Genomic DNA, 144179 nt, shown 5'->3' on the forward strand with positions numbered 1-144179 from the left:
GCTATAATGCTGCCTGCACCTGGTGTTATTATGCATCTCAAAGCTGCTATAATGCTCTCTGCACCTGGTGTCATTATGCATCTCAAAGCTCCTATAATGCTGCCTGCACCTGGTGTCATTATGCATCTCAAAGCTGCTATAATGCTGCCTGCACCTGGTGTCATTATGCATCTCAAAGCTGCTATAATGCTGCCTGCACCTGGTGTCATTATGCATCTCAAAGCTGCTATAATGCTCTCTGCACCTGGTGTTAAACCTATATGTTTAAAAAATGGCTAGAGGAAATATACAGGGTAACATACAGTTTTGGCAAATATTAATAAGGTATTATAAAAAAGTGTATTGTTAAGTTCATTTTTTCAATATAAGTCTAGTAATGTATGAATTAGTAAATAAAATATAGTATGTTCTGATGCGTAAATAGGGGTGGGATTAAATAAGTGTATGTAAACCACTCAATTATCAGAATTTTTATCTCTGACCATACCTACACTGCCTTCTGTATTGTTGTTGAATGATGTTTCTCAGTTATCAACCTCTGTACATGTAAAGAGACTAATTTTGTCCGGTCTTACGGCTGCCAAAAAGTTGATAGCGTCACGCTGGATTCAATCGGATAAAATGTGCCGGAAGGTATGGGTTCTTACCTATCTCGATGTGATTTATCTAGAGATATCTACTGCACGAATTTTAGGTGTTAATGAAGCCAGCATAGCAATCTGGTTAGCTGTGGTGGAGAAGATAAAGGGAAGCATATGAACTGGTCATTTCTGATGTTAAATGGAATAGTGGATGTATAGTCCAAGTGGGGGTCCTGGGGGGGGGGGGGGGGGGGGGGGTGGAGGGGGAGGGAAGGGGAAGGAAAGAGCGAGGAAGAGGGAGCAAGAGCACATGTATTGTATTGTATTGTATTTATTATTTGTATGTCTTTGAATCTACATTTATTTTGATTTAATTACTGGACTGTCATTATTGTTATTATTACTTCTGTCATTGTCCTGTGATTTATCATTGATTTTTACTGTTACTGTATTGTTTGTCTAGTTTTATGTTAAAAAAGGGAAAATAAGGACTTCCGGTTTGACCGCGGAAGAACATGGCTGCCTAACTCACGAGCTCCCCGACAGCAAAATGATTTAGCCCCGGAAAACATTTATTAACAACACCAGGGTACATATTTAATAGGGATGAAAGAAGGGGCTATCACGAGACGTAGGGCGAACACGATTACAACTGAAAAGGACGACGGAATGGCAGAGAATGACGACGTAACGGGAGGAAAAGATGGCGACGATGACTGTGAACAAGAAGCCACGCTGTTGAACATATACAACGAGCTCAAAGACTTCAGAAAAGACAATGAGCGTCAGTTTCGGGAGATAAAGAATGACATGAACAAAATGAACGACAGGCTCGGTGAAACGGAGGGGAGAATCGGAGAAAATGAAAATGTGCTTGATGCGGCGACGGTGTTAATAAAAAAACTGATACAGAGGCAGGCCGACATGGAGGCTAAACTGCTCGACCAAGAGGGCAGAACGAGGAGAGAGAACCTGCGGGTGTATGGTATCCCGGAGGAGAAAGAGGGAAAAGACATGCATGGATTTCTAGACGGCTTGTTTAAGGACGCACTCGGACTGCCTCATGACATGGACCTTCGTATCGAACGAGCACACCGGGCACTGGCCCCAAGGCCTAACAACCCACAGCTGAAGCCACGGTCAATCGTGGTTAAGTTTGGGAGTTACAAAATGAAGGAAGAGATAATACGCCGAACGTGGCAGAAGAAGAACGTCTCATGTGGCAACGAACGCTTCTATGTCGACCATGACTTCCCCACTGAAATACTGAAGAAGCGAGGAGAATATGCCGAGGCCAAGAGAGTAATGAAGGAGAAGAATCTCAAGTTCCAGACACCGTATCCAGCGAAGATGAGGGTATTCTACGAGGATGGCACCCGCCTGTACCAGAGCGCAGCGGAGGCGACGGCGGATATGGCAAAACGTGGATTCAAGATCACCGTGGTGAACCCGACTACCGACCCGGACCGAGAGGAGATAATGCGGCTGTCTACCTGGCAGACAGTGGGAAGAAAACTGTGTGAAATGAGAATAGAGGGCAATGGATAGGAGAATGTGATAAAATTGTGGGAGGGGAAATATCCCGGATGGATACAGGAAAAGTATAACGAAATGAACCACAGGCCATCATGGCTATGTCATAGAAGTTACAATGTACCAATATATATCTGAGAGATATACAAATGTTAATTGTTGGAAACGTTACCGTTTTGTCAAGTTCAGTTGAATTGATCGCACTGTATATAGATTACAGTGTGAGCCATACGTTACATCAGGGTATACAAGATAGTAGGGGCACAGTTTTGGGCAACCTGCCTTGTGCCATATGCACTCCTCTGTTAGTCGAGGGGGACCAAGGTGCATGGGTGAGTATCGATCTCACCCTCGGTACGACTGTTCTATCTGGGGTCATATCGAACGTAGCTTGGGTAAATGTGGGGGGGGGAAATGTATTTATGTTTTTATATGTTCTTTTTTATTTCATTGTATGCTATACTATTGTATATATATCTTCACAGTCTCAGGAACTAGACTACGTCCTGGATTGCACAGGGGAGATGCATTACGAGGAATATGGGGCTGATTAAAATAATATCGTGGAATATAGACGGATGTCATCATCCCATTAAGAGAAAAAAGATATTGACGTTCTTGAAACAAAAAAAGACGGATATTGCACTAATTCAGGAATCGCACCTGGATGAGGAGGAGTCGGCCAAGCTTAAAAGGGATTGGGTGGGACAAATATACTATAGTACGTTCTCTTCTAGGAAGAGGGGGGTGGCAATATTGGTGAGAAAAAACATAGACCTAAAGGTGCACAATAGTTTCTCACATGATGAGGGAAGATGGGTTATACTGGATGCTGATTTAGAGGGACAGAGGACTACTTTAGCTAATATATATGCGCCCAACGGGTCGTCCTCAGACTTTTTCCATGAGGTATGTGAGGTGATCAGGAAAATAGGGAATAGCAACGTAATCATAGGGGGGGACTTCAACCTGGTTGGAAACACCTTAATGGACAGATCGTATCAACCCAGGACCGCTGACAACACAGGGAGACTGGCGGTTGGTGTTCTGATAGAGGAATTGGGTCTAGTGGATATTTGGAGGGTTATGAACCCACAAGAAAGAGACTACACGTTTTACTCTCACCCGCATTCCTCATACTCTAGAATAGATTATTTCCTGATCTCTAGCGCACTGGTAGAACAGGTAGCAGATACTGGGATAGGGAACATTGTAATATCTGACCATGCTCCGGTTGATTTAGTGATCACATCCATGGAAGAAGGGCAATGATCTCGGAGATGGCGATTCAATAACCTGATGTTAAATGATGAAGGATTGTGTGCATACATTAGAACTATATTTAAGGAATTTTGGGAACTTAATGAAGGGTCAATAGATGATAGTGGCATAATGTGGGACACATGTAAAGCTTACATGAGAGGACGACTCATACAATACGGTGCGATACTAAAAAGGGCAGAGAAACAAAAAATGACAGCGTTAGATGAGGAAATTAAAATACTCTCGAAACAGCACAGTCAGAGACCAGACCCAGAAACGTGGAGAAACCTAAGCAAATCCAAGTACGAATTGAACAACATATATCAAAAGAAGGCTGAATATGCGTTATTTAGGACCAACCAAAGATATTATGAACAAGGGGAGAGAGCGGGTAAAATACTAGCGAATCGGGTTAAACAAATGCAAAATCAAAATATTATATCTTCGATTCGTAATAAAGATGACAAGATTATTACAGACAAAAAGGAAATTAATAATGTTTTCAGGTGCTTCTACCAGGACTTGTATACCCCACAGAAGGCGGTGGATCAGCTAAAAATGGACGCGTTCTTCGACAAAATCAAATTACCGTCATTATCGAAACAACAAGTAAAATCAATGGAGGGGGGGGTCTCGATAGAAGAAATACACGCGGCAATCAACAGCCTTAAATTGGGTAAAGCACCAGGAGACGACGGGTTTACTCCCGATTTCTACAAACAATTCAGTGATATAATCGCTCCGAGACTATTGAAAGTATATGAGGATTCATTGTTAAAGGGGGGCTTGCCCACTAGCTTGAGATCGGCCACTATTACGTTACTACAGAAAAAGGGCAAAGACCCTCAATGCTGTGGAAGCTATAGACCTATATCCCTGAGCAATTTGGAAGAAAAAGTATTGGCAAAGATACTAGCGAATAGAATAGAAGATGTACTACCAACTTTGGTGCATTCAGATCAAGTGGGCTTTGTGAAGGGGAGAAACTCAGCTGATAATATCCGCAGACTCCTACACATAATGTGGAAGGTCAGGAATGATATAGAACCTACAGTGGCCTTCTCATTGGATGCCGAAAAGGCCTTTGATAAGGTGGAATTTGCATTCTTATTTCACACTCTAGAGCGCTTCGGGTTCGGACCATCGTTTACTGGGTGGGTAAAACTGTTATACACAAATCCGATGGCATCAGTATTGACCAACGGGATCGTATCCTCGCCCTTTAACCTAGGGCGGGGGACGAGGCAAGGTTCTCCGCTTTCTCCCCAAATGTTTGCGCTCTTCCTCGAACCACTTGCTATCGCACTAAGGACTAATCAGGACATCAAAGGGATAATAGCGGGGCAGGTAGAACATAAATTATTTTTGTATGCGGACGATATCTTATTGGTATCCAGCAATCCCCGAACAGCAGCTGGGGTCATTGGAACTATTATCGAGTCCTTCTCCGAAATATCTGGGTACACAATCAACTGGAGCAAGTCAGAAGCAATGCCTCTCTCTAAGTGTTGTCCCCCTGATATCAGAAGGGGGTGGCAATACAGATGGATGCCGTCAGGGTTGATATACCTAGGAATAAAGCTGATCCCAGGTCTGAAAGAGTTGATGCAAGCCAGTATTGCCCCTATAATCGAACACATTAGTGCTCTGACCCAGAATTGGGCCAAAATGAATATGTCCCTCCTGGGGAAGATAAACTTAGTAAAAATGATATTGGCTCCCAAATTAAACTATATCCTATATATGCTGCCGCTGACTCTCCCGACCCAGTTACTCAAACAGTATGACAAAGTCATTAATGTATATCTGTGGGGGGGCAAAAGGCCGCTATTTGGACGGGCCAAAATGTATGCAGCAAAGGAAAATGGCGGCTTATCCCTGCCTAAACTAGATTGGTATCACTATGCATTCTCGCTCTCCCAGCTCTCCAAACTGAATCACTCGTCTGAGGAGGCACCTGCTTGGGTCAGGATGGAGGAGGAAATGATATATCCCTCATCTCTGGAATCCTTCCTGACACAATCAGACAGACCTATACCTTTTAAAAACCCTTTAATGGCATTTATCAGGGAAACTTGGAATCAATCGCACAGAATGACTGGTGATAGCCCATATTTAACTACGAGAGCCTCTATATGGTATAATAAGAAACTAAAGATTGGTAAGAAATCAGTCATATGGGACGATTGGATTAAAAGGGGGATACATGTACTAGGTGATATAGCCGGGGAGGATGGGGTTTTGCCTTTTGAGGATATTAAAGAGGATTTTGATATAGATAATAAAAACGTTTATAAATTCCTACAGATTAGACATTGTATATCGTCATCAATAGGAGGACCAAAGTGTGGCCCGATTACTGCAATTCAAGAAATATTCTATAAAGGATGGCGTAGGAAAGGCGGTGCGTCAAGATTTTATGATGTTATAAGAGAATACAATGCACCCAAATTGGCGGGTCTGAGATTGAGCTGGGAGAACGATGTACGTGAGGATATTACTGAGGAAATGTGGGAGAAACTGGTGTCCAAATGGAGTAAATTCTCTAGGGAGGCGCAATCACAACTTATTTTTTACAAAGTGTTGAACAGAAGCTATTGGACGCCTAGTAAACTGGCCAGACTGAAATTAAGGGACAGTGACATCTGCTGGAGATGTGAGAAGGAGACAGGCACTTTACTGCACATGCTGTACGAATGTGAGAAGGTCCGGAAAATGTGGGATCAAATTGTGATATTCCTAAGTAAGGTTCTGAATGTAAAGATAAATAACGCCCCAATGGCATGTGTTCTGGGTATAGTACCGAAAGGGATTAAACTGCCTAAATACCGGGGAATGTGGTATAGAATGGCCATGATATCAGGATGTAGAATTGCATTACGACATTGGAAATCACCTGTTGATATTACTTTTAAAGAATGGATGGAACTAATGTTCCGGACAGCATCATATGAAAGGGTGACGTATAGAGTCGCAGGGAGAGAGGATATTTTCGCTGAGGTATGGGACAGTTTTCTACACCTGACTGAACGGTCTGGGGACAAATGATTAAGGTGGGATTACAATATTGTCAAGGATGAATATGAAAAAGGGGATTTGATCTGATGGTACTTGTGCTTTATAATGTATTTGTGTATATATGTACATGTATTTTATGTCCGGATGGTGTGTCTATGGAACGGTCACTGTCTCTATCACACTCACATGTGCGCAGGTATAGCCGCATACAAGTATCTAGGATACACATATTCATATGTGTACATAATAGGTTTACACACACTCATATACACAAGGATAAGGTATACACGTCAGGGGCACACATACATGCACATACTCACTTATAGGAAATAGGCATACACACACCTACATATACACATAGTTGAAATATAAGCTTTCACTGACACATAAGGGGGATACACATGTATATAGGAGACACACACATATGTAGCTGAAACGCACATATATATACACATCTGAGATATACACTCACATAGGGGGCAGAGGCACACATGGATACGAGACACACACAAGAGATAGGAGTACAGTCACATACCAGGAAGATGCACACACACACATATGAGGCATGTACACATGCTTACGTGATACACGTACCCACATACATGTGTTGGAGACATGCGTGCATGCATGTTATCATGCACAACTGCATGTGTCTGGGGTGCTTTCTCTCACATGCAATATGGAGAAGGGTGGCATCCCGATAGACTAGAGGATGCAGCACATACCTGCTCGAAGGTAGTTCGGTCTACATGCAAGGTATATATATCAGGGATGTATACGCATAATGTATAGTATAGTATGTTTCTTTTTTCGTAAGTCTTTTTTTATTTTCCATGTCAGTTGTTAATGTATTTGTATGAGTCCTTTACATGTTTTGTATGTTCTTACAAAAAAGAAAAAGGCAAATCCTGGAAATTGCATATGATGATGTGGAAAGAGATGTTTTGAATATTGGAGAGATTTGTGCAAAAAATATAATAAAAAAAAAAAGGAAAATAAAAAACATTTGTTCAAAAAAATAATTTTAATAAAAAAGAAAAAAAATGACTTTTTAGTTTGTTCTTTGTTATTTTTTATATACATTTATTATTTGAACGGCATAAGGCTATATATGTACTTGATGTTTGTTTGTTATGTTGCATATTTGAAATAAACTTCAATCAATCAATCAATATAACAAAATATTATTGACACAAACAATGAATATGTATGTATAAGAATCAGCGATGAATGCAGTGTGTGGATGAGTGAAAAGTGAAGTGTGGTGCGGTGTGGTCTAAGTAGGAATAGTATAGTTCAATGGGTTAATAACCTGTTCATAGGAGATGGAGAAGCAGAGAGAGAAGGTTAACGAGGGGCACATGTATACAGGCAGCTCTCACTGACCAGGTGAGTCTAATTGGGCTGACGAGCCGCCACTCTACCATGCTCCCGGAGAGGCAGCAGACTCACCAATCAGCATGCAGAGTGGGGGCCGTCACAATACAGAGGTTTTGATTCAGTACTATAGTTTTTTCACAGTTTCAATAATGCAGCTGTTAGCTTCAGGTAAAATCAAATCAAATCAAATAAAATTTATTTGTAAGGCCCGACAACACACGTTAATGTCCCCATGGGCCGGACGCATGTAGCTTAATCCCAGCGGAAGAGTGCAAGAGCGCTTCCGCATTCTTCGCCATACGCCAGTACGGTAATGCGCATTTCCTTTTCCTTCGCCCAGGTGCTCGCGCGAGCATGCGCATGAGACGCCCGCTTGGTTCGGCGCTTTGGTTCATATTAATCACATATTAACACGCTTTGGTTCATATTAATCACATATTAACGCTAACGCGCCATATTAGCACACATATATACACGCGATGGACGCAGCAGGCGATCATATTAATCACATATTAACACGCTTTGGTTCATATTAATCACATATTAACGCTAACGCGCCATATTAGCACACATATATACACGCAATGGACGCAGCAGAGCTTGCGGCATTATGTAGCCGTAATCCCCGATGTTTTTCATTCGACGCTTAGCTCAACTGGTATGCTGCCGTGCTGTGGATCCTGCGGTCTGTAGGTGACAAGTTCGATACCCTTCAATTTTATTTTTTTTAACGTGCATTCTTTCGCCGGTTAAGTTTAGGCATGTTAACTTTAAGCATTGTTTCGGAGTTGGTTATGGTTAAGGTTAGGCATTGTTTCGGAGTTGGTTAAGGTTAGAAGGGTTAAGTTTAGGCGCTGTTAAGGAGCTGGTTAAGGTTAGAGTTTGTCTTAGAGAATGGCAATAGACAGCCTATTTCCGCACTGCCGTCGCGTCGCGATAATATACATGTATTCCATAATATGTAAAGTACAGTTGACAGCTGCGTTGTGTTAACGTTACAATGTACAGGGAAATAACATTATGTGGTCCTCGTTTGGATAATATGTAAAGTACAGTTGACAGCTGCGTTGTGTTACGTTGCAATGTACGCGGAAATGCTGCGTTGTGTTGCAATGTACTACATGCATTCCAGAAAATGCGCATTTGGAGGCCGTTAACGCGGCCAATCAGGGCAAAATGCGGAAGCGCTCTTGCACTCTTCCGCTGGGATTAAGCTACACGCGGGCCGGACACGTCTTCTTTAAAGGAAAACTCCAACATTTTGGGAAATTAGCTTATTTGCCATCTACCCTGGAGTTAGACAAGAAGATGCATACCTTTTTCTTCTCTGTGCATGCAGTAGGAGTAGGAAGACGTTGGCAACTAGGCTAATGGAGGAACCTACTTCCAGTGACTGACGCTAAGCTAGGCTAACGGTGCGTGTCTTCCTACTCCTACTGCATGCACAGAGAAGAAAAAGGTATGCATCTTCTTGTCTAACTCCAGGGTTCCCAAAATGTTGGAGTGTTAAGATACATACCCTTCCCTCGACTTCCCTGCGGGAGGGAAGTCGAGGGTGGTAATCTGGCGTTGTGGACAGTGACGGGTCAGGTCAGGTCTGGGCGCCTTCTCAGCGAAAGGCAGGAAGTGGTGAAGGCAGCGTGACCTCCCACGCGTTACGCTTCACCAATGAGAGTCCTCGTGTAGCCGGTGTGATCTTGTCTGCGTTGTGTTTAGTCGATTCGACCCCTGTTAAGGGATCGCCCTGAGTGGGAGTTGAACCCCGGACGCCCGCATCGCGGGCGGCATCACAGACCACTAAGCAAGAAGTGAATTCACTTCTTGCTTCCGGGTCTGGATGCCTCTGGGGAGTGAGTTTACTTGCAGTACCGCTTACCATCCACAGCCACGTCACTACTTGTACCCGTGACTGTGGATATACTGCGGTACCTCCGTTACACTCGCTGCCAGGTGAAAAGAGAGCCATTGTCTATCTCCACATGTGTCGGAGGAAGCATGTGGTGGACTTCAGGGTTCCCTTGTACCGACCAGTAGGAGGAAGTGGAACATGCGCACAACAACCAGGTAGGGGAGGGGGGGAATTGGCATAACGACTAAATTGGGATGGGGAGAAAAATAGAAAATCAGGCAGAGAAAAAGAAGATAAAAATTAAAATAAAAAAAAAACTAATAAGGAAATAAAATATGTTCACAAATATATTTAACTGATCTATATTTCACTTGCAGCGTATGTGGTTCCCATAGTTACCTGGCGTGGATACTTGTATGGGGCCGTCACCTTCTTCACATGTGTCTGCAAGGCCTTCACAAGCTGCTCTTTGTCTCTGCTGGCAGCACAACAAACGCTTTCACAACCTGAAAAGGAAAGAAAAATATTGATTACCAATGTTTTTTTTGGTCCAAATTCATCGATAGTTCACACAACGTGATCTATATCCCGTATACGGGCGGTTGTGTACAATTGGCTTCTGGACTCACTGGAGTCTGTTAAAGTGCAGCATCTATTACCACAGATGAGTCATTTTGATAGTCGTAATCGATTCAGTGTCCTGCGGAGAGTACCTCTCCTCTGATTGGGTCTGGACTGCTGACCTATCAGGGCGTTCTCCACTTCGAACGGACCAATCCGGTACCTGCGCCACCGTCACCACAGAACCAAGTTATTTAATATAATAGTAATCATAATGAACACTTTATTTGTATAACACCTTTCATACAATAATTGCATCCCAAAGTGCTTCACAGCAGTAAAGATAGACATAAAGTTTGCATTAAATAGACAGAATAAAAGCAATGCAGAGAATAAGAAAAAGGGTAGAAGGGGAGCTCCCGTAGCTCACCGCATATCTCTGCGCCATTTCTGCGTCGGGGAAAACCGTGCTCGTCACGGATCTGGGGGACACGAGTTCGATTCCCGGACCCGCCGTCATTTCTCAGAATGTCTTCCCCTGCTCTACATCCCATTTCAACCTGTTTCTGTCGGTCATGCTTGATCAGAAAAGCGATAAACGCTAAAAAAAAAAGTAAAAAAAAAAGGTAGAAGCAATGCAGGTAATAACGATACGAGAGTGCTGGTCCGGCTACCCTGCTTTTGATATACTGAACTTTATGGGATTGCAGCACCCAGTGTGAGAACTTGTGAGCGCGGTCTAACTTGACTATAGGTAATAACGATACAAATATTAGTTTAACCCTTACACTACCACACTACCAAAGGGTTAACCCTTTCACAACCACACTACAGAAGGTTAACCTTTCACTACCACACTACAGACGGTTAACCTTTCACTACCACAGTACAGAAGGTTAACCCTTTCACTACCACACTACAGACGGTTAACCTTTCACTACTACACTACAGACGGTTAACCTTTCACTACCACACTACAGACGGTTAACCTTCTGTAGTGTGGTAGTGAAAGGGTTAAAGCCAGAGTCTTCCTATTAGATGGTCATAAGACGCTTTAGTTTGAAGTTACTTCTCGATTCTTTGTCCGTTTTAATTGATTATCCCGTCATTCATTTAGTTCCATTGTGTATTACCCTGTGTTTTAAATATATATATTATTGGGCGGCTACGTGGCGTAGTGGGCAAGGCGCTCGCCACGAATGCGGAGACGCTGGGCTCGCCTGTTCGAGCCCAGCTCTCCACATTGTTTTCAGTTTAGCTGGTCGTCCGTACTAATACACATTGGCCGTATTAGGGGGTGGGAAACTGATGGGTGGGGATCGGGCGTTGTGGACAGCGACTCCTACAGGTCGGTTGGTGCGCCTGCGCAGTAGAATCAGGAAGTGTCGGGGGCAGCGTGAGCCTCCCACGCGTTACTCCTCGCCACTGAGAGATCGAGCTGCGCAGGTGAAAAGATGCGACTGCTGTTACCTCAAGTACCGGAGGGGACTTGTGCTATGTATGACTTAGTCCACATTGCAGCCGGCTTGTGGGAGGCAAGAAACAGCGTCCGTGACAGGGGAGGGTTGAATTGGATGATACGAAATTGGGATGGGAGAAAATATAGAAAATGGGAGAAAAAGTGGATCAAAAAAAAATATATATATTATTTCTTTCAAAGATTAGAGTCAATCGCGATATTTTGCACTGTGCTTGTGTAACGGGGAAGCCCGTGGGTATGTCCACAGTCACGGAAACAGGTGTGTTGACGAGTGACTGTGGCAGTGCGGGCTGGTAAATTAAACTCACTTCCCCATAACAGGGTTAACAGACGCATAGGTACGGTAGTTAGGAGTGAATTCACTTCTTAGTGCAGCGGCCTGTGTCGTCGCCCGCGGACGCGGGAGCCCCCTGTTCGACTCCCCCTCGGGACATTAACATTTAACATCAACACAACGCAGACCAATATGATCCGTCACACTTGTGTCATTGTCAGTCTTTGTGTTCATCAACTCAACGCCCACCCTCCCTTTAGGATACGCCCTCCCTTTAGGATACACCCTCCCTTTAGGATACGCCCTCCCTTTAGGATACGCCCACCCTCCCTTTAGGATACACCCTCCCTTTAGGATACACCCTCCCTTTAGGATACACCCTCCCTTTAGGATACACCCTCCCTTTAGGATACACCCTCCCTTTAGGATACGCCCATCCTCCCTTTAGGATACACCCTCCCTTTAGGATACACCCTCCCTTTAGGATACACCCTCCCACCCTCCCTTTAGGATACACACTAACCCTTTAGGATACACCCTAACCCTTTAGGATACACCCTCCCTTTAGGATACGCCCATCCTCCCTTTAGGATACACCCTCCCTTTAAGATACACCCTCCCTTTAGGATACACCCTCCCTTTAGGATACACCCTCCCTTTAAGATACACCCTCCCTTTAGGATACACCCACCCTTTAGGATACACCCTCCCTTTAGGATACACCCTCCCTTTAGGATACACCCTCCATTTAGGATACACCCTCCCTTTAAGATACACCCTCCCTTTAGGATACACCCTCCCTTTAAGATACACCCTCCCTTTAGGATACACCCTCCCTTTAGGGTACACCCTCCCTTTAGGGTACACCCTCCCTTTAGGATACATCCTCCCTTTAGGATACACCCTCCCTTTAGGATACACCCTCCCTTTAGGGTACACCCTCCCTTTAGGATACACCCTCCCTTTAGGATACACCCTCCCTTTAGGTACACCATCCCTTTAGGATACACCCTCCCTTTAGGATACACCCTCCCTTTAGGGTACACCCTCCCTTTAGGATACACCCTCCCTTTAGGATACACCCTCCCTTTAGGTACACCATCCCTTTAGGATACACCCTCCCTTTAGGATACACCCTCCCTTTAGGATACACCCTCCCTTTAGGTACATCCTCCCTTTAGGATACACCCACCCTTACATCTTATTAAAACCATAAGTGGAAGCTTGGGCACTTTGAAGGGAAAGGCTATTGTTTAAGACCCAGTCAACGCATGGATTTTTTTTTAACCGCCCACATCAATACACACGAAAAAATGAAAACACAGCTTTTTGGAAAATGTCTTCCAGGGTGGAGATTAGGAAAATGCTAACATCATCTCTGTAAATGGAAATGCAATCAGGACCATGGAGAGCTGCCATCGGGTCAGTTCATGTGAGCGTGGACGGAGAGATCTTCTGAAACACTGTTCGTTGGAGCCATTCTATTGTGTTCTTAGTGTCTCCATCATTTATTTACATGTTGCTTCTGCACCTCTGTAGTCATCTACCCCCACCTAGTGTCCAAAGGTTGGTAGTGCACATTGAGAGTGGGGGGCGGGGACTTTTGGATCTCAGGTGGGCGAGAAGCGTCTATACTTTCCGTAGCCGCATTTCTGCAGGACGCTCTCTGAGCATGTAGTGACTCTGATGCAGGGGCGTATCTAGACCCAGCACTTCAGTAGGGCACAGAAGGGCACCAAAAAATTTGGCCGGTTTTGGCCGGTTTGTGGGCGAAAATGGGTGGATTTTGTAACTATTTTTTTTAAACTTTATTTCGGTTTTAGGGTTAGGTTAGGGTTATGTTATTTAATTATTTGGGGGAGCCAGCCCCCCAAACTCCTGAAATGCATAGAAATCTATGAAATAAATAAAACAATCTGACATTTATATTAAAAAGAGCTAGCCCCCCAAACCCCTAAAATACATAGAAATCTATGCATTTTGGAACAGTTACTATATATATAGTCAAGAAAGCATTTAGTCATACTTAAAGTTTAAAGTGCTTTACTTGCATTGAACATTGAACATTGAGGAGACATCATTAGAAAGCACAATGTATGTTTCCATAGTTACGCAGATTACACACAATTGTACATCTCCGCTGAACCAAATTATCACACAGCTATAAACTCCATTTCCGCCTGTCTCTTAGCAATAAACAAATGGATGACGAACAACTTCCTAAAATTAAATGAGGGCAAAACTGAAATCCTACTAGTCGGTCCTATAACAAAAAGAGAAATGTTACAGAGCAATATGGGGCAACTTACTCCTTGGATCAAACCCAAAGTTACAAGTAAATAACCTACACTGGCTTCCGGTAACATTTAGAATTGATTTCAAGGTCCTCCTCCTTATATACAAAGTATAAACATTGCGATCATCTACTATTGAAGGTTCCAAGCCACAGTCTAAAGAAAATCGGGGATGCAGCCTTTGCTAACTATGCACCAAAGTTATGGAACACACTACCTATGGACATTAGGGAAGCTAGATCTCTTAATATTTTCAGAAATAAGCGAAAAACGTACCTCTTCACCATAGCCTTCTAATACACCCCGCTGTTGATTGTACTGTAGCACTATTTTACTCTGGCCATTCTATTGCATAATTTTACTATCTATTCTACTATTCTATTATTGCACTGTATTATTGGTGTGCAAACCAGTCAACTTACAAAAAATAGCCTGTTGGAGGATTTCAACAAGATAAATGTGACAACATTGCAAAATATTTCACTATAATATTTCAAAGTGAAGTAAAACATATTATAATAATTATTTGATCATGTTAAATGATCATTTGATCATGTTAAAAAGGGGGAAATAAAAAACATTTGTAAATATTTTATTTTTTTTTATCACTGGGGCACAGATGATCATCAGTAGGGCACGTGCCCTACTGATAGTGGTCTAAATACGCCGATGCTCTGATGTAAACAAGACAAAAGTATTTCTCTGGTCTGCATCCCCTTAACAATTGTGTGTATTGAGCTGTACTGTTTGTACCCATTCTGCAATCTGTTAATAAAGTTTTCATTCATTCATTCAGTATCTCGTGTACCCAACCTCCTCCAATGTACAGTTTCTATGTCAAATGTATGTCAGTATTCCAATGTACAGTGTGTGTCCCCCTAGCCAACCGCGTGAACATTTAAAGCAACCAACTTGTGTTCAGCTTTTCTGATTGGCCACGACAGCCCGCCCCCTTTTGCCGCGAGCGTATAGATTGATAGGCCAAGTTGTCCTGAAAAAAAAATTGTATATCACTTAATTTTGCAATACAGGGTTGAGGTTACACACATGTTGTGCATGAACCTTCAAGTTCCCTGGTGCAAAATATAACATTTTGGCAGCCCATGAAACAAGACAAACAATACAGTAACAGTAATAATAAACAATTATTTGTAAATAGAAGAGAAAATTCATTCATTGTCCTTGTGTTACATAAAACCCATCTGTGGCCTCGCGTAGAGGAAGGGCGTAAATACATGTTAAGATATTCAAAATCGTCACAGCAGTATAGTTTGTTTATACTTCAGAAGTATGATATTTGAACATGGTCCCCAAAATGAATGGAAGCGAATGAGGAGCCTGACACCTGGGAGGAATGCGGGTGTTGCAGCGTTGGGGATGTTTAAAAAATATAATTTAATATGTAATATAATATAATAATTTGTGATTCACCTAAAAATCTGGTCAGCAGCCTCCACTGATGTAGCGTGATTCAAACCCCCTCAATGTGCAGTTTCTAGTTAATCAGTCAGCAGCCTCCACTGATGTACAGTGACGCGTGAATCTGGTAGTTGGTTTATGACGTTAAAACGCGAAATAACATATAACGTTACAGTGTACAGTTTCTAGTTAATCAGTCAGCAGCCTCCACTGATGTACAGTGACGCGTGAATCTGGTAGTTGTTTTATGACGTTACAAACGGGAAATAACATTATACATTATAGTTTCTAGTTAATCAGTCAGCAGCCTCCACTGATGTACAGTGACGCGTGAATCTGGTAGTTGTTTTATGACGTTACAAACGCGAAATAACATTATACATTATATAACGTTACAATGTACAGTTCCACTGATGTACAGTGACGAGACCTCTGCCGCTCGCAGGGACCTCTGCCGCGCTCGCGGCAAAAGGGGGCAGGCTGTCGTGGCCAATCAGAGAAAAGCTGAACACAAGTTGGTTGCCTTAAATGTTCACGCTACCCAACCCCCCCCCCCCCCCCCCCCCCACCTACCCAACCTCCTCCAATGCACAGTTTCTATGTCAAATGTATATACACTCTTTTTCTGGATTTTTTTAGTATCACAAACAGTCCTGTATTTGCAAATCTGGTATGTCATAAATGTATAGATGTAGCAGTACTGTCTATCTGTATGTCGTGTGTGTCATATGATGAATTGAAAATGGGGGACCCTGATGTAAACAAGATGAAAGTCTTTCTCTGGTCTGCATCCTCTTAACAATTGTATGTATTGAGCCGTACTGTATTGTACCCATTCTGCAATCTGTTAATCAAATTTCCAATCAATCAATCAATGAACCAGATGTCCGAAGGCTATTTTATTCCTAATGTTCATGTTCAGGTATGTAGTGGAGGGTAAACTCACTACTCACCTTACCCACGTTTCTGTCAAATAGTTCACCCACATTTTTAAGCTGATATATACATCTTCATGAATTGAAATCCGTTGCATAATAGATAATAGCAAGTCATCAGATTGATGCAAGTTCCTTTAAAATAAAATAAAGCAAAAATAATACTATTCTATAAATATGAAATATTGGTGATTATTAGTGCTACTGTCGTCGTGTCCCCAACTTTTATTTAGGTTACTTTTTGATGTGGTAAAACATCAGGTTTGCAAAAGAGTCAAAAGACAAAACTGAAAGACGGGGAAAAATTAATCCTATCCATCACTACAGGCTGCTAACTAATAATAATAATAAACTTTATTTGTATAGCACCTTTCATGCAATAATTGCCGTAAAGTGCTTCACAGTAATAAAAAAGACAGGCATAAAATGAGCACAAAATTGGCAGATCAAGAGCAATGCATAAAGTGCAGACACACAATAAACATACTAATGCTACATCTAAAATGTCGCCCACAATGGCAGCAGATGACGAAAAAATTATTATTTTTGAATATGCGGTAATCTAGAATTGATGTGGTACTTCTGTGTGTACTGTGTCATACTTCTGAGTGTACTGTGTCGTACTTCTGTGTGTACTGTGTCGTACTTCTGTGTGTACTGTGTCGAACTTCTGTGTGTACTGCGTCATACTTCTGTGTGTACTGCGTCGTACTTCTGAGTGTACTGTGTCGTATTTCTGTGTGTACTGTCATACTTCTGAGTGTACTGTGTCGTACCTCTGTGTGTACTGTCATACTTCTTTTTAATTTTTTTTTATTGATCTTTTTCCCCCTCCTTTTTCCTCCGATTTTCTCCCATCCCAATGTTAGTCGTTATGCCAATTCCCAATCCCCTTCCTGGTCGCTGCGCACTTAGCCTCCAAGTGGAGGCTATGACGTCCTTCCTCCGACACACGTCTAGCCAATCAACCGCTTCTTTTCACCTGGCAGCGCGGATTCTCACTGAGAGGGCGTAGCGTGTGGAAGGATCACACTATCCCACTTAGATCCTATCCGCGCTTAGCAGGCGCCCCGACCGAACTGTAGGAGTCGCTGTTTACAACGACCCGGACCCACCCCGCCAGCTTCTCCCACCCTCTAATACTGCCAATTGTATTAGTGTGAACGGCCAGCCAAGCTGGTGACAACGCCGGAGCTGTGAGCTGGATTCGAACAGGCGAATCCTAGCGTCTCCGGGGTTGGTGACGAACGCAATCTCCGCTACGCCACCTGACCGCCTGTGTCATACTTGTGTGTACTGTGTCATACTTCTGTGTGTACTGTGTCGTACTTCTGTGTGTACTGTGTCGTACTTCTTTTTTAAAACTTTATTTTTTAGCGTTTATCGCTTTTCTGGTCAAGCATGACCGACAGATACAGGGTGAAACGGGATATAGAGCAGGGGAAGACATTCGGCAAATGACGGCGGGTCCGGGAATCGAACTCGGAGTCCACCAGATCCGTGACGCAGCACGGTCTTCCCCGACGCAGAAATAGCGCCGAGATATGCGGTGAGCTACTGGAGCCCCCTGTGTGTACTGTGTCGTACTTCTGTGTGTACTGTGTCATACTTCTGTGTGTACTGTGTCGTACTTCTGTGTGTACTGTGTCGTACTTCTGTGTGTACTGTGTCGTACTTCTGTGTGTACTGTGTCGTACTTCTGTGTGTACTGTGTCGTACTTCTGTGTGTACTGTGTCATACTTCTGTGTGTACTGTGTCGTACTTCTGTGTGTACTGTGTCGTACTTCTGTGTGTACTGTCATACTTCTGTGTGTACTGTGTCGTACTTGTGTGTACTGTGTCATACTTGTGTGTACTGTGTCGTACTTCTGAGTGTACTGTGTCGTACTTCTGTGTGTACTGTGTCGTACTTCTGTGTGTACTGTGTCGTACTTCTGTGTGTACTGTGTCGTACTTCTGTGTGTACTGTGTCATACTTCTGTGTGTACTGTGTCGTACTTCTGTGTGTACTGTGTCATACTTGTGTGTACTGTGTCGTACTTCTGAGTGTACTGTGTCATACCTTTGTGTACTGTGTCATACCTTTGTGTACTGTGTCATACTTTTGTGTGTACGGTGTCATACCTTTGTGTGTACTGTGTCATACCTCTGTGTACTGTGTCATACCTTTGTGTGTACTGTGTCATACCTCTGTGTGTACTGTGTCATACCTTTGTGTGTACTGTGTCATACCTTTGTGTGTACTGTGTCATACCTTTGTGTGTGTGTACCTACAGTGTCATTCCAGTGAGGAAGATGGAGCACCTGCCAGATCACAACTCCAGGTACCAAGACGTGGAGTACTGGGACCAGAGATACAGGACGGAGCAGTGCTTTGATTGGTTGGGACGGTTCTCCAAGTTCCAGCATCTGTTGGACCAACACGTCCAAAGAGAAGACTCCATCCTCGTGCTCGGTTCGTGAGTTCACCTCGATCCTCCTGATTATTCACCGTTAGGACTTGTGATCAGTGCTCCTGATTATTCACCGTTAGGACTTGTGATCAGTGCTCCTGATTATTCACCGTTAGGACTTGTGATCAGTGCTCCTGATTATTCACCGTTAGGACTTGTGATCAGTGCTCCTGATTATTCACCGTTAGGACTTGTGATCAGTGCTCCTGATTATTCACAGTTAGGACTTGTGATCAGTGCTCCTGATTATTCACCGTTAGGACTTGTGATCAGTGCTCCTGATTATTCACAGTTAGGACTTGTGATCAGTGCTCCTGATTATTCACCGTTAGGACTTGTGATCAGTGCTCCTGATTATTCACCGTTAGGACTTGTGATCAGTGCTCTGGTATCGGTATACATCTTTATTTTTTTTTGGGATTTTTATTTATTATTTCTTTTATAATAATATATAATAAATAAAATAAATAAATAACAATTCAGTACATTCTATACATTCATATCTATGTGTTCATTAGTTACATTTAGTTTCACTAAGTTAGGAAAGAAAAATGTTTTAAGTCGAGCCTGATGCTGCCTTGCACAAAAGAATGATCCCAGTCTCTTCCACACAGTGAGGCACACAGTTTATTAATTGAACAATGGGTATCGGATCGGTACTCGGTATCGGCCGATACCCAAAGCCCAGGTATCGGTATTGGGACTGAAAAAGTCGGATCGGTGGATCCCCTAGTGTACTCAGCTTGATTTAGGACACATGAATAGTGAACAGTGCTCAGCTTGATTTAGGACACATGAATAGTGAATAGTGCTCAGCTTGATTTAGGACACATGAATAGTGAATAGTGCTCAGCTTGATTTAGGACACATGAATAGTGAATAGTGCTCAGCTTGATTTAGGACACATGAATAGTGAATAGTGCTCAGCTTGATTTAGGACACATGAATAGTGAACAGTGCTCAGCTTGATTTAGGACACATGAATAGTGAATAGTGCTCAGCTTGATTTAGGACACATGAATAGTGAATAGTGCTCAGCTTGATTTAGGACACATGAACAGTGAATAGTGCTCAGCTTGATGATATTCCCTGTTACATTTACATTTTATCATTTAGCTGAAACGCTTTTATCCAAAGCGACTTACAAGTTCTGTACGACAAGTCATCAGGAAGGGTACAACTCGTATCAGCTGAGTAACAATGTTCATCAAAGTGTTGAGTGCTACATATGAATAGTGAACAGTGCTCCTGATATGCACTGTTAGGACGCGTGTATATTTTCCCTAACGGAGTTGCACTTCCGCGTTCGGTTTGCGCAATCTGATTGGCCACTGACTCTACGCCCAAACAGCGCGTTACTGTAACAGCCTGCATTATCCAATTCATATCAATCGAAATAACGTACTGTTTTCATCTCTATATTAACGTGATTCCATCAACACAATATAAATGTTCAAAACACGACAAGACAGTTTGCATCACTTCCCACGGTTCTCGGCACTTATTCTACCGGTAGTGCGGTAGTTGTTGCCACAGTATTGGGTCTTTGGGTGAATACTTCATTGGCGGGGAAGAAGAACACCGATAGCGGTGTGTGGACCGTCCCGCTTCCCCCAGACCACCGCCCGCAATCGTGCTACTTCATATTCATTGATCCTTGAAACATATAGTTTCTGTTAGGATAGGATCTCTGCTGTTAAACAGTACTGTATATTTGTATATCTTGTACGTCATAAATGTAACTAGGGCTGACCTTCGAAGCTTTTTTTTTGCAATCAAAGCTTCGGGGCAGAGCTTCGGTTTTAATTCGAAGCTTCGAAATCTTTTATTTAAATTTTTTGTATCTTATGTTGTGGGACTTGTACAGCACTTTGGTAAACTTTGTTGTTTTTAAATGTACTCTATAAATAAAGTGGATTGGATTAATTAATTAAGTAGCCCCTTTCGTGACTGTGACGCAGCCAACAAGGTTTCACTCGGCTGTGTGATTTAATTCAAGGTGGATCGCTGTTGTCGTTTGAACAACTTCAGATTTCATGGGAACTACCAATCCCCCAAATCAAGAATGTTTAAGATGAATGAAGTAAGATTTAGATTTTTTTGAAATATGGCCTGTGTAGACTAAACTATGCACAGAATTATGTCAGTCTACAAGGTCCGGCAATGTAGACCTTGTAGACTACACTACAGACCAATTATCAGTGAATGTTCATGCATTTTTAAGGACTACTTCCACAAAAAAACAAAGAACTCACCAAAACATCTCAGTAGCACCTTATCTAAATGTTCCATTTCATATATAGAGATTCATATTTATTTATGTATTGCATGCATTTCTACATTTTATTTCCTATTTTGTTTATTCATCCCAGTATCTTTCTTTCTTATGTGTGGAATTCTACAAGGCATGTAGGTGTATGTGTTTGAGGATGATATCCTTCAAACAGGCAATAGTGATGATATAATTTGGGCAGTGCTGAGCTGGGTTACTTTCCTCGAGTGTATTTGTCCCCCGGGCCCACCCAATGGCCCCATGCACGCGCACACAAAAATCGAAGTAAAAAGAAATTTGAAAGAAAATTAATAATTTTTTTTAAACTTCGATTTTTTTTTATGTTCGAAGCTTGTGCCATCGAACGAAGCTTCGAAGTATTTAAGACAGCCCTAAATGTAACAGTACTGTATATCCGTATGTCATAAATGTCATGATATATGTATGTTGTGTATGTCATTATGAATTGAAAATGGGGGACCCTGATGTAAACAAGACGAAAGTGTTTCTCTGGTCTGCATTAACAATTGTGTGTATTAAGCCGTAGTACTGTACCCATTCTGCAATCTGTTAATACAATTTTCAATCAATCAACATAAACAGCAGATGAAAAACAAAGAGGTCAAAGAGGAGGGAGGCTGCAGTGACATTCACTAATGAGTCCAGATAGATAATAGGTTTAAAATTGAGCCATCAGGTGTCCTCATTAACTGAATTCTTAATTGGCTCCAGATGTTTATGTCAGTGGAAAAAGAAATAGGGGAAAGTCACCAGTGCCTCGCCTCATGGTAAATGAAGAGAAGGAGGGGTTAAATAGAATAGAAATACTTTAATCATCCAGAGGGAAATTTGACACTACAAATCGCTCACATTTAGACAGAACAAAGTCACAAATAAGAATAACAAAACAAATTGCCTAAGAATAAGAATAAAATATACAGTAAGAAAATATACAGTAAAAATATAGAGAAGTGTAATATTGAACAGTGTTGTTTCAAAAATATTGAACAGTGTTGTTTCAAAGGCATAATAGAATAAAATATACAGTAAGAAAATATACAGTAAAAATATACAGAAGTGTAATATTGAACAGTGTTGTTTCAAAAATATTGAACAGTGTTGTTTCAAAAGTAAGAGTCCAGGACGATGGCTGTCACCCTGTGCTCAGTGATGCAGTGAGGCTCAGTGATGTAAAGTCTGATGGCTGTCGGAATGAAGGACTTCCTGTGCCGTTCAGTGCTACACATGGAGACCGATAGTAGGGCTGCCCTTCGATTTCTTTTTTTGGAATTCGAAGCTTCGGGGGCCGAGATTCGTTTTTTATTCGAAGCTTCGAAATTAAATAAAAAAAAATAAATAAATTTTTTTATGTTGTGAGAACTTGTACAGCACTTTGTTCAACTTTGTCAGTGCTGTAAAGTTTAAACTTTTTTTAATCTTAGACAAACAAAACACTTTGCTTTCATGAAATATTGTAAGCCGTCATTTGAGGCTTTATAAAAGCAGCACAATGAACACAAATCTGTCGGTGCCGAGTCCGACCTCATCTTAAATAACAAGTTATGAGCATGGAAACGATACCTCCGTCGGCGCTCTGGTCGTAACCTTTGTAGCAGGTTAACTGTTCTCACACTGGAATGTCAGCGTTTTTACTCCAAAAGAAATGTTAATCTGATATTAGGATGTCTATTTTTTCCTGTTTTAAAGCCCGTTATTGTGTTTAATAAATGGATACTTGTGTCAAACCGTGTTGTGTTGTGCTTCCTGCTTCAAGAACAGAACAGACCAATAGAGCCTGATCTGGATTTAAACATGGCAGGGACGTTGGAAGGGGGTGTGTGGGGGGCTGCAGCACCCCCTCTCAATTATGGCAAAAAAAAAAAAAAAAAAAAAAAAAAAATGTTTTTTTATGACAGTATTTATATATTTGTATATACTGTAACTGTATAACTGTAACACTGTATATTATAAGTTTATCCTGCTCAAAGCTCTTCACCATTTTAATATTGTGTGTATTGAGACATACTGTATTGTAGCCATTCTCCAATCTGTTACATAAAGTTGTCATTCATTCATTACACTACTGTATGTACACAATCATACGTGTAAAACAGAGTAGATTTTCGAGTGATGACAGACTGTCACAGACTGATTGAATGACAGGTGAAACAACTAATTGTATTCACCTCCCGTCTCCCGCCCTTCCCACGCGCCACGAACCACTGAGCTACTGTGATACAGTGCTTGCGCAGTCAGTCGATTTTAGCTAGTAGTCAGACTTTGCTAGCACAGAATGTCTCACTCGCAGAAAAGAAAAATATCAGATTTATTTTCGAAACGTCCCGCCGGTCCCAGTGACAGTCCCACTAAATCTGATAAACGTCAGAGAGACAGAGACGACAGGTTCAGCCTCAGCATCAGGTATTGAAGAGTTAACTGAGTCTGTTCCCCTATACCCCCCCTCGGGCGCCAGGGGCTTCCACTGAGGGGTGATGCAAATAGGGATGGGGTGTTATGGCAGCTCATGATGGAAAGAGTGCGAAAGAGTCTGATCCCGAGTTGAAGAATTGGCCAAAAAAAACGGTGTCAGAGAGCCGCGACCCCCACTATTATAGGAGGTAAAAAAAAATTACATTTTAAATGAAAATGTATGGTTGAAACATGCAAACTGTTGTGAAGGATCAGATTAAACCGAATATATATATATATTTATTTATGGATATATATTTAATAGTATTTGTATATCGTTTGATATCCCTTGTATATTCCTCGTACATATACACGGAATATCCCTTTATTCTACTACAGCCCATAATAGTTCATTCTCTTATTGGACAAAAGGACCAGGCGCCAGGGACCGGCCCCTGGCGTTCAAGTTCAAAGGTACCGACGAGACATGCCCTTACTAGCCCCAGCTCCGCACAGGAATACGGCTACCGAAAGCAGAGCGGCACTACTTGTCCACCGTGCATATAAATATGGCGCAAGAAATGTAGAATTCTTTTAGTCCTTTACCCTTCTACCCAACTAAGTAACAAGACGTGAAGCCTCACCCCACGATACCGCGTGCGGTGTAGTATGGCCTGTTCGGCCTTAGAATAGCAGTGAGACCTCGTGCGAATTAATAGCTGAATTGCCAGAGTTTGGCACCGTATTTCTATTAAGTAATAATAGTCTATTATGTATGGTGCATCGTACGGTTAGTTCTAAAGTGAGCAGCACCCCCATCGCTTCCTCGCGTTATCTAGAGTCTTAACCAGGTTGGGCAGACCACACGTGGTGCTTTTCATCCGAGGAGTTCTAGGCGAGGACGAGTGGACCTGCACATTGGATTACCTACCCCGACGACTGCTGAGCCCTATACGGCATGGAATATCTATTTGCTTTGGTGCTTTGATTTGTGGAGCGGATAATCGCCAACACCGGTGAGTGTTGGATTTACCCCGAGAGGAGCCAAGGTGAGACAGCGCTCAGACCAGACTGAGGTCGCCTCGCTTCTTCTCCGTTGTGGACCTACAGCTACAGCTACAGCTATCGTCTACAAGAGAGCCCAAGTGTATTCATCTGCGGATCAAGGTTCTACGGGCACTGTGTTCTGTACCTGAATTCTCCCTAGAAATCGTTGACCAGACGGGATACAGCCGACGGCTCTCCTACCCCCCCTACTGGCTTACAACCGGCAGGACCCTTTACAGTATATCCCGCTATAATCATTAAGTGCCATCGTTATAATTCCCTAAGAGCCAGGTTGTATACTTGCTTCCTGTGTAACCAGAGATTGGACATTCAGTGTTGATTTGCCTACGAATACTCATTTGCCTTACAAGTGCATTCAAATCATAAATGTAATAAGTAACTATTATATGTACCTTTTGCTATATATTAAATATTTGACTATTACCTTTGTGTGGACCTGATTTCATATGTGGGAAAGTGTTCATCATACTTAGATATCGTGTACTGTATGGCCAGTAATTAAAGTGGTTTAATGATACCATACTTATCAATACAGTCAGGGAATTGTACCCCTCAGTTACAATTGGTCCTTCGAGCGGGAGGGTAATCAGTGTAATATTAATATAGTGGTATTAATATTGAAATGGCCTATGATGAACACTCCACGAAACGGTGCTCCTAAAGTAGAACGCCTGCAACGTAGACGACAGCCACCTCAGTACTTAGAGGATTACGCTGTCAGTAAACTACCTAGCCTTCTACAAACAGTAAACGCGGTAAAAGTAGAAAGTAAAATTATGTCCGACCCTATCAACCAGGATACCCCGACCACAGAGGCCCTAGTGGGTTCTAATGTAACTGACCAAGCTCACGGTGGGGACCAGGAGGGAACTGACACGACTTTACCCCCCGCCAAGACCGAAGAAGTAGTCCCTCCAGAGGTGGAACTCTGCACGGAACAAGATGAGGAGAGCGCCGAGGAGATAGAGCTCCAGGACTCCTCGCAGGGGAACGCATCCCCAACGAGTACAGCCAGGAGCGGCTCACCTCTACAAGCGTCTTCCCCCAGCGATGCGGAGAGGATGCTGTCACAGGCGTTCCTCGCCAGCCTGACAGCCTCTACCGAACGCGATCGACTTCAGGGTGAACGCGATCGACTTCAGGGTGAACGCGATCGACTTCAGGGTGAACGCGATCGACTCCAAGCAAAGCAACGGAGCGAAGAAGAGCACATACGTCTGGAGCTGAGACGCCTTCAGACGGAAGAGAATATGGCAAGAGACCGGGCCGACGCCCAGCGCGCCGCTGCCGGTGCCCAAAGAGAAGCAGATCTCACCAAGCGCGAAGCCGAGCGCGACAGACTACAAGCGCAGCTAATGGAGCAGCTGATCACCAGGGCAACACCCCCTCCCTCCACAAGGGGTTCCAGAGCCTCGTCAAGACACACGTCAAGGGCACCCTCCCCTAACCGAGCAGGCGACCTTGAACTCGACCACCAGAGAGAGTCTACACCCCCCTCCGAACTCATTCCCCGACCGGTCCAAGTGAGACCCAGCTACAAGGAAGGAACAGCGGACACCGCGGAGAGGCTAAATAGATGACTACAGGATCTAGGTGACCTGGCAGAAGAAGAAGAGGGAGAAGAGGAGAGTCAAGCCCGACAGCAGCACATTACTCCACAGGACCAGGAGGTCCAGTACAGCCCAGGCTATACCCCCGCGGCTCTGCGCTACAGACCCCCGACTCGACTCACGGGTGAGCATGACGCACGACCAGTCCCGAGGAATAGCACCTGGACCAGCGGGCCCTCGGGACTTCGGCCCCCCTTCCTCCCCCCTCCCTCACTGCCTGCCTCCAGGACATAAAAACATGGATGACCACCAATTTCCTTCAACTCAATAGTAAGAAAACCGAACTCATAGTTGTAGCCTCCCCAGCCCTCCTCCAAAAGATCGACCACCTTGTTCTCTCCGTGGATGGCTACTCCATCTGCCCCTCCACAGAGGTAAGGAACCTGGGCGTCATACTGGACTCCACCCTCTCATTTCACCCTCACGTCAAGTCTGTCACCAGATCCGCCTTCTTCCACCTCAGAACCATCTCCCGCCTCCGCCCCTCACTCTCCGACACCTCAGCGGAAACACTCATTCACGCCTTCATCACTTCCCGCCTCGACTACTGTAACGGAGTCCTTCTTGGTGCCTCCAAGAAGGTTCTGGATCGTTTACAGTACGTCCAAAACTCTGCTGCGAGGGTCCTCACGCGCACCAAACCCTGGCAGCACATCACCCCCACCCTGCAAAAACTCCACTGGCTCCCCATCAACTATCGAATCCCCTACAAGATCCTCCTCCTCACCTACAAATCCCTGCACGGGTTGGCCCCTTCCTACCTGACCAACCTACTCCACCCCTACACTCCAGCACGAGGCCTCCGATCCTCCAACTCCGACCTCCTCACCATCCCCCGCACCAGGCGTTCCACACTGGGAGACCGAGCTTTCGCTGCAGCAGCCCCCAGACTGTGGAACTCCCTCTCCCCCCTCATCCGAGGCTCTGACACAATCATCAACCTCTTCAAAACCAAGCTAAAAACCCACCTGTTCACACTTGCCTTCACGCAACACGGCCCCGCTCCCAAGTAGCCCACCCCTGACTCTTTTTAAGCCACAGATTCCGTTGTTTTGTTTTGTTGTTTGTTTGTTTGTTAATTTTAACCACTTCATCCAATTGGACAGAACTTGCCTCCTTTTTTTATTTATTTTTATCTCTTATTTTTTTCTTGTTGTTACTATACACAGATCTTTTATGTATTTTATTATATATATTTTTTCAATTTTATTACTTACTTTTATTTTTTTCCATCCTTTCCTTGTACAGTGTCCTTGAGTCTGAGAAAGGCGCTTCTCTCTTAAAATTCAATCTATTATTATTATTATTATTACCCTGCCAGTACCAGCCCACCGAGAGGCGTAAGAAGAGACTCGCCCAGGAGGCCTCTTCCAACGCTCACCGATGTGCCAGCCATCCATGGCGTCATACATTGGCACACCGACGTTTCCAGACTTCACCCATGAGAATCGAGCACAGTACACGGAGCTCCGGATGTGCTTAGAGACAATGATGGTGGATGTCGCTGATGAACGCCACAAGTATGCAATATTATTGAAGCACCTGAAAGTGCCCCGAGCGCACAACATAGCGCTGGCCTATGCCACCTCTACGACCCCATACACCGCGGCTCTAGCAGCGCTGGACCAGAGATATGGACGTATATGGGATTACGTAATACAGGAGATAAGGCATATTGACCGCCTACCCCCAGCAACAGACAATCGCTCACTAGACGACCCGTCTATAAAAGTACAATCCCTGGTAGGGATGCTGGGGGCGCAACGAGAAAAGGGTATGCACGAACTATACGCAAACTCGAACGTCGAGAGGATTTTAGAGAAGCTGCCGCCCGCCCGACAGGAGCGCTTCAGGCGGCAAAGAGACCACCGTGATCCTAACGGTCCCGAGCCATCCCTCCTAGACTTAGCCGACTTCCTGGCGAGAGAAGTCAGCAGCCTACGGCTGGATACGTTCGTGCGGAGCACACCAAGCTCCAGAGAGGGACCTAGGAGAGTAAACGATGGCCGAAGATCGGTGACTGTCATGCACCAATCAGAATCAGTACCGAGCAGCAAGAACCACAGTACCCCCTCGATGAAAGAGAAGTGGAAGATGGTGTGCCCGTACTGCGAGAAGGAACACTGGTTGTCACAATGTGACCAGTTCAAGAAGATGACCGCTGAAGAAGTAAGTCACTGGATAAAGTCCAACAGGCGCTGTTACCGATGTGCGCGCAGTCACATGGCAGCCGAGTGCCGCCTAAAGAAGAGGTGTAGTCGGTGTGACGGAGCCCATCTGGATGTCCTACACGACAGTAACAAAAGAAAGTCTGTACCATCCAGCAGCACAAAGGCAAGTGTTATGTACATTGACCCCGCTAGCAGCAGCGGCGCCCAGGTGCTCTTAAAGGTGGTCCGTGTAACACTGAGTTACCAAGATAAGGTCATGGACACTTACGCCGTCCTTGATGACGGGTCAGAGAAGACCCTTCTCCTCTCGTCCGCTGCGGCCCAGCTGGGGCTACGGGGGAGCGAGAACCAGATGACTATTCGGACAATAAGAAGAGATCTAAAGACGATAAAGGGCGAGAATGTCTCCTTCACTATCGCAGCAAGCGGGCAGCCCGAGAGACGGTACAGGATTACCAATGCTTTCACCAGCCAAGAAATAGGACTATCGCAGTACACCTACCCCATCGCCAAGCTGATGGATAAATATGTGCACCTGCGTCAACTACCTATACCGCTCATAGACGGTGCCACCCCGACCCTGCTGATAGGCTCCGACCATGCAGACCTCATAGTCCCGATAGACCGGGTCCATACAGGACCCAGAGGTTGTCCTGCAGCAGTCGAGACCCGCCTAGGATGGACATTACAAGGCCCCCTCGCCAAGTCTCTTAACCGAACAGCAGCCACTAACTGCCTCCACTCCAGAGTGACAGAAGGAGACACCACACTCCTGCAGCATGTCGAGAGGCTATGGACACTAGAGACAATGCCCTTTAAGAAAGAAAAGAAAGACATTCGTTCTAAGGAAGATATCTACGCTATAGCCCTCCTCGAGCAAGGGACAAAGAGAGTCAACGTCAACGGAGTGATGAGATACGCAACTCCACTCCTGAGGCGAGAGGGAATGCCCACCTTTCGCGCTACAAAAGAGGCGACGGAGCGGTATCTATTGAACACAGAGCGGCGCCTAGCCAAAGACCCCGCTCAAGAAGCTGTGTACCGCGCTGAGATTACCAAATTAATCACAGCGGGACACAAAGAAAATTTACTGGCGACGTCGTGCGCTGCTCCGCGCCTCCCTGATCAAAGACGGCTTTGATCTCCGGCAGCGGGCCAGCAGCGACCCCCCAGTATTGGGCAGCCACGTCGCAGAGGACCCAGCAGCAGATGAAGAGGTCCAACAAAGTGTGACAAATAGTTTCTACGCGGACAACTGTTTACAAAGCGTCTCGACGCCAGAAGAAGCCGAGGCTCTCCTACTCAAGCTCCGCGCCTCCCTGATCAAAGGCGGCTTTGATCTCAGGCAGTGGGCCAGCAGCGACCCGCAAGTACTGCGCAGCCTCTCCCCCGAGGACAAGGCCGCGAGCAGCGACACCTGGATGGCGACCATCCCAGGAGAAGCCCAAGAAATGACACTAGGACTAGTCTGGCGCTTCAAAACAGACTCGCTCCATTATAGACACAAACCCCTGACCAAGGAGCAGGGAAGGTCGACGGCAATACCGACCACCAGACGGAGTGTATACAGAACACTCGCCAGACAATATGACCCGTTGGGATGTATTCTACCTTACACCACCAGGGCAAAGATGATTGTAAGAGCGCTATGGGACAAAGACCAGGGCTGGGACGATCCCATACCCGAACACCTTGCATCCACATGGAGAGAGTGGGAGACGGAACTCCGCTCACTCCCAGGTGTTAATATACGCCGCAGCTACTTCCCACCCACAGTGAGGCCAGAGACATGCAAGATCGACCTGCACGTATTCAGCGACGCCTCCGAAGTAGCCTACGGTTCGGTGGCTTACTTGCGTGCCCGAGAGGAGGGAGGAGAAATACATACTGCTTTCATCCTGGCTCGCTCAAGAATAGCCCCACGCAAGCAACAATCTATCCCGCGCCTAGAGCTCTGCGCAGCCCTAGCAGGAGCGCAGCTCGCCACGTTAATCCAACGTGAACTCACCATCCCGGTGCAAAGAACAATCTTGTGGTCAGACTCCACGACCGTACTCACATGGATCCGGTCTGATTCGTGCAGATACAAGGTCTTCGTGGGAGTCAGAGTCACCGAGATTCAAGAGTTAACAGAAGTAACCAGCTGGCGGTATGTGGACACCAAACACAACCCAGCTGACGTCATCACCCGGGGAATGTCCCTGGATGACCTCACCCGTCACAACCTCTACAGTGACGGGCCAGAGTTCCTCAAGCTCCCCGAAGAAGAGTGGCCTACACCCACCCCACGGGAGGCGAGTAAAGAGGAGGCAGAGAACAAGAAACCTATGTTCTGTGGGTTGACACACACACTCGTCCCCACAGACCCGGTTCTAGACGATTGCCTCACCCTAGAGAGTGCGCAGCTAAAGACATTTCTGTGGCACCACCCAGAGGTTCAGCCCACAACTGACATTTCAGCAGCTGACTACGAAGAAGCAGAACTCCTTCTACTACAACGAGCCCAGAGAGACTCGTTCCCCGATGAGCTAGCCTGTCTACAGGGAGCAAAGCCCGTCCCATCAGACAGCAGACTGCTTCACCTAGCCCCCGAGAGCGACGCCCATAATCTCATCAGAGTGGGTGGTCGTCTGCGGAGAGCCCCAGACCTACCGGACGACGTTAAGTACCCGATAGTCTTGAACAGCCGACACAAGGTCACAGAGCATAAACATAAACAGATCATAAAGAAATACGACGAGGATGTGCACCACGCAGGGGCAGAGAGAGTCTTCGCGGAGATCAGACGTCGTTATTGGATACTGCAAGGGAGAGAAGCAGTGCGGCGCCTCCAGCGAACCTGTCTAGACTGCCGTAAGTGGCGCGCGCAGCCCAGTATACCCCGGATGGCTGACCTACCTCCCTGTCGCCTCCGACTCGGCGACAAGCCCTTTCACTCCACCGGTATGGACTGTTTTGGCCCGCTGTATATAAAGAGAGGAAGAGGAACCGAGAAGCGGTGGGGTATTGTATTCAAATGCATCACCACCAGAGCGATACATATCGAACTCCTCCCAACCATGAGCACAGACTCATTCCTTATGGCCTTCCGAAGATTCACATCACGGAAAGGAAAACAGTCTACATTGTTGTCTGATCACGGGACAAACTTCAAAGGCGGAGAAAGAGAGCTGAGAGAGAGCTTCCAAGCTATGGGCCCAGAACTTAAGACCCACCTCGCTCCATCCCAGATTGACTTCCAGTTTAATCCCCCGAACGCACCTCACTTCGGTGGAACCTGGGAACGAGAAGTACGTTCCATAAAGACAGCCCTGTACGCCGTGCTTGGGGCCCAGACTGTGGCGGAAGAAGTCCTAATGACAGTCCTCACGGAGATCGAGGGAGTATTGAACTCAAAGCCCCTCGGTTACGTCTCAAGTGATGTAGCAGATGTCGACCCAGTCACCCCCAACACCCTCTTGATGGGGCGGCTACCCCGCGCTACCACAGACAGTGTACAGGCCTGAAGAAGCGAACGGCCGAAGAATGTGGAGGTACAGTCAAGTACTGGCTGACAAGTTTTGGAACAGCTTCCTACTCCACTACCTACCATCTCTACAGACCCGCCAGAAGTGGGTAAAAGAGAGAGACAATTTGACAGAAGGAACAGTCGTCATGATTATCGACCAGTCACTACCCCGAGCTATGTGGCCGGCTGGCCGCGTATGCAAAGTGATCACCGGTGCCGATGGAAAGGTCCGAACAGCTGAAGTGCTCGTCCAAGGGCGGACCTACACCCGACCCGTAGCGAGGCTAATAGAACTGCCAAGGCTCCCTGATACTATTGATGACGACCATGACCCCATGACTTTGTGAGTTGACTGACCCTTACAGCGGACATTGAGTAGTGGACAGTGCGGTTAATCTGTCTCTGCTTAGCTAATTAGGTGGGACTAATTAGGGGGCGGCTGTTGTGAATCATGTGTCAATGATTAGCAGTTTTTCGTAAGGATCCCGCCTCCACCAATCACATGCGGCTCCCTTTGTGTGCGTGTGTGAGAGCAAGAGAGAGAGAGAGAGATAGTTCTCCAACTTGTGTGAGTTGCAGTGATCTCCTGGTTGTTCCCCACCTAGGTTATCTAACTATTGCGCTGGTGCAACTAGAAACACTGGCCTGGCCTGCTTCTAAGTTCAGTGGCCTGACCGCAAAAAAATAATCTGGCGACCCCCCAGCACCCCCTACCGATTTAAAGTTCCAACGTGGCTGGGTTCTGCACACAAGGTCAACAAGGGTCACTTGTTCCCGATGCAGCACGCACACGATGAGGACTCTGCCAAATCAACCTTCACCCTGACCAATGCCGTACCCCAAAAGATGAGGGGAGCTGGGGGAACATGGAAACATGTTAGCAACCTTATGAATAAACACTGCATGGACAATAATAACAACAGACCCAGGGCCTATGTAGTGACAGGAGCAGTGTCTGGTCTGGACAAAATGAATGATAGGGTCTTGATCCCTAAGCTAATGTGGACGGCCTTCTGCTGTTTCAACGCAGAGCAGAAGAAGTGGGTGTCCCAGGCTCACTGGGCTGATCATGTTGATGAGAAAGTGGGGGACGAAGCAACAAAGATCATGAAACCAAGATCCCTCACTGATCTGCACGAGGAACTGAACAAGCACTATCCTGATGATGATCAGAAGGGCAAGACCGTCAAGGTGTTGCCAGACCAGTGCCTGAATGATTTGGATGGAATCCCAGCTCCTGCTCCCACTTCAAATACGACAATAAGTAGCCATGACGTGTGTGACAGTGCACCAGACGATGTCACTTGGTATACAAAATTGTACACTTGATTTATGGAAAACTGCTCTATTATGTAAGGGATCATTGCATCCACTGTCACCACATCCAGCTAATCACAGTGAATAGTCTCACAAATGTACTTAAACAATGTAATGAGTAACTGCAAAATAAAAAAGGGTTTGAAGTGAATTTTGAGACAGGATCCACTGATGTTCTATGACACTGCCTGGCCAGATGTGGTGGCAGCTTTGGGCCTTGATTGGCAGATAACAGCCGTATGCAAACACAACTGGAGACAAGCTTTCTAAAACCATGGGGGGAGACCTATTTCTCTGTTCATGCTATACAAGTTGCCTTTAATCGGTCCATACCATTTCCTATTAAACATGTGTAACATCTGGCCATTTGTTTATCTTTGCTTTAGTAATTTTTATGTAGGAAATGTGTTATTGTTTTTTATTTGCAGCATTCTTTGTGTGGTTGGCAATAGCTTTTATTTTCCTGTTAAATGTTGATTTCCAGTGTATTTCTTATTCAATAAACTAAATGTGAGCATAACTGAACAAGGAAGTCCTTCTCTTAATCTGAAGCTAGACTAGGTTACAGTTAGGGATGCACCGATATGAAAATTGGCCGCCGATACCGATTGTTCAACTAACACTATCGGCCGATACCGATATTTGTATATTTGTATATAAGTATTTGTAAAATAATTTTTTTTTTTTTTTTATTTTTATTTTTTTTTTTATGAAACTACTGTATATTTGTATGTGTATGTTTGTATTTGTAGGCCTCTTTACTTACTTAAAATAAGGAAACATCAAGAAATATGTTTATGGTATCACTATCTCTCTCCCAGTATCGTCTTGCGGCCTGCAGAGGGATACTATTTTCTCAACCAGAGCTTTCAACCAATGCAATGGAACCATTCTTGCGGCCTGCAGCAGGATACTATTCTCTCAACCAGAGCTTTCAACCAATGCAATGGAACCATTTTGATTGACAGTCGATTCGGCCAATTACGCCACACCGGTGACCGCTAGCACCCACCTCCTGCTGTCCTTACCACCAATCGGCAAGCGTTTATAAATTTTTCTACTTCCGGGCATTCTGTTTGCGAGAGCAGAACACACTTAGCTACGTTAGCTGCCCGGCCCGCCGACCGGCGCTCCACGCATGACCAAATGAGACAATGATTTTACTGCAACAAATGTTATAATAAAACAAAGCCTTTCTATACATTTGTCTGGTTGAAAACTTTATTAACAGATTGCAGAATGTGTAGTTGGGTACGGAATGAGCAACGGAATGGAACCGAGCTATGAACGTACTAACGGAGTAATGCCTTGTTTACTGCTATCTTCGGGTAAATAATATGCTTGTTATTGAACGTGTAACACTTCATTTTAACAGCAGATACTTTCTTAAATGCCATCTTCCCGAGAGAGGGTGTTGACGGGGAGTTGTGTTATTAATAGCATTGAACAGCTAACCGAAAGCTAGCGTTAACTATTGTTAAAGGTTTAGCCATAACGTTACCTTGGCTAAAGTTGCGGCTATTCATAATGCAGCAATAATGACTGCAGACCTGCAAGCAAAGTACAGCAAGTTGACAAAGGAGTATTCCAACGCAAATCACATTTTCACCAGTAACGTTAGTCTTGCATCTAATAGCTAATGACGTAGCTACGTTAGCTGCCCGGCCCGCCGACCGGCGCTCCACGCATGACCAAATGAGACATAATGATTTTACTGCAACAAATGTTATAATAAAACAAAGCCTTTCTATACATTTGTCTGGTTGAAAACTTTATTAACAGATTGCAGAATGTGTAGTTGGGTACGGAATGAGCAACGGAATGGAACCGAGCTAATGAACGGACTCGGAGTAATGCCTTGCTGCTATGGGTAATAATAATATGCTGATGTTATTGTCCGTGTAACACTAACTATATAACGCTAATGCCACAAAACGAATGCCTTGTTAATCATAAATAGTAACTTTGATGCAGTAGCTTGTGTGTGTGTGTGGGGGACGGCGGGCGTTGTGCAGGTAGATCGCGCGAGTGAACTTTTTTTTTTTGCCTTTTGACGCTACACAAATTGATGGGTATTTATCGGCGACTGCTATCGGCACATTTGAGCTTATCGGCCGATAGGCCGATAGCAGTCAACAAGGCACTTATCGGCCGATACCGATACCCGACCGATATATCGGTGCACCCCTAGTTACAGTCTAATGAAACAGATGAAGACGCTGATCACCAAATTAGATTTGAGACTTGTCAAAGGTCACAGCCAGCCTGACCAAAGAATGATGACCTCTCGGACACCTGAGGGACCACGCTCCTTCTCACCCCCTACTAGGTTTTGGTCTGAATACCAGAATCCCAGGCGACCAAGCCACGCGTCAAAACGGAGAGGGTCACATCACCATGTAAAGCCCTACTCCAGAAACACTGAAAATTAAACATATATCTGTTTGAATCAATGTATTAGATTAAGCTTGTTAAAAGAATGAGTATGGCCCTGATTTAAAAGTCAGTGATTATGAAGAATGTGTTTTTTATTATTATATATTTCTTCCCCCTACTTGTGTGAACCTGTATAACTGCTATATCTAAATACACATTATAGTGTGAAAGAGAAAACCTCCGTTACTATTGGAATGTGACTTTTGTACAGACAGACCTTGAAGATTCCCCTCGCCTCTAGTGCAGGGTTAACCCTTTCCTGCCATAAAGGCATAGGGAGAGTATTCATACACTTTTGAACTATAAAAACTACATTTTGAAGTTACATGTATGATGTATGAAACATTGTAACCAAGGTTTAAAGTATACAAGTACTGTATTGCTATATATTTCTTTATTTCTTGCTTAACAAAACATACAGTGTGGTGTGAGGGACTTTCCCAACACAAATTAATTTGTTACTTTTTTTAGTTACAGTAACGGAAGAATGGAAGAGTGGTTGTGATTACGTATTGTACACCGATTGGGACTGTACTGTCCAAAGGGGTGTAATCTTATGACGTATTTCTGTATTATATAAACATCCCGTGAAACGAGGTCACTTTTCCATTTTGACTTGAGGCCTTTTTTCTGCTGTAATAGATCCTATGATAATTGTGCATTTCTTTTGTAACTTGTATTTTTTAATTAAAACTTTTTGAAACTAAATCTTTTTCTTCGTGTTACTTCTAAAATACTGGTAAGCTATAATATCATTCTATTTTTTTTTGCGTCTATATTCCAGAGCCTTGCGGTGTAATTGAAGCCTGGAAATAGACCGGGGTAATAAGGATGGCCTCCCTATGATTGACCTACTTAGGATTCTATTTTTTAGCGTCTATATTCCAAAAACTAAGCTATGCTTGGGGCTTGAAAATAAGACTAGTGGACGGAGGGCTGCCTCTTTAAAAAGTCATTCTATTTATTTTTCACCGGTTGAATTTACAACACTGTATCTGGCGTTCAGCTTATCTCTCAAAGAGAATAATATATACAATTATTGTCATTTGGGCAGACACATGACATAGATCTACTTCATTTCATTATGTATAGATCTTAGGTATAATATGTACAGATGTCGGTCTTTTCTCTAAAAATAGCAAAAGGAAAGAAGAATCTGTAATCTATTGTATTCAATGTTAGAGGGGTTTCCAAACAGCAAGCATTAGAACAAAGTACCTCATTCATTTAAGCTGTGAGATGTACACTCACCAGCGCTTATGACATATGAGGGAGGGATTATCACTTGATTGATGATAACCCTATTTGAACAACTTAAGTAGATGTACTAAGGAAAGAATTATCAATAAATCTTGCTTATTAATGGTTAACACCTTGACGAGGGGGGACAAGGCGAGCAAACGGTATGACCGGTCTTTGATGAGATCATCAGATTCATAGGGGTTTGAAAGTTACGGCCTTGCAGGACGCTGTTTGAGGCCGGACGAGCAGATCACTGATTGATGGGCTTATCAAACTGAACGGGTATACTGGGGCTTAATACATGGCGTCCCTGGAGTTGGGCTTTTATACTAGTTGAATAGGTAATAACAGCCAAGAGAATATGAACTTAAATGACTGCCGTCAGGTGCCTCTGGAGTACAATTTATTACAGATTTGAGTTAAAACCTTACTCAAGATTGGTCTTATCAGCAAGCAAACCTCTCCAACCAAGACTCCTCCTAATGCTCGAGATCTGGAACAATGAGTGACGTAGAGGTCTGCAAAGCGCAGCAGACAGCCTAAGAGGTAAAAAATCTATCAGGAACAAGAAAGGGTTGATAAGAAACCACTTGAAGTGGCGTTTACTCGTGACTAACAGGTCTAGGGAGCCTTAAAGTCACTTGAACTTGAAGTAACCTAATGTTTACTTAAGGTCAGAACTTAAGTAGAAAACTATTTGCGACTAGAAGGTCTAGGGAGCCTTAAAGTCAAGGGCCTAGAAAGCCTTAAAATCAAACCTTAAGTAGAAAACTACTTGCGAATAGCAGGCCTAGGGAGCCTTAAAATCAAACCTTAAGTAGAAAACTACTTGCGAATAGCAGGCCTAGGGAGCCTTAAAGTCAAGGGCCTAGGGAGCCTTAAAGTCACTTGAACTTGAAGTAACATAATGCTTACTTAGAGTCAAAACTTAAGTAGAAAACTACTTGCGACTAGCAGGTCTAAAAAAGGTTTAAAGTCACACTCAAGTAGAAAACTCTACGAGTCTACAGCAGGCTAACTAGCCAGTGCTAACGGATGCTAACAGCAGGCTAATTAGCCAGTGCTAACGGATGCTAACAGCAGGCTAACTAAAAAAAAATCATCTGGCGACCCCCCAGCACCCCCTACCGATTTAAAGTTCCAACGTGGCTGCATGAGTGTGACAATCTTTTTTTTTTTTTAAATACTTTATTGTGTCAATAAAGTCACTCTACATTTAGAGTACACACACATATACATATAGTCACACATACATGCATGCATACACGTACATACATAAATATAGATGTTACTGATCCTGGACTGGTAAACCTATCCATCCATCCATCCATAGTATACATCCAATATTCATCCCTACTCGTCCGCACATACATAATATACAAATAAAAGTATATTAAAAAAAAAAAAAAAGGAAAAAGGACTTGAATTTTCATTATAGGTGTAGGCCTACGGAATATTCCCCAACAATTGAGTAGTAGATCAAAGATAACTCTCTTCCTACTACTACTCTCGTTTTCCATTACTCTTTCATGTTATTTAACTCCTCATCTCAAAGCCTGATCCGTCTGTCGTCTAACGTCACGGTGACCAAATGCGTCCACATTTTTATAGGATTCTATCACATTTTCATAACAATAGCGAATATAACTTACCCTGCGCCGTTTTCATTTAGGTTTCTTACAAATTAACGATGTTTTATTTGTCCTTTATATGCGGATAACATTCTAATCTTAAATTGTACCATTATGTTCCCGTTTAGACAACAAACATAATGCTAATGATGCACTTTTGTTAAGATAATTGGCTGACCATTCTTGATCACTGTACTCTGGTCCCATTAATAGTTTACCGCTGTTCAGATCGCGTCCCAGTGACATGTGCCCTGTGCTAAAGCTTTTGGGAAATGTATTCATGTTGTAGTTTTCAACATTTTCACCTTTTAATTTTAAACCAATGCTGCCATCTACTGACAACAGAAAGTGTTGAGAGGCTTGAGAGGCTACCCCCGCACTTCCGTAAACACCGTCGCCCAAAACACATTCTAGAGATTCCCACTTTTTACTGGGAATGGGGCGTGACCGAATTTGGTCCGAGACAATAAGAGTGACTGAGATTGGTCTACGTTCCGTTAATACCTTTCCATAGTTTAAATAAACCATCTTTTTCCAGCATATTTTCATTCTTATTAATTTTGTAAGTTACCTTTTCCATACATTATGTCCTCTACAGTTTCTAACTACTTGTTTACTTTGGAAGAGATTGAAGTGTTTTCCGAGCTCTTGTTATTTGCTCAAGTGCTGCAGCTCTTAAAAAAAAAAAAAAAAAAAAAAAAAAAATTATTATAATTCTTTTTGTAGGTTTTTGGGGCGTGTTCCTAACAGTATATCATGTTTTTCTAGATACCCCACTTTCTCGAACATCTGTTCCATTATATGTAAAATATCTGACCAGTAGATTTGTATTTTTCTACATGTGAAGAATATATGTGTATGGTCCGCATTATTCTCCCCACATTCCCTCCAGCAACTGGGATTATTTTGTGTGAATTTGGACATACTCGATGGTGTTCTAAAGTACCTGATATTTATTTTCCAAGCATATACTCCTGCCAAAGGGGTGATTTTATGTAATGGAAGATATCTTTAAAACTTTGATTCCACTCATCTGGTATATTTGTTTTCAGTTCCTTCTCCCATTTATTTTTAATATAGCTTAAATCTTTCAATTTTGTTTTCTTGAAGTATTCTGTAGATTTGTCCAGTTGTGTGTTTGAGGTTATGGCTTTGGTGAGTCTTCATCATGTATTTCAGAAGGGGATGGAGATCTTCAAGAGTTTTAATTTGGACTTTGTCTCAAGTAGCTTCTTACTTGCAGGTATCGATGGAAGTGATTACTTGAACAGGTATAGCTGTTCTTAGTTGTTGGAGAGATTTGTCTGGTTAATCCCGATAACGAACGAGACTCCGGCATGCTAACTAGTTGGCGGCCCCGAGATGGTGATGATGAATCGCTTTTATTTTCGGTCTTTGTTTACAGATAAATCAAAAACACACATGTGTGAGCAGTTTCAGTGAGTTATCTAACTTCAAGAGACACCTTCTGATGCACACAGGAGAGAAGCCCCACCAGTGTGAGCAGTGTACTAGTTAGGCGGCCCGAGATGATGATGATGAAATAAGCTCCAATATCACCATTCGTCTTCCGTATTAGACCACTGTAGTCCGATTCGCACCCTACAAGTATCACTCACCATCCGCCGCAAGCACGACTTGGTGGACTGCACTGGGCCGCTACACACGTTTATTTTCTTCCGAGAGGTCGGTCTTAAACTTCTTAGAGGGACAAGTGGCGTTCAGCCACACGAAATTGAGCAATAACAGGTCTGTGATGCCCTTAGATGCCCAGTGGAGAGAAGCCCCACCACTGCCAACAGCATACAAAGCGATATAAAGACACACCAAACTTGACTGCTGCCGACTACATTAACAGGCACGTCCAGCTGTCTTGATCTACGGTGCGCCAATAGGGACAGATTTATGTAGGCCTACGGCTATTGAAATTCCACATGACATTTCAAGGCACACAAATCTCAAGTGGTCCGTTACAAGGTCTTTTGTGCATTTGCAGGGTGTGAGAGAGGAGCCAGGATGTTAAGTTTGTAGATCGCTTTCTTCTTGTTTCATGGAGACTGTCGTCTGTCATTACGCAGGAGGGAGCTCCAGCTGGAGGAGGAGAAAGATGCTTTTTGGGCCAGAGTGGTGGAGCTTTACGTGTCAGGCGGTTCCCAGGCAGAAGAGGAGGGAGAGGGAGGAGGAGGCCTGGCAACTGAGGCGGAAGGAGGAGGAGGAGGCCTGGAAGATGAGGTTGGAGGGGGAGGAGGCGGCCTGGAGGGATGAGAGCGTCGAGAAGGTGTCGGCTGAGGAAGTGGCTGCTGAGGCCAAGAGGCAGTGGGGGACGGACTATGAGCCCTGGTTGCGGTGGAGGGAGCGGGTTGCTCAATTCCGGGCGGTTTGGAGGCAGCAGGCTGAAGCTGCCTGGGTGGAGTACCAGACGCCCAGGATGTCCAGCGAAAATTGGAAGGCGGAGGAGATGGCGGCCCGGGATAAGTGGAGGATAAATAATTGGAAGGCCCGGACCGATTTTATGACTACTGAGTTGAAGGATGATTGGATGTCCTTAAAGAGGCATAGCATGGGTCAGGAAAAAGCGCAACAAAAAGACCGGGATTACATCTATAGGGAGGCAAAGGTCAGGGAGCGGTGGTCGATGAGAATGGCGAAGATCGGGATCAAGTCCATGGAGGAGGAGGATGATGCCTGGAGGGTGTGGTGGGAGGCCATTGAGAAGCTGGAGGTGAACCTGGGGTTTGACCCATGTCTGGCTATTTCGAGAATGGTTCCTGTTCTCGTCAGGCCTCCCGGATGGTGCCACCGCATCTACAGGCAGATGTACCACCGCCGCAGCAGCCGGGCCGCCCGGAACCGCAACCGGGCCGCACGCAACGCCCGGCGCCTAAGCTAAGGACCCACACAGGAGAGAAGCCCCACCAGTGATACAGTGTGGGAGGGGCTTCAGCCCATAGGCAGACTGGTGCAAGAAACGAGCGTGGGGTACCCTCTGTGACGAGGCAATCCGGCAGGTTCTCCGGGTAATGGTGGCACCAACACTAGGGACGTGTTTGGTATACTATATCTGGACGCTGTTACGGTAATTAAGCGGAGGAAAAGAAACTAACCAGGATTCCCTCAGTAGCGGCGAGCGAAGAGGGAAGAGCCCAGCGCCGAATACCCTGAGGTTTACTCTTTAATAAATGGTTAAATTAATTAATTGTCTTTGTTCATAGGCCGCAGGCAGCCTCAAGCGCAGAACGTGGGCAAGCCTCTGCGAGGAGGCCATCCGGCAGGGGCTGCAGTTAATCCTGGCCCTGTTTGCACAATAAACTGTTCAAGATCCTCTTATTAAAACACAATTATTCAAAGTTCACAGTTTTCGTTCTTAATGTTTCATTCACGACCAGGAGGCAGCAATGTAGTTCTCAAATCCATTTAGTTTAATTTGTTTTTCCTTTTACAAGTTTCTCTAGGCAGAGCAGCAGCGAGGCACGGCTTCTATATCTGCACTGGACCGCTACACGTTTATTTCCCCCCCCCGAGAGGTCGGTCTTAAACTTCTTAAAGGGACAAGTGGCGTTCAGCCACACAAAATTGAGCAATAACAGGTCTGTGATGCCCTTAGATGCCCAGTGGAGAGAAGCCCCACCAGTGTCTCCAGTGTGGGAGGGGCTTCAGCCTATTACCTGACCTGAAGAAACACCAGAGGACCCACAGCCCCACCACTGGAGAGACACAAGCTGGCCCACACAGGAGAGAAGCCCCACCACTGGAGAGACACAAGCTGGCCCACACAGGAGAGAAGCCCCACCACTGGAGAGACACAAGCTGGCCCACACAGGAGAGAAGCCCCACCACTGAAGAGACACAAGCTGGCCCACACAGGAGAGAAGCCCCACCAGTGAAGAGACACAAGCTGGCCCACACAGGAGAGAAGCCCCACCACTGAAGAGACACAAGCTGGCCCACACAGGAGAGAAGCCCCACCACTGGAGAGACACAAGCTGGCCCACACAGGAGAGAAGCCCCACCACTGGAGAGACACAAGCTGGCCCACACAGGAGAGAAGCCCCACCACTGGAGAGACACAAGCTGATTCACAGTGGAGAGAAGCCCCACCACTGAAGAGACACAAGCTGGCCCACACAGGAGAGAAGCCCCACCACTGAAGAGACACAAGCTGGCCCACACTGGAGAGAAGCCCCACCACTGAAGAGACACAAGCTGGCCCACACAGGAGAGAAGCCCCACCACTGAGGGGACACAAGCTGGCCCACACAGGAGAGAAGCCCCACCACTGGAGAGACACAAGCTGGCCCACACAGGAGAGAAGCCCCACCACTGAAGAGACACAAGCTGACCCACACAGGAGAGAAGCCCCACCACTGAAGAGACACAAGCTGGCCCACACAGGAGAGAAGCCCCACCACTGGAGAGACACAAGCTGGCCCACACAGGAGAGAAGCCCCACCACTGAAGAGACACAAGCTGACCCACACAGGAGAGAAGCCCCACCAGTGAAGAGACACAAGCTGGCCCACACAGGAGAGAAGCCCCACCACTGAAGAGACACAAGCTGGCCCACACAGGAGAGAAGCCCCACCACTGAAGAGACACAAGCTGGCCCACACAGGAGAGAAGCCCCACCACTGGAGACACAAGCTGGCCCACACAGGAGAGAAGCCCCACCACTGAAGAGACACAAGCTGGCCCACACAGGAGAGAAGCCCCACCACTGGAGAGACACAAGCTGATTCACACAGGAGAGAAGCCCCACCACTGGAGAGACACAAGCTGGCCCACACAGGAGAGAAGCCCCACCACTGAAGAGACACAAGCTGGCCCACACAGGAGAGAAGCCCCACCACTGAAGAGACACAAGCTGGCCCACACAGGAGAGAAGCCCCACCACTGGAGAGACACAAGCTGGCCCACACAGGAGAGAAGCCCCACCACTGAAGAGACACAAGCTGGCCCACACAGGAGAGAAGCCCCACCACTGAAGAGACACAAGCTGATTCACACAGGAGAGAAGCCCCACCACTGAAGAGACACAAGCTGATTCACACAGGAGAGAAGCCCCACCACTGAAGAGACACAAGCTGATTCACACAGGAGAGAAGCCCCACCACTGAAGAGACACAAGCTGATTCACAGTGGAGAGAAGCCCCACCACTGAAGAGACACAAGCTGGCCCACACAGGAGAGAAGCCCCACCACTGAAGAGACACAAGCTGATTCACACAGGAGAGAAGCCCCACCACTGAAGAGACACAAGCTGATTCACACAGGAGAGAAGCCCCACCACTGGAGAGACACAAGCTGATCCACACAGGAGAGAAGCCCCACCAGTGAAGAGACACAAGCTGATTCACACAGGAGAGAAGCCCCACCACTGAAGAGACACAAGCTGATTCACACAGGAGAGAAGCCCCACCACTGGAGAGACACAAGCTGGCCCACACAGGAGAGAAGCCCCACCACTGAAGAGACACAAGCTGATTCACACAGGAGAGAAGCCCCACCACTGAAGAGACACAAGCTGATTCACACAGGAGAGAAGCCCCACCACTGGAGAGACACAAGCTGGCCCACACAGGAGAGAAGCCCCACCACTGAAGAGACACAAGCTGATTCACACAGGAGAGAAGCCCCACCAGTGAAGAGACACAAGCTGGCCCACACAGGAGAGAAGCCCCACCACTGAAGAGACACAAGCTGATTCACACAGGAGAGAAGCCCCACCACTGAAGAGACACAAGCTGGCCCACACAGGAGAGAAGCCCCACCACTGAAGAGACACAAGCTGATTCACACAGGAGAGAAGCCCCACCACTGGAGAGACACAAGCTGATTCACACAGGAGAGAAGCCCCACCACTGAAGAGACACAAGCTGATTCACACAGGAGAGAAGCCCCACCACTGGAGAGACACAAGCTGATTCACACAGGAGAGAAGCCTAGTGATGTGACGTTTGAAGCGAGGCTCCGGAGCTTGTGTCGAGCAATCCAGCTTTTTTTAAGTGGAGCCTGTATCGAGGCGCGTATCAGGTGACGTACTGATGACGTCCGAAGCCTCACTCGGGGGTGTACCGCCCCTGAAGCCTCACTCGGGGGTGTACCGCCCCTGAAGCCTCACTCGGGGGTGTACCGCCCCTGAAGCCTCACTCGGGGGTGTACCGCCCCTGAAGCCTCACTCGGGGGGGTACCGCCCCTGAAGCCTCACTCGGGGGTGTACCGCCCCTGAAGCCTCACTCGGGGGTGTACCGCCCCTGAAGCCTCACTCGGGGGTGTACCGCCCCTGAAGCCTCACTCGGGGGTGTACCGCCCCTGAAGCCTCACTCGGGGGTGTACCGCCCCCGAAGCCTCACTCGGGGGTGTACCGCCCCTGAAGCCTCACTCGGGGGTGTACCGCCCCTGAAGCCTCACTCGGGGGTGTACCGCCCCTGAAGCCTCACTCGGGGTGTACCGCCCCTGAAGCCTCACTCGGGGGTGTACCGCCCCTGAAGCCTCACTCGGGGGTGTACCGCCCCTGAAGCCTCACTCGGGGGTGTACCGCCCCTGAAGCCTCACTCGGGGGTGTACCGCCCCTGAAGCCTCACTCGGGGGTGTACCGCCCCTGAAGCCTCACTCGGGGGTGTACCGCCCCTGAAGCCTCACTCGGGGGTGTACCGCCCCTGAAGCCTCACTCGGGGGTGTACCGCCCCTGAAGCCTCACTCGGGGGTGTACCGCCCCTGAAGCCTCACTCGGGGGTGTACCGCCCCCGAAGCCTCACTCCGCGTCACTGATTCCGGAAATGGCTTCGCGATTCACGCGAAATGTGACGTCAAGTGTATAAGATGGAAAGGAAACGTAATGTCATTTGTCTATCCCTTCACACTTGTGTGCACATAGGACATCGTTAGGTGTTTGTTTGCTGCATGTTTTGCTATTTTTTTGCTAACTGCTTTTTTTGCAAACTTCTTTTTTCGCAGACGATTTTGCTTCTTTCTTTGCTGACTTACTTCTTTTTTTGTGATGGAGCCAGCACCAAAGAGGCGATTCATGTCCCCTGCATGGGACCATTTCGAGCTGATCTCTCCTAATAAGGTATGCTGTATGCACATAGTATTGCACTATTTTACGCCGTCAGTGTCTATTCTATCTTACTCTTTTTATTATTGTCTATTTTTTAAACTGAACCAAACCATAAACAAGGTGGCCTTTTGGGATGTTAGACCCTAATGTGAAACTGTCTGCACAGCTCATTTTATGCCTGTCTTTTTTCTGTTGTGAAGCACTTTGAGCTGCAGTTTCTGTATGACGGGTGCACTGCTAATATAACGTTGTATTATTATTATTATAACAGTGTATGCCTTGTTCTAATTTATTTCTTCAATGTTTTTGTATTTTAAAAGGTGAAGTGTCAGTTGTGTTCCAAGGACTTTGGATACAACAACAACACCTCGTCCATGCTGAGGCATTATAGAGCCGTGCATGAGAGCAAGGACACCAACCAAGGTGGACCAAGCTCAGGTAAACCATCTTAGAATGCAATGATAAGACAGCATACACCCTGCTACAGTACGTTTGTATTAGACGACAGTCATTTATATTTTAAATGTGAGTAATTAATGACACCTGTAATTTAATACTGCTTTTGTTTTTGTCATCAGGAGAGATGTGGATGAGGCCTTGGACAATATGGTCATTGAGGATTCCCAGCCCTTTAGTGTTGTGGAGGACAAAGGATTCAGAAAGCTGGTTGGAGCTTTGAATCCTACCCATGTTCTCCCCACAAGACAGGTGCGTATGTATGTGAGCACATATACTGTAGCATTCTACCCCATTTCCCTTTGCCATTCCAAGACTGTTCTCTTCTCTCCTTTAGGCTTTGAAAGCTATGGTGGACGACCGTTACAAGGAGTCCAAGGAGAAAGCTAAAGCCATGGTGTCTGAGGCGACTGCGGTTACCTTAACTCAGATATGTGGACCTCCATCAACACGGATGCATATCTAGCGGTGACGGGGCATTTCATAGATGCAAGCACCACTTTGCATTCGGTTGTTTTGGGGGTTCTGCATCTCCCTGAGACACATACTGCTGTCAATATGGCTAGAGTTAAAGCAGAAATGATGTGGGAGTGGGGCATTACTGAGAGAGTGCATTGCATTGTGACTGATGGTGCAGCAGATATGTCTGCCTGTGTGACGGAGCTTAACTTGCATCACGTAAAATGTGTGGCGCATTCTTTAAATTTAATAATTAAAAAGTCTCTTGACCAGAACCCTGTGCTGGCTGAGATCCGGGCCAAAGGAAGGAAAATAGTGGGCTATTTTAAGAGCAGCACCACTGCAAAGGTGAGCTTTATTTCATTGCAATATTCTAAATGATGCTGTTTTTTTTAAGTTGCTGCTGCAGTGACACTTGAATTAATCAATTATTGTTGGCTAATTTTATAGGAGAGACTGACGCAGGTGCAGAAACAAATGGGCCGGCCGACACTGAAGCTCATCCAAGAGGTTGAGACCCGCTGGAACAGCACCTACCACAGGCTCCAGCGGCTCTATGACCTCAGGGAACCTGGAGGAGCAGCTCTGGAACAGCACCTACTACAGGCTCCAGCGGCTCTATGACCTCAGGGAACCTGTAGGAGCAGCTCTGGAACAGCACCTACCACATGCTCCAGCGGCTCTATGACCTCAGGGAACCTGGAGGAGCAGCTCTGGAACAGCACCTACCACAGGCTCCAGCGGCTCTATGACCTCAGGGAACCTGTAGGAGCAGCTCTGGAACAGCACCTACTACAGGCTCCAGCGGCTCTATGACCTCAGGGAACCTGGAGGAGCAGCTCTGGAACAGCACCTACCACATGCTCCAGTGGCTCTATGACCTCAGGGAACCTGGAGGAGCAGCTCTGGAACAGCACCTACCACAGGCTCCAGCGGCTCTATGACCTCAGGGAACCTGGAGGAGCAGCTGTGGCCGGCCTACGCACCGACATCGCCCCACTCTCACAGGAACAATATGACATTATAGCAGAATCCCTCAGAGTGCTGGCTCCATTTGACTATGCCACCGTTGAGCTGTCTGAGGAGAAGAGAGTGTCCGGCTCTATGGTCATTCCCCTGCTGTCGATGCTACACGGCTTAGTGGAGGACGAGATGCAAACTGTCCTAACTCCAGAGAGCACAGCCATGGCTCAAAATATGAGGAGACGACCGAGGGACATGCTTCAAGGCGTACAAACGGCGACTATCTATACCCTGGCGACACTGCTGGATCCCAGATTCAAGAAAATTGGATTTTTTTAGCCATAATAAGGCAGCAACTGCGGAGCAGAAGCTCATAGTCGAATGCGAAGCAGCGCTGCTTCTTCTTCCGCCTCCTCATCATCATCGGAAGCTCCGCAGCCTCTGACTCAAGGTATGTAATGGACAGACACATTGTACTTGTGTTATTGTATTCAATCACTTACAGCCTGTTTGTCTATCCTAGGTAAAAATATGTGGAGTCGTTTAGACACCGCAGTCAAGGAGGCCAGGACCCAGGGACCGAGTGTCACTGCAGACGCAACAGTGGAGGTCCATAAATTCTTATCCGAACCCAACACTGATCGGATGGAGAACCCCCTGGATTACTGGGAGAGACAAAGAAACGTGTATCCTAACTTATACAAACTTGCTGTAAAGTACTTATGTATGCCAGCATCATCTGTGCCCTGTGAGAGGGTCTTTTCAAAAGCTGGGGAAATCCTGTCAAAAAAAAGAAACCGCCTGAGCCCCAGCACTGTGGAAAAATTGCTTTTTCTGAATAAAAATGAATGAAGTAACACAAGCACTTCTCCTCTGTCCCTGCTGTCATTCTGTCAGAAAAACACAGTCTATTAAACAATAGAATGTTGTAGTAACACAAGCACTTCTCTGTCCCTGCAATCATTCTGTCAGAAAAACAGTCTATTAAACAATAGAATGTTGTAGTAACACAAGCACTTTCTCCTCTGTCCCTGCCATCATTCTGTCAGAAAAACAGTCTATTAAACAATAGAATGTTGTAGTAACAAGCACTTTCTCCTCTGTCCCTGCAATCATTCTGTCAGAAAAACAGTCCATTAAACAATAGAATGTTGTAGTAACACAAGCACTTTCTCCTCTGTCCCTGCCATCATTCTGTCAGAAAAACAGTCCATTAAACAATAGAATGTTGTAGTAACACAAGCACTTTCTCCTCTGTCCCTGCCATCATTCTGTCAGAAAAACAGTCTATTAAGTCTTCCAGAATATATCTATATATGTTCGGGAATGAGACCCACTATTATTTGTTTATTTGGCATCATCATCACATCATCACATAAAAGCTTCACACACCAAAGCCATGGGTATCATTATAATCACTCTGTTCTACATTTATTGTCCACTTGATGGCACAGTAGAGCAAATACACCATGAAGCTTCAACACATGTGTGGTACTATTGGATGGAAAGCCTCAATGCTTCATGAAGCTTCATCTCGCCATCACTAGAGAAGCCCCACCACTGAAGAGACACAAGCCGATTCACACAGGAGAGAAGCCCCACCACTGGAGACGCAAGCCGATTCACACAGGAGAGAAGCCCCACCACTGAAGAGACACAAGCTGGCCCACACAGGAGAGAAGCCCCACCACTGGAGAGACACAAGCTGGCCCACACAGGAGAGAAGCCCCACCACTGAAGAGACACAAGCTGGCCCACACAGGAGAGAAGCCCCACCACTGAAGAGACACAAGCTGGCCCACACAGGAGAGAAGCCCGACCACTGGAGAGACACAAGCTGGCCCACACAGGAGAGAAGCCCCACCACTGAAGAGACACAAGCTGGCCCACACAGGAGAGAAGCCCCACCACTGAAGAGACACAAGCTGGCCCACACAGGAGAGAAGCCCCACCACTGAAGAGACACAAGCTGGCCTACACAGGAGAGAAGCCCCACCACTGGAGAGACACAAGCTGATTCACAGTGGAGAGAAGCCCTACCACTGATAACAGTGTGGGAGGAGTTTCAGCCGGTCTCAACATCTGAAGAAACACAAGTGTGAAGGTGAGCTCTCACACCTCTAGGTTCTGTATATATATATAGATATATATATACAGGCCAAGCTGGCTGAAACTGAGTCCCTTCTCCTGGAGCTGGAGTCTCTGAGCCGTGTCGTGGCCGAGTTCTTCTGTGAAGACCCAGCTGTCTTCATACTAGAGGAGTGCTGCTCTGTCTTCCACTCCTTCTGCAAGGAGTTTGATACGGCTGCTCAGGTGAGACTGAAGTCGTATATTATATCTAAAGGCAGATGTAGCCTGAACCAGAACAAACCACAGCGTGGAGAGAAGGCCATGGATTTCCCTCTCGTTACTATCGTACATCATTTAACTCTGAACATCTTGTCTCGCTGCAGGAGAACCGAGCCAGAGAGACGGCAGAGCTGAGACACGGGCGGAGGGAGAGTGTCCGCGCTTCAGGAGAACCGAGCCAGAGAGACGGCAGAGCTGAGACGCAGGCAGAGGGAGAGTGTCCGCGCTTCAGGAGAACCGAGCCAGAGAGACGGCAGAGCTGAGACGCAGGCAGAGGGAGAGTGTCCGCGTCTCAGCCAAGCGGGACTCTGAACTGGAACCACACCCTGACCCAAATGACTCCAGCTTGGATTGGGCCCTCCACAGCGTCCTCAGCCCTTGTGGTGATGTGTCGGACGTCCCTCACCAACCTTATACTCCAGCTGGATTTTTTTTAAATAGTAAACAGTTAAAATTATATGGCTTTAAACATGATCCATCCTTTCATCTCTTAAGCCTCATGAGTGTCAGCAGTTCTAGGGATGCACAAGGGTTTTAACAACAGGGGCAGTTTTTGTTCTTGTTTGACGAGGCAATCCGGCAGGTGCTAAAGCTAATGGTGGCACAGACACTGGGGACGTGTTTGGTATACTATATCTGGACGCTGTTACGGTAATTAAGCGGAGGAAAAGAAACTAACCAGGATTCCCTCAGTAGCGGCGAGCGAAGAGGGAAGAGCCCAGCGCCGAATCCCCTGAGGTTTACTCTTTAATAAATGGCTAAATGAATAAATTGTCTGTTTCTTTATTCATAGGCCGCAGGCGGCCTCAAGCGCAGAGCGTGGGCAAGCCTCTGCGAGGAGGCCATCCGGCAGGGGCTGAAGTTAATCCCGTCTCTGTTTGCACAATAAACTGTTCAAGATCCTCTTATTAAAACACATAATTATTCAAAGTTCACAGTTTGTCTTTTGCGTATTTGCAGGGTGTGAGAGAGGAGCCAGGATGTTAGTTTGTAGATCGCTTTCTTCTTGTTTCATGGAGACTGTCGTCTGTCATTGCGCAGGAGGGAGCTCCAGCTGGAGGAGGAGGAGGAAGATGCTTTTTGGGCCAGAGTGGTGGAGCTTTACGTGTCAGGCGGTTCCCAGGCAGAAGAGGAGGGAGAGGGAGGAGGAGGCCTGGCAACTGAGGCGGAAGGAGGAGGAGGAGGCCTGGACGATGAGGTTGGAGGGGGAGGAGGCGGCCTGGACGAATGAGAGCGTGGAGAAGGTGGCGGCTGATTCTGATGCAGTGGCTGCTGAGGCCAGGAGGCAGTGGGGGGACGATTATGGGCCCTGGGTGCAGTGGAGGGAGCGGGTTTATGAGGCCTGGGTGGATTACCAGAGCCCAGGAGCGGCCAAATGTGGAAGGAGGAGGAGATAGCGGCCCGGAAGAAGTGGAGGCAAAATAATGAGAAGGCCTGGATGAATTTTATAATGACTGAGGCTCAGGATGAGTGGATGCCCAAAACGAGGCATAGAATGAGTCAGGCTGACTCGCAGTCGATAAAAAAAAGAGAAAACCGGGATTACATCGAAAGGGAGGCGAAGGTCAGGAAGCAGTGGTGGGCGAGTATGGTGAAGATCGGGATCAAGTCCATGAAGGAGGATGATGATGCCTGGACGATGAGGTTGGAGGGGGAGGAGGCGGCCTGGAGGAATGAGAGCTTGGAGAAGGTGGCGGCTGATTCTGATGCAGTGGCTGCTGAGGCCAAGAGGCAGTGGGGGGGCGGATTATGGGCCCTGAGTGCAGTGGAGGGAGCGGGTTGCTAAGGCCTGGGAGGATTGGAGGCAGCGGGTTCATGAGGCCTGGGTGGAGTACCAGACGCCCAGGAGCGGCCAAACGTGGAAGGAGGAGGAGATGGCGGCCTGGAGGCAAAAGAATGATACGGCCCGTATCAAATGGATAAACACCGAGGCTCAGGATGAATGGATGACCAACACGAGGCAGAGGATGAGTAAGGTCGACCTTAACCAATATCCAACCTACCATTCATTAGTAAAGTACTTGAAAAGATAGTTTCAGTTCAAATAAATTCCTTTCTTGAAGAAAACAACATCTTAGAAGAATTTCAGTCAGGATTCAGAAAATATCATAGCACTGAAACTGCCCTCACCAAAATAATCAGTGACCTCAGACTAAACTCTGACGAGAATAAGATCTCCATCCTTATCCTGTTAGATCTCAGTGCAGCATTTGATACAATCGATCACGATATTCTAATCGATCGTCTTGAAAACCATGTCGGTTTCTCAGACCATGTGCTGGGCTGGTTTAAAACATACATCAGAGGGAGGAAATTCTATGTTAAACTAGGAGATCACATGTCTGATATATACGACAACAACTATGGAGTTGCACAAGGGAGTTGCTTAGGTCCTTTACTCTTCTCCCTTTACATGTTACCGCTGGGTGATATCATCAGAGAACATAATGTAGATTTCCATAGCTATGCGGATGATACACAACTGTACATATCTGCTGAACCAAATGATACAGCGATTAGCTCCATTACAGACTGCTTACTGGCAATAAATAAATGGATGAGTAAGAACTTCCTGAAACTAAACGAGAACAAAACTGAAATTCTAATTATCGGCTCCAAAACTAAAAAAGAAACATTAATAAAGAACCTGGGGGGACTAACCCCTTGGATCAAATCTGAGGTCACTAGTCTTGGGGTTATCATAGATTCAGAACTGAACTTCAATTCTCATATTAGCAAAGTGACGAAAACATCGTTCTTCCATCTCAGAAATATAGCAAAAGTACGACCATTTATTAATCAGAACGATGCTGAGAAGCTAGGGCTGGGCGATATGGAAAAAAATCATATCGCGATAACGATATGATAATTTTATTTTATTTCTCGATATCGATAATTATCGAATTGTTATAAGTATATAAAAAAAAAAAAAAAAATTTAACAACAGATGTATGTTTATTTTGCAGCAATTCTTTGTCATTGCCGCCATCTTTAGTGTTACATCCCCTCACACTCCAGTTCTCAGGCTGCAGCTGGTTTAAAAGCTAAAGTAAACCGGCTTCTCTGCTGGCTGTGGCTCCAGAGGAGTTGAACAGTTCTGGCTCTGCTAGTTTATTTTCGATCTTTTGGCGCTTTTTTGGTGGACAAACCACCGCACATGTGCACCGTGACTCGTGACTGGAGTCTAGTTCTGCTAGCACACATAGCCTACTGTGTACAGACGGTTTCAAAATGTATTTTAAATTAGAAAGCAAACAAAATAAATGGACAAGAGAAAAAGAAATCTGAATTTGGTCAGTATTGTCATTTGGACAAGCAAAGCCATTACTTTAAGTTGCAGGCAAGAAAGACAAGTCTGTCCACTGTCTCTGGTTTTAAAACTGCCCTGTTGCAGGTAAAAAAAATAATAATAATAATAAAAAAAAAAAAAAAAAAAGATTTTTCGATTTTTTTTTTTATTTCGATATTCAATATCGATTATTAAAATATATCGCGATATTTATCGTTATCGTTATATCGCCCAGCCCTATGAGAAGCTAATTCATGCATTCATATCTAGCCCGTTAGACTACTGTAATGCACTTTTCACAGGTCTCCCTAAGAAAACCACAGAGAGGCTTCAGCTAATCCAAAACTCTGCAGCCCGACTAGAACCAAAAGGAGAGAGCACATTAGTCCAGTCTTAGCCGCTTTACACTGGCTTCCTGTAACATTTAGAATTGACTTTAAGGTCCTTCTCCTTACATACAAAGCTCTAAATGGACAGGGACCTAGCTACATCGCCAACACTCTAATAAATTACACACCAGCAAGAACACTGCGATCATCAGCTGCTGGACTACTAGAGGCTCCCAGAAGCAGTCAAAAGAGGATCGGTAATGCAGCCTTTATCAACTATGCCCCAAAACTATGGAACAAACTACCCCAAAACATCAGGGAAGCCAACTCGCTAGACATCTTTAAAAGACAGCTTAAAACCTATCTCTTTGCTCAGGCATTTCACTGATAGATATCTGCTACCACCTAGTGGCAAGAGGAAACATCAGGGATATCCTGACACAACTTGTATTTATTCTTACCCTGCCTACTCTTTTACACTGCCTATCAAATTCATGTGTCGGTTATTGCACTTTTTACTTCTTACTGATGACTATTTTTAAACTGAATCATTTTAAACTATTCTTATTATTTGCTAGATCCAAATGTGAAACACTGATTATTTGTTACAGGAGTATTACTGAATAGAGAGCCTATTAGGATGCTAGATCCTAATGTGAAACACTGTGATTCATGCCTGTATTTTTTATGTCCGTTCTATTTTATAATTTTTTGACTATTTTTAAACTGAATCATTTTAAACTATTTTTACTATTGTGTTACTGAAAACTGTAAGCGGAGAGCCTATTGGGATGCTAGATCCTAATGTGAAACACGAAGACCCAGCTGTCTTCATACTAGAGGAGTGCTGCTCTGTCTTCCACTCCTTCTGCAAGGAGTTTGATACAGCTGCTCAGGTGAGACTGAAGTCGTATATTATATCTAAAGGCAGATGTAGCCTGAACCAGAACAAACCACAGCGTGGAGAGGCCATGGATTCCCCTCTCGTTACTATCGTACATCGTTTAACGCTGAACATCTTGTCACACTGCAGGAGAACCGAGCCAGAGACGGCAGAGCTGAGACAAGGGCGGAGGGAGAGTGTCCGCGCTTCAGGAGAACAGAGCCAGAGAGACGGCAGAGCTGAGACGCAGGCAGAGGGAGAGTGTCCGCGCTTCAGGAGAACCGAGCCAGAGAGACGGCAGAGCTGAGACACGGGCGGAGGGAGAGTGTCCGCGCTTCAGCCAAGCGGGACTCTGAACTAGAACCACACCCTGACCCAAATGCCCCCAGCTTGGATTGGGCCCTCCACAGCGTCCTCAGCCCTTGTGGTGATGTGTCGGACGTCCCTCACCAACCTTATACTCCAGCTGGAACCCGTTACTCTGCCTTTTTGAAAAACAAGGGGAACCTGGGCTCCCCGTGGACCATCCTCAGCCCTCGTCCCTCACCCCGTGCCAGACTTGGTAACCCTGAAGAAGGCCATGTGTAGGCCGAAACATGTCGGTATTTAAAGCTACTTATGTGTGGCGATGGCGCCGCTCCGATCGGCTGCCTCTCTGTTTGCTCCGTCGAGACTGTGTTTACTTTTGTTAATATTTATAGTTTTTAGAGTTTTGTGCGTACCAACTGTTGGTGCATTTAATGTATATGACCGTCAGTCACTCATAGACATTGGATTACGGGAAACTTACCAACTGGATTACTCGCTGGATCAGCTTTCCGAACCACATCAATGGCCTGAAGAAATTCTGCTTTGCACTAGATAGTACTGTACATTAGTACACTGCATAGTATTGTGTATTGTATATTATATGGTAACTCAGAACATTGTACATAGGTCTATACCGAACACTGTGACCTCATTCTCTTCTTCTAAATTCATGCTATATTATGTTATTATGTTATTTGATACTATCTTGTCTAGCACAGTCTCTGGAGCGTAACAGTAAGAAGCATTTTGTATGAAAGTATTCTGTACTTCTGTATGACAACTATTAAAGAACTTGAACTTCTTGTTGTCCTGTACAGTGACTAGCTACTTACTCTTGTTGTCCTGTACAGTGACTAGCTACTTACTCTTGTTGTCCTGTACAGTGACTAGCTACTTACTCTTGTTGTCCTGTACAGTGACTAGCTACTTACTCTTGTTGTCCTGTACAGTGACTAGCTACTTACTCTTGTTGTCCTGTACAGTGACTAGCTACTTACTCTTGTTGTCCTGTACAGTGACTAGCTACTTACTCTTGTTGTCCTGTACAGTGACTAGCGGACATGCGCGCTCTGTGTTTATAGCTCTGTGCTCGCGACGAGTACCTTGTACAGTGTCCCCCACCCACTTGTTTTCTGCTCCTAGAAATCTCACACCTGTTCGATGTGCAAGAAGTCCTTCATCTATCCCGGTAAACTACTGTGGCATATAGAATTTGGCTCAATTGTCCTGCACAAGCACCAGCACAAGCACCAGCACCAGCACAAGCACCAGCAGCAGCAGCAGCACAAGCACCAGCACCAGCACAAGCACCAGCAGCAGCACAAGCACAAGCACCAGCAGCAGCAGCAGCACAAGCAGCAGCACAAGCACCAGCACAAGCACCAGCACCAGCACAAGCACCAGCACCAGCAGCAGCACCAGCAGCAGCAGCAGCACAAGCACAAGCACCAGCAGCAGCACAAGCACCAGCACCAGCACCAGCACAAGCACCAGCACAAGCACCAGCAGCAGCACAAGCACAAGCACCAGCAGCAGCACAAGCACCAGCACCAGCACAAGCACCAGCACCAGCAGCAGCACAAGCACCAGCACAAGCACCAGCACCAGCAGCAGCACAAGCACCAGCACAAGCACCAGCACCAGCAGCAGCACAAGCACCAGCACCAGCACAAGCACCAGCAGCAGCACAAGCACCAGCACAAGCACCAGCACCAGCACAAGCACCAGCACAAGCACAAGCACCAGCAGCAGCACAAGCACCAGCACCAGCACCAGCAGCAGCACAAGCACCAGCACCAGCACAAGCACCAGCAGCAGCACAAGCACAAGCACCAGCAGCAGCACAAGCACCAGCAGCAGCACAAGCACAAGCACCAGTGTTGGAGCCAGATTCAGTCCTTAATATTTATTTATTTATTTAGTTAAAAATATGAAGCAATATTGTTTGGAAAATGATTTGAAATGAACTTGATTGATAACATCTTTTATTTGTTATGACTTGGATGTGTGTTGCTTCAACAACGTGGAGGCGTGTCTGGTCCAGCCCATTTTGAACCGGTGATTACAGCACCCTAGTGTGCGAACTCACTTTATCAATGGACTGGTGCGCTAGTAAAAAACATGACACTGGAATGTAAGGCATGCAGCCCATACGGTTTTTGACCGCCGCAAGCGCTATGGATTTGGAACTTTAAAAATTGGAAACAGGACACCATGCAACGGGAATAAGCCAGCACACCTCCACGTCATCCGGTAGGAACCCATTCACGCTAAACAAAGCTTCAAGTAAATGACAATAAATACTCTTTTCTATAAACCAAACAATTCATCTCATCTGTTTTCTTACAGAAAAGCGCATGCGCGCGTCAACCAAGGCTGTGGATTGTCAAAAACCAGGCATGCAATACTTGCGCCTTTGTTTAAGGAACATCACTGGAATTGATTGATGGAAATAACATTACGTTTGTTTGCTTCAAAGATTGTGTATCGAACATTCCACGTTACTACTGGGAACGAGGTTAACTATGGACGGAGTTCAATGAATGGATACGCGCCACTCATTGGATGCGCGTCTGTGAAGCACTGACGTCATTTCATAGTGTTATTCCCGTCGTCAGATAATAATCAAGAAACGAATCAAGTCGAAGTACCAGTCGACGACGATGTTTGAATTAAATTGAAAAACATGTGCAATAAATGCACCATTTCAGTTATTTGTTGGAACCAAATCAAACATTAAAGGAAAATGGAACGTTTGGCGGAAGAAATTGACGCTGTACATTCCAATAGATTACAAGAATTGAAAGCATCTAGAAGCGCCAAATTGGGTGTTTTAACCAGAAGGAAAAATGAAATCTTTGATTTAATGAAGCATACATGCCAGGTGGAAATCGTTAAATCAAAAGTGGAAAACGAGTTCAACAAAGCATATCAAGAACTGAATGATGTAAATGATTGTGTCAAAACTGTATTGTCAGTAATGTCAGAGAATGATGTTAAACTTGATCAAAGTGAGTGGTACATCCCTAAAATAATACCAGTGGATGAATTCAAAGACTGTGTATTACAATGGATTGATCAAAATGAAAAGGTGACTGATAATGATGCTACAAGGAATATTGCAATTACAGTGGATGATATTGCCCCTAAGGACAGTGTTTCCAATGTGCGATCAAGACGCTCATCAAAATCCTCAAGATCAACCATAGCATCTCTTAAAATACAATTGGAAAGTGAACAAGCTGAACTAGCAGTCAGGGCTGAAGGGCTTAAAAGGAAGCAACAGCTGGAGATAAAAGAAGCAGAGCTCCAAGCTGAGAAAGAAAAGCTTGAGATGGAAACTCAAATGGCTGCTAACAAAGCAAAGTTAAGCATTATCAAAGGATATGAATTATCACATGAATTAACACAAACTGTACCTAAAGAAATGCAACAATCGGATGGAATGAATGATTACCTGGAAGAATACATTCAAGAGGAAACGGAACAACAACCAGAAAAGCTGTCATGGACAGCCGGTTTGGACAGCACCAACATGGATGATGTTCCAACCAGATCAAGGCCCACTCACAAGGAACCAGTGGAAAGAGCAACACATGGAACTATGACGGAATACGAATCTGTGCGTAAAAAAATACCATCACAACTAACATATCAAAGGCATCCAGAATACGACCCTTTGACATCAGTCTATGCCACGCATACAATTAATCCTCCTCTAGGTGGCACCAAAGTACAAGCTATGTCATATGAAAATACTTCATCTTTCAGACCGTATGACCTCCCTGCTTTTACAGGTGCACGCCACTTCATGCCACACGGTACAGATGCACAAGGACATGTAGGACCATCAACACAACCACACAGTAAAAGACCTACAACAAATACCCAGGACACAAGTAAAAAGCATGAATTTTACAGTCTGGTGAACCTAATGGAAGGTCAAAATAGGATAACAGAAACTCTGATTAAGCAGCAAGGACAATTCACTTTGCCATCAATCACTATCCCTGTCTTTAAAGGGGACCCTCTGGAATACCAATTCTTTATAAGAGCCTTTGAACATGGCATTGAGAGGAAAACTGAGAACCGCCAGGATATGCTGTATTTTCTGGAGCAATTCACATCAGGTCAACCAAGGGAACTGGTGCGCAGTTGCCAATACATGCTTCCAGACACAGGTTACACTACAGCAAAGGAGCTTTTAAAGAAGCATTTCGGTAACGAACACAAGATTGCCACTTCATACTTGGACAAAGTCCTCAGCTGGCCAATAATCAAAGCTGAAGATGCAGAGGCCTTGCAGGCTTATGCTGTGTTTCTCAATGGTTGTCTCAATGCCATGAGCTCTGTTGAGTACTTGGAGGAATTGAACCATCCAACTAACATGAGAGCCATTCTCAGTAAATTAGCCTACAAGACGCAAGAAAGATGGAGATTCAGAGCTTGTGAATTACAGGATCGTTATGGAACAAGGCCAAAATGTCCAGAGCTGGTGGAATTTATAAACTATCAATCCAGAATCCTATCACATCCGTTGTTTGGAAGCTTAAATCCCACACAGACAAGAAGGCCCGTCATACCACCACCAGGCAAGCCCTTCCTCTCTAAAGACAGAAGGCCTAAGAGTGCATACAGTGGATTCGCTACCAATGTGGCAAAGGTGACAGGCAGCTTCTACAAGCAGGCTGTAACCGAATGTGTGGATAAAGCACCAAGAAAAACAACCAACGAATGTTTACATTGCAAGGAAAACCATGAGCTCAGTTCATGTTCACAACTGAAAAGGAAAACGCACGAAGAAAAACTGGAATTCTTGAAGAAAAAAGGAGTGTGTTTTGGATGTTTCGAAGTCGGTCACATGAGCAAAGGTTGTCAAAAGAGACTTACCTGTCAAGTGTGTTCTCTCAAACATCCCACAATCCTGCACATCAACAGAAAATATCCTAATATAGAGAAGGATGAAAACTCTAAAGATACAGCCGTGACAGTATACACAAATCAAGCTGAGGTGTGGAGTGACACTGGGGCCGGTAAATCAGAATGCAAACTCGCCATAGTTCCTGTAAAAATCAAAATGAAGAAAAGTGATAAGGTGATTCTCACATACGCCTTTATGGATCCAGGAAGTTCTGCAACATTCTGCACAGAGTCCTTGCTCAGACAGCTGCAGGCCACAGGAAGCAGAACTACCATTTTGTTAAGAACTATGAACGAGGAACAGGTCATAAAGACATCCATGGTAAACGGCATGGAAATCAGTGCTCTTGACAGCAATGAGTATTTGGAACTCCCAGAGGTTTACTCACACTCTGTGATCCCTGTGAAAGCTGAAAATATCCCAGACCAGGAGGATATAAAGCAATGGCCATATCTACACCAAGTGAAACTTCCTAGAATAAAAGCAGAAATCGGACTGCTGATCGGCAACAACGTTCCAAAGGCTTTGGAGCCATGGATGATAATTAACAGCCAGGGAAAAGGACCTTTTGCTGTTAAAACCACTCTCGGATGGACAGTCAATGGGCCACTCACACAGGGCACTGGGAACGTCGTTACCACAAACAGGATATCTCTGGTAAGGATTGAGGAATTGCTGGAACAGCAGATGAAATATGATTTCCCAGAGCGCCAGCACGAAGAGCGCCTAGAGATGTCTCAAGAAGACCATATATTCGTGGATGATTGTCTAAAGTCAGTAAAGTCTGAGCAAGAGGCCATACAACTCGCCAAAGACCTCATCAGTCTGTGTGCCACGGGTGGGTTTAAGCTAAACAAGTGGATCAGCAACAGCAGGTCGTTGCTTCTCATCCCAGAACAGATCCGAGCACAAGGGGTGAAAGATCTAGATCTGGATCAGGATGCACTGCCCATCGAAAGAGCCCTTGGGGTACAATGGTGTACCCAGTCGGATTCATTTGCCTTCAAAATACAGCTTCAAGACAGGCCGCTTACCAGACGAGGGATCTTGTCTATGGTGAGCTCTATCTATGATCCTTTGGGTATGTTGGCACCCGTTGTCCTCTCCGCAAAGCAGATACTGCAAGAGCTGTGCGGATTAAAGCTAGCTTGGGATGATCACATACCTCAACACCTGCAAAGAAGATGGTTGACCTGGCTAGCCGACCTGTCCCAGCTGGAAAACTTCAAAGTTAAGAGATGCTTCATGCCAGAGGATTTTGGAAACCTAATCTCTGCGCAGCTCCATCACTTCTCAGACGCAAGTGAAAGTGGTTACGGCACAGTCTCCTACCTAAGGCTGCTGGACGACAGGCACAAAGTCCACTGCGCGTTTGTCATGGGCAAAGCAAGGGTGGTACCATTAAAACCCATCACCATCCCAAGGCTCGAGCTTACAGCATCAGCAATGGCTGTACGAATGGATACCTTTCTGCAGGCAGAACTTGAACTCCCTTTGATCCCATCGGTCTATTGGACAGATAGCACATCTGTGCTTAAGTATCTGAACAATGAAACCTCAAGATATCACACCTTTGTTGCCAACAGAGTGAGCAACATCCGTATGGAATCTGATGTTACACAGTGGAGGTATGTCAACGGCACTCTGAATCCCGCTGACTGCGCATCGAGAGGCTTATCAACAGCTCGCTTCTTGAATTCAACATGGATACAAGGTCCTGAATTCATGCAACATCCAGAATCGGAGTGGCCACAATGCCCAGAATGCACATCGACAAAGGACGATCCGGAAGTAAAGGTCTTCACTACAAATGTTGCTCCTGTGGATCAGTCTGTGAATAGTCATGAAATTAATCACCTACTATTCTGAATGGCATCGTCTCAGAAAAGCCGTAGCATGGATATTGAGGATTAAAGCAACACTAAAAAAGGCCTGCAAAGAAAAGAAGGAAACGAAAGGTGCACCGGAAAAGAAAAAAGGAAATTGCAAAGCTCTGTTGTCTCTTGATGACTTACAGGAAGCCGAACATGCCATTATCCAATTTTGTCAATCAACAGAATACAAAGAGGAACTAGAGTCACTAAGGAAAAGAACGGCTGTGAAGAAGACCAGTCACATCCATAAACTTACCCCAGTTCTTCATGATGAGCTAGTAAGGGTCGGTGGAAGATTGGTCAGGTCTGCAATGCCCCCTGAGGCCATGCACCCCGCCATTCTGCCAAGAAAACATCATGTAACAACATTAATCATCAGACATGTCCATGAAACCGTTGGACACAGCGGGCGGAACCATACACTATCACGCCTGAGGCAAAAGTATTGGATACCTAAGGTCAACTCTGCAGTCAGGGCAGTGATCGCAAAGTGTGTCCACTGTAGGAGGTCGAGTGGCGTCAGAGGTACACAATACATGGCAGACTTACCCCAGGACAGACTGCTACCTGACCAACCACCTTTCACAAACGTGGGTGTAGACTACTTCGGCCCATTTGAAATGAAAAGAGGGAGAACAATGTTGAAACGGTATGGCGTGATCTTCACGTGCCTGAATATCCGAGCAGTGCACTTGGAGGTTGCTCATACGCTTAATACAGACTCGTGCATTAATGCAATAAGAAGATTTGTAGCCAGACGAGGCACAGTCAAGACCATGAGATCTGATAATGGAACGAATCTTGTCAGGGCAGAACGAGAGCTACGAGAGTCTATTCAAGATCTGGACAATCTCAAGATTCACGCCACCTTACTTGAGAAAGGCATATCATGGACATTCAACCCACCTGCCGGATCACACCACGGTGGAATATGGGAGAGACAAATAAGAACAGTCAGACGCATTCTTGGAGCTTTAACACAGGAACAGACTCTGGATGAGGAAGGATTGGCTATACTTTTATGTGAAGTGGAAGCCATAATTAACGATCGGCCCATCTCTAAAGCCTCCAATGACCCTCTGGATCTGGAACCTCTCACACCAAATCACCTCCTTCTCCTCAAAGAAAAGCCTTCACTGCCACCCGGAGTATTCAGCCTAGACGACTGTTATGCCAAGAGAAGATGGCGTCAAGTGCAATACATGGCAGACCTGTTTTGGAAACGGTGGACAGATCTCTCTGCACAATAAACTGTTCAAGTCCTCTTATTAAAACACAATTATTCAAAGTTCACAGTTTTCGTTCTTCATGTTTCATTCACGACCAGGAGGCAGCAATGTAGTTCTCAAATCCATTTAGTTTAATTTGTTTTTCCCTTTACAAGTTTCTCTAGGCAGAGCAGCAGCGAGGCACGGCTTCTATATCTGCACTGGACCGCTACACGTTTATTTTCCCCCCCCGAGAGGTCGGTCTTAAACTTCTTAGAGGGACAAGTGGCGTTCAGCCACACAAAATTGAGCAATAACAGGTCTGTGATGCCCTTAGATGCCCAGTGGAGAGAAGCCCCACCAGTGTCTCCAGTGTGGGAGGGGCTTCAGCCTATTACCTGACCTGAAGAAACACCAGAGGACCCACAGCCCCACCACTGGAGAGACACAAGCTGGCCCACACAGGAGAGAAGCCCCACCACTGGAGAGACACAAGCTGGCCCACACAGGAGAGAAGCCCCACCACTGGAGAGACACAAGCTGGCCCACACAGGAGAGAAGCCCCACCACTGAAGAGACACAAGCTGGCCCACACAGGAGAGACAGCGGCACCATCTTTGAAGAGTTTCAGAAGCTTGAGAAAGATCTGATCGACCTCCACGCACGTCTCCAATGGGAGCGGTCCACATTCTTAACAAACAAGGCTTGGAAGGAAAGCCGGCAATTAACGCACGAGGTGGCGGAGCATAGAAGGAAGGAGATGGAGACGCTGAATATGAGGATGGAGACGCAGATGGGTGTGACCCAGAAAGAGCGGGATGAGGCCCATAGGGGGCTGAAGTTAATCCTGGCCCCGACACTTCAGGAGGCCTCAAGCGCAGAGCGTGGGCAAGCCTGTGGGGAACTCTGGTTCGCTTCAAACTTCATCTGAGACCTTACCTTAAGGGAAAAAGTCCCCCCCCCCCCCCTACACTCCTCTATAACATAATTATAATATACAAAATAATATTATACAAAATATAACACATAGTACGTACCGGACAGAAGGTCACCAACGAGTATGACGCCCGCCTGAAGGACCGGGAGGCAACGAGGAGGAAGCTGGCGGGTTTGAAGGCCAGGAACGATATATTGACAGCGGACAACAAAGGCCTTGAAGCGGATACGTGCAGCAATGGGGAGCCAGTGCAGGTCACTAACACACTGACTAACACTAACTATGCCTGCCTCTGTGTCTGTCTGTCTGTCTGTCTGTTTGTGTATTTGCAGGGTGTGAGAGAGGAGCCAGGATGTTAGTTTGTAGATCGCTTTCTTCTTGTGAGTTCTTGTGAAGAGTTCAACATTACGGTCTCTCGGTTTGTCAGGATTGGAAAATGTTGTCCTATCTTAACAGGGTCACTCTCTGGTAAAAACCCCGGCTTCGACATGGACGGTCGCATTTCAAACAGCTCCCGGCAAAACAAACGCTACAGATCGACAAGGTATTTTGCAAATTTTTTACTTTCCCTCCTGTGGATTATGGACTTGTACATTAACTCACCACTGAATCAACTCCAGACAGAAGTGGAAAGTAAAGAAAGCGCAAATAAACAGTCCCATTGTGACTTTTACTTGTTGAAAGGCTCGGAGCATAAACACCCAGCGATTGGAATAGCAGCAGTTCACAGAGTTTTAACATCGAACCCGGACCGCAAGAAACTACCCCCGACAGGCAAGTTTGATAGAAAATCGATGGTTCTATTGTATTTGCTCCTGTCTGGAGACATTCATCAAAACCCAGGACCCGTTTTAATACGCCGACAGGCGAAGAATCAACAGCTCATCCTCACACCGTCGCCGGCCGAGGACAGCGTCAACATAAACACAGCTTCCTCAAAAGCCAGCGGATGCACCAACCGACCAGCAGGCGGCGACATACCCTCACCGAAGCCCATGCAGAGGAGCCGAGAGGCGAGAGGGAGAGAGCTTGCAAACAGGGGACACATCAGTGTGGGACGAGATCACCAGGGACCCGCCGGTTGACTCGGCTAGCCCCGCCAGGACAGCTAGGCTAACCCGGGCCAGGACATAGGGCTGACCCACCCCCCCTCCCCCACAAAGAGGGCCTCCAGACACATCTGTGGACAGCGACCAGCCCCCCCCCCCCCCCCCCACGTCGCAGGCTTTCACACCGACCAAAGACACCAGCAGAGGACAAAGGATCATCCCCACCCCCCCTCCTAACAACAATGAACACAGGACCCCATCCCCCCCTCCCGCCACAAGAACCACACACCACAGTGGAAAATCACTTTGAGCTAGACGACATTAATAAACTAACGAACACAAATGGACATATTTCACTTAAACATAAACAGCCTGAGACCCAAACTGGCTGAAATCAGACATTTGTTTTTAAACGGTAAGGCTAATATATTATGTTTCACAGAAACAAAACTTGACTCATCTGTTCAGGATCCAGATATAGAAATCGAGGACTATTCAATCGTCAGGAGGGATAGAAACCAGTATGGAGGTGGCGTCTGTGTGTATATTCACAAAGATACCAAATTCAGCAACCGTACTGACCTTAACCATGACGAGATTGAAACTGTATGGATTGAAATCGTATTTGAAAGGGCGAAATCAGTACTAATAGGCACAATCTATAGACGGCCAGAACACAGTGGCTTCTATGACTCACTTGATGGGTGTTTAGCTGGGGTGGAGGGGGTAGAAAAAATCCTTATTGGGGACTTGAACACAGACATGCTACGTAAAGCAGCACCCGTCTTCAAGGCCTTCAGTAGGCTTTGTGATCTGCACGGCCTCAGCCAGCTAATCAACCAACCCACAAGGGTATGTGAATCAACCCAGACTACCATTGACCTCATCCTGACCTCTGACAAGTCCAAGATCTCCAATAAAGGGGTCATAGCATGCGGGTTAAGTGATCATTATATGATATTCTGTACCCGCAAAAAGCTAAAGCAAAAGGCTGGCTGTCACAAAACAGTCACATCTAGAGACCTCAAAACCTACTCTAGCGAGGCCTTTAACCTTGAACTGGAGAGCCTGGACTGGTCAGATGAACTCAATGGTACACTGGTTGAAGAAACCTGGCTTGGCTTCAAAACCAAATTCTCAACAATACTAAACAACATGGCCCCCCTAAGAACCACCAGGGTAAAAAATCGCGCTGAGCCGTGGATGCACACTGAAATACTGACCGCTATGAAAGCCAGAGACAAAAAATGCTCTGAGTTTCGTAAAAGTCAGTTAAAGCTTACCAAAAGCACGAGCAGTGAATTCCAAGCCCACGTGACTGAACTCAAACTAGAAAGAAACAGACTAAGAAATAACGTAAACTCCATGATGAAAACTGCAAAAAAGAATTTCATCAATGACAAAACTGAGGAAAACAAAAATAAACCACGTGAACTTTGGAAATTACTCAATAATCAACTAGTAATCAAAAGGCATGGACCACCTTCACTCCATAAGGAGCACCCTAACCTGGACCGACGCCTGCTGGAGATGCTGGACGCCCACACCGTGACCAGCTCCCGCCTGCGCTACGAGCGCCCCGGACTGCACCGCGGCCAGCAGCGCCGCGCCCCGACACTAGGCACATGTTTGGTGTACTGGATGTGGACGATATCAGTTCGATATCAGAAAAAAAGCAATGGGAAAATAGACCTGCTACTATTGATGTTCCCGTTTTGTTCTAAATCTAATAAAAGATTAAAGATGTAAAGAAACTTCCCTGATGTTTGACCCATGTCTGGCTATTTCGAGAATGGTTCCTGTTCTCGTCAGGCCTCCCGGATGGTGCCACCGCATCTACAGGCAGATGTACCACCGCCGCGGCAAAGGCGCCCGGAACCGCAACCGGGCCGCACGCAACGCCCGGCGCCTAAGCTAAGGACCCACACAGGAGAGAAGCCCCACCAGTGATAGTGTGGGAGGGGCTTCAGCCCATAGGCAGACGGGTGCAAGAAACGAGCGTGGGCTACCCTCTGTGACGAGGCAATCCGGCAGGTTCTCCAGGTAATGGTGGCACCAACACTAGGGACGTGTTTGGTATACTATATCTGGACGCTGTTACGGTAATTAAGCGGAGGAAAGTAAACTAACCAGGATTCCCTCAGTAGCGGCGAGCGAAGAGGGAAGAGCTAAATGGCTAAATGGAAGTGAAGTGGGGAGACTGTCGTCGGTCTCATCTACGCTCTGGTACCTCAAGGCGAGGACCGAGCCAGGTCCTCGCCTTGAGGTGGTCGATGACAAGGAGTTCGATATTAAAAAAAAGCGATGGGACAATAGACCTACTACTGATGTGGATTCACGTCTTAGTGCAGCGGTCTATGTTGTCGCCCGCGGAGCGGGAGCCCCCCCTGTTCGACTCCCCCTCGGGACATCAGCCTTTAACACACAACGCAGAGGAGACCAATAAGATCCGTCACACTCACGGGCATGACTGTATCGGTTATCGGTATCGGCCTTGAGGAGCATAAAGTTATCGGTATCTGTGTCAAAAAAATCAATATGGTGCACCCCTAACTGTAACCAGTGTGCGAAGAGCTACAGTAGAGAGGACACCTTAAAAGGCACACAAGCGCAGCAAGCATGGAGGAGTGAAGCCCCACATCTGTGACACGTGTAACAAGGAGTTCAGTAGAGCCAATGCTGATGAGCAGCCGTCCACCCCCACCACCACCACCTCCACGACCCCCACCAGTGCGGCCACCACCTCCACCAGTAATCAAACCAGCTGGCGTGACAACTACAAACTACGAGGACCTAACAGAGAAAATATGTTTCTGTGGTTTGAAACCTCATGCTTTAATGCTGAAGTGACCCAGACGGTAGTGACCCTAACCAGGAAACTCATCGCGGATGAGGAGGAGGACGCGTGGAAGTCTGCCACCAGCAAGGATCTCTCTCAGGATGACTACCACCAGCTGTTGAAAGTGAAGAGGGCCAGGCTCTATGAGATAACTCATGAGTATTCCTGGCTCCCTCCTCCTCCCCCTCCATCAGCACCATCTTCCTAATAACGATGGAGCGCAGCGTGGCCGTCCTGCTGCCGCTGCACAAGGACTCCCTGGTGACGCGCCCTGTCTCAGCCAGTGTGTGCTTTGGATAATCAAACCTAATCTCTGGGCTTCATATCAAAGAGGGCTTCAGTGGGCATTTCGCTGACTTCAGGGACCAAAACTAGATGCATGTCTAGCAACTTGCACTGTTTTCTTTTTATTTTATTTTGTGCATTTTTTTTTACACAGCTGTGAGTTTCAATTTCTTGAAGGGGTCTGTAACACAGGATAATGTAATAATTAGGGATGGGTACCTTTCACATTTGAACCGATACCGGTACCTGTGAATCGATACCGGTACCCAACGGTACCTTTTTTCGGTACTTTAGTCTCAAGAAATGTAATTTACCTACCTCAGTCGTAAAAAAAAAATCCAAACTTCAAATAACTACAATTTCGACAGTTTTCGGCTTGTCATTGCTCCGACTGCTTTGTTGTTGAATCAAGTCAAATCCTAGGTAAGCATATATTGTGCGTGTGAACGTTGACATGAAAATCAAAAAGTTAAATAAAAAAAAAAAATAAAAAAAAAAAATAAAAAATATTTTTTTTAATTTTTTTTTTAATTTTTTTTCGGTTTCTCACTTGATTCGATACTCTGTAGTACCGACGTGTTTCGGTTCGGTACCTCAAAAGTACCGAATTCGGTACCCATCCCTAGTAATAATACCGATAATGTAATAACTTTTCATAATGTAATAACTTTTTCATTCAGAACGACTTTATAATGCAATAAAAATCGATTTTTTTTTGGACCTTATGGTGCTCTTGTTCTGTTCTTGACTTATTGTTATGTTTTCTTCTTGACTTGTTTAAAGAAGACCTGTACGGCCCATGGGGACATTAACGTGTGTTGTCGGGCCTTATAAATAAATCTGATTTGATTTGAAAGACACACCGGCGTAAACACCACCAATTGCACCACCAATTGTTGTTGTTATTGACCAGTAGTCTCTTCTGTTCAGCTGGTGAGCTTGATGAAGGAGATGATCGTTAAGACTTTGTTCCAGGGACTCCCATCTGAGACCTTACCTTAAGGGAAAGTCTCCCCCCCCCCCCCCCCCTCTATAACATAATTATAATATACAAAATAAGATAATACAAAATATAACACATAGTACGTACCAACGAGTATGACGCCCGCCTGAAGGACCGGGAGGCAACGAGGAGGAGGCTGGCGGGTTTGAAGGCCAGGAACGATATATTGACAGCGGACAACAAGGGCCTGAGGAGCCAGATCTCTCAGCTCCAGGATAATTAAGGACAAAGTCCAAACCATTATTTAAACAACTGCAACTACTCACAATTTACGAGGTCAACAAGTACTTATGTACAAAGTAATTGGTCTTCCTTTATCTTTGCCTAATTTTTTTCAAACTTATTTTGAGTTTAATTCTCATTATCATGCACATCTCACAAGAAGAAATAAAGACTTACGCATTCCTTTCTGTAGGACCTCTGTTGCCAAATTCTAATTTGTTTATCACGGTGCAGTGATGTGGAATGATATACAAAATCTAACAGAAACATGTTCCACTTTAAATATATTTAAAAGTAAGCTTAAAAAAGAACTACAGATCCTGTAGTCTATAGTATCCATGTGTATTTGTGTAAAGTCTTTTTTTTTTTTTTTATCCCAACATTATAATAGTTGTATAATGCTGTATTGTATGTATCTGTGTGTATGAGAGGGGAATATGCACATGCGTTTGTGCATAATGTGGGGGGGGTTTGTGTAGTTATCCTATATAGGTTTTAGAGGGGAGGTCGCTTATAAGCCCTTGGGTTTTTTGACCTTTCCTGCACATTTTAACTGTTCTTCCTTTTACTTATTTTATTCCAGAATGTATGTTTGTAAGTGCGAATAACAATAAACAAATAAACAACAAAGGCCTGAGGAGCCAGACATCAGAAGAGAAATCCATCCGTCTCTGTGTCTCTCTCTCCCACCTCGTCTGCTCCGTCACGTCTCCCCTGAACAGGAGTGCAGAGCCAGCTTCAGGAGATACAGAAGCTCTCCAGGCACAAACAACAAAAAAGAATAAAATAAATAAAGACTTATTTAAATTTGTACTTGTTATTTTTCTTTAGTATTATTAGTCTGGGATTTATATATGACACATATTTATAATTTATTATAGTTTTATCATTATTATTATTGATGTGTTGTCGATATTGTTGATGCTGTGTTTTTGTTTTGTGAAAGTTTAAAATAAAAGATAAAAAGATTGTGCTCTTTATTTGCACTGACCCCCCACTTTTCTTCCTCGTCTGTTGGGGTCACACCTCTCTCCCCAAGGCTTTGCTAGCATTTTGTACAGCCGTCATATTCTGCGTTTAAATTCTTCTCAAGTTGATGGCCGTGTATTGGCTCTGTTTTTTTTTAATAATTTTCTTTAACATTCTAATCTAAGTACCTAGGAATTCTATTCATACAATGGCATGCACATTTCTAGATTCTGATTGGCTGAAACAGTAAAGTTAGACGTAGTTATTTCTCATAACACACGCTTGTGATCCCAGAACCCGCCCACAACCAATTACAATCACTCCGACAGTTCGAGTTTTTTTTTTAGGAATGAAACCAAGATGGCGGACAATAATCTTTATGAATGGATGTGTTGATAGCGTCATAACGACTCATTCAAAAACTATTCTGTAGGGCGGTCAGGTGGCGTAGCGGAGATTGCGCGTCACCAACACAGTCTGTAGGGCGGTCAGGTGTTGTAGCGGAGATTGCGCTCGTCACCAACGCAGGAGATGCTGGGTTCGAGTCCAGCTCTCTGCGTTGCCACCGTTGGCTGGCCGTTCACACTAATACAATTGGCAGTATTAGGGGGTGGGGAAGCTGGCGGGTGGGAATCTGGCGTTGTGGACAGCGACGCCTACAGGTCAGGTCTCGGCGCTTGCTAAGCGGGGCAGGACTTGGTGGAGATAGCGTGCCCTCCCACGCGTTACACTTCACCAATGAGTCCTCGCTGCCAAGTGAAAAGACGTCACTGGCTGTCGGCGCATGTCTCAGAGGAAGCGTGCGATCGACTCGGGACGCCCTTGTACCGACTCGTAGGAGAACATGCATACAGCAGCCAGGTAGGGGAGGGGGGGGGGGGGGGGGGGGGGAGGGGGATTGGCAAAACGACTAATTGGGACAGGGAGAAAATCAGAAAAAAATTGAAAATAAATGAAATAAAATAAAATAAACGATTCTGTCACGTGGAATGTGTTAGTTGATTTGTCAAAAACTTTACCTTTTGTGGTAGAATTATCCTGAATAATAAGTTATTGAAATAATTCATACAGAACTCTGAACCTTGAACACCCATAGAATCTTCCAGGAAGTGTTGTTTTCCAAAATTCCAACGCAGAATCAAATAGAAAAGTTAAATCTATCTAAAAACACTTTTACCTATTGCTAAACTAACGTATTGATGATAATATACATTCTACATGCCGTTGTGACATGTTAGTGATGTTAAAACTTGAATACGTTTTAAATAAAAATCGCTACTTTTATACAACAGTGTGAAAAATATTGATAGGGTTTAGTTAAACTCCTTTGTGGTGTTCGGACATACGTTGATCTCCATAAGGTTTACTGTGCATACAAATGTTTTAAGTCCATAGCATAGTTAACACTTAGCCTGCGGGGGAGGGGGGTAATCTAGAGCTGAGGTGCAGAGTTTCTCACACTGATGAGAGATAAGAACCTGAGAGAACACACACAATGCCTCCTCAATTAGCTTTCACATACCGGTACACATGCAGGCGTGCGCACACACAATGTTGCCCCTGGAGAAATCAGATTCCAATGATCCAACTCCCATGAAACCCACTGTCCTCCAAACCATTTGTCCTTTTAATTCTTTGTCCCATCTTTTCTTGGTACCCGGCCATTCCTCTCAGGTGCATAACGCAGCCACTTCTGCAGTGCATCTCTGTATATCAAGTCAGTCAACTTGCGGTCAAATTGACGAGCAGCCGCTGGGAAAAAAAGAAAAAAGAATACTCGTTATAAAGATAAACAAGAAATCTGCAGTGGGCACGTTCCATTCCAAAGTGACATAAATGTCCAGTGTCCTTTTTAGTGTACTAGATTTTCAGGTGGCCTTAGGAGCACTTCACCCATTTTCAACCCCATAGTCATATAATTGATCCACACTAATGCTTGCAAAAAAACCATTTATGTCTTCTCCGTCTCAGAGGAGGGCAGTGGACACTGGACAGCTCAGAAACCTGCCAGTGACATCATATGTCATCATGTTCAATGTCCATTAGCTTGAAATGATGTCACTGGTAGGCAGGTTTCTGAACTGTCCACAGGCAAAGACCACCTCTGAGACACAGAGTGAGTGAGACAGAAATGGTGCCATCTTATTGTGAGCATTACAGAGGACCACTTATATGACGTTAAGGTTGTAAATGGGTGAGGTGTTTCTTTAAGAGTGGATGCATGTTCCATCAGGCTAGGGCTGGACGGTATGGTCTAAAATGTATATCACGGTATAATTTGAAGCGTAGACGGTAATGGTATACCGTAATTCCTCTCTATTCGGGTCTCTATTAATGACCGGGTGCGCTGTTGAGCTAAGCAATTATAAGCCGGCCTCCTAATACAAGCCGGGTTTCATGTATATTAGAGGAATTACGGTATTTCCCTCAACGGATTTACCATAGGCAATATATTTTGTTATTGTTGTTATATGCTGGCCTGGCTGTGCAGTAAATACCATATAATGGTATGGTGTTAATGTTTACCAAGAGTAAGCCTACCTCAGAATTGTATAAAACGAAGTTATTATTATTATACCAGTATTGTGATTGCACTATTTTACTTTATTTAACTTTTTTTGACCACCTGTAATTGCACTGTTTACTACCGTATTTCATACAGTACTTGGTTTCAATAAATGAACCCAGTACATTTTACTGGGTTCAAACTGACACAAAATGTTGATTTATTCATTATGATCCGTTTGAAAATTAGAAATATAGGCCTCTCTCTTATACATGCCTCCTCCTAATACAAGCCTGGTATCCGCTACAGTTGAAACAAATACAAGCCGGGGTTACTATTAGAGGAATTACGGTATATCACGGTATATTAACTTATCTTAAAATGTCTATATACATGCTTCTGAAGAGGTAAAACACTGGCAGCCATTACTGTACTCTTGTATTACTAGGACATATTTCACATAGTACAGAGGTATTTTAAGAACATTTATTGTGCAAAACTGCAATAGAAAAATGCTAAATCTTTTCTCAAGTGTCTGCAGGCAGGTAACGCATATCTTGGATCGTGTTTTGAGGCAGTGGTGGCCTAATGGTTAGAGAAGCGGATTTATGACCAGAAGGTCGCCGGTTCGATCCCCGGCAGGAAAAATCTGCCGCTGAAGTGCCCTTGAGCAAGGCACTTAACCCCCAACTGCTCCAGTGGAGTTGCTCAGTGGCCAATGGTGTCAGACTGTGGTTGTACTGGGCAGCTCCCAGGTGTGAATGGAACTGTGTGAATGTGAAGCAGGGCGTAGCTGAAAAAGAGCATCTGTGCTCAGCTAACCTACCCTGGGTAAATAAAGGTTAAACAAATAATAAAAATTTCAAAGTATTCTGTTACAGCTGCTGAGCTATATACTATAGCTAATGTCCATCAATATATTCAATGAACCAATGAAATAGGTTCAAGAATCGAATCAGGATTGTTAGCGCACACACACACAGAGAGAGAGAGAGAGAGAGAGAGAGAGAGAGAGAGAGAGAGAGAGAGAGAGCGAGCGAGCGAGAGAGCGAGCAAGAGCGAGAGAGCGAGAGAGAGCGAGACAGAGAGCGAGACAGAGAGCGAGAGAGAGCGAGAGAGAGAGAGCGAGAGAGAGCGAGCGAGCGAGAGAGAGCGAGAGACAGAGAGAGAGAGCGAGAGAGAGAGAGAGAGCGAGAGAGCGAGAGAGCGAGAGATGCTAGGGGAGGAGCCGGCGTTGGCTTGCTGAGGCTACATCAACAGGCTGCTAGGAGTAGAGCTAACGTTAGCTTTCTGAGGCTACATCAACATTTAACATTTAATTACTTGAGATTTTAGCACGACATGGGCATTCCAGAATGGCGAGTAGAGCTGCCGCGGTTACATCACACCCACCGCAGAGTTAAGCTGAATACCGCATCACCGCTGTTTTTTATAATAATACTCTCAACCAAAGCAATGCAACGAACAATTTTGATTGACAGTCGATTCTGCCAATTACGTCACACCACTTGCACCCGCCTCTGCTGTTACCACCAATCGGCAAGCGCGTATTCGTTTTTTACTTCCTGGATGTCCGCCATTGATTTTGACGAGAGCTCACAACAAGGCTAATAACGTTAGCTCCCCGCCGGCCACGAGTGGACTACCAGCGCTCCACAGGAGTACTAAACGAGGCATAATGATTTTACTGCAACGAATGTTAGAATAAAAGCCCTTCGTTCTATACACTTGGCTGATTGAAAACTTTATTAACAGACCGCAGAATGGGCACAACTCAGCACGCGCTGAGCAAAGGAAGGAACTGAGATATGAATTGAGTAATGCTTGCCTTGCTATGGAGAACATGCGCACAACAAACCGGTAGGGGAGGGGGGGAATTGGCACAACGACTAAATTGGGACGGGGAGAAACAGAAAATCGGAGAAAGAGGATTTATTAAAAAAAAAAAAAAAAAAAGAAGATTGAATAGACAAAAATAAAGATTACAATTTTTATTTGGTCTGGTACATCGTCTGATCTTGATGCCTTCTTTGAGTACCTGAACACCTGCAGAGAAACTATAAAGTTTACATTAAAGTCTGATATACATACTCTACCTTTCCTAGATGTTTTGATCAAGAAAGCCCCGGATGGTATTTCTTTACATACAGGTCTTCAAAAAGGAGACAGACCGTAACTCGTTCTTACATTATTCCAGTTACCACACTGCTGCCTTGAAAAATAGTCTACCTTTCAGCCAAATACTCCGTTATAGGAGAATTTGCGACACTGAAGATAGATTTACTGCACAAGCAGAAGTTCTAAGAAGCAGTTTATGACAGAGGCTATAGTCGATTTGACACGTAAAGCCCTGAATAAAACCAATCTGATCGATAGGGCCTCGTTGTTTATCCCCAAAAAGAAAAAAGAAAACAGACAAAGTATCTTTCGTGTCCACTTTTAGCCCCATTACGAGAGGCATACGGAGCATTGTCAATAAATATTGGCATATTCTACAGTCGGATCCAATAATAGGGACAGCGTTTCAACATTCGCCTAATTACTTTTATAAAAGACAAGCTAATTTATCCAACCTATTAGTTAAAACCGACTTGCCCGGAAGGAAACCTACACATTTGTCGAATATCCCTGATGGAAATTTTCCTTGTCAAGCCTGTGTACAGTGTCAAGGCATGATCAAAGAGAAATTTTACACGCACCCGAAAACGAACAAAAAAATACCTGTTAAAGGGCGTATCACGTGTAATTCATCCAATCTTGTGTATCTACTAAAATGCCCGTGTGATTTTTCTTATGTGGGGAAGACAACCAGAGCCTTTAAAACAAGAATCAGTGAACATAAGTGTTCAGTGAGAAATTCTGATAAAGTCGTCAGTAGCTAGACACTTTTCCAGGTGTAAACATACCGTTAACGATCTCAGATACATTGGGACTTGAGTTAGGCCCGCGAGAGGGGGAGACAGACACAAGTTACTGTTACAACGGGAATGTTATTATATTCACCTGTTTGATTGCATAGAACCTAGAGGAATGAATGAAGAAAACGTTTTAACCTGTTTCCTTTAAGTACCTTTTATCTATAAGATTATGGTTTAATCCAAGTGGTTGTTTTCATGCAAGAGGTATGTTTATCCTTTGATGCTTAATAGAAAAAAGAAAAAATGTAAATAAGTATAGGGGCTCAATTAGCCCTATAAACTACGGGCATGTTACATAGCAAGTTTCTGGTATGGTAATGTAATGCAATTTTTGCTTTTGCTTTTGTGTTTTTTATATATGTCTTATATGTTGTATATTTGTATAATTTGTATTTACTAACAGACTCTATTTTGATAGGTCTTTTCTTTTGTCATTGAGGACCAATAGACTCAGGCACACCTGCGCCGTGATGTCATTTCCTGCCAAGTCATTAACCACCTGTGTATATAACCATTATCTTGACTGCAAGTGCATTGCAAGCTATAACACTGACGAAGGAATATGTAATTCCGAAACATGTTTGTTTCAGGCTGCCATTAAATTTTGAACCCGAGAGTGCTGGTCTGGCTTCACTGCTTCTTTTATATTTTATTAAAAATTAAAAATTTGAATGTTGATTTAGAATTCGAATGTAAACATTATGATCGAAGCTTCGAAGCATTCGGTACAAGCCCTACAAAGCATGTTAGACCATTGGATCCGACGCAGTTTACATTACATAGAAACTGCGCGACTCGCGAGAGAAGTTGTCAGACAGCTGTGTGCAACGCAGGGCTGAAGAGCTAGTTTGCTTCTAGAATTGAAGGTCCGCTCTGTTCCGTGTCTATTAACACATCCACCGCCAAAAACGGCTTAGGACGGGTTTCAAGGTCATGCGAATTCCGCCATTCCACGGCGTACGACGTTATTGAGATCATATTTCATTTTTTCGCCATGGTATTCATAATTCCCTCACCCAGCCTCGGCTGAGACAGTGGGACTCGGCACAACCGTGCAGCGCTTCAATACCGCCGCCTGGTGGATGATCAGGCGAGTTACAACCGGAAATGGATCTCTGGTGATCTCCGTGCATCTGGGAAATGCGTCCCGGCAGGCACATATTGTTGCGGGACTCTAGACACACATCCGTGTATATGGATCGCTGCCATAACTCAATAATCGATATGATTTTGGCGTTTATTTCGCCATACAAACCGGAAATGGATCTAGTCGATCGCTGTCAAATAAGTGGGATCTTTTTCCTCCAGTCTTATCGGCGAATGGTAAGAGGACAGTAACGTTACTTTCAGCGTGATTGTTTATTATTATTAATGCAAACTGCTCTGATCAATATATCACCCATACTACATAAAGCATTTACTGACGATCATGGAATTATAAACGACCCCCCCCCCCCCCCCGTTCATCCGCACATGGTGAGTCATAACGTTTAGGATCATGTACAGTTGAAATTTTTAATATAGCGTGTATCGGCAACAAACGGCAGTTGATAATCTATATATGCGTTTATGCCTATAACTCACGTTCTAGGAATTACTGCAGAAAACAATAAAAACATATTTATATTCTAGACGGTATTTTCGTATGAATCTATGAATGAAAAAGTATAACGTTCCTACATCCTGAACGATAGATAATCGATGTTGAATGGGCCATAGTAATGTCAATTTAGCAATACAATTTAAAAAGTTATAGCCCTGCAAAGAAGGTGAACATCTCCATAGGCTTAGAGTGGTGGCAGAGAGTGGTATGAGAGGGGCAAACTGCGTGGCAGTTAGTGTTAACACTTTGGGTGCCGGAAAACGCTTAAACACGTCATTCCCGGCCATGCTCAAGTTGCCGAAGACGCTTTACAGCGTCTTTAATATCAATATTTCAAAAATCTGGGATCGGATTCATATTTCCCCTCCGCTGGCCTGAGATCCACCAGGAGGACCCACTGAGCTCTCTGGCGGTTCAGGAGCGCCATCTGGTGGCCGATCTGCGCAATCGCTTAACAGGAAGTGCCGTAGAGGTTGTGCTGGTCGGCCGTATTACTTCCGGGCACTCGCTATAGGTCCCGGGACTCGATCTCGACACACTACATAGCGATCGATTGCCAATAACTCGATAAACAACATGATTTGGACGTATATACCATTATACAAGCTGGAGATGGATCGGGTAAATCGACATCCCATAATGGTAAAATTTCTACTCTACGATGATCGCCCAACGGCGCGCGGAGACTGGGGTGAGTTTTAGCGTGTAAAATTACCGTCTTCGATACTAACTGCTATTATCAACATTTGACCCACATTAGATGATTGGTATAACGCTGCCCACGGAATTATAAACGCCCCCTCGCCCATCCGGTCAACATCAGATGACGTGTAGTAACTTCTAGAAGTACGTCTAGTTGGAATTTTTTATATCGCGCTGATTGCCATAAAACTGTATTGCATCATCAATATAATGTATTTGGGGCTATAGATCACGTTCTGGAGAAAGCTGCAGAAAGAGATGAAAACATACTTATACATTAGACCATACTTTACTATGAATATGTGAATGAAAAAGTTTAACGTTGCTACACAATGAACAATACATATAGGACTTTGAATGGGCCCTAATAATGGCAATGTAGCAATAGAATTTAAAAAGTTATAGCCCTGCAAAGAAGGGGACTTTCTCTATAGACAAATAGAGCCGGCAACCTACGGTTGATAATGAATTTAACCCATGGCAGCCAAAGTGTTAAGAAGTCACAATTGCGCGTTGACACGGCCGCTACGCAAAGCCTCTGTGCTCCTAAATCATTTTTCCAGTTCGCACATCTATTTTTAGGGGGAAATCTTGAGTGAAATAGTCGCACTGTGGACGGGCTAGAGTTGGCTCCGCTCCTGGCAGCCCCCTCCCTCCACACTGTGTTGCTCTACCGATCACAAAATCCATACCGTAGCGCAAATTCATACCGTTTATACCGTATACCGTTTATACCGTCCACCCCTACATCAGGCTCATTCCATGGTGAGAAAAATGCATCCATTCGTATTTACTTGAGATAGAAGTGAAAATACTTGATTAAATTAAATATCCATCATCAAAACAGCTAAATCCACTGTAGTAAACCTAGTATTTTGAGGTGCAGATTGACTCACCAAACATGCAGTCCTGCATCAGTGTGTCCTTGAAGGCCCTCTTCGGTCCCTTTCCCGCCCAGTTGAAGATGCTGGCTAGACTGTTTGTCATGGTAGCGGATAGCATTCGCCGGATCATATTTTCTGAGTTGGTCCCTCCGACTAATGCCAGGCGGGTTGTCTTAACAGATTAGAGAGAAAATAGTTAGTGTGCTAAAGTGGAGTCACAAATCTAAACTAACGTTACAACTAACCTAAAGTTAGTTTAGGTTCGTGTTAACGTTAGATAATGTACAAAATAAACGTTTTCCGCTGCTATAAATGTTGCACTTTTATTTTGAAAACCACAGAAAGGAAGTCATTATATTTGCTGTACTGACCGTCCTGTTCTGTGTTAGCTCCGGTTAGCTACGTGCAGTAGTTAGTATTATATTATCAATACCAGCCATTGGATTACCGTTTTCTAAATTGGGGAGGCTTTTAATCGTCAAGGTAAGAGGATTTTAAGTCATGGTATCCATAAACTTCAATCGGTTCGGATCCTTTGAATTAATGAGAATGTCCACAAACCCGGCTTCACGTAGAAATAACTGGCTGCGCGCAGAGACGAGTGCTTAGGCAAAAAAAAATTCAGAGTATACAGTATTTGCTTAGAAACCGATTATTTTTTATTTCTCCACGTGGTAAATACACAGGTCACAACATGTTTACATGAACGTTTTGGAGTTGTATTTAGAGTGTATTTGGTGACTGTATACACTGTAAGGGAATGTCAGGCTATTGTCCCCCCCCCCCCCCCACTTCCAGTGATGAAGCTAAGCTACGCTAACGGAGCGAATGTTCCTAAAGCTAAATGCACGCACAGAGACAAAAAAGGTATGCATCTTCTTGTCTAACACTTTGTATGCCACTCACGGCTTTTCTCGGGTTTACGTCCCGACCGTTGAATGCCACGTCACAAGTATTCTCTCTTTTTTTTTTTTAAGCGATCTGAAATCATATTGCATCACGCGAGCCTACCGTTGGAGATCCAGGGACCGCCGGCGCTCAGATGTGAAAAAAGCGCCCCCTATCGTCTCCCAGATGGTAAATCACCCTTTTGGAATGGACTCAATGAAAGTGAATGGGAGAACAGATTTCTGACTCCACATTTTACTTCTCACTGATGGGGGGTCTACCAGAGTTCATTCTGGAGCCTCTGAGCCACGGCGAATATGTGTTATACTGTACACACGATGGATCAATACAATTATCGATTTTTTCGAATGGCGATCGGAAATTGGAATAAACCATTTGGATACCATCTGACCTCAGGTAAGGAATCTATGTTATCAGTGTTAGGATAATCACTCGTTTTCACGGATATATAAGCGTTTATGTGATATGTGATATGGCTGTTTTGACTGTAAAAGCCATGAGGAAATAAGAGCAGCGATTATCAGCGCATGGCACGAGCTAGGGGTGGACAGTATAAACGGTATACGGTATAAACGGTATGAATTTGCTCTACGGTATGGATTTTGACTATACCGTGTAACCGGTAGGGCAGCTCTAAAATAGCAATGACGTCATGTAACCACAGCGCGACTATTTCAATCGCATTTGCCCCTAAAAATAGATCGAATTAGTCATAGATAATAGATATGTGCAAACTGGAAAAAGTTATTTAGGAGGCTTCGCGCAGTGGGCGCACTGGGCGTGTCAACACGCAATTGTCATTTCATAATAAACACATATCACCGCGGCGCACAGCAAGTTTCAATTTCAGTTCCTGGCATTTTTAACCAGTGGAGAAAGGTAAGAGATCTTACCTATCGTTTTTCTTATATGAATTATTCTACGTTAATAAAACATACCTGGTGATCAACTACAGTTTGCTGTAAACATTATGATATGTGTGTAGTGTTATGATAACGACGGGAGGACGGCTGCAGCAGTGGATTTGCGAAATAGCATGCAGCTGCAGAGCCGCAGAGCCAGTGGCTCTTTCAGGTCTGGTCACAGGCCCGCTCAACAGTGCCCCCCCCCACCAAACGGCTGAACGACCTGAAAGAGTTTCAAGTTTCAAGTTTCTTTAATAGTTGTCATACAGAAGTACAGAATACTTTTGTACAAAATGCTTCTTACTGTTGCGCTCCAGAGACTGTGCATGACAAGATAAGTATGAAATAAAAACATAGTAAAAATTAGAAGAAAAAAAAGAGGTCACAGTGTTCAGTTTAGACATATGTACAATGTTCGTAGACGTAGTTACCATACAATATACAATACTGTGCAGTGTACTAATATACAATACTATATAGTGCAAGGCATAAATGGACGAGGTGCAGTTTAGGTACAATTCACAGTAGGTGTACGAGTTGTAGTGCAAATCCTTTATCAATAAATATAAAGTGTAAGTGTGTTTGTGTGATCTAAAGTGTGGAGAGTGGGTGCTGCAGTGTGTTGTTTGTTTGAGTGAGTGTGTGTGTGCGTGTGGGTGTGTGTGCTGTGTGCATTTGATGGTTGTTGCATAGTGATTATTGTTCGTTTAGCGATTATTGTTCGTTTAGCAGCCTGATGGCCTGGGGATAGAAGCTCCTTCTGAGTCTTTCTGGCTCTGCGGCTCTGCAGCTACATATGCTTCTAGCAAAATCCAGCCCCGCTGTTTGCAATGGGAGCAGCACGGAGTCTCGACTCAGGACTTATTTTATTTGGAATATAATGACTTTATACGCAAAAGTAGCCTAGTTTTAAGTTAAAATATTATAAATCTACATGCCTTGAGGATGTCACTCTTTATATAGCCTGCCTATCAGGCAAAAAAAAAGATTCTAACGGAAACACTGATACCGTGATATATACCGTTACCGTCTATGCTTCAAATTATACCGTGATATACATTTTAGACCATACCGTCCACCCCTAGCACGAGCGCACACATATACTATCGATCATCTAGCGTTTATTTGAAAACGATTCATAAATAGGCCGACAAATGACAACGTTCTGGAATATTCCAGTAAAAGGCGATTATCATAGGCATGGGTTGTTTTTCCCCCGAAAACGGGTGATTTTCAAAATGCTATCAAACGGAAATGAAGCGATAAAAAAACAATCTGCCTTGACAATGTTGACTGGAAAATGATTCTATGATAAGCGACGGGCAGATTAGACACATAGCCATAATTTAAAACATAGATTAGGCGATATTAACGTTAACATTGGCCGTGGATGGTGGCATTCCAGCCGGTAAAAAGGAAAACACGGCTGGCGCTCAAAGTGTTAAGGGGATGCAGACCAGAGAGATACTTTCGTCTCGTTTACATCAGGGTCCCCCATTTTCAATTAATCATAACATTTATGACATACATGACATACACAGTACGTTACTGCGTTCCAGACTACAACTGCTCCACACCAGTTTCACACCAGTCTCCGTAAATGTTCCGTTATAAAAATAAAATACCATTTCAATACACAAGTTTTCGTGTTTTGAAATTAGCTAACGTTGATTCGCCTAACGTTAAGCTATGCTACAACACTGCGGTGAAAAACAGAGTCCGGTAAACACGAGTTTGTAATTCCAATAGTGTATTCTGCCTGTTACTTGACTATTTCGATTATTGAAGTGGTATTTTTCTAACGAACATTTACGGAGACCGGTGTGGAGCACTTGTAGTCTCGAACTTAGTACTACCGTACTTTTTTTTTTATTTTTTATTTTTTATTTTATGTTCGAAGCTTGTGCCATCGAACGAAGCTTCGAAGTATTTAAGACAGCCCTAGAAGTGATTCACTTACCATTATTAGGCTGGTTATCCTCCGAGCAGCTTCCTCCAGAGGCTAAAAGAAGGGAACACAAGACATGAATAGTGGACACTAACTTTTGAACACATAACCTGACTGATATGTTTGGATGTATTGACAGAGGAACTAAATGCTTGTAAAGCTCTTTTCTGATCTGGGGCTTTTTGTGCGCCTCCACGGACACCCGTTTAGAAAGGACTTTTATTAGTTTTTATGTATCATGTTGTTCTGCTGTGTTCTTTTTTTATATACATCTATATTTTATTCTTCTGTGGCACTCTGAGATTATCAGGAATGTAGGGTGCGTTACAAATGCAATATATTATTACCTCCTCCCGGTGCTCAGCAACAAGACATTCCTCCCCTTCTTAGGGACATAGCTCAACTCTACAATTTTAAAATGCCTTTATTGATTGGCTTACATTATTTAGAATTTAAAATGTTAAAATACCGACATGTTTCGGCCTACACATGGCCTTCTTCAGGGTTACCAAGTCTGGCACGGGGTGAGGGACGAGGGCTGAGGATGGTCCACGGGGAGCCCAGGTTCCCCTTGCTCTTCAAAAAGGCAGAGTAACGGGTTCCAGCCGGAGTATAAGGCTGGGTCTTCACAGAAGAACTCTGCCACGACACGGCTCAGAGACTCCAGCTCCAGGAGAAGGGACTCAGTTTCAGCCAGCTTGACTCCAGCTCCAGGAGAAGGGACTCAGTTTCAGCCAGCTTGGCCTCCGCCCTCTGCAGAACCATAATATAGAACAGTTCAGCCAACTTGGAACCATAACACATACATAACATAACAACAGTTCATCCTGCCTGGAACTACAATAGAACAGTTCATCCCCGGGCGGCCGGGTAGCGCAGCGGACTACGCATCTGTCTACCACTGCATTGGTGTACCCGTGTGAGTGAGTGGCTTCTCGTGCAGACGGAGAGGAGAGGAGACGCAAGTTTGAGAAATAGATTAACGGCGTCAATTGTATTATCGCGCGATAAGTCCGGCGTTAACGCAGCACGTTAACGGCCCAGCTCTAATATATATATACAGAACCTAGAGGTGTGAGAGCTCACCTTCAGATGTGGAGACGGGCTGAAGCCCCTCCCACACCGTTATCAGGGCCCGCAGCTCAACTTTGCCCGCACGCCACTGCCATTCCATCGTCTCCACCATCCTGTGGAGGGACCTCCGCTCCCTATGGGCCTCATCCCGCTCTTTCTGGGTCACACCCATCTGCGTCTCCATCCTCATATTCAGCGTCTCCATCTCCTTCCTTCTATGCTCCGCCACCTCGTGCGTTAATTGCTGGCTTTTCCTTCCAAGCCTTGTTTGTTAAGAATTCGGACCGCTCCCATTGGAGACGTGCGTGGAGGTCGATCAGATCTTTCCCAGGCAACATCCTCCTCCTCCATGCACTTGATCCTGATCAGGGGACACAAACAGGCTGGATAAGCTGGTCAGGAAGGCCAGTAGCGTGGTTGGGGTGGAGCTGGACTCCCTAGCGAGGGTGGCGGAGAGGAGGAGCCTCGCTAAGCTCCCCGCCATCAGGGAAAACCTCTCCCACCCACTATACACAGACTTGTTTTGTTATTATTATTCGTGACCGGTTCTGTCTAAATGTTTAATGTTGAGCGATTTGCAGTGTCAAATTTCCCTCGGGATAATAAAAGTATTTCTATTCTATTCTATTCTATTCTATAAATGTACCCAATTGTAGCCAAAAGGCTAGTTTACATTGGCAGTGCCCCTACTTTCTCAGGTCCCATGTCACTTTGTCTCTTCTGCCTCCTCTCTGGCACGCTGTTCTTCCAGAATGTCTGCCATCACCGCTCTGCGGATGCGCAGGAACTGGAGGAGAGGGAGCATGACTATAAATACACTAACACGACCACTGTACTAAGAATATATTGCCTCATGGTACTAAAGGTGTTCTGGATAAACATATCTTCCTCTCACCTCGTCGAAGGTGAACAGTTGCCTCGTATGTTGAGTTCTCATGATATTCAGTAGTCGTCTGTCCTCCCGTGGAATTTGTAGTTGCCTCAACATCGGCTGCAGATCACGGTATGAAACATGAGCTGCTCCTCCTCCTCCTCCTCCTCCTCCTCCTCCCGGTGCTCAGCAACAAGACATTCCTCCCCTTCTACTGAGGGCGCATGGCGTACCGTGGGCTCAAGCTTTGCAACCACACCCCTTCCTCAGGCTCATAGTGGACAGAACGACATCCAGAGGGTTTGTCTCAGACTTTTATACGCTCTTAATTCAATCCACGTATAAAAATTTATCATTGGATACAATCTGGCGTGTGGATATCCCGGAGTTGGACCCCGAGTTTGACTGGGATGATGTTTGGGCAAATGTGGCATTATCTTCCCGCAACCCCAATCACCAGCAAATTAATTTTAATTATATTCATAGGACCTATCTTACACCTAGGAAGCTATTTGCTATGGGACTGATAACCGACTCTCGGTGCACTTTGTGCTCTCAAAAGGCCACTGGCACTTATATGCATATGTATTGGGATTGCCCACCAGTGGCCCGTTTCTGGAGGTCAATAACGGACAAACTTTCAGATCTGTGTGGCTTAACTATCCCATTCACAGCTGTTACGCTACTCCTGAACGATATAACGACACTACCCGCGTCCGTACAACTGAAAAGGGTTGTCCTAGCGGGCGTCACAGCAGCGAAGAAGCTTATAGCAATGAGATGGAAGGAGCCTGAGAAGCTGACAATGATCAACTGGTCCCTAACTCTATTGGATGTGATTTATCTTGAGATATCCACGGCTCGGGTGATTGGGGTAGGGCAGGCTGGCATTGACCTGTGGTTCGCAGCAGCTGAGAAGGTAAAGACCGCCGTGTGCGGCTGAGCGGGGTTGGGGCGCTTGATCGGGGGGGTCCGGCGGTCTCTGGGGAGGGGGAGGAGGAAATGTCTTGTCTGTCTTGGTTTTTGTCTTGTCCTTCTTAACTTTGGCTGGGGGGATTTTAGGGGGGGTTGGTATTTAGCTATTCTGCGCTATATGTCAATTCACATGCCATCTCCCCAAGGGACTAATATTGGCAGACTGATTGACCTGTCAACCAACTTGGAAGAGGAATTTCTTTCTTCTTACACTTTACCGTCTGCGAGTTTGGCAGTCTTGAACATGTGTAAGGGACCTAGGCTATCTACAGTATATCTGCGACAACACTCTCATAAACAATCTTTTAAGTCACTCCACTTTGTAAAGGTGGGGAAAGGTTGCCATGTCTTGAAGACCCCTTTTTGTTATTGAAGTAGCCACCTATATTTGATAGATTGGACGCTGTTTCTTTTTCTGTTTGTCTTATAATTTATTATTCTGTATTATTGTTGTTATTCTCCTGTGAAGTTATGTTTTTTGTTACTGTGGTTATTGTGTTGTCCTGTTTCATGTAATTAATAATAAAAAAAATTTGATCAAAAAAAAAAAAAGACATTCCTCCCCTTCTTAGGGACATAGCTCACGGCCGTGGCATTGGCCGTGAAAGCGAATCGGGAGCTCAGCTCTGGCCTGTCCCTCAGCGAGCGCAGCTTTGGTGGCAGCTCCGGCTTATTCTGCCGCATGGGGCGGGGGCTGGGGGGGGGGCTGGCCGGTACTGGGGCTCCAGCCGGCTCCATCCCAGGATGCCCCACAGATCTCCACATGACGTCGAGCATCAGCACCTCCATCCGCCCCTGGCTCAGGTCCACGAACCCTGGGATCTTCTCGGCCTCTACAGTCTAATCGACTGACCTGCAGTTACACAGGGATAGACAAAAATCGATCGCTTTTATTGATCCAACACTACATACTGTAAACACATATTCCACGCTGTTCTGATGCTCCACAATGAATCCGATCGGCTCGGGTTACATGCCCGAGAAGTAAAATGTGGATTCCGGATTTTTCTTTTCTCATCCATTTTCATTGAGTCCATTCCAAAAGGGTGCATTACCATCTGGGAGACGATAGGGGGCGGTTTTTTCACATCTGAGCTCCTGATGGGGCTGGTTTACCAACGGGTGCAGGGTTTGTACACCTTTTCCAAGGCAAAATGCAAGCACTTTTCAAGCATTTTCAAGGTGCATTTTCAAGATTTTCCAGCACCTTATGCGGCTGTGGTAAATTAAATATTTACTCAAAATGATTATTTCGGGGGGGCAGGTGGCGCACGGAGATTACGTTCGTCACCAACACCGGGAGACACTAGGATTCGCCTGTTCGAATCCAGCTCCCGGCGTTGCTATCAGCTTGGCTGGCCTCTCACACTGATACAATTGGCTGTATCAGGGGGTGGGAAAGCTGAAGGGTGGGTCTTGGGCGTTGTGGACAGCGACCCCTACAGTTCGGTCGGGGCGCCTGCTCAGCGAGGGTTGGAACTGAGGAGAGATAGTGTGGCCTCCCACACGCTACACTCTCCCCGGTGAGAACCTGCGCGGCCAGGTTGGCCTGCCCCAGGCTGCACATGCGTCGGAGGAAAGCATGCGACAGTCTCGGGTCTCCCGGACCAACAGTAGGGGAAAGTACGCAACAACCAGGAAGGGTGGGAGAAAAATCGGGGAAAAGGAGGGGAAGAAAGATATATATTATTAAAAAAAAAAAAAAAAAAAAATATTGCATATATACTGCATATATTCCCTAGTCTGAATTCGATAAGGTGCAATACCGGCCAGATCCTCTTAGGGGCGGCATCGCGCTACTGCAATGTGCCCTGTGGGCGAGCTGATAACTTTTTTTTCCCCTTTCAATGGAGATTTTTAGTACCCGGATTCTGAATCAGCATCCTGTACCGTGGATTACGTTTCGAATCACAGATTTCACCATGCAATAAGTGGATTTATCATCAGCCAATGGACATATCGATCTACCAGATGCTGATCGATAACGGGGAAATACTCGGGGGTATCCCACCGGCTCACGGTAAGATATTTTTCACCTAAATTACAGCCGGATCAGAGCTTGCTATGATACGCAACCAGCCGATCAGCGTATGTGGCTAGTTACACGAACACTGTTATTGGTAATCAATAATAATAAACAACGTCCCCCGCCCCCCCCCCTTTCATGCATACATGCTTTGGGACAGTCCCGATGATATGCAGTTTGAGTTATTTCTTTAGCATCTTTAAAACGGAAATGCCGTTGGATATAACGTTAGCAGCTATTAGCCATTTATCTAGCCCCCCAGAAAATATACAAGACAAAATCCACTATAATGCTTATATTCTATGTGTGTAGGTTTTTAGATAACAGGTATTAGGGGTATATCCTGTATAAGACATTGGTATAAATGGTAATTTCGTTGGATATACACTGTGTATTAATGCTTGTGTATCTTATCGTGTGTTGTCATGTTTGTTTATATGTGTGTTTAAAAAAAAAATGCTTATATTCACGGCGCTATAAAATGACAACCTATTGATGCATTTTTTTTTCTTTAGGCCATTTTGAAGTGACGGTTTATGAACTCAATTGACAATGAGAATGGACAGATAGCAATACTATAAAGTATAGATTTAGCTGTACAAAAAGACACAGATTTGTTTACAAAAGCTGGTCCTCAACCACTATATTAGACGCATCCCAGTGGTCGCGAAAGTGTTAACAATTGTGTGTATTGAGCCGTACTGTATTGTACCCATTCTGCAATCTGTTAAATAAAGTTTTCAGGGAAGAGAAATGAGGAGCTATCCCAAATGTGGTGAGGTATGCCACTTTAATCTCCCCACAAGTAAATTGCTTTGCTATCTCACTGTCAGGAAACATTGTTTGAAACATGGCCCCCATGTCATTACATGAATGGTAGGAATAGTGGCTGGTTACAGCTTTTGTTGCCCAGCATATTTCAGCTTGAAGTGTTGGATTAGAGGTAACAAATGATTTAATGGTGCCTGTGGTGTTGCTGGTTGACTGGTTCTTGGATGAGCCTGGGGATGGTAGAGGGGCAACTCCACTGCAAGCTACTCCACTGGCTGCTCTGGCTCTCACTACACTGCTGGTTGTTGATGTGGATGTAGCTGTGCTGCTTGATGCATTGCTTGTCTGCTGGAAATAATCCACTAATGCAGGACCTGGATTTAGTCGTGCTTTAATCAGAATTTGATGCTTCTTCCCTAAATAAAAAGGAGCAACATGTCATAAATAAAACAAAGTGTTTTATTAATTTAATCTCACTGGTTGCACTTAATTTTAAGAGTGTTTATTGTTTAATGTTGACATCTAATCTAAATGGATCATTATGATATTATAAATGTATATTTCATTTTCATTTATAGGCTACTGCCTATGAATTTTAGAGCCTAATGATGGCCTGGAATGAACTAACTACCTTAACATTATTATCCATGTAATTAACTGTAAAGTTCACGTTAGCCGTTAGATTGCATATTCCATAAATAAACATGCTAAAATTGACCTGGCTCGTCACGTTTGATTGAAAACGTTATTAATAGATTGCAGATTTTTTATAAGAAACATAGTTTCTGGGGGGCGGAGCTGAGCGATCATGGAGTAGACGTGTTTCACATGAGCTCCCTTCTACCGTGCTGAATATACGTTTCTCCCCATTAGTCTTTATTTTATTTTTATTTGTTTTTTATCTGTTTGCTAGGTCGTCGTGTTTAGTATACATTCATCAACTTTTTTCGACTTTCTACGATGGCGGGGGTGGAAACCAGAGCCATGAAAGAATTAGGCACGACACCGGCACCGCCGAGCATGGCCGCACCGTCTCCCGCTGTCGGGGAGTTAAGCGAAGCTGTGCTCTTGGTCATGACCAAGCTACACGCAGACTCTGAGACACGCATCGCTGAAGCACAGAAGAAAGTACACGCAGACTCTGAGGCACGCATCGCTGAAGCACAGAAGAAAGCGTTGGCGGATTTCTGTATCAGCCTCCGTCGTGAGATATCAGAAGAAATACGGCTGGCGGTAGTCCCGCTGACAGACAAGATGGAGACGATTCACGCTGCCTCATCGGCTAATGCTAACGAACTAGCCATGCTAACGACGGAGGTATCATCACAGTGTGAGAAGATGGCGGGTCTTGAATCCGCCCTGCTGGCTAGGCAGGCTGAAGTCAACAAACTACAGTCGGCGATGGAGGAGATGCAGTCCCGGGATAGACGCCACAACGTCAGGATTGTTGGAGTACCGGAGACCAGCGGTGAAGGCCGTCTCTCTGAGACCATGCCCGAACTGCTGCAGAAGATACTAGGGACGGACGTCCTCCCCTCGCCTCCTATCTGTGAGTCGGCCTACAGAGCGGGCAGGTTTTCTCCCGGCGTGAACAAAGAACCGAGGCCCATCATAGTCAAGCTGAACAGACTCCAACAGAGAGAAATCATCATGCGGTCGGCTCGTACCAGAAGGGGTACTCTGAGGCTTGGCGATCACAAAGTGGCCATTTTCGAGGACTTTACACCGGAGGTTCAAGCTCAGAGAGCCGAGTACAAGGTGGTCCTGACTAAGCTATGGAAACTAGGCCTGAGGCCCACGTTATTCGCTCCCGCGAAACTATCTGTGTTGGAGAAGGTCGGTGGTCAGCGTTTGTTTTGGTCGTTGGCTAAAGCGAAGGAATATCTCGCGGAGACACCCGAGTCTGTTGCTTGATATCTATGGAGGGTGAGTGACTTGGCGGTTTGGGCCTATATACATTGATTAGGTCGACTATTCACAAACACTTGCTGTCATGCCCAGACATGCTAACTGTCCTCTGCCCATCCAACTAGCGGGGCTTCCCAATGACTTCTGTTACTTGCTAAAGCTGACCTCATGGTCGTACTTGTGTATCGCCTCTTTGGAAGCTAACGAGCTAGCTGAACAATGTACATAGTAGGCTAACGTGCTATCCGGATTCGTCACTAGCTTACGCGCTAGCCTCGGGCTAGCCAGCGGGCTTCGACTATGGTCTGCGCTGAGGCATTCGAGACCCGTTAATGGTTACGTTGCTGTTCAAAGGGACATTGGTTTGCACAGTTCAAGAGTGACCGAGTCCCTAACTAACTTCTGGTATGCTTTTTATTTTTATATCCAGGTTGTTTTGAGCTTTGGTGATCCAAAGTAGATGCCAAGGTCGGTTGAATATGCATATACAATATTTGATAAACGGTTGGGTCGGGTATGGCTTGCACTTCATGGCTATATGGTTATATGGCTTGCACTCTAGCCATTACCCTCTTTTCCTTTCTTGTTTCTTTCCTATTGTCGCTGTTTTTATGTCATCTATATGCGCGATTTAAATGTGATCCGGTTCTACCTTGGACTAACTGCTGACTCGCCTTAATTTTGTTTTGAATTTTCCGTGAGGCACTTATGCTATAACGTTGATACATTAATATGCAGACTCCAAGGTAGATGGTTACAGGTTGATGCTGAGTAATTATATGATAATTATTGTCGCTGTTTTAATGGCATTTGAATGAGCAATTTAACTGTGATCCGATCCTACCTTGGACTAACTGCTAATCTGCCTTAAATGTGTTTTGAATTTTCCATGATCCACTTATGCTATAACGTTGCGACATTAATATGCAGACTCCAAGGTAGTTGGTTACAGGGTTGATGCTGAGTAATTATATAATAATTAGTGTCGCTGTTTTAAGGGCATTTGAATGAGCAATTTAACTGTGATTCGATCCTACCTTGGACTAACTGCTCCGACCGATATCTTTATTGAAACAATGTATGATGACAGGTGGTGTCAGGTGTTGCCTATTACCATCCCCGGATTGATTAATGAATGATTGTGTTTAATTCTATTCTTACATAGGTTAGGTCATTTCAGCCGTTGTGCCTGATCAGAGGGACGGCTAAAGGGGTGCACTTTGACCATAACCTTTTTTTTTCCCCTACCTCCTTTTTTTTGTCATTGTTTAATTGACACTGTTCACACAATTTTGCACAATTAACCTGTGACCCGAACCTGCCTTAGACTATCGGCTGGGATGCTTTAATTTAATTTTGTTTTGAATTTTCCTATACCTTTTTGGGCTATAACAATGTGATGTTGAAGCGCAGATTCGGAAATAGAGGGCTGCAGGTTGATGCGGAGTTATTATTTAATAATGGCTATTTTTACCATTATGGTTGTCTCATGTTGGGGCCAGGGCTCAGGTGGGTCTCGACCGATATCTTTATTGAATTTTATTTTATTATTATTTGTGTTTATTGGACTAGTGGGGGTTTACTCAGGGGTTTATCTAGAGGGGGGTGGGAGTGGGAAGCGTCTTATTGATCCATGTCTCTAGTGGGAAGTGATAGGAAGATGACCATCCTCAGTGGATGGGGCATAGGGTGGGGATTGGAGAGTGGGTATAGAGGAACTTATAGTAGGACGGGTGGGTTAGGGTTTAGAGTAGAAGGAGGGGGGGCTGTAGCTGGGGTGGTATTTTTATGTGTTCTATGTACTGTTGTCTTATATATGTGTAAGTGTTCCTCCTCTGAACTCCTGGGATTGACCGTCCGGGCCCGCCGGGATCGGCACCTCTGTACTCAGCCTGGCTGCACGGGTATGTTCTCTACGCACTTATACAAGCTCGACCATGGCTAAATTGAATATTTTAATTTGGAACGCAGGAGGGCTTAACGCCCCACACAAGCGTGCCAGTGTCCTTTGGCTATTGAAGAGGAGAAATATTGACCTTGCTCTCCTTAGTGAGACGCATTTAATGGTAGGTGACGTGTCAAGACTGGCAAATCGGCAATATCACGTTATCTCCTCATCCTCAGCCGATGATAAGACGAAAGGAGTAGTCATAGTTACAAGACGTAACCTTGATATCAAAATCTTGGATGTATGGTCGGACACGGAGGGAAGGATTACTATAGCAAAAGTTGAATTCTTGCATAGGAAGATGGCTATAATAGCATTGTATGCTCCTAACACATTTGATTCAGCGTTCTATAATACAATCACGAAGAATATGTTGGAACTTAATGGATACGCTCTCATTGTGGGTGGCGATTTTAATGCGTGCTGGGATGCGGAGATAGATAGGTCCGGGCCCTCTGAAACGAGCGACCAGAAACGGGCCTCTAAGGCCCTCAGGATGTGGGCCAAAGACACAGGGCTCACAGACCTCTGGCGCTTATGCAACCCCACCCTCAGAGATTACTCTCACCTGTCAGCCAGACACAAAAGCTTCTCTCGAATTGACTATGCATTCGCGTCCCCTAATATGTTTGATAGTTTCGATGTCTCATTGGTTCCCTTGGCTCTCTCAGACCACAAGGGGATTTTCCTTACGGCAACCTTTGGCAGGCTCTCCGCAAGAGCTCCCAGATGGCGTTTTAATTCGACCTTGCTAAAGAACGATGACTTCTGTTCTGAGTTCAGGAGTAAACTAGCTGAATTTTTGCAGATCAACGTTGGCACAGTAGAAGACCCTAGGGTCCTGTGGAACGCATTGAAAGGATTCATCAGGGGTCATGTCACACTATTTGCCTCCAATTTGCGAAAATCCCGGTCAAAAAAGCTAGAAGGACTGGAATCATTATATGCGGACCTATACGCATCCTTGCAAACTGACTATAATGAACGACTAAACACACAACGTAAGATAGTCAAAAAAGAAATAAACTCCATACTTAAACAACAGTCTGAGTTTTTGATACATAGGACAAGACAAAATTACTATTTTCACGGCTCCAGACCTAGCCATCTATTGGCAATGAAAATACGATCAAATGATCATTTCTCAGATATCCCCTCGATTAGGACGAGCCAGGGTGCAGTCACTACTGATTCGAAAAAGATCAATGACACTTTTAAAGAGTTTTACTCAGTTATATAGCTCAGAGGGTAATCTGGATGACTCTAGATTTGAATCGTTCATTGGCGGGCTTGAGATACCCCACATTTCTGAGGAAGAGGCCAAGGAACTGGGGAGACCGATTACTCTCGTAGAATTGAGGGAGACTATTGTTGAAATGCAGAGGGGTAAGGCGCCAGGCTGGGATGGTATTCCACCCGAAGTGTATTTAGCTTTCTGGGACCAACTGGGTCCATTGATGCTCGATATGATCAATTACGCTATCGAACAAGGGGAGTTCTCAAGAGATGTCAATATGGCGTTGATTTCTTTACTTCTCAAAAAGGACAAAGATCCTAATGATTGTGGTAGCTATAGACCCTTGAGTCTTCTCGGGCCGATTTAAAGGTGTTTGCCAAGGTGCTGGCCCGTCGCCTGCAGAGATTTATGTCTGTATTGGTACACTGCGATCAAACTGGTTTTATCCCGGGGCGTCTGGCTGCAGATAATCTTAGGAGGCTGTTGCATGTAATCGATAACAGTAAAGACAATACAACTCCATCCACAGTTCTGTCTTTGGATGCCATGAAGGCGTTTGACAGACTTGAGTGGTCATATCTGTGGAAGGTACTTGAGGTCATGGGTCTTGGAAAGAGTTTTATTCATATGATTAAAGTCCTGTATGCCTCGCCGTCTGCGATGATACTGACAGGCAAAAACTGTTCCACACTCTTTCCAGTCTCCAGATCTTCTAGACAGGGTTGCCCTCTGAGCCCGGGACTGTTCGCGCTTTCCCTCGAACCTTTGGCCCAATTTATTAGGCAATCGGAGGACATCGTCCCCATAATGGTCAACAATACTCCACACAAAATTGCTCTCTATGCGGATGACCTGCTGATTTTCATGGACGACCCCTCCCGGTCGGCCACAAAATTATTGAGGATAATCGACGACTTTGGTAAATTGTCAGGTTTTAAGATTAACTGGAACAAATCAGCCTGCCTACCTCTTAATGAACTGGCCAAGGCGGTACGACTACCAGCTGATATCCCCATAGTAGAACATTTTAAATACCTGGGCATAGAGATATTCCCCACGCTGAACCAAACTACTAAGTACAACTTCACGGGTACTTATGATAAAATACGCCAGGATCTAGACAGGTGGTCGTCCCTTCCTAACTCCTTACAAGCCCGGGCTTCCATAATCAAAATGAACATCCTGCCTAGGATAAATTTTATTAGCTCAATGCTCCCCCTGCCCCCTCCAATAGACCACTGGCGCAAGGTACAATCGATGGTATCTAAGTTTGTCTGGAATAACAAACGCCCGAGAATCAAAAGGGCTACTACTCAACGTAGGAAACAAGATGGGGGCCTCGCAATCCCTGATTTTAAACTGTATTTCTGGTCCTTTTCACTGAGACCTTTGATGTGCTGGCTAGACCCTGTAGAGGCTGTATCGTGGCGCTCCTTAGAAGCGGCGGCGGTGTCTCCGCTAAGATTGCAGGATGTAGTGTACTCCACTGTCTCTATTGCGAAATGCCGGCTGAGGTATGGACCGATCATAACTCACGTGATCCAAACGTGGCGTAATGTACAGAGGTCGTGTGGGGTTAAATGCCCTTGGCACCTGGACTCTCCAATTTTTAATAACCAGCAATTACTTGTTGGACACAAGCCGGTTAATATTCCTCAATGGCAAAGGAGGGGAGTGCATACTCTGGAGGATATTTATGATAAGAACGGCCTCCGTGCGTTTCAGGACTTAAGAGAATTTTATGATCTTCCCGGCGAGTCCTTCTTTCTTTACCTTCAACTAAGGTCAGCACTGAGGGCGCATGGCGTACCGTGGGCTCAAGCCTTGCACCCACACCCCTTCCTCAGGCTCATAGTGGACAGGACGACATCCAGAGGGTTTGTCTCCGACTTTTATACGCTCTTAATTCAATCCACGTATAAAAATTTATCATTGGATACAATCTGGCGTGTGGATATCCCGGAGTTGGACCCCGAGTTTGACTGGGATGATGTTTGGGCAAATGTGGCATTATCTTCCCGCAACCCCAATCACCAGCAAATTAATTTTAATTATATTCATAGGACCTATCTTACACCTAGGAAGCTATTTGCTATGGGACTGATAACCGACTCTCGGTGCACTTTGTGCTCTCAAAAGGCCACTGGCACTTATATGCATATGTATTGGGATTGCCCACCAGTGGCCCGCTTCTGGAGGTCAATAACGGACAAACTTTCAGATCTGTGTGGCTTAACTATCCCATTCACAGCTGTTACGCTACTCCTGAACGATATAACGACACTACCCGCGTCCGTACAACTGAAAAGGGTTGTCCTAGCGGGCGTCACAGCAGCGAAGAAGCTAATAGCAATGAGATGGAAGGAGCCTGAGAAGCTTACAATGATTAACTGGTCCCTAACTCTATTGGATGTGATTTATCTTGAGATATCCACGGCCCGGGTGATCGGGGTAGGGCAGGCTGGAATTGACCTGTGGTTCGCAGCAGCTGAGAAGGTAAAGACCGCAGTGTGCGGCTGAGCGGGGTTGGGGCGCTTGATCGGGGGGGTCCGGCGGTCTCTGGGGAGGGGGAGGAGGAAATGTCTTGTCTGTCTTGGTTTTTGTCTTGTCCTTCTTAACTTTGACTGGGGGGATTTTAGGGGGGGTTGGTATTTAGCTATTCTGCGCTATATGTCAATTCACATGCCATCTCCCCAAGAGACTAATATTGGCAGACTGATTGACCTGTCAACCAACTTGGAGGAAGAATTTCTTTCTTCTTACACTTTACCTTCTGCAAGTTTGGCAGTCTTGAACATGTGTAAGGGACCTAGGCTATCTACAGTAAATCTGCGGCAACACTCTCATAAACAATCTTTTAAGTCACTCCACTTTGTAAAGGTGGGGAAAGGTTGCCATGTTTTGAAGACCCTTTTTGTTATTGAAGTAGCCATCTATATTTGATAGGTTGGACGCTGTTTCTTTTTCTTTTTGTCTTTATAATTTATTATTCTGTATTATTATTGTTTGTTATTCTCCTGTGAAAGTTATGTTTTTTGTTACTGTGGTTATTGTGTTGTCCTGTTTCATGTAATTAATAATAAAAAAATTTGATCAAAAAAAAAATTAATAGATTGCAGAATGGGTACAATACACTATGGCTCAATACACACAATTGTTAACACTTTGAATGCCCAACCCGAGATTATTCGGGTTATCACCCCCCGGGTTGAATGCCCATCACGAGAATATTCGTTTTTTTCTTTTATATTAGCGATCTGAAATCATATTTCATCAACAGAGTCCAACGTTGGAAAATCAGCCACCCCAGGCGCTCAGATGTGAAAAAGCGCCCCCTATCGTCTCCCAGATGGTAATTCACCCTTTTGGATTGGACTTGATGAAAAAGCAAGAGAAAAAAAAACCCGGAATCCACGTTTTACTTCTCACGCATGTAACCGGCGCCGACCAGCTTCATGCTGGACCCTCAGAACAGCGTGGTTACTGTGTTTTTACAGTATATGTGTGGGATCAATAAAGGGATCGATTTTTTCCGAATGGCGATCAGGAATTGGAATAACCCATTTGGATACCATCCGATCTCAGGTAAGGAATCTATTTTACCAGTCTTAGGATAATCAGACCCGTTTTCACGGAGATATAAGCTTTTCCCATATGACGACAACTTTTTATAGATAGTCAAAGCCACCATTGTCCCAGCCCACCCCTCCCTCTACCACCACCGGTCCCAGCCAAGCCAAGTCCCTTCACCCTAGCAGCTAGGAAGGATAACAGAGGATAGGGGGGACGAGTGTCACAGGGCTGTGACTAGAGTTGTTCCGATACCGATACCAGTATCGGAAAAGCCGCCGATACTGCCTAAAATGCTGGTATCGGTATCGGCGGGTACCCTCTAATTCTACACTCAGATACCATATGACGTAATTTATCAACAACACTGCGGTCTGCTGAGTGAGCATTATAAAACAAACGTGTTTTTAACCGACCGTGAATTAAAGTGTCAATGCCATTTGTCATTTTAACAGCAGATACTTTTTTAAATGACATCGTCCCGACAGAGCGGTGTTGACGGGGAACTCTGATGGGTTCACTTGGTGGTGTTATTAGCATTGAACAGCTAACCGAAAGCTAGCGTTAACTAACGTTAAAGTTTTAGCTTTAACGTTACCTTGGCTAAAGTTGGGGCTATTCATAATCCAGCAATAATGGCTGCAGACCTGCAAGCAAAGTACAGCAAGTTGGCAAAGGAGTATTCCAGTGTAAATCACATTTTCACCAGTAACGTTACAGTCTTTCCATCTACCGGTAGCTCATGCTAGCTAACCTAGCTCACGTTAACGTCGTCACTGATCGACCACCTCGCGTACACAATTAATGACATGTTGCGGACAGCCATATCGGTGACAATGTTTAGCTTCTAGTGCCAAATGATAAGAGTCTGAGGCGGAATCTCAAAAGAGAATGTTGAATATTTATTGTGCAAAAATCACAACAGAGCCTCTGGTACTACAGTAGCTAACCTAAACGGAGCCTTGTGGAAGCAAGTGCAGCAACGAATAATGTCTGTGTGGAACTAATGTGCCAACAACCTTTCTGTGGGTGAACTCATTGAGATAGTTTTCAATTACCGTACTTTTCGCACTATAAGCCGCACCTGACTATAAGCCGCAGCAGCTAAATTGAATGATGTGTACATATATAAGCCGCACTGGACTATAAGCCGCATGTGTTTTAATGTTTAATTACCATATGTAAGGAGTGGAGCCTGCGGCTTAATTTGACTCAACACGGGAAACCTCACCCGGCCCGGACACGGAAAGGATTGACAGATTGATTGCTCTCACGATTCTGTGGGTGGTGGGGCATGGCCGTTCTTATATTGAGCTTTAAGTTCCCACCTCTACAGAGAATGACTCCCATTGGGACACAATACTGTCGGACAAATAACAAGAATTAACTAATTTACAAGTTGTAGTAAGTTTAGCAAATAAGGGAACAGATAAATAACATTTCAATGCAGTAAAAAAAGCAATATTTCGATTTTCGGGTTTTGTCCACATATAAGCCGCACCGTTATATAAGCCGCAGGGTCGAAAAAAGCCACGGGTTATAGTCCGAAAAGTACGGTACTGATACTACTAATGCTAATCTATACAATCACCTGTTGAATAAATACCATTACTTTATAGTTATTACTAAAAAACAGTATATATAAAACAGTAGCTGTATACAAATTAAATTTTTTTTTTTTATAATTTATATAATTTTGTTCACCTCCCTCTTCGAGCCCAGCGCTCCACATTGCTTTCAGTTTAGCTGGTCGTCCGCACTAATACACATTGGCAGTATTAGGGGGAGGGAAACTGATGGGTGGGGATCAGGCGTTGTGGACAGCGACTCCTACAGGTCGGTTGGTGCGCCTGCGCAGTAGAATCAGGAAGCGGCGGGGGCGGGGCCTCTCCAAAGCCCAGACCACTGACGCTGAAAGATCGAGCCGCGCAGGTGGAAAGATGCGACTGCCGTTAGCACGAGTATCGGAGGGGACTCGTGCTATGTATGACTTAGTCCACATTGCAGCCGGCTTGTGGGAGGCATGAAACAGCGTTCAAAGACAGGGGAGGGTTGAATTGGATGATACGAGAATTGGGATGGGAGAAAAATAGAAAATGGGAGAAAAAAGTGGATAAAAAAAAATTATATAATTTTTTTTAAAGTATGCACTGGTATCGGATCAGTATCGGCCGATACCCAACGCTTAGGTATTGGAATCGGATCGGGAAGGAAAAAATGGTATCGGAACATCTCTAGCTGTGACCCAGTTTGTTGTCAAAGGTCTGCACCCTCTCTCTACAGTGGAGTCCAAGGGCTTTAGGTAACAACTAATCATTCAGTGTATATTGTTTTTATATCTTACATTTGTTGTTTATTATAATAAGTCTATAATTCAGACACATTTAAAACATTGTTGCTGCTGTTGCTGAAGAAATCATATTTATTTATTGTATTTATTTATAAAGTTATATAAAAGAACATTGCTGCTGCTGTTGCTGAAGAAATAATATTTATTTATAAAGTTATAAATAATAAAGCAATGTCGATAAAGTACCAAACCGTTAAGCAGTATTGATAATAGTAGTATCGATAAAATCCTAACTATACCCATCCCTAGGTAGAACACACATATTTTGAATGCCTTCGGCAGACTTCAAATGAGCCATTTTAATCTAGATTAACTCCAGGATTGCAGATAGATTACATTTTATCTATGCCCACCTCTAATATATATATATATATATATATATATATATATATATATCCATATGTCTGAATATACCTGCATACTGTCTTTTTTTGTATCCACTTTTTCTCCCCATTTTCTATTTTTCTCCCATCCCAATTTCGTATATCCAATTCTTCCCTCCCCTGTCTTGAACGTTGCTAGACTATGCCTCCCACTGGTCGGCTGTAGTGAGGACAGAAGCCTTGCATCACGTGTCCCCTCCGGTACACGAGGAGGCAGCCTGTTGCATCTTTTCACCGCAGCAGCTCGAACTCTGTGGCGAGGAGTAACGCGTGGGAGGCTCACGCTGCCCCCGTCACTTCCTGCTTCCGTCGCACTGGCGTCACCAAACAGACCTGTAGGAGTCGCTGTCCACAACGTCAAATCCCCACCCACCGGCTTTCCCACCCTCTAACACTTGCCAATTGTGTTAGTATGAACGACCGGCCAGCCGTAAAAATAACCACGCATACACCAGTAAAATTGTATTATGCTTGTCCGACAATTTTTTTTTACTTGTCCCGGACAATAGGACAAGCCTTAATGTCAAACCCTGGAACCTGCAAGTCGCTTTGGATAAAAGCGTTCAGCTAAATGACTCGAATGTAAATGAATTGCTAATATAAAATGACGTGTGTTGAAGCAGCCTCCTCACCCAGCCGCCCTGCTGTCTGTTCCAGCTGATCACGTAATCCCGGAGGTAGTGCAGGGTCCAGCCGATCATTGTTATTATGTCGAGGCTGTGGGTCACCAGGGCCTGAGAGGGCGGGCGGGGCGGGGGAGGAAAACTGGTTAGATGCGGGGTGCGGAGCATAGTGGAGTACTAGAGCCCTGTGTGCACGTCCTAGGGATGTGCATGACTGACCAATCATTTTCGAATAGTCTACTGTTCTTAAGATCGAATAATCAAATTTAGTATTAGTAGTAGTTGGATTAGTATTTGAATAGTTCTCAGTGTTGTAGTCAAGTCACTAAATCTCGAGTCTAGCACAGTATGGTATCGGTGTTTCCCATTAATTACCTAGACTGTGGCGGCCCGCCACAGTATAAACAATTATACAAAAATTATAAAAATTAACATTTTTAATTAAATAAATAAATCTTTTTTAATCATTTCATTTGGACTGTGGGGGGTGCTTAATGTAAAAGACTGACCTGAGGAAAAGGCTGCAGGGAGACCATCCTTAAAACATAGATTATGCGTTTTTAACGCTATCATTGAAGTGGGTGCTGGCATTCAACAGGGTTTCCAATGTTAAATGGCCGGCACTGAAAGTGTTAAGATCGAATAATCGAATTTAGTATTAGTAGTAGTTGGATTAGTATTTGAATAGTTCTCAATGACTATCGAACAGTGTTGTAGTCAAGTCACTAAATCTAGAGTCTAGCACGGTATGGTATCAGTGTTTCCCATTAATTACCTGCGGCCCGCCACAGTATAAAAAATTATTTAAAAGAATTATAAAAATTAAAAAATGTAAATTAAATAAATAAAACATGTTGGGCTGTGGGGGGGTGCTTAACACTTTCTGCACCAAAAACGTCGTACAACGGGTTTCGAGTTCATGCGAATTCTGCCAGATCACGGCGTACGACGTTATTGTGATCATATTTCATATTTTCGCCATGGTATTCATATTTCACTCACGGAGCCTCGTGTGATGCTGTGGGACTCAGCACAACTCTGCAACGCTTCAATACTGCCACCTGGTGGATGATCGGCGAGTTGCCAAACCGGATATGCCGGTTGGATATCGGTGCGTCTCCTAAATCCGTCCGGGACTCTAGCCACACACCGTGGATATGGATCGCTGCCATAACTCTAATCGACATGATTTGGGCGTGTATTAGTATTATACAAACCGGAAATGGATCGCCTCGATCCCCATCACATAACTGGGATCCGTTTGCTACGTTATCATCGCCCAACGGTAAGAGGAGGCTGCCGTGACTTTCAGCGTTTTCGTTTATTATTATCGATGCAAACTGCTCTGATCTATATATCACCCATACTACATGAAGCATAACGACGCTCACGGAATTATAAACGACCCCCCCCCCCCCCTCCATTCACCCGCGCATGATCAGTCATAACATTTAGGACCATGTACATTTAGGACCATGTACAGTTGAATTTTTTAATATAGCGTGGATCGGTATCAAACGGCATTTGATAATCTAATCACGGACTTATAAACCCCCCTCCAGTCACCAGCAGATGATGAGGCATGACGTTTAGGACCATGTACAATTGAAATTTTCAATCTGACGTCAATCGGTATCAAACTACATTTGATAATCTAATATATGCATTTATGCCTATATCTCACGTTCTAGGAATTACTGCAGAAAACGATAAAAACATATTTATACTCTAGACTGTATTTTCGTACGAATGTGTGAATGAAAAAGTAAAACGTTCCTACATCCTGAACGATAGATAATCGATGTTGAATGGGCCATAGTAATGTCAATTTAGCAATACAATTTAAAAAGTTATAGCCCTGCAAAGAAGGTGAACATCTCCATAGACTTAGACTGGTGGCAGTGATCAAACAAACATTGATGGATATAAGCGTGGCAGGGAATGTGGTTGCAGCTGGGCCTCCTCGTTAGTATAGTGGCGAGTATCCCCGCCTGTCACGCGGAAGACCAGGGGTTAAATTCTGTATGATCAATGCAACGGTGTTCACTATGACACAAAAAATTTATAAAAAAATATTATTATTATTATTATTATTCCAGACCTGGGATCTCTCTGACCCAGGTCATGGCCCCCAGCCTCTGCTCCGCCAGTTGCATCAGTGACGTCGTCACGCTGGCGTTGGTCAGCTGCCACGGCACGGTCCTGAGGGGGATGTTGTCGCTCAGAATGCTCTCCGTGAAGTTCTGGATCAGCTGCATCCATTGGTCCTTATAAACGGAAGCATCATTGTCTAATATGTGAATACAATTATTGAAATTGTGTTTTTAAAGTTGCAGGAAATTACAGAAAATGTCTTTCTTTGCCTCCCGGACAGGTTGCGACTCAGCACCATATTGTTTGAAAATCACGGGGAAAGTCCTGATATGACACATACATAAATGGCCATAAGATCTACATGGACATAAGAAATTGTTATTTGTCATGCAGACTACTCTACCACATCTACATACATAAATAATAACACCTACTTGGACATAATAACATCTACATAATATAACATCTACATGGTCAACATAACATATATATGGACAACAAGACATCTACATATTAATAACATACATAATTAATAACTGGTACTGGGAAACTCGGTGGCACTGGCAGGAGGGCCCTCGCTGGTACTGGGGCCACCCCCAGGGCTCGGCGGGGGGGTTTGTAGCTGACCTCCGTGATGTGGCGTTGGAACCCGGCCTCCAGGCGGAAGGGGTGCCGGCGGTAGAGCAAGCGGGAACAATTGAGCCATGGATCCATAATAGGGGATAAGGGGACATCAGGGAAGTTTCTTAGCTTTCTTTCTGATATCGAACTCCTCGTCATCGACGACCTCCAGGCGAGGTTTGATTATCCAAAGCACACACTGGCTGAGACAGGGCGCGTCACCAGGGAGTCCTTGTGCAGCGGCAGCAGGACGGCCGCAGGATGGCCACGCTGCGCTCCATCGTCATTAGGAAGATGGTGCTGATGGAGGGGGAGGAGGAGGGAGCCAGGAATACTCATGAGTTATCTCATAGAGCCTGGCCCTCTTCACTTTCAACAGCTGGTGGTAGTCATCCTGAGAGAGATCCTTGCTGGTGGCAGACTTCCACGCGTCCTCCTCCTCATCCGCGATGAGTTTCCTGGTTAGGGTCACTACCGTCTGGGTCACTTCGGCATTAAAGCATGAGGTTTCAAACCACAGAAACATATTTTCTCTGTTAGGTCCTCGTAGTTGGTAGTTGTCGCGCCAGCTGGTTTGATTACTGGCGGAGGTGGTGGCCGCACTGGTGGGGGTCGTGGAGGTGGTGGGTGTCGTGGAGGTGGTGGGGGTCGTGGAGGTGGTGGGGGTCGTGGAGGTGGTGGGGGTCGTGGAGGTGGAGGGGGTGCGGGAGGACGGCTGCTCATCAGCATTGGAGGCCTCCTCCTGATACGATGCCATTCTACAAGAACAGTCTGCTGTAGTTGAACACCAACGAGACGGTACAAGAAGATGTTTAAGTTCGAAGACTGACTGAAGCTCTTGCTGCACTGGTTACAGTGATGGGGCTTCTCTCCTGTAGGTAAAAACACTACGGGTAGAGCCGAGCCACATTTCATTTTGCGTGAAAGGCGAACGCAAAATAGGCTCGCTCGAGTCGCTCCGACTTATTTTATTTCTTTGTCTAAAAAACAAACTATTCAGTCAGATAGCGATTTATTATTAAAGTATAAAGTGCAATTACAATTTCAATAACTTTCCAGCACTTTATACACAATTCAAGCACATTTAAAACCTTGAAAACAGCACATTGAAATACAAGCATTTTCAAGGATTTCCAGCACCCGTTCGAACCCTGTGGGTGACTCAGTTGATGAAATAAAAAAATAACACGCTAATTGTCGTGGTGGGCATTCAGGGGGCGGGCTGATACCGCGTGTTATGTCGTGGTGGGCACTGAAAGAGTTAACAGCTCATTGCAAAATAGTGAGACACTGAATAAGCTACTCATATGCACTCAACTTTACATTTCCACCCATTTAACTAAAATGTCCAGTCAGTGTAAGGTCTCCAGTAAGGCAGGACTAGTAATCCAACCGCCACCTATTGAAACAAACTCACATAGCTATATCTATCTTATTAATCTACTTACCATCATTGCAGGGGTCCATTGACTCCAACTGTGCCAAGAAGCTTCCACCAAAGCCTAAAATGAGAGAACACAAAACATGAACAATGAATGCTATCAAAAGCACATTTACAACTTAGCTGTCCACCCTGACTTAGTAGTGTGAAGTGATTAGGGCTGACCTTCGAAGCTTTTTTTGGCAATCAAAGCTTTTTTTTTTAATCTTATGTTGTGGGACTTGTACAGCACTTTGGTAAACGTTGTTCAGGGCTCCAGACTAACTTTTTTCACCACCGTCCCAGAACCGTCCCGAAATACAATTTTAACCGTCCCAAAGTGAATGTAACCGTCCCAAAAATACCAGTGCATAAATTTTTTTTTTAATTAAATTATATAAATTATACTTTTTTATTTTATTTTTTATACAGCTACTGTTTTATATATACTGTTTTTTAGTAATAACTAGTAATGTCAATTTAGCAATACAATTTAAAAAGTTATAGCCCTGCAAAGAAGGTAAACATCCCCATAGACCAGGGAGGGGCAACTGGCGGCCCGCGGTCCGCATGCGGCCCTCACCGACGTTCCATGCGGCCCCAGGCCAATATTAAAAAAAAAAAAAAAAAAAATGTTGTATTGTATTCGACTAAGAAGAGTTGGCAGTCGACTATGGCTCCTTTCGATCGATTAGTCGACTATTTGACTAATAGGGGTCAGCCCTAGTGTGGACATATGAAACGCTGTTGAAAGTGCCGTGCAGCAATATGGGGGTTTTGATAAACTGTCGGCTGTTGTTACCGATGGAGCACCGGCAATGAAAGGAAAACGCACAGGATTCGCCGGGCTTCTAAGGCAGAGTGGCGTTGAGTGTCCAATGCTGCACTGCATTATACATCAGGTAAGTTCGCTAACATAATTTCCATCTATTGTGGGTCACTAATAATGACCAATGCGAGTCGAGTGTAGTAAAATTATATGCAAGAGTCGTTAAATCGTTTTTCTTTTTTTGTATCTGATATAGGAGGCTCTCTGTGCCAAGAAGCTTGACTACTACAGCCATGTTATGGATTTGGTTACCAAGGTTACCAATCTAATTCGTGGAGGCAACAGGTCACTAAACCATAGAAAGTTTGTCTCCTTTTTGGAAGAGATGGACACTGATTATGGCGACTTGCAGCTACACACAGAAATCCGATGGCTGAGCCGTCGGAAAGTACAGGAGCGACATTGAAACACTGCAAATGCAATTCAATGGTCGGTTTTGAAGATTTCAACGGCATGCAGTCACGGATAGCGCTGTTTGCCGGCCCCCTCACCGCTACGGTGTCAGAGCAGCCCCCACCGTTGCAGCTTGAACTGTGCGAGCTACAGTCAGATCCTTTTTTTCAAGCAAAGAGAAATGAGAGGGGAATTTCGTTTTGGAAACTGCTACCTGAGCCCCGCTTCCCACTCCTCAGGGACTTTGCCCTCTCTATGGCCAGTATGTTTGGGAGCACATACATATGTGAGAGCAATTTCTCAAACATGAAGCACATCAAGTCAAAGGAGAGAAACAGGCTGTCGGATGAAACATTATTTCATCTGATGCAGATTGCATGCACAAACATTGAAGTTGACATTCCTGCCATTGTGCGCCAACAAGAGAGACCACAAGTGTCTCATTAAAGACAGGGGGGGAGGAGATGATGAAGAGGTGTAGAGGGGGGGGGGGGAAGGAGATGATGAAGAGGTGTAGAGAGGGGGGAAGAGATGATGAAGAGGTGTAGAGGGGGGGGGGAGATGATGGAGAGGTGTAGAGAGGGGACCATTATTATTATTATTATTATTATTATTATTATTATTATTATAACCATTATTGACCCACTGTGGGGCGAGGGTGAATGTCATGCCAGTTTGATAAAGGGTCAATGGGAGGCATGTAGTATTGCACTTTACTTTACTTGCACTTTACTTGTTTACTTTTGTAGTGTTCAGATAACACTAATAACACAAAGCAGCATTCCTGCTGCATTTCACTACAACAGTAAATCAAAAGTGCAATAATAAATGATTTTGTTAAATGTATACACTTTTATCCTGCTACTAAACAAAACATTCCTGAGTGCGTCATATCCATAACATGCATTTCAGTGTTATAATGTTTTGTTTAGTAGTAGGATAAAAGTTTATACATTTAACAAAATCATTTATTATTGCACTTTTGATTTACTGTTGTAGTGAAATGCAGCAGGAATGCTGCTTTGTGTTTGTTGAGCAGTGGGCTTTAAGTTCATACATTTATTTTATTATTGTATATATTTGGGGTTACACAGCAATACTTTTAAATGCAGCTGTTTATAAATTCATAAAGTTGAAATTGCATTACTAAATGCATTTGAAATGGAATAAAAACAAAGTTACAACAAATTATAATTGTTTATATACCTTGTGACTATTAGGGCTATTTGAGTGATGGGGTACTACTGGCGGGACTGCAGATAAACAATGCGGCCCCCCAGATTGATTGTGGACATTTTGTGGCCCTCACCATATACAAAGTTGCCCACCCCTGCCATAGACAAATAGAGCTGGCGGAGGATGGTATATTAAGAATATAAGCCTGGCGACCAAAGTGTTAAATGCCATCCTCCCGACAGAGCGGTGTTGACGGGGAGCTCTGATGGGTTCGCTTGGTGGTGTTATTAGTAGGGATGCACCGATATGAAAATTTGCCACCGATACCGATTGTTCAACTAACACAATCGGCCGATACCGATTTTTGTGGAAAAATATTTTTTTTAAATATTTTTTAAATATACATATTTTTTTGTAATATTTTTTTTTTGTATTTTTTTATGAAACTACTGTATATTTGTCTTACAAATTGTGCTCACCGATATGAACATAGGCCTCTTTACTTACTTAAAAAAAGGAAACATCAAGAAATAGCACTATCTCTCTCCCAGTATGTTCTGCAGGGCTGCAGCTAGATACTAGTTCTCCCAGCATGGTCTACCTGCTGGGCTGCAGCGAGATACTATTGTCTCAACCAATGACATTTTGATTGACAGTCGATTCAGCCAATTACGTCACACACCGCTTGCACCCGCCTCTGCTATTACCACCAATCGGCAAGCCGTATACATTTTTTACTTCGGCTTTCGTCCGCCATTGATTTTGAGTTGACGAGAGGATTTCTAGAACACGGCGCGGCTGACGTTTAGCTTTTAGCTCCGCAGGATGACTTAAAGGGGACATGCATTGCAATTCCTAGCACTATTTGGGCAACTTTACACAATTCCTGTGAGTCTATTGAAGACATCTGTAAGGTTTTTCAAAAAAATTCATTGTTTTATATTTATAATCAAGTACTCAAAGCCATAATTTTTCAGCCTCAAGATTTCAGGCTGTTATGGCCTGGCTCCGCCCATAAGCACTTTGAGTGACAGTCAGTCCACACAGTCTGCGACTGGTAGACACACGGACGGAGAGAGAGAGAGAGAGAGAGAGAGAGAGAGAGAGAGAGAGAGAGAGAGAGAGAGAGAGAGAGAGAGAGAGAAAAAAAACAGGCCGTTATTGATAAGCCCCCCTCTCTCCCTCTTTCACTCTCTCCCTCGCGGCAGCTTGTGCTTCCGAATAGGGGGGGGGGGGGGGGGACCTGCGGGACCTGCCGCGAGGGAGAGAGTGAAAGAGGGAGAGAGGGGGGCTTATCAATAACGGCCTGTCTTTTTTTTCTCTCTCTCTCTCTCTCTATCTCTCTCTCTCTCTCTCTCTCCCTCTCTCTAACTCTCTCCAACTCTCTCTCTCTCTCCCTCCAGAGTGCATGCAAGGTGTCGGGTTTCACTCTGCCGCAGTATGAGGAAGTGGTTTCCACTAGGGCTGGGCGATATAACGATAAATATCGCGATATATTCTAATAATCGATATCGAATATCGAAATAAATAAAAAATCTAAAAATCTTTTTTTATTTTTTGACCTGCAACAGGGCAGTTTTAAAACCAGAGACAGTGGACAGACTTGTATTTCTTGGCTGCAACTTAAAGTAATGGCTTTGCTTGTCCAAATGACAATACTGACCAAATTGAGATTTATTTTTCTCTTGTCCATTTATTTTGTTTGCTTTCTAATTTAAAATACAGTTTGAAACCATCTGTACACAGTAGGCTATGTGTGCTAGCAGAACTAGACTCCAGTCACGGTGCACATGTGCGGTGGTTTGTCCACCAAAAAAGCGCCAAAAGATCGAAAATAAACTAGCAGAGCCAGAACTGTTCAACTCCCCTGGAGCCACAGCCAGCAGAGAAGCCGGTTTACTTTTGCTTTTAAACCAGCTGCAGCCTGAGAACTGGAGTGTGAGGGGATGTAACACTAAAGATGGCGGCAACGACAAAGAATTGCTGCAAAACAAACAGACATCTGTTGTTTATTAAAAAAAAATTATAAAAAATTATACTTCTAACAATTTCGATAATTATCGATATCGAGAAATATGATAACATTATCATATCGTTATCGCGATATGATTTTTTTCCATATCGCCCAGCCCTAGTTTCCACTCGCTGTGTAGTCAGTCTAGGTAGATTGTGGGCGGGCATTAGCTACAACCACAGAGCCAATCACATCACTGTCCGCTACCCAGAGCCTGAGTGACGTCACTCAGGCCTTCAAATCAAAATGGCCTAATTTACTGTAGCAGGAAATGATCTGAGCTGAATCAGAGCAATCCGCCAATATGGTATTTAGACACAAAAACACATTGATACCAACTCCTATTACTATAATACAATGCTAAAGACTGAAAAATGACATTTATAATGCATGTCACCTTTAAATGAGGCATAATGATTTTACTGCAACTAATGTTATAATAAAACAAAGCCTTTCTATACATGTCTGATTGAAAACGTTATTAACAGATTGCAGAATGGGTAAAACTCAGGGCTCTGTGAGCAACGGAAGGAACTGAGCTAGTATGAACGCTTGCTACGTTCGGGTAAATAATATGCTGATGTTATTGTCCGTGTAACACTAACTATATAAGTTAATGCCACAAAACGAATGCCTTGTTAATCATAACTAGTAGTAACTTTGATGCAGTAGCTTGTGTGTGTGTGTGGGGGACGGCGGGCGTTGTGCAGGTAGGTCGCGAGTGAATTTTCTTTTTTTGCCTTTTGACGCTACACAAATTGATGGTTATTTATCGGCGACTGCTATCGGCACATTTCAGCTTATCGGCCGATAGGCCGATAGCAGTCAACAAGGCACTTATCGGCCGATACCGATACCCGACCGATATATCGGTGCACCCCTAGTTATTAGCATTGAACAGCTAACCGAAAGCTAGCATTAACTAACGTTAAAGGTTTAGCCATAACGTTACCTTGGCTAAAGTTGGGGCTATTCATAATCCAGCAATAATGGCTGCAGACCTGCAAGCAAAGTACAGCAAGTTGGCAAAGGAGTATTCCAATGTAAATCACATTTTCACCAGTAAAGTTACAGTCTTTCCATCTGCCGGTAGCTCATGCTAGCTAACCTAGCTCATGTTAGCGTCGTCACTGAACCACCTTGCGTACACAATTAATGACATGTTGCGGACAGCCATATCGGTGACAATGTTTAGCTTTTAGTGCCAAATGATAAGAGTCTGAGGCGGAGTCTCAAAAGAGAATGTTGAATATTTATTGTGCAAAAATCACAACAGATCCTCTGTGCTACTTCAACGGAGCCTTCTGGAAGAGTGGAAGCAAGTGCAGCAACGAATACTGTCCGTGTGGATCATTGGAGTAGGGTATATCTGCAGTGCTGCAGCCCCATACTGTATAGATTTGTATTAGTATCATTAATCAATCACCTGTTGTTGAATAAATACCATTACTTTGTAGTTATTACTAAAAAACAGTATATATAAAACAGTAGCTGTATTTATAAAAAAAAAAAAAAAAAAAAAAAAAAAAAAGTATAATTTATATAATAAAAAAAAGAAAATGTTTAATGTATGCACTGGTATCCCCCCCCCCCCCCCCCCCCGTACCGAAAAAAATACCGAACCGTGACTTTAAAACCGATGTACGTACCGAACAGTGGATTTTGTGTACCGTTACACCCCTACAGGACATTTGTAGGGGCCAGTTTCGAATTGCAGTCTCCCGTAGGTGTTCTTTGAGAGTGTTTTTGAAAGTGGGTAGTGATTCACATTCCTTTACAGCTTTGGGTAGGGCGTTCCACATTGATGTGGCATAATTGCGAAACGTGTTTAGTCCCTTGTTTGAGCCGAATCTGGGTTTTACGTGATTTGTGGAGCTCCCTCTTGTGTTGTGATCGTGGTATTCACTGACCTTTGGGAAGTATTTTGACATGTACATGGGTACCTTGGTCGTGTAGTGTATCTTGTAGACCAGGCCCATTGCAAGTTCAGGGTTCCCACGCTTGCCTTGAAAACATTTTCCATGCTACCTCCTGATTTTCCAGGTACCATATTAAGTGATGATCTATAGGCCCCTGAAGCTTTCCGCCCCCATCCGCGCCCCCCTCCCCTCACACACACAACCCCCTAGGACACCGGACTACTTACTTGATTTAAAAGATGTGCCAGTCAAGGCTACATTGTAAATGCTTAGAGATTATGTCTTATTGATAATATCAATGCATGAAATAATGCAACAAGCTGTAGATCAGTGGTCCCCAAACTACGGCCCGCGGGCCTGATCCGGCCTGCCTCCACATTTGGCCCGGCCCCCTAGAGCCCCGGCGCTTAAAAAAAAAATAAAAATAAAGATTTTTTTTGTTTAAGATGGCAGCATCCCCATTGTCGGTGCTGAATGTTTGTTAGTGTTTGATTTTTTTTGGGGGGTTTTAGTACTTTTAAACATCCATTTTTAGTAAGTAGTTTTCATTTGATCCTATACATTTTTCATTCACCGATTTGTGGACTTTTTTTTAGTGTCCTGAAAGGCGCCTTATAAATAAAATGCATTATTATTATTATCATCCAGGAGGGAAAGACACTTTGGATAGTAGGGACTGCATCTCTGCCTGTCCTGGCCAGGAAACACTTTGCAACTGTGATCTCCTCTGGCAGTAGTTGGATATTGTAATGTGTGGCGAGGGGTTGCAGCAATTCCACTGAGAGAAACTGGTGTGAGGCTGGATAACATGCATGCCTGTATGCCTCTCATAAGTTGTTCTCCAACTCATGAGAACCTGCTCTCAAGCTCTTGCAGCATTCTGTCGAGGACTGGATAGAACAGTCTCTGTCTCAGCTGATCTCCTGAGCTGAAGTCTGAGCTTGTGCCACAAGATGACTCAACTACATACTCGTCCATCTTTTTCTGCTTCCTCCTTTGGCTGGTAGTATGTTCCTCAATCCCAAGGCCATTACATATGGCCTTTGTCCTGTCATACATGTCCACTGCCATCTCTGAGGTGCGATAACCTTTGAGTGTGTCCTGCACTGTGCTTTTAAATAGTACAGATCTAGAGCTAGGTGGTCTGTAGGTACTGTATATTTATTTCATAAATAGTGTTGTTTATTTCATTAATAGTGTTATTATTTATTTCCTGACTTTTTTTTCTGTGAAGATCCCGGAAAGGGTTATTAATATTTGGTTATGTGTGGCTTTCTGGAAAACAATACATTTTTACGTTTAGGCACCCCTGCGATCGTCACACTTTTTCTGTTACAAACTGACCCCGGCCCCCACCAGAGAAGGGAAAAAGTTATGTGGCCCTCACAGGAAAAAGTTTGGGGACCCCTGCTGTAGATTAACAACAATTTATTGAACTGAAACTTTGAGACACATGAGCACTGGGATTGATATATGTTCTCTCTTCAACTCGTCTCCTATCTCATCCTGTCCTCTTCTCTCCACACCTCCCCTCTCGTGTCTGCTCCTGTCTTCTCTTCCTACTCTTCTCAACTCCTCTCCACTCTTCTCCCTTTTCCTCCGTCATCCTCGACTCTCTTATCCTCCTCTTCTTCTCCTCTTTCATCTTCGCCCCTCTTCTCTTCCTCCTCCCTCTTTCCTTCTGTGCCTTCCTGGCTCCTGCCCCTCTCTTATTTAACGGAAAAAAAATGAAAAATCACAAAATAGTTAAAAGTAGAACAAGACTAGACTGGTCATGTCAACTAGTATAGAAGTAATGTCACAGCCTAATGTGAAAATGTATTGGTAGTTAGCTAGCAAGATTGTACTGCATGTGCTTGCTAACCATCATTAATGAATCCAAATTCAAAACAAACTCCCCTAAATGTGGTGAATAACACGGTTTTAGGAAAAGTCAATGAGTGAAATAGTACATATGGGGATCAAACATAGTTCTAGTATTTTAAAAGCAAGGTAAAAATTACCTCAACAATTCTAGTGTAAGCTGCTAGCTAGCAAGATTGCACTGCTTACTAACTAACGTTGATACACCCAGGTTTACCACACAGTTAAAACACAGCTACTTGCATAAGAAGTTTCACTGTAGATGTCAAGGCTCCTGTGTTGGCTGGGAAATGCATGTATTTGACCGGTCTATTGAGATCGCGAGTAACGGTTCTCGGTTATTATTCCGGAAGTCCACCAATCCGAAACTATAATTTTAAAGTCCATATCACCAGGTTGCCTGCATCAATTCCAACATCCAATATACCACATATGATGCCAAGAGCATGCTCTACAACATGGGATCATCCATTTCTATCTACACTAAAAGCTGTTCACATGTAAAGGGTTTTTATAAACTCATCTTAATTATGTGCTCAATAGTTTCATTTGATTACTATTTTACACATCATCCAATAACATTTTCCATGACAATTGTTTCAATTTCCATGTAAGTGTTCACTTTTGCTCAGTTTCCATGACATTTCCATACCTGGAAAATGAAAAAATAAATTCCATGTTTTCCATGTTTTCCAGGTACCGTGGGAACCCTGAAGTTGCTGTACTCTGTCGTCTACTCTAAGCCATCCTAGGTTGGCAAAGTGGGCAGGGGTGAGGTGGGTTCTAGGAGTCAGGTCAAGCAGTAGTCTGACTAGTTTGTTTTGAGATGTTTGTAATTTGGTTTTTAGTGCCTTTGAGGTGCTTTGGTACCATGAGGTGCAAGCATAGTCGTAGTACCCTTGAATGAGTGCTCCTGCCAGAGTCTTCAGGGTATTCTTGTTTACCAGAGAGGAGATCCGGTACAAGAATCGAGTTCGTTGGTTGACCTTTTTTATTACATTGGATGCCATTTTGTCACAGGAAAGATTAGCCTCTAGGATGGAACCCAGGTAGGTAATTTCATCTTTCCTTGTGACAATATTGTCACCCACTGTAACTGAGAAGCCGTCGGTCTTGCTGAGTTTGTCATTTGAACCGAAGAGAATGGACTCTGTTTTGCCCATGTGTAATGATAGTTTGTTATCAGCGAGCCATATGCAGATTTTGCCTAGTTCCGAGCTGAGGGTTTTTTCAACCTGCAACTAGAGCTGCCGCGGTATTGATGATTTCCTTACCGCACAAATTTGCAAAATATTTCCTACCGCCGCGGTTATTACCGCACGCACAAAAAAAATTAAAAAAAAGTTTGAATGCATTTTTTTTTTAGTAGTAGTCTACTCTTTATAGCATATAGCCTGCCTCTAGTCTAAATGTCTATCTTTAGAGGATGACTTTGCAGCATGAATATTGTTTGGGATTCGGCAAGCACGCATTAGTTATTGAAAGTGAAACACGGATTCGAAGTTTCCCCTCTGGTCGTGCGCCGTTCACTCGGTGTCGCGGGCAGGGGTGGTTACCCCTAACCCCCCCGACCTTTTCTTATTATTATTACTATAAAGTTACTACGTTATAATAAAGGCATTTGTTTTGTGGCATTAGATTGTAGAACGAAGCCCTTCAATGACAGAGCAATGACTTCGCGACAGCCATATTAGACACATCGCCATAATTTAAGATATAGTTTATGCATTCGCAAATATGAGAGTTCTGTCATTGAAGTGGGTGGTGGCAGCTTACTAACAGTAGCGATTTTTATTGTTTTGTCATGACCAAACATAATCCCAACATAGATAGGAGGTGTACTGTATGTCAAATGTCGGTCATGTGGTGGAAGTGTTTAGTACAGTCACACAACAGAACACCGCTGTAGACCAGCGCTTTTGCCGCGTCTCTCTTTGCGCGAGGGCGTGTGCTAGTGGATTGATTGATTGGCCGTGCGGCCAATCAGAGAAACGCTGAACGAAAAGCTGAACACAAGTTGGTTGCCTTTAATATTCACGCCACCGGGCAGGGTATCTGCAGGTTTAGCCCAGTCAGATTTAAGGCTTTTTAAGACTTTTTAATGCCACTCAGAATTAAATTTAATACCAATTTCACAATAACAAAATGGCAAAAATCATGCAACGACACCAATTAGTTTAAGTTTAGGGACACGTTGGTCCAAAGATTTTTATTAAAAAATAACTTGGAAACTTAAAAATCTTGAACTTAAAGGAGTAACTGGATTGGATGAATTTCAACAAAGGGGTGACCAAACATAAATAGCAAATATAGCTATACAAAATATACCAGGGGCCAAGCAGCAAGTGCAACAGCCACATTTCCGTCAGAACACATACTACCATAGGACTGATACCTGTAAGAACACATGATTATCACCATAGGACTGATACCTGTCAGAACACATAACTATTACCACCCTCCCCAGGGTATCAAAAAAGTCAACCAACAAACTAGATTCTTGTGCCGGATCTCCTCTCTGGTAAACAAGAATACCCTGAAGACTCTAACAGGAGCACTCATTCAAGGGTACTACGACTATGCTTGCACCTCATGGTACCAAAGCACCTCAAAGGCCCTAAAAACAAGATTACAAACATCACAAAACAAACTGGTCAGACTACTGCTTAACCTCACTCCTAAAACCCACTTTACCCCTGCCCACATTCAAAACCGCTATTAAAGAGCACCTACGGGAGGCTGCAATTAGAAACTGGGCACCGTAAATGTCCAACGCCCCCCCCCCCCCCTAATGTACAGTCTCCTCCCCATCATATGTATATATTTTCTGTTAGGATCTCTGGGTAACAGTACTGTATATTTGCATATGTCACAAATGTAACAGTACAGTTACTATGAATTGAAAATGGGGGACCCTGATGTAAACAAGACGAAAGTCTCTCTGGTCTGCATCCCCTTAACAATTGTGTGTATTGATCTGTTATCTGTTAATAAAGTTTTTCATTTATTCATCCAGTCGTTTTGTTTTTGTGGTTTGGTTGAATGAATGAAAACTTTGTTTAACAGATTGCAGAATGGGTACAATACAGTAGGGCTCAATACACACAATTGTTAAGATGATGTAGACCAGAGAAAGACTTTAGTCTTGTTTACATCAGGGTCCCCCATTTTCAATTCATAGTGACATTTATGACACTCAACATACATGACATTTATGGCATAGGGACATACAGGTATATAGTACTGTTACATTTGTGACATATAAGATATGCAAATATACAGTACTGTTACCCATAGATCCTAACATACATATGATGGGAGGATACTGTACATTAGGAGGGGGTGGGTGGGAGGAAAAAATACATAGTGGGTGACTCATCGAACATAAACACAAACGTGTCCTTGTTTACATCCGTGAATAGATTAATTTCAAGTTAAGACCTCAGCTTCAAGTGTTGGCGTGGAGCCGCATGTTATCCAGACTTCTGTTGGTGCAGATGTTATAGTCCTACCTGAGATGGCGGGGCCGAAAAGAAATTCGAAATAGTAGTTTGCAGGCGCCGTTTTTGCAGAGGTACGCTTAGCGCTGCTCAGCATGTGCGACTCGACTGCTCTTTTTTTGTTGTTGCAGCAGGCCTCGTAGTCGTAATGGTCTTTGACTGGGACCAACCATGGCGCAAACAGTGGATTGTCGAGCCAGTTCTCGTTAAATTGGCACTTTCCCATATTAACGAGTGCAAATGCTAAACTAAACGTAACGTTATCGCTTCCGCTTCGCCTTGCTAACGTTAGCTAGACTCCACTGAAATTGTTCCCGGCCAACATAAGGACCTGTGTTGGTTCCGCCCCATTCCGGTCTGCGTGATGCTACAACGCGGTCAATAAAAACTCCCGACTTTATCTCCCGTTAACCGTACTTCCCCAGATTTCATAATAAAACATGACATGGCATTTTATCTTTCCTTTCTATGGCATTTTTAAGACCTCTGAAAATGGATTTAAGACATTTTAAGACAAACTAAGGCCTTAATTATTGATAAACCAATTTAAGACTTTTTAAGACTTTTTAAGGATCCGCGGACACCCTGCCGGGGGGGCTGATAAAACGAGATATGACGTCGCTGGCATCCAAAGAAAGGAAAAGGAAAGTCTAGTGCTGGCTGAGCATATTGTTTGTTTGCACTAAGTTAATACTTTGACAAATATAGCCTATATTTTTCAGTCAGTTCGGTCTTTGTGTGCCAAACATTATTTAAGGCTGTAAACACTAACACTGTAAACTTTTTTATTATTATTATTTTTTTTATTAATGAGAAGCATGTTTAGATTTGAGTGTTAAATATTTTTTTTAATAAAAAGCAACGTATATCGAACCGAACCGAAAACAGTTAGCCCAAAACCGTGATACGAACCAAACCGTCGATTTTGTGAACCGTTCCACCCCTAATCATTTCTGAATATCACGTAAGACCACACCAAATTCTCCATTTTAAAATAAGCATGTAATTCAATAAATGATTGACACAATGACTAGAATTCCAACTACAGCTGCAAAACAGCTGACAAAATACTCATTGGAGGCACAGATTTGTCACAAACTATTCCCATGATCACAAAAGCAACCTACCTTATGCACATGAAGCCAAGTGCTCTGATGTAGGGAGAGTCCGAGATTACTGATTAGACCCATCACTTGTTTACGGGTCAGCTTGTGGGTAAACAGCTTGTACAGCAGACAGAAAGCCGTCGACACAATACCCCCAGTTCCAACTCCACGAACCTGGTGAGGATGACATGGTGTTCAACCTAGGGCTGCAACGATTAGTCGACATAATCGACGACGTCGATTATAAAAAATCGTTGATGAGAAATAGTTGCGTCGATTAGTCATAAAAAATAATAATAATAATTTGTGCACTACCTATCTTTGTGAGAGTGGCTTCTCAGGGTTCCAGACAACATCATAACATGATGATCCCATAGCAAATTTTGGACATTGAAAACATTGTTCCCCTGCAGGAGATGATGATCAGACTAGACACACAATACATTACACACGCACTCCTCTCACTCACAGCGATCAGAGTAAGACACACACATACACACTCCTCTCACTCACACAGCGATCAGAGTAAGACACACACACATTCACACTCTTCTCTCTCACACACAGCGATCAGAGTAAGACACACACACATTCACACTCCTCTCACTCACACACAGCGATCAGAGTAAGACACACACACATACACAAATTACACAGTACACACCTCTCACTCACAGCGATCAGAGTAAGACACACACAAATTACACAGTACACACACTCCTCTCACTCACACAGCGATCAGAGTAAGACACACACACATACACACACACACGGACTCCTCTCACACACAGCAAACAAAAGTTATTTAAAGTACACTTCCACTTTAATTTGTATTATTTAATTTATTTATCTTGTTATGAGTGATTGCTGTATTGTTCTTCAAATACATTTTCATTTAAAGTGGCTTAAAGATCCAAATTCAAATGTTTCATGAGTCATTATTTTAATTTGCTATGGGATCATCATGTTATGATGTTGTTGTTTGGTCCTGTTTCCGTTAGCCGGTAATTACCGGTATTTGACCGGCAAAATATGTTGAAGTCCGAATATTTAAATCTCTCCGGTCATAATGTCTGGTGAAAATAATTTCTCTAAGCACAATTTTATTATTTGAATTGTATTAAAATAGGCTAAAATTAAATAGCCTATGCGATGAACGAAACAATCATTACATTTTGTTTCATTGTTGCTTCACTCTGATAAAGCGCGGATGGCGCCGCTCGGATGTGAATCTTTTTTCTTTCTTTTTTTGAGCCTGCCTGGCCACCATAACGACAAACAGGTATACGAGCGAGAGAGAGAGATGGCCAAACAAGCTAAGCTTAACAAATATTTCATGAAACCAAGCACAAGCAGGTCTAATAATAATGACAACGAAGATGAGTCTTCTGAACTTGAAGTCACAGAGACCGCTGATGCCGTGGTGAAAGAAAACAGAAACAGAAATGTCGAGCGTTCAGGCCCGAGTGGAAAGTTTAATTCTCCTGGCTGAGGTGCGACATTATATCCACATTTTCCAGTTCACTGATCCAGCCGGGGTTACCACAGTTCATTCTGGAACCTCAGATCCCCGCTGATCATGGAGTTCTACAGTATCGCGTTGGATCCATACACGTATCGATTTTTTCGAATGGTGATCAGGAATTGGAATATACCAGTTGGATACCATCTGATGTCAGGTAAGGACTCTATGCGATCAGTGTTAGGATAATCAGAGTAAGTTTGATGAAGTTATAAACTGTTTTGTGAAATGTCTTCTTTCGGTTTCACTGTAAAAGTCCGAGAGGAAATGAACGGAGCGATTATCCGTGCGCGGCCCGAATGTGCTTGCGTGCACGTATAATATTGATCATCTAGCGTTTATTTGAAAACGATTCATAAAAAGGCCGACGAATATCAACGTTGTGGAATATTCCACTAAAAGACGATTTTCATAGAATGCTCCAGAATGAGCTGTTTTTTATCTGAAAACGGGGGCTTTTCTAACTGCTCTGAAACGGAAACGACGCGATAAACAGCCTTGACAGCATTGATTGATTGATTGAAAAGTTTATTAACAGATTGCAGAATGGGTACAGTACAGTACATCTCAATACATACAATTGTTAAGGGGATGCAGACCAGAGAAAGACTTTCGTCTTGTTTCCACCAGGGTCCCCCATTTTCAATTCATCATAACATATATGACATACATGACATACAGATAGACAGTACTGCTACATCTATACATTTATGACATATCAGATTTGCAAATACAGTCCTGTTTGTGATACAAAAGTGTCCAGAAAAGGAGTGTATATACATTTGGCGTAGAAACTGTACATTGGAGGAGGTTGGTGGGGTGGGGTTGGGTGGGTTGGGTGAGGGCTGTACATTGGAGGTGGGGGGGGGGGGGGGGGGGTTGGGTAGGGGACACACACACATTTTACACTGTACATTGGAATGTTGACAAAGCCTTACTTGGTCATTTACTGTACAACTAGGTTAGGACATTTGTAGGGGCCAGTTTCGAATTGCAGTCTCACGTAGGTGTTTTTTGAGAGTGTTTTTGAAGGTGGGTAGTGATTCACATTCCTTTACAGCTTTAGGCAGGGCGTTCCACATTGATGTGGCATAATTGCGAAACGTGTTTAGTCCCTTGTTTGAGCCGAATCTGGGTTTTACATGATTTGTGGAGCTCCCTCTGGTGTTGTGATCGTGGTATTCACTGACCTTTGGGAAGTATTTTGACATGTACATGGGTACCTTGGTCGCGTAGTGTATCTTGTAGACCAGGCCCATTGCAAGTTGCTGTACTCTGTCGTCTACTCTAAGCCATCCTAGGTTGTCAAAGTGGGCAGGGGTGAGGTGGGTTCTAGGAGTCAGGTCAAGTAGTAGTCTGACTAGCTTGTTTTGAGATGTTTGTAATTTGTTTTTTAGTGCCTTTGAGGTGCTTTGGTACCATGAGGTGCAAGCATAGTCGTAGTACCCTTGAATGAGTGCTCCTGCTAGAGTCTTCAGGGTATTCTTGTTTACCAGAGAGGAGATCCGGTACAAGAATCGGTACAAAGCACTGACTGGAAAATAGTCTTTGATAATGCGATGGGCAGATTAGACACATAGCCATAATTTAAAACATAGATTAGGCGATATTAACGTTAACATTGGCGCCGATGGTGGCATTCAGCCGGTAAAAAGGAAAACCAGGCTGACCGGAATTTCTCGAATATGTCCGGGGATAGAAATCTTGCAGGACACCCAGACCGGCACGAATATGTTCTAACGGAAACGCTGGTCTGGGGTGATGGTAGACAAGCAACTCTGAGGTCATGCTCAATGTCCAATCTGTTCCTCTGCTCTGTCTTCAGCTGGACCAGAGCTGAGAAGCCATTTTCACAAAGATAGGTAATAAAAAAAATAAAAAAAAAATTGTTGTCATTTACATTGGTTTTCGATTAGTAGACTAATCGAAAAAATAATCGGCAGATTAGTCGACTACCAAATTAGTCATTAGTTGCAGCCCTAGTTCAACCGTTGACCACATTGGGATTGAGAGAACCTAGATAAACATTTAGGTCGAAGGGATACAAGAGGTATATCTATAGCAAGTTGTGCATTATATTAACACATTGTGCGCCAATACCGTTGTACGACGTGTTTCAAGTTCATGCGAATTCTGCCAGACCACGGTGTACAACGTTATTTTGATCATATTTCATATTTTCGCCATGGTATTCATATTTCCCTCACGGTGGCTGGTCTGATGCTGTGGGACTCGGCACAACTCTGCAACGCTTCAATACTGCCACCTGGTGGATGATCAGAGAGTTGCCAAACCGGAAATGTCGGTTGGATATCGGTGCGTCTCCTAAATACGTCCGGCCACTCGCTTATCGTTGCGGGAATCAAGACACGTCCATGTGTAGCGATCGCTGCCATAACTCAATAATCGACATGATTCCGGACTTCCGGTTGACGGCACGCGTGTTCATGTCACTGTGAGTGTCTCCTCACAAACCTCCAAAATGTGTTGAAATTAACGTAACTCAACTCGAAATATAAATATAAATCAAATCATGTTGTGCCAATGGATCTGAGATCAGGAGCGGTTACTCAGACGAACACGACAAAGAGCAAGACAAAGAAGCCGCCTCACGGGACAAACAAATCAGAACCAGAAATGGAAAAGCTCGAACAAAGTATCAAGATGATGTTGACAGACTTCAAAGAAGACATTTCCAAACAAATTGGGGATCTCCGATCCGAGTTTGGGAATTTTACGTCGGAGATTAAACAAATAAAAAAGGAAGTTAACGAAATCCACTCTGAAGTAGGAGAGGCTGCAACTAAAATTATAGAGGCCGAGCAAAGAATACATCAGCTTGAAGAGAGAGAGTCGACTACAAACGCGGCCCTGAAACACCTGCTACAAGAACAAAAAAAGACCAACGAAAAAGTAGAATACCTAGAAAATAAATCTCGGCAGAACAACATACGGATTTACCAAGTAAAAGAAGGCGCAGAGGGGGACAATGCATTGGATTTCATTAGTGCACTACTTTTGGAAAAGCTGCAGATCCCCGCGGATACACTGCATATTGTCGCAGCGCACCGCGCGCTCAGTAAGAAGCCGACACAAGAAAATGCAACCCCTCGGTTAGGGCTGCACGATTAATCGTTTTTTTTTATCGAAATCGCGATTTGGAATGATGCAATTATCAAATCGCCAAGCCTGCAATTAAAAAAAATTAAAAAAATAAATTTTAATTTTTTTATTTATTTTTTTATTTAACCAGGAAGTCCCATTGAGATACAAGATCTCCTTTGCAAGGTAGACCTGGCCAAGATGACAGCAATAACATTTGCAATACATCACAGCAATAAAATGTGCGATACATCAGTGGTTCCCAAAGTCGGGGTCGCGACCCAAAGGTGGGCCGCGAGATGATTTAAAAAAATTAAATAAAAAAGATTTTTTATTTTATTTTTATTTTTATTTTATTTTTGTCAGGCCACTGAACTTAGAAGCAGGCCAGGACAGTGTTTCTAGTTGTATTCTATTCTATTGTATTCTAAAATGTGACTATAAGGTTTTATATTAACTTAATAAATAAACAAAAACAAAAAAATCTACTTATTTCAACGAACATTTCAAACTAAATAACAGATTATGCACATAAAACGCTGAAAACAACCGAAGCAACAATAGTATTTTAATGAGGCTATTATTATTATCATTATTATTTTGCAACAAGTTAGCCCTCTCATAAATAGCACATATAAATGAATAACTAACTTGAACTAACTTAATAGGATTGAAGTGATATTTGGCAAAAAAAATCGGCCGCCTGACAAAAAAAAAAAAAAAAAAAAAAAAAAAAGCCTGACGATGTGCATTGGGCCGCGGCTCTCTGACGCCTTATTTTCTGGGTCCTGGCCTGAAAAGTTTGGGAACCCCTGCGATACATCACACAAGAACATAATAAATGTGCATGTATACAATACATCACATGTAAACACAAAGCAGAATAGTCTACATGATAGTAAAAGTGTATAATACAGGGAAAATACAGTAATTTTGCAGTTGGGACCCGACTACAGAAAGCAGCAACATTCTTCTTGTTAAAAAAATCTAAAATAAGTTATAATCGCATCGCAAATCGCAATCGCAATATCTGTCAGAATAATCGCAATTAGATTATTTCCCAAAATCGTGCAGCCCTACCCTCGGTCCTTTGTGGTGAGTTTCCTACAGTGGAACACCCGGCGACAAGTCCTACAAGCAGCCTGGTCTAAGAAAGAGATAAAAGTAGGAGACAATCGAATCTACTTCTCTCAGGATTTCTCAGGCAAGATTCAAAACGAAAGAAGCAGGTACGTCCCAATAAGAAAACTGAAAGAAAAAGGAGTGAAATCACACATCATATACCCAGCCAAACTTAAGGTGTTTGGAGATGGTGGAACAACTACAACGTATGACTCCCCAGAAGAGGCAGATGCGCGCTTAAGGGAGCAGGGAATTATCTCTACTACAGACCCGAGGCTATATCAGGCCCCGGTGCGCAGCGCAGATGCCCAATCCACCGCGTTCCAGAGGGCGCGCGACCAGAGGCACGGAGCAGACGGTGAGACTGTTGGCTCACTTCTGAGAGACTAAGGTACTGTAAATGTGACGACTACACAGGGTATCTGCAGGTTTAGCCCAGTCAGATTTAAGGCTTTTTAAGACTTTTTAATGCCACTCAGAATTAAATTTAATACCAATTTCACAATAACAAAATGGCAAAAATCATGCAACGACACCAATTAGTTTAAGTTTAGGGACACGTTGGTCCAAAGATGTTTATTAAAAAATAACTTGGAAACTTAAAAATCTTGAACTTAAAGGAGTAACTGGATTGGATGAATTTCAACAAAGGGGTGACCAAACATAAATAGCAAATATAGCTATACAAAATATACCAGGGGCCAAGCAGCAAGTGCAACAGCCACATTTCCGTCAGAACACATACTACCATAGGACTGATACCTGTAAGAAGTTGAACACATGATTATCACCATAGGACTGATACCTGTCAGAACACATAACTATTACCACCCTCCCCAGGGTATCAAAAAAGTCAACCAACAAACTAGATTCTTGTACCGGATCTGCTCTCTGGTAAACAAGAATACCCTGAAGACTCTGGCAGGAGCACTCATTCAGGGGTACTACGACTATGCTTGCACCTCATGGTACCAAAGCACCTCAAAGGCCCTAAAAACAAGATTACAAACATCACAAAACAAACTGGTCAGACTACTGCTTAACCTCACTCCTAAAACCCACTTTACCCCTGCCCACATTCAAAACCGCTCTTAAAGAGCACCTACGGGAGGCTGCAATTAGAAACTGGGCACCGTAAATGTCCAACGCCCCCCCCCCCCCCCCCTCCTAATGTACAGTCTCCTCCCCATCATATGTATATATTTTCTGTTAGGATCTCTGGGTAACAGTACTGTATATTTGCATATGTCACAAATGTAACAGTACAGTTACTATGAATTGAAAATGGGGGACCCTGATGTAAACAAGATGAAAGTCTCTCTGGTCTGCATCCCCTTAACAATTGTGTGTATTGATCTGTTATCTGTTAATAAAGTTTTTCATTTATTCATCCAGTCGTTTTGTTTTTGTGGTTTGGTTGAATGAATGAAAACTTTGTTTAACAGATTGCAGAATGGGTACAATACAGTACGGCTCAATACACACAATTGTTAAGGGGATGCAGACCAGAGAAAGACGTTTGTCTTGTTTCCATCAGGGTCCCCCATTTTCAATTCATAGTGACATTTATGACACTCAACATACATGACATTTATGGCATAGGGACATACAGGTATATAGTACTGTTACATTTGTGACATAAGATATGCAAATATACAGTACTGTTACCCATAGATCCTAACATACATATGATGGGAGGATACTGTACATTAGGAGGGGGTGGGTGGGAGGAAAAAATACATAGTGGGTGACTCTCATCGAACATAAACACAAACGTGTCCTTGTTTACATCCGTGAATAGATTATTTTCAAGTTAAGACCTCAGCTTCAAGTGTTGGCGTGGAGCCGCATGTTATCCAGACTTCTGTTGGTGCAGATGTTATAGTCCTACCTGAGATGGCGGGGCCGAAAAGAAATTCGAAATAGTAGTTTGCAGGCGCCGTTTTTGCAGAGGTACGCTTAGCGCTGCTCAGCATGTGCGACTCGACTGCTCTTTTTTTGTTGTTGCAGCGGGCCTCGTAATGGTCTTTGACTTTGACTGGGACCAACCATCGCGCAAACAGTGGATTGTCGAGCCAGTTCTCGTTAAATTGGCACTTTCCCATATTAACGAGTGCAAATGCTAAACTAAACGTAACGTTATCGCTTCCGCTTCGCCTTGCTAACGTTAGCTAGACTCCACTGAAATTGTTCCCGGCCAACATAAGGACCCGTGTTGGTTCCGCCCCATTCCGGTCTGCGTGATGCTACAACGCGGTCAATAAAAACTCCCGACTTTATCTCCCGTTAACCGTACTTCCCCAGATTTCATAATAAAACATGACATGGCATTTTATCTTTCCTTTCTGTGGCATTTTTAAGACCTCTGAAAATGGATTTAAGACATTTTAAGACAAACTAAGGCCTTAATTATTGATAAACCAATTTAAGACTTTTTAAGACTTTTTAAGGATCCGCGGACACCCTGCTACATAAGAGAATAGATCTACTGGAATCCAGTGACAATTCCCACCACATCTCCCTCTCCCTTTTTCATGATTATCCGGGCAATATGGAATATTGAACTTTATAAGACAATTGCAGTTTCCCCCCCCCCCCCAGCCCTCTCTCTTGCGTCTACCTTCCCCGACTCCCATTAGAAGATGTGAACTTGTATGAGCTTACACACGGACAACAAAAGAAAAATTATTGTGAAGGGATTTTCGTTTTGTTACTCTAAAAATGATGTATTATTTAATTATTAGCCTATACCTTGTAGACCGCAAACGGTGTTTATTTTTATTTTTTATTTTCCTCAATTATTAAATATTAAACTAAGAGCCAGAAGGATGAGAACAAGGTGAAGGCTTAAATGATCTATGGATGATAACAAATACAAGTTATATATTATTATTATTATTATTATTATTATTATTATGAATGATGTATTATTTAATTAATAGCCTATACCTTGTAGACCGCAAACAGTGTTTATTTTTATTTTATTTTTCTCAATTATTAAATATTAAACTAAGAGCCAGAAGGATGAGAAATGATCTATGGATGATAACAAATACAAGTTATATATTATTATTATTATTATTATTATTATTATTATGAAAAAAAAAGAAAAAAGTCCTCATTATTCTCTTAAGTATGAGTAGTGTGTGTAGGCATGTTTATGTATATATATCTTCTTTTTTTATTACATTTTTATAATTAGGAATGGGTGCATGTGTGCATGCATATGTATGTGTGTATGTGTATATATATGCACAGGTTTATGTGGGTATATAGTGTGGTGATGTGTGTAGCATTGTCATACGTGTGTGGTGTGGTGTGTGTGCATGCATACCTGCATGCATGCAAACAGGCAGGGCCGGTTCTGGCTTTTTGGGGGCCCTATGAAAAAAGTTGTATGGGGGCCCCCTGAACGTTAAGAAGATATATTTATACTATTATTGTTTTTCCTTCTCTCTTCTTTTCTTGAGCATATAGGTACTTTCACTCGACGCACAAGAGTGCTTGGCTACCAATAGAGACTTGTCATTTTAATAAAAAGAAAAAAAAAATAGGCTAAAACGGCAGTTTAGAGACACTATACATGCACATAGTGATTGGTGTTGGTATGGGGGGTATGTGTTATGTGTGCTCACATGTGGGTGCAATGCATGTGAGCGTATGCACATGTGAGTGTAGGTATGACATATGGTTACCCTTCCCCGTATTGGTGTTAGTTGCTGTGTGTGTGTGTGTGTGTGTGTGAGTCGGTATGTATGTAGTTTTGTGTATATGTATGCATGCCGGTATATACTATGACTATTATTATAATCTATGCTTTGAATGGTATTAGAGATCTATGTGAGCTATAGAGATTAGAGACATGTCTGGGGGGGAGGGTGCTGTTGATTGTTGTGTGTGTATGTATGTATGTATGCGTAGTATCGTGTATATGTATGCATACCTGCATATACTATGACTATTATTATAATCTATTCTTTGAATTGTATTGGAGATATACTTTAGTTACACAAATTAGCTATAGAGAAATTATTGGAGGGACTGTGCACCCACATGCCGTCTACCATGCAGATATGGGCAACCTTTTGTCCCATAACTATAGCCACACTCACCACCTTGTGGCAGGGGTTACTTAATGATAACCCCTCTTTCCACATAACCTTAATAATGTGGAATATCTCCTATAACCGGTTAGAGGTTGCAGAAATTGGAAGTTCACTGTTGGGTGTTATGTTTGTGTTTTATGTTTGTGTTCTTGTACACAAAGTTTCAGTTATCTACGTTTTTTTTATTTTTATTTTTTTGGTTAAAGGTTTTGAATACATATATAAGAAAAGAGCCTCAAAAGCAGTGCAATGGGGACACTTAAATTAATCTCTCTCAATACAAATGGCCTAAATAACCCAATAAAAAGGAAGAGGATACTGCAAAAACTTAAGAAGGGAGGAGAAATAATCTTCCTTCAGGAAACACACTTGACCAAAGTGGAAGATGCAAAGTTGGAGAAATTAGCCTCAGCCCAAGTATTCTTCTCCTCTCACACATCAGCAAAAAGAGGAGTGGCAATCCTCAAAAAATAACCTCACTTTTAATAAAGAAAAATGTATCAGAGATAAGGAAGGAAGATATGTTTTGGTTACAGGGGAAATAGAAGAACAACAAATAACTTTGATTAATGTCTACAATCCGCCTGGAAAAGGAGCAGATCTAATGAAAATAATCATATCCTTGATAATGACAGAGGTGAAGGGAACACTCATAATGGGGGGAGACCTCAACTTGGTGATGAATCAGAAGGTAGACACCCAAAGTAGAATAAAACATAAATCGGAACAAGCGGCAGTGTTATTAAGAAAAACCCAAATAGAGTTGGGACTTTTGGATGTTTGGCGTCGTCTACATCCCCAAGGCAAGGCCTTCACCTTTTATTCCAATGCACATAAGGTCTATTCAAGACTAGATTACTTCTTTATGTTTAAAAATGAGATTTCAAAGGTCACAAAATGTGAAATATCACCTATAACTATAGCAGACCATGCACCAATCATAATGGAATTAAACTTGAAGATGGAACGAGGGGAAACGATTTGGAGGTTAAACAACTCCCTATTTGGCGACCAGGACTTCAAGGAGAAAATAAAACATAGCATGAAGTCTTACTTTGAGATCAATGACAATGGAGAAGTGACATCCACAATACTGTGGGAAGCTGCAAAAGCAACAATACGAGGAGAAATCATAGCATATTCATCCTGGAAAAAGAAGCAAAGAGATAGAGAAAAGATGGTACTGGAAAACAAAGTAAAAAAACTACAAGAACATGAGAAAGGGAGGAACAAAGAAGTACAGATACAATTGAACGTAGCTAAAAAAGCATTGGAAACTATAGAAATACATGACATTGAAAAGAATCTCATGCTCTGTAGGCAAATGTATTATGACAACAGCCCAAAAGCACTGAAAATATTAGCATTTAAACTAAATTAACAGAAAGAAAAAAACTGCAATAGCCACTATCATGGATAACAACTCCACATATAAGAGGGGGAAATCGAAAATAGCATTATGTTTTAAGGATTATTATCAAAACCTCTACACTCCAGAAGTAATAGGTGTGGACCCACAGAAAATTAAACAATACCTAGATATTTTAAACCTTCCCACAGTGTCCGTTAAACAAAATAATTAATTAGTACAACCAATAGTAGAGACAGAAATCCTAAAGGTCATCCAGAAGGGTAAACCGGGAAAAAGTCCTGGAAGTTATGGATTTACTTACGAATTCTACAGGGAGTTTAGATACCTAGTTACTCCCATCTTATGTAGAGTTTTTAATGAGATCCTACAAACAGGAAACTGGCCGGACACATGGAACTCTGCAATCATTACTGTTATACCTAAAGAAGGAAAAGACCCGACAGACTGTGCATCGTATAGACCAATATCGCTCTTAAATGTAGATCAAAAATTATTCACATCAATTATAGCAACCAGACTCTCACATATACTACCTAATATAATTAATTTGGACCAAACGGGATTCGTTAAAGATCATCTCCTAAGCGACAATGTGCGGCGTACTCTTAATATCATTGATTATGCAGTACAAACAAAGCAACAAATGCTGACATTGACATTAGATGCTGAAAAAGCCTTTGATCGGGTGTCATGGCCCTTCATATTTGGAGTATGTGAGAATTTGGATTCCACCAAACTTTTATTAAATTGATTAAGGGAATATATAAAGAACCTAACGCAAGAGTAAGAGTGAATGGGACACTACGAAATTTATTTTAAAAAGGGGGACAAGACAAGGGGACCCATTATCGCCCCAAATATTTGCCTTATGCATAGAACCCTTAGCCGAAAGCATAAAGAGAAATATGAGGATAAAAGGTCTCACAATAAAGGAAGATGAACATAAACTAGCACTGTACGCGGACGACATCATAGTGTATCTTACAGATATATATATTTCACTACCAGAGTTACTCAATGAAATTACAAACTATGGAGTTCTGTCTGGATATAAGCTTAATTTAAATAAAACTGAAGCTATGGAAGTAGGTGACCACTTGGAGAAAGACTTCAAAAAACAGTTTAACTTTAAATGGGACCGGAACAAAGTGAGATAACTGGGAATAACTATACCTAATAACCTAGACAATCTACATCAGTGTAATTATGGAAGTTTGGAGAACTCTGTAAAGGAAGATCTGAATAGGTGGAAAATTGTACCTCTCACTTTATTTGAAAAAATTTATATTATTAAAATGAACATCTTGCCACGTTTTCTATTTTTATTCCAAAACATGCCATTATACATAACACCTAAATGTTTCAACGTTTGGGAGGGGCTGCTGAGAAAATTTATATGGGATGAAAAGAAACCTAGTCAAACTCAAAATCTTGCAACAAAAAAAAGAAGGAGGGGGACTAGCATTACCTAATTTAATTAATTATTATTACGCAGCACAGGTAAAACCGATTCTAATATGGATGAAAAACGAGATGAGACCCAAATGGAAGTCAATTGAGTTGAATCTAGTGGAATCACTCAGCACATTGATCTTCTCCAGATATAAAAAAGCACAGATCAAAATACACAATTACTCTATATATAACACATTTAAAATCTGGAGGGAAATATGTAAAATAAATAAAATTAAGGAACAAGAAATGATCTGCTTAAGACAAATAGCATGGGACCCAGATTTTTCTCCAAACAGTATTGACGGTTTTTTTAAGACATGGGAAGCTAAGGGCCTCATACGTTTCTATCAAATGTACAATGAAGGAGTGGATTCTTTTGAAAATGTAGCTAATAAATATGCCTGTCCTAGTAATCACTTTCACCGATACCTGCAAGTAAGAAGCTACTTAAGAGAAAAAGTCCAAATTAAAAATCTTGAAGATCTCCACCCCCTACTGAAATACATGATAAAGACTCAACAAAGCCATAACCTCAAAAACACAACTGGACAAATCTACAAAATGCTCCAAGAAAACAAAATTGAAGATTTAAGCTATATTAAAAATAAATGGGAGAAGGAACTGAAAACAAACATACCAGATAAGGAGTGGAATCAAAGCTTTAAAGATATCTTCCATTACATAAAATCACCCTTTTGGCAGGAGTATGCTTGGAAAATAAATATGAGGTACTTTAGAACACCATCGAGTATGTCCAAATACGCACAAAATGATCCCGGCTGCTGGAGGGAGTGTGGGGAGAAGAATGCTGACCATACACATATTTTCTTTACATGTAAAAAAAAATTCAAATCTACTGGTCAGATATTCTAGACATAATGGAACAGATGTTTGAGGAAGTGGGTATAGAAAAACATGATATACTCTTAGGAACACGCCCCAAAAACCTACAAAAAGAAGAACTATACCTTTTTTTATTTTGAGAGCTGCAGCACTTAAACAAATTACAAGAGCTTGGAAAAAACTTGAACCCCCGAAAGTAAACAAATGGTTAGAAACTGTAGAGGACATATATAGTATGGAAAAGGTAACCTACAAAATCAATAAGAATGAAAATATGCTGGGAAAAAGATGGGGTCTCTTTAAACTATGGAGGGGTACTAGTTGACAGACAGATCAGTCTTTAAGGAAGATTTTAAGTAGGCCTGCCACGATAACACATTTTGCTGGGCGATTAATTGCCCCCGAAAATATCGCGATAAGCGATATTATTGCGACCGGTTAGAGAATTTCTTTGAGAAATGTATTTCCCAAAACTTTTATTTTGAAGCCCACCGCTCCGTCTTTTCCGGTGTTTAAGACTTTTATTTTGAAGCCCACCGACCGGACCGGAAGTATTGTTGTGATTATCCTAGCCGACAACTTGTCTCGTCCGGTTGTGTTTTTTAGTTTTAACGTTAGCTACTAACGTTAGATGCAGCTACTACAGGCAATCAACGATGAGGAGGAAGCGTCAAAGCAGTATTATAATAGAATAGCTGTGGTGCGTAGGCACTGCAGCACGACTCGAAAACGACCTGTTATAATAAATTAATTCATGTTTAACTTGTCCCCGTCTCCAGTCCTTTGACTAGCCCCACCCGTTCATGCATGTAATTGTATTAACGTTATTCTGTGTTATTCTAACGTTACACTACAAATAACGCTACTTGGTTAAAAGGAGCAACACTATTGAGAAATGTAGTTAAGCTATGTGGTGTTGCCCCACGGAGCTCCTGTGCTGTGCTGTAGTAAAGCCAGCGGCCCGCCTCCCAACGCGGACAGTGACTGACAAGGGGCACTGGTTCCGCCTCATTAAAACAAACGCGCAAATAGCAATTAATCGCGTCCGTCAAAATCATTGCATTCATTTAAATTATCGCGGCAATTAATCGATTTATTGCTTATCGCGGCAGGCCTAATTTTAAGTAACATGAAACAGTGATGATCTACTGATCAATTGTTGGGGAACACCCCTTAGGCCTACAGCTATACCTACAATGAAAATTCAAGCCTTTTTACTTATTATTATTATTATTTTATTTAAATTTTTAGTTTTTTGGTTGGTTTCTTTTTTCTATTAATTTCTTATTTGTTTGCTGTTATTATTGTTGTTGTTGTGGTTTGTTGTTTTTCTTGTGTGTGTGTGTGGGGACGGGTAGGGATGGATGTTGGACGTGTGCCGGTCCGGGATCTATGCTGGTGCTCGCCCCTTTGTTTGTGTTTTTGTCTCTTGTTTTTTGTATGGGTGATGGGGAAAAAAAAAAAAAAAAGGGTGTCAAGATTTGGAATATGCGTATGTACATTTGTGTGTGTATGTACGTATGTAAGTATGGACAGGTGCAGTTGTGTATGTGTATGTGGGTACACTTACTATACCTAAATGTAAAATGTTTTTCTTTGACACAAGTATATTTATATATATAAAAAAAAAAAAAAAAAACCCGACATGATTTGGGCTGTTATTATTATTATTATACAAACCGGAAATGGATCGCCTCGATCCCCATCAAATAACTGGGATCTTTTTGCTCCAGTGTCATCGCCCAACGGTAAGAGGAGGCTGCCGTGACTTTCAGCGTTTTTGTTTATTATTATCCATGCAAACTGCTCTGATCTATACATCACCCATACTACATGAAGCATTTAACGACGCTCACGGAATTATAAACGACCGCCCCCCCTCCCCCCTCCGTTGACTCGCGCATGATCAGTCATAACGTTTAGGACCATGTACAGTTGACATTTTTTATATAGCGTGGATCGGTATCAAACGGCATTTGATAATCTAATATATGCATTTATGCCTATATCTCACGTTCTAGGAATTACTGCAGAAAACGATAAAAACATATTTATACTCTAGACTGTATTTTCGTACGAATGTGTGAATGAAAAAGTAAAACGTTCCTACATCCTGAACGATAGATAATCGATGTTGAATGGGCCATAGTAATGTCAATTTAGCAAAAGTTTGGCGTGTCCAGGGAGGCGATGCTCAGTTTTTAGAGCCACTGTAGAGTGTCCTTACCTTCTCATTGACTGTGTGGTACGGAAACACCACCGTCCATGATAGGGGACATTTAGAACGTACTGTACGCACAGCGTCAAAAATCATCGGCTGTGAGCTCCCCTCTGTGGCCTCCATTTATGCCACACAAATCCGGCGGAAAGGGGAAAAGGTGATCAGGGACCCTTCTCACCCTGCTTACGACCTCTTTAACCCCCTTCCCTCTGGCAGAAGACTCCAAAGTCTCAGGTGCAGGACATCCCGTTTTAAAAACAGTACATATCCCGAGGCTGTCCGTCAGCTGAACTTGAGTACAAATGTACAGACACTTTGCACAACAAGGGCTAGCACCAGCCAACATGCACTTTAAGGCAATATGCACTTTAAAACTGGTACACTGAGCAATTTATTTTAGGTATTGTAGCATTTTTTCTTTTTAATTGTTTGTGTAAAACTCTTTATTGTGGGGATTGTACTCTTGTGTTTTTATATTGTATTCTTGTGTTTTTATATTGTATGTTTTTAACATTGTCTGTACTGTACGTGGCACCAAGACAAATCCCAATCAACAGTGTTGAAATGGCAATAAAGTTTCTATCTATCTATCTATCAATACAATTTAAAAAGTTATAGCCCTGCAAAGAAGGTTAACATCTCCATAGACTTACAGTACTGGCAGAGAATGGTATAAGATGCTGAAACTCTGTGGCAGTTAATGTGTTAAGAGGCCGTCTATTGTCAACTGGCGAGTCCGAAGAATTCTCCTTGCTCAAGGGGGTGAATGAAAACTTTATTAACAGATTGCAGAATGGGTACAATACAGTACGGCTCAATACACACAATTGTTAAGGGGATGCAGACCAGAGAAAGACGTTTGTCTTGTTTACATCAGGGTCCCCCAGGGTCATTTAATCTGAACGCAGATCATATAACTGGGGCTTGTCTGTGGCTGACCAGAGATCAAGGATCGAGCCTTTATTATTACTGGAAGGGGAAGGTAAAAGGCACGTACTTCAAACTTACCCCTCCGCACATTCCAGTTTGTCCCGCCGTCTTCCTACTTCCTTTCTCCCACGGTTCAACATGGGTCACCTGTGGATATAGCGGGTAACGTTATCAAATCAAATGCATTTGTAAGGCCCGACAACACACGTTAATGTCCCCATGGGCCGTACACTTCTTTAAACAAGTCAAGAAGAAACATCACAATAAGTCCAGAACAAAAACAAGAACACCATAAGGTGTTGCATTAAATAAATGCAAAAAATTTTATAAATGCAATACGCCCAGACATTAGCAACTCCGAGCTTCCAGACCCCATTGTGAAGCTGTGTTAAACCCATATTGTACGCTGGTTATCTTTGAAATTCAGATCAGATATGTTTTTGACACACTCCGAGCCCCGCGATCACGCTTGGTTGTTTTACTGGGTGATCGCGATGCGAAAATAAGTGACTGCGGTCACAAAAGCCCCAGGCTTGCAAACCGAAAGGGGCTAGGTGACAGTAGAATCATAGTATAAAGAAAATTGTGAAGACAGAGACCGGTTAAAAAACTGTATAACAGATAGACTCTTGGTGGATATACGTAATTTAGCTTGTATATTATTACAACACTTGACTACTAGGCCTGACTAGGTATATTTGCATATCGTATATGTCACAAATGTAACAGTACTATATACCTGTATGTCATGCATGTCCCTATGCCATAAATGTCATGCACCAGGCAGCCGCGCATGCGCTGTGACACCAATGGCGGAAATGCACGGCTCCTGTGATTACCACTCGTGAAGTAACAATGATTTAAACTGTTTATTAGCAACTCCGAGCTTCCAGACCACACTGTAAAGCTGTGTTAAATCCATATTGTACGCTGGGTATCTTTGAAATTCATATCCGATATATTTTTGACACACCCCCACGCCCGCGTTCACGCTTGGTTGGTATTTTCTAAAGTGGTCGCGTCCCATGAGCAAGTGACTGCGGTCACAAAAGCCCCAGGCTTGCAAACCGCAGTCACGTAATTTGTTAACCATAACCGTTGATGATGCAGTAGCGTAGGCGTAGTATGGCATAGCGTTTGTTGGCTGTAAGTTACGGACATTGAGAACAGCAGCAGCACTACTGCACACATTGAAATTGCGATTCTAACATTTTCAAATTGATGCAGTTGAATTGTCACCCTGGGTTACTGTTAATCAACCTGTTGGTAATTAATTGTGTCACGTGGCTCACACGCGTCAGCTAGGTGTCACGTGGCTACCGTCAGCAAGCATCAGGGGGCTAGCTAGTAGCTAGCAACAGACGGGCTAATCCACCACAAATTCACTCAGTCATACTCATATGGTGCTAATGCATTTTTACATTTACCTGGATTTCCTTGTGGAAGGTCTTCAGATGTCGTTTGAGATTAGTTGTTAGTGTTTTTTTCCCCCTACATCCATTCGATGACCACATGTCTCCCCGGGGCTGGCTCTCGTCCTGTTTCACTTTTTCCCCCCAACAATACATTCTGTAGCTCCTTCGAGCTCTATCTATCTCTAAAGTATGCCCAGAGGTCTGGTCGTCGTTCTCTTCCAAGCCCACGGGATAATAATGGGTCATTGTTGAGACGAACCTGAACCTGTCGCCAATTGTCTGACTTGAGTGAGGGGGGCGGCTCAGCTGAGCTTTGATAATTCCAGTCTGCCACCTGCTGGGCTTTCCACCTCCGTGCTCGTGCTGCGTCAGGGAAAGACTGAGAGGACCACGCGCTGCGTCACCTGCGTGCTGCAGGTGACAGCACGTCACAGCCGGAAACGGAAATACTGAAATAATAATTCGGAAAAGTTATAATTATTTTGTCTCGTCTCGTTTTAGTCAACAATATCAACATACATGAAGAGAAATTTCGTCCTGATTTTTGTAAATTACATTTTCGTGTCCTCGGTTGTGGTCAACTATTTAGTGATTGATTGATTGATTGATTGATTGATTGATTGATTGATTGATTGATTGATTGATTGATTGATTGATTGACATTTTTATTAACAGATTGCAGAATGGGTACAATACAGTACAGCTCAATACAAACAATTGTTAAGGGGATGCAGACCAGAGAAAGACTTTCGTCTTGTTTACATCAGGGTCCCCCATTTTCAATTCATCATAACATATTATGACATACATGACATACAGATAGACAGTACTGCTACATCTATACATTTATGACATACCAGATTTGCAAATACAGTACTGTTTGTGATACGAAAAGAGTCCAGAAAAGAGAGTATATACATTTGACATAGCAACTGTACATTGGAGGAGGTTGGGGGGGGGGGGGGGGGGGGGTTGGGTAGGAGGAGTGGGTGGGGGACACTGTACAACTGAACAAGCAAAACTGTACATTGGAATATTGACAAGACCATACTTGGGCATTTACTGTACATTGGGGGGGTTGTGTTAGAACATTTACAGGGGCCAGTTTAGAATTGCAGTCTCCCGTAGGTGTTTTTTGAGAGTGTTTTTGAAAGTGGGTATAGTGATTCACATTCCTTTACAGCTTTGGGTAGGGCGTTCCACATTGATGTGGCATAATTGCGAAACGTGTTTAGTCCCTTGTTTGAGCCGAATCTGGGTTTAACATGATTTGTAGAGCTCCCTCTGGTGTTGTGATCGTGTTATTCACTGACCTTTGGGAAGTATTTTGACATGTACATGGGTACCTTGGTCGTGTAGTGTATCTTGTAGACCAGGCCCATTGCAAGTTGCTGTACTCTGTCGTCTACTCTAAGCCATCCTAGGTTGTCAAAGTGGGCAGGGGTGAGGTGGGTTCTAGGCGTAAGGTCAAGCAGTAGTCTGACCAGTTTGTTTTGAGATGTTTGTAATTTTGTTTTTAGCGCCTTTGAGGTGCTTTGGTACCATGAGGTGCATGCATAGTCGTAGTACCCTTGAATGAGTGCTCCTGCCAGAGTCTTCAGGTTATTCTTGTTTACCAGTGAGGAGATCCGGTACAAGAATCGTGTTCGTTGGTTGACTTTTTTTATTACATTGGATGCCATTTTGTCACAGGAAAGATTTGCCTCTAGGATGGAACCCAGGTAGGTAATATCTTCTTTCCTTGTGACCATATTGTCACCCACTGTAACTGAGAAGCCGTCGGTCTTGCTGAGTTTGTTATTTGAACCGAAGAGAATGGACTCTGTTTTGCCCATGTGTAATGATAGTTTGTTATCAGCGAGCCATATGCAGATTTTGCCTAGTTCTGAGCTGAGGGTTTTTTCAACCTGTAACTTGTTCTTGTCAGAGACCAGCAGGGCTGAGTCGTCCGCAAACAGGAACAAGTTGCAGTCACAAGCTGACGACATGTAATTTGCATAAATTAGAAACAGTAGCGGACCTAGTATGCTTCCTTGTGGAACACCACAGCTCACTGTCCACCATCTGCTCTCTCCCCTCCAGGTAGGATTGCATCCAGCTCACTGATAGACTATCAAAACCAATTGCTTTTAGCTTGTCAATCAGAATGGTGTGATTGACAGTGTCGAAAGCCTTTTGTAGGTCCAGCATGACCATGCCGCAGTATTTGCCCGCGTCCACCTCTTGTTTGATGTGGTCGTTTAAATAGAGAAGGCATGTGTCAGTGGAGTGGGATGTTCTGAAGCCAGATTGGAATTCGTAGATTAGATTTTTTTCCGCAAGGTATTTTTCGACCTGTTCGTATAAAATTTTTTCCATGACTTTCGAGATGGAGGTTAGGATAGAAACTGGGCGGTAGTTGCCAGGGTCTAATTTACTGCCTTTTTTGTGCAGGGGTGTTACTCTTGCAATTTTGAAGTCCTTGGGGACGTGTCCCTGTTTTATGGAGAGGTTTATTATGTGTTTGATGACTGGGGTGATGGCGGCTGCTGAGTCTCTGAGGAATTTGGAGGGGATGTTGTCATGGCCAGTGGCCTTGTTCGGTTGGAGGGCACTCAGTTTTTTGAGTACCTCATCTGTTGTTACCATTTCCAGTTTGAAGTCGTCTTTGTGGACCCCTAGGTTCTTGTAGTATGCTACTATGTGTTCTACCCCATACTGCCCTGAGTGGGAGGGTAGTTTGTTTACCAGTGTTGTGGCTATGTTTGTGAAGAAGCTGTTTAAGTAATTGGCTACATCCAGCTTTTCTGTGATGAGCGTGTTGTCCGTCTTTATGTTTATGTTTGAGAATCTGGTTTTAAGTTTTTTACTGCAGCCTAGTTGGTTATTGAGTAATTTCCAAAGTTCACGTGGTTTGTTTTCGGTTTTGTCATTGATGAAATTTGTTTTTGCTGTTTTGATCATGGAGTTTACGTCATTTCTTAGTCTGTTTCTTTCCAGTTTGAGTTCAGTCACATGGGCTTGGATTTCACTGCTCGTGCTTTTGGTTAGCTTTGACTGACTTTTACGAAACTCAGAGCATTTTTTGTCTCTGGTTTTCATAGCGGTCAGTATTTCAGTGTGCATCCACGGCTCAGCGCAATTTTTTACCCTGGTGGTTCTTAGGGGGGCCATGTTGTTTAGTATTGTTGAAAATTTGTTTTTGAAACCAAGCCATGTTTCTTCAACCAGTGTACCATTGAGCTCATCTGACCAGTCCAGGCTCTCCAGTTCAAGGTTAAAGGCCTCGCTAGAGTAGGTTTTGAGGTCTCTAGATGTGACTGTTTTGTGACAGCCAGCCTTTTGTTTTAGCTTTTTGCGGGTACAGAATATCATATTGTTTATTGTTGTTTATTGTTTAAAAGGATCCCCATTAGCTGTCACCTAAGTGGCGAGCTAGTTTTCCTGGGGTCCACACAGAAAGACAACACAAAACACAAAACATAACAACATGAGATACATATGACAATCACAATTAACAATGATAATCTAAAAACAGTAAAACATTGTAGACATAATTATCAACATCAGTATATTTTTCTCACATATTTAAGTAGTGCATTCTCAGGTGGTATTTGAAAGACACTTTACTATTCAATTTACTTATGTTCAGTGGGCAGTTATTCCAATGATTGATGGCACGATAAACAACAGTCCTCTTTAAAGCATTTGATTTTGGACGTGGTAACATAATCTGTCCATCATCATCTGACCTAGTAAAATAAGAATGAACCTGACTGCATCTGACAATTTGTTTGTATAAGAAAACAGGTTGAGATGAAAAGACAGTGTTCCTGAAAAATTTAACTGTGTTGAAAACCAGCCTATTCTCTACCGTTAACCATGAGAGTTGCCGGTGCATAGTGATGGTGTTTGTTCTCATGGAACAATGTAAAACTAACCTTGCAGCTCTGTTCTGGGCTGTTTGCAATTTCTTTAGTTGACCTTTGGATGCAGAGGACCATACTGGTGCACAATAATCTAGGTGACATAAAATTAAAGATTTCGCCACCTGTCCCACAATATATGTAGGGACATAAGAAAGACATTTCCTCACCATGGAGATACCACTCCCCATCTTCTTCACTATGGTATCAATGTGTTCTGCCCACGACAGCTGGCTATCAATTATTATGCCCAGTAATTTTACTTTATTTACCTGTTCTATGGGTTCGTCAGACACGTTCAAACTCATTTTTGGTATTGATGACAATTTATGACTCGAACCCAAGATAATTGATTTGGTTTTTGAGATGTTTAGTACCAACTTATTCCGTTTTATCCAATCAAACACCATATTTAACTCAGCTGATAAAACAGTTTTTGCAGCATAGTACAATGTGGAATCATCAGCATACATTTGTACAGTTGCTTTACACAGAACTGATGGTAAGTCATTTGTGAAGATGGCGTATAGGAGTGGTCCTAGGCAGCTCCCTTGCGGGACCCCGCAGTCTAAGACCTTAGAGTGAGACCAGCTGCCAGTGTAATAAACCCTTTGTGTCCTACTTGTCATATGTCATATAATGATCACTTAACCCGCATGCTATAACCCCTTTATTACTGTTCTCCGGCATCGACATGGGTGGTCGGCGTGATTACCAAAGGTAGCCGCATTTCTGGCAGACGCTCTCTGATTGGCCGACGTCAGTTTCTACACTGGTTAAGTTTAGGCACTCTTCGAAGTTGGTTTGATTGATTGATTGATTGAAAACGTTATTAACAGATTGCTGAATGGGTACAATACAGTACAGCTCAATACACACAATTGTTAAGGGGATGCAGACCAGAGAAAGACTTTCATCTTGTTTACATCAGGGTCCCCCATTTTCAATTCATCAGGACATAATTATATGACATACATGACATACAGATAGACAGTAGGCCTACTGCTACATCTATACATTTATGACATACCAGATTTGCAAATACAGTACTGTTTGTGATACAAAAAGTGTCCAGAAAAGGGAGTTAAGGTTAAGGTTGATTGATTGAATTGATTGATTGATTGATTGATTGAAAACTTTATTAACAGATTGCAGAATGGGTACAGTACAGCTCAATACAAACAATTGTTAAGGGGATGCAGACCAGAGAAAGACTTTCGTCTTGTTTACATCAGGGTCCCCCATTTTCAATTCATCATAACATATATGACATACAGATAGACAGTACTGCTACATCTATACATTTATGACATACCAGATTTGCAAATACAATACTGTTTGTGATACAAAAAGAGTCCAGAAAAGAGAGTATATACATTTGACGTAGAAACTGTACATTGGAGGAGGTTGGGTTGGTTGGGGGGGGGGGGGGGGGGGGTGGGGGGGGGGGGACTGTACATTGGAGGTGAATGAATGAATGAATGAAAACTTTATTAACAGATTGCAGAATGGGTACAGTACAGTACAGCTCAATACATACAATTGTTAAGGGGATGCAGACCAGAGAAAGACTTTTGTCTTGTTTACATCAGGGTCCCCCATTTTCAATTCATCGTAACATATATGACATACATGACATACAGATAGACAGTACTGCTCCATCTATACATTTATGACATACCAGATTTGCAATTACAGTACTGTTTGTGATACAAAAAGAGTCCAGAAAGAAAAGAGTATATACATTAGGCGTGGAAACTGTACATTCTGGTGGTTGGGTGGTTGGGTGGTTGGGTGGTTGGGTGGGTGGGGGGGAGGTTGGGTAGGAGGGGTGGGTGGGGGACACTGTACAACTGAACAAGCAACACTGTACATTGGAATATTGACAAGACCATACTTGGTAATTTACTGTTCATTGGGGGGGGGTTGTGTTAGGACATTTACGGTGGCCAGTTTCGAATTGCAGTCTCCCGTAGGTGTTTTTTGAGAGTGTTTTTGAAAGTCGGTAGTGATTCACATTCCTTTACAGCTGAAAAAACCCTCAGCTCTGAACTCGGCAGAATCTGCACCTGGCTCGCTGATAACAAACTATCATTACACATGGGTAAAACAGAGTCCATTCTCTTCGGATCAAATAACAAACTCAGCAAGACCGCCGGCTTCTCAGTTACAGTGGGTGACAATATTGTCACAAGGAAAGATGAAATTACATACCTAGGTTCCATCCTAGAGGAAAATCTTTCCTGTGACAAAATGGCATCTAAGGTAATAAAATAAGTCAACCAACGAACTAGATTCTTGTACCGGATCTCCTCTCTGGTAAACAAGAATACCCTGAAGACTCTGGCAGGAGCACTCATTCAAGGGTACTACGACTATGCTTGCACCTCATGGTACCAAAGCACCTCAAAGGTGCTAAAAACAAGATTACAAACATCACAAAACAAACTGGTCAGACTTCTACTTGACCTTACCCCTAGAACCCACCTCACCCCTGCCCACTTTGACTACCTAGGATGGCTTAGAGTGGACGACAGAGTACAGCAACTTTCAATGGGCCTGGTCTACAAGATACACTATACGACTAAGGTACCCATGTACATGTCAAAATACTTCCCAAAGGTCAGTGAATACCACAACCACAACACCAGAGGAAGCTCAACAAATCATGTTAAACCCAGATTCGGCCCAAACAAGGGACTAAACACGTTTCGCAATTATGCCACATCAATGTGGAACGCCCTACCCAAAGCTGTAAAGGAATGTGAATCCCTACCCACATTCAAAACCGCTCTTAAAGAACACCTACGGGAGGCTGCAATTCGAAACTGGCCACCGTAAATGCCCAAACCCCCCACCACCTCCTAATAGACAGTTTCCTCCCCACCGCATGTATATATTCTCTCCCCGCCGTATGTATATTTCTCTCCCACCCGCCCACCCCCTCCAAATGTACAGTCTCCACCCCACCGTATGTATATTTCTCTCCCACCCACCCACCCCCTCCTAATGTACAGTCCCCTCCCCATCATATACTCTGTCAGGATCTATGGGTAACAGTACTGTATATTTGAATATCGTATATGTCACAAATGTAACAGTACTAAATACCTGTATGTCATGTATGTCCCTATGCCATAAATGTCATGTATGCTGTGTATGTCATAATTGTCAATATTTACCCCATATCAAAAATGGGGTAAAATGATGTAAACAAGACAAACGTCTTTCTCTGGTCTGCATCCCCTTTACAATTGTGTGTATTGAGCCGTACTGTATTGTACCATTCTGCAATCTGTTAATAAAGTTTTCATTCATTCATTCATTGCCATAGCCATGTCATGCTTTGTTTGTGCGCCGATAAAAGAGTAACATTAATAATAAAGGAATAGAAAGGAAATTAATGGCGTCATCATATCCCAGCGCCTGCTCTGTAGATCATGTGCGTTTCGACTCGCATAGGTTATTATTTTGGCTTAGTTAAAAGTCATAAACATAAGATTTGTTTTGGCAGTCTGAGAGTTGTATGTTGAGTTTTTTTTTGTGGAGGACATCTTCAGTTTTGCAGGATTTCTGGAGAAAGCATGGCACTTGAGACAAAACACACTATATCCTATATAATTGTATATTAATTCCTCTTGTTTCTTTGTTTACATACATTGCCAACAGCTTGTGTTATATATTATGTTTTATTGTATTTTTTTTTTCTTGTGGTCATCTCTTGGTTTATATGTCATAATTTGTCAAGTAATTTGTCAAGTAAACTATTATATACTTATTGTTTATGTGTCTTGTAAGCCCACATGGGCTGGGCATACACCTGTAAGACACGGAAATAAAAAACATCAAACATCATAACAATTGTAACGTTAGTTAGTAGTGCCCGAGCTGATGCCTGATGTGATGTGATGTTATGGTGCTACATGGCAGCGCTCGGGCGCTCCTGTCGTCACTAGAAGCGGTGATGCGCGCGCAGCCTGAGGCCATGACGTCATGACGCTCAACTACAGCGCTGTAGTCCTGGTGCGTTCGGGCGGCCGTCGTCAACTCGTAAAGTCGGACATTTCCCAGTTTACCACTAGACCCCTGGCCGGGCCCTTTTTATCTTCTTTGTTTTACTGTGTCCTACCTGCTTTTATTACATTAATTGTTGACCACTAGTAGGAAGTTGCACTCGAACATTAACATTCTGCAATCTGTTAATAAAGTTTTCATTCATCATTCACACCATTTGGTCACATCATGATACAAGTCCGACTAGACGAGGACCGATCGAACGCATCTTCCAACACGTGGATCAACATCAACACCGTTCTGCCTCCTTTACGTTTATAATAATATATATATAACTAGGACTCGTCATTTCGTAAGTATGATTACAATGCGATAGTCTATTATACAGAATCCTAGCTGAGAAGTTCTAGGTTATAAAGTGAAATACAGTGTTTTGTGGATCCTCGCTTCCAGCAATAAGCTACAGACAGTGTTGTGTTTCATAACTTCATAATGTGAGCAATAAGCTACAGTGTTGTGTTTCATAACTTCATAATGTGAACAATAAGCTACAGACAGTGTTGTGTTTCATAACTTCATAATGTGAGCAATAAGCTACAGACAGTGTTGTGTTTCATAACTTCATAATGTGAGCACTGTAATCATAACTACCTCATCCTATAGTCTACCCATAAATATTACTGTTTACATAACTATGATAGCCATGTACAAACATATTATACTGTATATATACGTCTGTATATACGTCAAATGTATACTCTCTTTTCTGGACTCTTTTTGTATCACAAACAGTACTGTATTTGCAAATCTGGTATGTCATAAATGTATAGATGTAGCAGTACTGTATCTGTATGTCGTGTATGTATGTCATATGTTATGATGAATTGAAAATGGGGGACCCTGATGTAAACAAGACGAAAGTCTTTCTCTGGTCTGCATCCCCTTAACAATTGTATGTATTGAGCTGTACTGTACTGTACCCATTCTGCAATATGTTAATAAAGTTATCAATCAATCAAT

This window comes from Notolepis coatsorum (genome assembly GCF_963971535.1).
Source record: "Notolepis coatsorum genome assembly, chromosome: 17".
In the NCBI taxonomy this organism is placed as follows: domain Eukaryota; kingdom Metazoa; phylum Chordata; class Actinopteri; order Aulopiformes; family Paralepididae; genus Notolepis; species Notolepis coatsorum.